At 45.9% G+C, this 144179-nt stretch overlaps 1 protein-coding gene across 2 annotated transcripts; it reads left to right on the top strand.

The window, feature by feature from the left end:
- Positions 1 to 30486: 30486 nt before the first annotated feature.
- On the top strand, positions 30487 to 105355 carry LOC138582073 (ras-related C3 botulinum toxin substrate 1-like). 2 transcript variants are annotated; one of them, XM_069653022.1, is made up of 7 exons: positions 30487 to 30939; positions 74345 to 74416; positions 74711 to 74828; positions 93907 to 93969; positions 95045 to 95204; positions 95778 to 95949; positions 101104 to 105355. In XM_069653022.1, exons 1-6 carry the CDS (start codon positions 30899 to 30901, stop codon positions 95909 to 95911), a joined length of 588 nt encoding a protein of 195 aa, XP_069509123.1. In that variant the 5' UTR covers positions 30487 to 30898; the 3' UTR covers positions 95912 to 95949; positions 101104 to 105355. The 2 variants fall into 2 exon arrangements, with proteins under 2 accessions (XP_069509123.1, XP_069509122.1); XM_069653021.1 differs by having other exon boundaries at positions 95778 to 95913.
- Positions 105356 to 144179: the final 38824 nt, after the last annotated feature.

Genomic DNA, 144179 nt, shown 5'->3' on the forward strand with positions numbered 1-144179 from the left:
TGTTAGTTACGTCTCGGTTGTTGTCGGTAAGGGGTTTGACGCGCCCTTTACCGGTATGGCGCTAGGGGGTTTACCGGCATGGCGGAAAGCTCGTGCCCGCGAGGTCGGAATATGGTGCTAATTACTCCCTGCTACCAACGCGGATACGGTATTTCCGCCATGCCGGTAAAGTCAGAAATTTAATGCGAACCTCGGAATGAGGCCCATTGACTTCATAACAGCCCCAAAAGGTACTGTTGTCATGCAAAATATGCACAACACATATAGCAGGTGGCAGTGAAGCATCCCAAGGCTCCAACAATGTGAGCAACCCAAGCCTCCTCTGATATACGACAGGCCTCATTGGCTGTATCCCCCGATATGAATGAGCGAAGCAAATGCCAAAACCTTTTCGAATCCTGCAATCTTATCAAGACCTGTAACATTTTCCAATTGGAGGAATCAAGATTGAATTTAGTGCTGCGTACACAGTTTTGATAACGCATGCGTAAGGTGGTGACCTGAGCATTTTATTCACCCTCAACCAAACACTTATCCTTCTTGATCTTGCATATGGTAGCATGCAGTAGCTTTTTCCTTTCATACATAGCAAGACCAAACTGGGAACCATGGGTGGCAGATGATGTATGTACCTGTAAGTGACAAGCCCAGAAATTGTTCACCATGCTTTTATATCCCATTGGCTATGAGATAACATTTCAGCCAGTGAATAACTACAAGTTCTTAATGATCGATTTTGACTGTTGATGTTCACCTCCGACCAAAGGATTCTATTTCCCTGTAAATTAGTGGCGACATTCACATGGGCAACCTTCTTGGCAATAAACGTGTTTAGGTGCAAGGACGCTCTAAGCATAGCATGGCCACTCAATTTTGTTGGATTGTTGGCGTGATTCAGCACACATCTAGGGATAGAATAATTCACAAATATGTAGACAATGCAGCTATGCGCCGTCCATTACTCCAGGTTGCATAAGAAGTTATAGGGTCATATCAAAGCATATCAAATTCAAGCAGTAAATCTAGCCACAATCGTCCTCTTTTAAGGGACTTAGATGCACAATGTACATCAAACCCAGTCATATTATGAAGTGCGCCTTGTACCACCCCCCAATGAGCACATAAAGCATTAGAATTGCCAGCCAATATGATGGCCCCATGCAGCGTTTGTGCCAACCAGTCCAAGAATGTGACCGAAATAGCTATCATAAATTGTTCCGGGGGCGTGGCCTGGAGCTCATGGCGAGTAGAGGCTGAGTCGCTGTGCTCTGGCCGAGACGCTGCATCTAGATCCTTTTCGCCCAACCCAAATTACACCTACGGCAAAGAAAAGTGGACTCAAGTGCAGCGGAACCGGTTCCCAACAGGATCCTGCAGTTTCCGCTTGAATCAGAGACTCTGAACCTGCGGGATCTCCATTGAAACGATACCCCCCTACCTTCGACGAGACCCAAGATGCCGGCTACCCTCTGAATTTGCCGCGGAGTGAAGCAACGACCTCCCCTGCAGCAGCTCCAGTGCACAAACTGGGAAGCATTCCTAAGGCCGGTTGCGGCCACGGAGGAGCCCGACCTCCCACCCGAGCTCACTTCAGCATGGCACAACACTCGACCCCGGCAAATCGCAATACGCCGCGGCAACATCGGAGCTCCAATCCTACTGAGCAGGGAAAGAACAACCACCTGGAGAGACAAGCGGAAGATCTAACCCGGGGAAGTTGGGACCGGGTCGCAGAGTCCGACCCCCGATGCAACTGGCGAGGTCCCCCAACCCATGGCCAGTCGAAGAATCACAATCCGAGCAGCGTCGGATGGCGACGCATGGACCCCATGAGAACGGGGGAGCCCTGCCTCCCGTGCACCCCCAGCGCCCGCCCGCCTCTGCGTAAGAGGACCCAAAGAACTTGAGGTGAGGAGAACTGCGGGAGGGTACACGCACCTAACAGGGCCGCTGAACTCTCCCACTAAATGGGAATATAGACACATGCCGCCGGCATAATTACAGGCACCCCCCGAGATTAAACCTGGAAAACTAATTCACCAAGCCCGAGCGGCCATTTTCAGGAGTGACTCTCACGCCACTCATTGACACTCAACTAGACCCTGGCAGCAACCTGTACAACGCACTGCGGGTGCTAGGTGCCACGTGAACAGCCCCCACATACTGAGATTAGCCCACCCACCCAATCCTAAGGCTATCCTCTCAGGACAATACCGTGGACCAACACCGCCCGCCCCTGGAATGGATCAGGCAGCGCTCTCATAAACCCCTCACCATGGCTGCCAGAAATAAGGGGAAAACAGCTACCATGGACACATATGTATCCACCAAAACAAAGACCCCTCCCCAACCACGCTCTTCTACCCCCGAACCTGTGCATGCGAAAGAAGGAGAATCCCCCGAAAACCAATCCCAGGTGCTGGAAGCCATTGCATCACTATGAACATTCATAGATTCCAGAATTCACGTGTTTAAGTCCGAAATTCAACTCATGCGTCAAGATGCCCGCAACTTAACCGAGAGAGTGACAAGTGCTAAAACAACCATAAAAGAAATGTCTGATGACACCATAGAACTGAAAGCCAAGGTTGCGGATCTGGAGAAGAAGGTAGCTGTGCTCGAGGCAAAATCGGAGGAGGCCGAAGGCCGGGCTAGACGAGGCAACATCAGAATTCTTGGGGTTCCGGAAGGAAGCGAAGGCTTGAACCGACGGCTTACATAGAGTCCCTGATACAACAGGAGATAGGTGCTGAGAGGCTAACACAAGGATTCTCGGTCGAAAGGGCGCACAGATCCCTACAAAAAAGATCCCCACCGGGCTCTCATCCTCGCCCTATAATTGCCAAAATACTCAATTTCCAGGATAGAGAAACCATCCTGCGGCACTCTAGAGAAGAGGGACCCATTAAACGTGGAAACTACAAAATAGCTATCTACCCCGATTACACCCAGAAAGTTCAGAGGGAGAGGAACTCATTCATGCCAATCAAAGCGAGGCTCAGACACCTAAATCTGAAATACATGCTGTTATACCCTTTCAGACTGAAGGTAATTTACAAGGGCCGTGCGATTTTCCTGGAGACCCCCGCAGCCGCCAATATGTGGCTGGAGGACAACAACCTGGCAGAAGGCAAAGACATCCAACCTTTGGAAGACTGAAGAGAACCCTTCATAAGCGCTCGAGACACAGAATGTCAGATGGCTCACGAGTTCAACGCAGGCATAAGGCGAACAAAAACCAAGAAGGTAAACCACACAACAGTTAGACACACAGATTCGGCCCTCGCTCGGCCTCACCCAAGGCACAGGGCTCTACCCCCACTAACAGTTCAGGGCAGGCCAGTTGCCTGACTGACCCCACTCGTGCCCGAGACCCGGATGGGTCTAGACGGCGCGAGAACGCCTGAGCATCACAGTTGCTGGGTTCACCAGTTCCAGTTATGTTAATTGTTTTGTTAGTGACACAGTCTTCAAAACACTAAGGAGGGAATGGCATGGGACCGGACGGCATCGGGGACCGGGGGTGAGAGAACACTGGAACTCAAGAAAAGAACCCCCCAACCAGGGGCAGAAGCCTCCCCGAGAATCCTGGAGCGATAGGAAAGAAAAGACCACAACGTCAAAGCAATGGCATCCCAACTCAAGGTGATGACATAGAATGTGAGAGGAATGGGCTCATACCTACGATGGAACCAGATCCATTCCTACCTGCGCAGAAAAAAGGACTCGATCGTGATGCTCCAAGAGACCCATCTTACGGAAGAATCGATGTCCAAACTATCCGAACGATGGGGAGGCACCGGAAGAGGGGCACCTTACACCAAGTTCGCTAGAGGAGTATTCACATGGGTAAACCCAACTGTGCCATTCCAACTGCAGGGCTATGAAGCTGACAAAGAGGGCAGCTACCTAATAATGTGGGGAACCATTGAACACACAACCGTATGCCTAGTAAACTCATACCTACTGCAACACGGAATACCTTGACACCTCAAAATGCTATGTGCTAAAATGATGCTCCACAGAGAAGGTGCATTCATATGGGGAGGCGATTTCATTTGCATCAGGAATGGAACCATGGACAGGTCAGACCCCCCTCACCAACTAAATAACGTTGCGTCCAACGCACTAAACAGCACAATAGAACACCTCGACCTAGTGGACATTTGGAGAGAGCAACACCCCACCGAGAGGACCTACTCCTACTACTCGGCCCCATACAAAATCCACACGAGGATAGATTACCTACTCATAGATCGAGAACAGGCACAACTGGTGGAATCCACAACGTACCTGGGCAGATCCATATCCAATCATTCACCGCTGGTTATGCAATGGAAACTCACGGGGCCCAGACCACCATGCCAACAGCAGCACTCACAGACCATGCATTCAAAGAGGAACTTGGTACCAAATTAGAAGACTACATAGACATCAACAAAGGCTCAGTGGCAAGTGGGGGCACGCTATGGGAAGCCATGAAGGTAGTGACATGGGGAGAAGTAATATCGTGAGCGGGGGGCATCCGAAAGCATCTGAAAATTGAACTAGAAGATTTAGAAACTAAGATAACACACCTGGAATCCAAAATCGACATCTCACCAGAGACTGAGGCGGAATTGAAAAGAACCCGGGAAGAATGCCTCTCTGCCTGGAATAGATTGTCCAAATTTGACTATACGACTTATACTGCTAGGACACACAAAGAAGAGGATAAGCCTGGCAGATTGTTTGCTTGGTTGTGTAGACGTGAACTCCCAAGACATCTCCCAACTGAGATTATGGATGAAAGAGGGACAACCCACAGGACACAGCAAGATATCAACTGTGCATTTGCGGATTTCTACTCTAAACTGTATGCACACGACAAACTAATACCTATGGAGGACATCGGAGCTACCCTAGTAGAGATAGAACTTCCAAGATTGTCGGAAGACCAAAGAGAGTCACTGGACGCGGAAATCACTGTAGAAGACGTGACGGAGGCTATTAGATCACTAGCTACATGTAAGGCCCCCGGGAGCGACGGCCTCCCGTCTGAATTCTACAAAACGTACAAAGCGACTCTCACCCCGATCCTGCAAGAGGTATATATGGAGGCATATGAGATCGGAATCCTACCCAACTCCATGAAAGAAATGATAATCATTCCCATACTTAAGCCTAACAAACCCAGCAACAACTGCGACTCATATCGCCTACTCGCAATGCTGAACTACGATAGTAAGATTCTGACTACAATTCTGGCCAAGAGACTGGCGAGGGTGGTGGTAACCCTGATCCATGATGACCAGAATGGCTTCGTTCCAGGACGCAACACCACAGCAAACCTGAGGAGGCTCCAACACATTATGGCAGAGACATACGATAGGGACGAAGATCTAGCGGTGCTGTCGCTCTATGCCATAAAGGCCTTCGATTCCATCTACTGGGAATGGCTGATCGAGGTGTTGAGGGAGTTCGGCTATGGCGAGGGCTTTGTGCGGTGGGTCAAGGTGCTACACAACTCACCTGTAGCAAGAGTAAAGACCGGTGGAACGATGTCCAAACCCTGGGCGATACAGTGGGGCACTAGGCAGGGATGCCCACTATCACTGATGTTATACATTCTAGGCCTGGAACCAGTAGCCATTTACTTCAGAAAACAGCACTTCGACGCCGGCATCAGGCTGGGCAACAATCACTCCATAATATCTTTATATGCGTACAACGTTCTCCTATACCTGAAGGATCCACAGCTTAATGCACAAGTTGCGCTAGATGTCCTAGATAATTACGCTCGATACTCCGGGATCGAATTCAGCAGGCTAAAATCCTGTGCGTTTCCACTAGCTAGACTCAGGAGCTTGGATAATTCTGAAATACCAGGTGTTGGGATAAAATGGCAACTGAAGATGTTTAGGTACCTAGGAGTCGATGTGAAGCATACCCCTGAGCTCACACATGAACATAACACTGAAAAAGTAATAAAAGGCCTCCGCAAATCCATGAAATACTGGTCGAAGCTACCGCTTGCTATGATGGGCAGAGCAGCAATTGTTAAAATGATAATCCTTCCCCGATTCTTCTACTACTTCGTGAACGTTTGCCACTACCTTAGACCTCCCTTCTTCAGAAAGCTCGAATCATTAATCAGAGATTTCATATGGGGGCCATCCAGACATAAGCTCTCCTTATCCACACTCACGCTCCCTTACAAAGAAGGCGGGATACAACTGCCAGACCTTCAAATGTACTATCTAGCAGCACAACTCAGCCACATGATAAAGTGGCTCTCCGATGAACCGTCCACCGAATCTGGACTATTGCGGCAAACATCCTCAAAGCTATTCCCCAAAGAAATACTCTGGAACCTTCTGAAAATGCCATAGGATGTCCCCATGATTGTAACTCTAGGCAGGCAGATATGGGCCAGAACTTGCTTCCTTCGGCAACTGAACCACCCCTACTCTCTCAATATCCCCATCCTGGCTGACGCTTGCAAAACCCAGACTGACCTCACGACAGCCAGAAGCTGGGAAAGATCCAGAATTTATGCATGGGGTGACATGTTTGAGGAAGGCGTATTCAGGGAATTCGAATCGCTGCAAGCCAATGAAGGAATCGTGAGTGGACAATTTCTATGGTACCATCACCTCAAGAAGACTGCCAAGAAACAATGGAATACATGGCCAGAGGAACCCACTCCAGATCCCCTCCTTCAGGAGATGTATGAACTCGCTGATGGCTGGAAACCGGTGGCCCGCCTATACAGTAGGCTGATGGACAAACCCAACCCGAAAAGTGCCTCACTGAAGGAAAAGTGGGAGGCCGAGCTGGAAACTACATTAACTGATAATGAGTGGGAGAGAATATTACTATACCCCAAAGAGGTGTCTAGAAACACCAGATTCAAGCAGATACAACTGAATGTCTTATACAGAACATACATGACCCCTCAAAGGGTAGCCGCCTTCAACAAACAGGCATCCCCAAAGTGCCCCTGGTGCGAAAACGACAATGCTGACCTGATCCACACGTTCAGGACTTGCACCAAGACAACTAAATTTTGGTCCATGGTGAAAGGAACCTGCACAAACGCTGGGCTAACCAGATACGAGTGAAACGCAAAAGAATGCTGCTTAGGAACTCATCCGAGGCTGAGCAAATACAAGCACCTGGTCAAACTAATGGACTTAGCTTGCATTCTCGCAAAGAGATCCATAGCAATGGCATGGAAGTCACCAGGGGGTCCAAGACACGAACGATGGCTTAAAGAACTGGAAAGATTTACAGAAGCTGAGACCAGAGCTTGGCAAGATGGAACCAACGCAGGTGGTGACAATGCTAATGACACCCTTGAATCATGGAAAGCCCTACTGCGCAACATACAGTATGCCGCTGATCATAAACCCCCTTGAGAACACATCCCCATCAACACTTCGACTAAGAACCACCCAAGAAACGAGAACCCATTGACCTTGACCCCTTGTGACCCCTGAACCGCTGGCCACCTGCCCCCCTCCCCATTCAGACTGCCAAGAACAATATACTGCACCAAGAAGACTGTTTTGGTTAACCGTTTGTTATGTTAATGTCTTTTAATGTCTGTTAACTATTAAAAACTGTATGCGTTTGCATAAATACTAATAAAATACTTTACAAAAAAAAAAAAATGTTCCATGATCACTCCCTCAGGAGGGTCATACAGTGTAACCACCAATGTATTATTACCAGGAATAGGAGTTTACCGGCACTGCACAAAGAAAGCTAGTGTGAAAGCTAGATCGTGTATGTTCTCTCAATGATAACTGCGACCTGGCCCCAATACACAGGCCCCGTCTTCGGGCGACCCAACAGGAAGGGTTGTGCCAAGCGCAAAACAATCGTACAACCATTGAGTACAAAGTCAGTCAAAAGCCATGTTTCTTGCAGGAAAAACATAGACGTTTAAAAAAGCTTCCAGGTCTGCCTGTTGGTTCGAAAATGAGCGGTATCCACGGGTGTTCCAGGAAAGAATACAAAAGGTCTGTACATCTTGCTTCATAGGTCAAGGCTTTTCCACCAGAGCAGAAACCCAAGGCCCATGACACTACGCCTCTGGCTTCGCTCCCCTCTGGGATTTCATGTAGGGAATAATGTGATAACCAATGTCCAATGCCAGTGCACCACGTGGGCCCACCTGGTCACGTTTTCCTTCCATCGTACACATAGGCAGGAATGACGGCACAAGTTGGTATTTAGGTTGGAAAACTAGCAGATCGAAACCCATGTTGGATATGTCAGAAGTATACATGCGTATTCTCTCCACAATGATCGGGGAGACAAAAGTGGCTAGCACCCAATTGGAGGTGCCGTATAGGCCTGGTAGCTCAAGACATTCAGGCCTCATTAGGACCCTGGCGGTCCGGGAACTACGGTACCAGTAAGCATGCCGGTACCGTGGTTCCTGGCCCTCCATACCAAGAGCTGAGCTCGCGGGCACCTGTCACCCCGCCAGGTCTGACCTGGTGGGCAGAGCGGCACCCGCGAGCACAGCACGTCGGATGCACCGGCACCATTCTGAATGGTGCCGGTGCATCCGACGTTCCATTCCCATTCTGCCCTATGGCGCCAAATGGGGATGGGGAGTCCCTTATTGCCGGCACCCGCAAATGGGCAATTACCTTGTCCGTCGAACTCGGCATGACCCGGTTCTTGCCCATTCGCGGGTGCTGGTAAAAAAGCAACTCCGGCGGCAGCCGTGTTGGTTTTGCCAGCATGGCTCCCGCCGCAATTGTAATGAGGCCCATTAATGTCACTAGATGAAATAAGCTTGAGCTCTGGTATTTGATGTTATAGATTCAAAATCCCAGCACAGTTGAGGAAAGGGCGTGTATCAAAGGGCTGTTGTTCAACTGCAATCTTCAGGGCTTCATGGCCTTGAAACCGGGGCCTGGCAGTAGCCATGTGTTCTACTGGCTGAGATAACACTTGGAGAACCTGGCTTGCACTAAAAGCCTGGTTGATGGGTGCTCGCGCTGGCCATTCCTGTAAACTATTGGTTCTTCCCAGAGCACATGGGGCAATATTGCACTGTGTAGCAGTAGTACTTTTAGTTGCCCAACACGGCCTGCCAGCCCCTATGTCACCAGTGAGCGGGGCAGTGTGGAGTGTTACTGCAAGAGCGCAGGCAGGCTGGCCAGCCTGCACAATTTTCTCAGGAACTTTGAGCCACTTGTCCAGTGTCCTGTTATGCCTGCATGCAACCCATCCATAGTAGATAGCAGTTGTGTGTCCCGCCTACCTCCTCCACTAAGGGCACTTCACTGGTGGTGGTCAATGTCAATGCAGGTTGCTATGGTGAATGAGAAAGCTGCACAGTGCTGATCCTCTTTCTTGTTTTTGCTCTCCGTTTCTTTAATGCACCCCAGAAATGGGGGGTGGGGGGCGGGGGAGGATATATGTTCAGGATTATTACCTGTAACCTACGGCTGCACCTTCCTGTTTGTCGCAGCATGCAGTGGCCTTCTGTGAGATGGTATCACGGGGTTAGGGCACAAAGGGGCGGGGCTGGGGGCAAAGGAAGAACATGTCCATCACCTTTTTACGGCACGCGAGTATGAACTCAGACAGCTGGTATCAAAATCCACAGTCGGAGTCCTCCAACACTCACTGTGTTTTCTAATTATGTACACCACTCGCGCCGGAATGTGTTTCATATTGGTCTGTTCTTGTATCAGGGTAGAACGGAAGCCAACATCTGCATCGACCGTCACAGCTATAGAAATCAAAGTAGGGTTGAAAGGAGCTTTCTCGTGATGCGAATATATAGATTTCACAGAAAAGATAGAACAGTCAAGACTTGCTGCGGGGCTCTGTGCTGAGCCCGAGGCCATACCAGCAGGAGCGGGCGAGGCAGACAAGTTAGAGAAAACGATATTATTATCCTCAGCTGCTGTGCCGTCAGTACATATTACAGGCGATGTAATCACCTTTACTTCACGCCGAAGGTTCAGGCAGAGACTTAGTAGAGAGTTATCGCAGGGCCATTTTAAGTACTTTTGGGGCCCGGGGCACAGACACCTTTGGGGCCCCCTCAACCGAAACCAAAGGAATTAAGCGATTCAGAATATCTAGGGACACCCCTCTCATCGCGATCACAGCCCATAGCTTGATATGCTGCCTCACAGTGAACACAATAAGCATGGGTACTCCTTTTCAGTCCCCTTACCATTCTTGTTTTAATTAGAATCATAAACCAGTTACATTTCAAGGTCAACATTCTCAGTCCAGGACACGGGTTCTTAGGTTCTAGCACAGCTGCAGGACAATGTTCAATAGCAGCAACGAGGAAGGTATACTGAGGAAGGTATACTGGCCAAATTATAAATGTGAGACACAGATCATTTAAAAAGGTTCGCATAATCCAGAATAGACAGAGGATTCAGATTAGCAGCCTCATGGAATACAAAAGTGCTCAAGCATCGATACAGGAGACCCAATAGGAAGCAAGGAGAAAGCTAAACATATCATAGCATAGATAGTGGATGAAAATTAGAAGCTGCCAAGAAGGTGTCCATATCCAGAATAACTGAGATTAGAAGAGGAACATGGTTTTCAAGTAGTGTTGTCATTAGAAAGCAAAAGTATCTGTGGTGCACAATATATCAATGCTCACTGTTTTTATAGAGGAAGCAACACTATAGCCAGTGAAGCCATAGGTGAGAATTTCCTGACGATCATACTCTAAGAACGAAATCACTCTGATGCCCAGGATCACACATTGGTAAAGAAGTGAAGTTGGGATATGTGCCCACTGTGCAATTTTTGCACTTCACAACTTTCTTCTCCTATTCTTAGCATGAACTAAAATAATTCCATTTTATAGAACTGACTTGGAAAGTGCACATATCACATAACCCAACATGACAAAACAAAAATGATATAAAAGCTGATTATGCTAAATGGGAATGATTCTAGCTTCATTGTCTCCATCATCAAGGGAAGTATATAAGTAGCACCACACTATTTTTTTAAAAACATTTTTTATTATTTTAAACAACACATCAAACTTAACCAACATATAGGCATTTCCATAAATGCACATCTTGTCCTACATTCAAATGTTACGCTTTACAGACCTCCCCCCTCCGACCCCCTTAACTCGAGCTCCTACTTCAATGCCTCAAGGTTCGTTACTTAGGGTTTATCTCCATTATTGTTTTCAGGCGTATGGTCTTCACTGGATTCGACCTCGGGAAGTCCCGACATCGCGTTTACCATTTGCCTCCATGCTACCAGGGGTCCTGTTTCCTCCTCTCCTCCCCTGCTGACTGCTTCGTACCATGCCATCATCTCAGCCTCTGCCCACTTCAGGAGGTCATTCCACCACACCTCTAGTCTGGGTCTGTGGGCTGCTTTCCAGTGCATAGCTATTCTCTGTTTGGCCAGGATGTACGCCAGGTCTTTCAGTTTTACATTACATGGTCTAGCAAATCCCTCCAACATGCATGCCCATGCTGACTCCACCTCCAGCTTGTTCCCCTTTTGGGCCAGGCGTTGTTTAACCTCCTCCCAGACCCTACCCACCTCCGGGCACGCCCAGAACATGTGAATCATCCCGGAATCCACCTCCCCGCACTTAGGGCATTTCTGTATCCCTGTATTTCCAAACCTAGCGATTTTACTAGGGGTCATCTATTCCCTGTGGGTGATGTATAGCTGGATCTGTTGCAGCCACACATTCTGGGACACCTCCTTGTGGTACCTCTGGGCTCTTTCCCATTGCCCATCCTGCATAGTTTCTCCCACCTCCTCCTCCCACTCCTGCCTCAACTGGAGCAGCTCCTTGCCCACTCTGGACATAAATAATTCATAAATTCAGGATATTTCGTGCCCGCCCTCCGAGATATCATACATCGTTTCAATGACTGCATTGGGTTGTTCTGTTAATACTGCCACGGGCCACTTTCCTCCCCCTCGTTTGATGATTCTGGTATATGTAATGTGTTGTCCTGGGTGAACCCTGGTGTCTTCCATTATCTCTTGAAAATCTAGTGCCTCCCCTTCCTGCCATATGTCTCCGAGGGTCACCAGGCCCATCGGTTCCCAGAATTTACGGATCCCTCTTATCATTTGCGTGTCCCTGCTGCATAGCGCTACCAAGGGTATCTACGGAGAGCACAGAGTTGGGTTTCCCAACACTTGGCATGCTTTGTGGCGTGTTTTCCAGCCTAGTTCCAGCAATCTCAGACGTCCCTGCATCTCTGATTTAGGCAGCCATATTAGTTCCCTTAGAAAGAATGGAGTGCAGTCCCTGCTTAGCAATCTTGCTTCTGCTGTCTCTTCTTCTGATAGCCATCTGGCCACGTACTGAAGCTGCCCTGCCAGGTGATATATCTCGAAATTCAGCAGGTTTATGCCCCCTCTATCATGCGGGTTCTGCAGCTTCCATAGGGCTACCCTGTTTCTGGAAGTATGCCATATGAAGCCCCTGCATAGGCTCTGGAGTTTCCTGAAAAAGCGTTTGGGGAGCATGTATGGAATGTTCGTAAAAAAGTGTAACAGCCTGGGCAGAACCACCATCTTAAGCAAGGCCGCCCTGCCCGCCATGGCCAGGGAGAGTTTTGCCCAGAACCCCATGCTATTCTTGATGCCCTCCACGGCCTTCTCCGTATTATATTTATATTCATCTGTGGCCTTATGATATATATTGATCCCCAAGTATCTAAATGTTCTAGTCCGCCGGGGTATTTGCAAGACAGGTAGGTCTCCCGTTGGGGACCCCCTATATCCTCCCAGAGGGAACATGCTAGATTTTGTAGGGTTTACTGCTATGCCCGAAAAGGTCGCGTAGTGTTTCATCACTTCCAGGACATACTGCAAGTTTTCCTCTGGGAAGCGCAGGTATAGCAACATATCATCAGCATACAGTGATATCAGGTGCGGTCCCCCCTTCGTGTGGATGCCTATCTCCCTGTATTGTTGTCTGAGGCAGATTGCTAATGGTTCTAATGCCAGTATGTATAGCAAGGGGGACCAGGGGCAGCCCTGCCTTGTGCCTCTGCTAACTTGCCATTTGTCCAAGATTATCGTGCCCGTTTTGACCCTAGCTACTTGGGAGCTGTATACCATCTTCACCCACCTCAGGTACCCAGGACCTATCCCATATTCTTTTATGGCCGCCATCATCCATGGCCACCTCACTGAGTCGAATGCTTTTATTGCATCCAGCGAGACTATTACCATTTCACCAAGCTCGCTCTCTGTCTGTTCTAGTATATGGTGGAGTCTCCTATGGTTGTCAGTTATGTTCCTTCCCGGGACATATCCGGTTTGATCAGGGTGTATGAGTTTATTTATTACCCTTTTTAGCCTATTTGCCAGCACTGCCGTAAGGATTTTGCTATCGTGGTTTAACATGGATAGGGATCTGTATGACCCGCAGTCTGTGCTTGGTTTACTGGGTTTCAGAAGCGGAACAATCACCTCTTCTCTCAGGGATTCCGGCAGCCTTCCCCTTTCGAACGCCCATTTAGCATGGTCAGCAGGGGGGCAGTACTTCCTGCCCATAAGTTTTATAAAATTCGCTGGGGAGCCCGTCTGGCCCCGGGGCCTTACAGGTGGGTAAGTGCAGGACCACTGTCTCAAGTTCCTCTAATGTAATTGGGGCCTCCAGGTTCTCCCTTTCCTCCTCATTTAATTTAGGCAATCCTATGTCTTCCAATGTTTCCATCGTCTCCCGCCCTGCTTCCTCCCCTGTATCTTCATAGATACATTTGTAAAATCTAAGGAAACCCTTGTTCACTCCCTCCTGTGTGTTCCAGATCTGCCCTTCTTCTCCCGTTACCTCTCTGATTACTGTTCTCGGTGTCTCATTTTTATAAAGCCATGCCAACAGCCTCCCTGTTTTGTCCCCCCCTGCGTGTTGCCTTTCGATGTATTTCTTAGAATTAAATTTGCATAGTCATTCCCCGAGCTCCCTGTTGGCTTGCTGTAATTGGCTCATTTGTTCGGCATCCTCCTGTGAGGTGCCCTCCTTCCACATCATTGCTTCTAATTTCTTCTCTGTCTCTTGTAGCTCTCGCTCTATAACCCCTTGGAGCCCTCTAGATTTGGATATGGCCGCATCTCTTACTACCAATTTAAATGCTTCTCATAGAGTTTCTTCTGACTTCACACTCCCTGTGTTAGTGTCAAAGTACTCGATAATTTCCTCCCTTAAATCCTCTCGGAATGCCGAGTCCCATGTTGGGATTCTTGCTCTGGGGGGCTGGTGTCTCCACTCCACCACCAAGGGGGAGTGGTCTGATAGCGTTCTTCCCTTATATTCTGAGCCCACCATTTCACCCACGAGTTCGGAGGCAGCAAACATATAGTCCAGTCTCGTGTATAGGTTTCGTGGGGTGCGTAGTGTGAGTAGTGCCTATCATTCGGGTGTTGCTGTCCACAGATATCCTCTAGCCCAAAGTCTTTCAACAAGGCCTGTAGTGCTTTTGCGGTGGGGGTGGGCTTATCTAGTTTCATATTGGACCTATCCATTTTGGGATATAGCGTGCAGTTGAAATCCCCTCCCCATATAATCGCACCTCCCAAGAGGGGGCTAACTTTGCCATATAGGGTCCTAAAGTAGGGTGCTGTGTCTTGGTTGGGGCATAGGTATTTATGATGCTCAATTCTCTATTCTCCAGCAGCCCCCGTACTACAATCATCCTCCCTTCTGGCTCCACCATGGCTTGGAGCATCTGAAATGGCACATGACGTGCTACCCAGGTAACCATCCCCCCGGCATAAGCTGAATATTTCGCTCCCACGGTGGTCCCTCTCCACTTTTTCTTGACCTTCTCAAGTTTGTCTATGGTGAGGTGGGTTTCCTGTAGTAATGCTATGTCCACTGTCTGCCTCCTCAGATACAACATTACCTTGTTCCTCTTCAAGTAGCTGTTAAGACCCGTCACGTTCCAAGTTACGATTCTGAGACGTCCCATTGCCATCCGTATTTTGTTCCCCTTACCCCCCTCTCTATTCCTCTCTCGAACTTAGTTTGTCATGAGTATGGGCTCGTTCCCTGTCTAAATTCAAGGTTAACTCCCCAACTAACCCCCCATCCCGTTTCCCCCAACTTTGTTCAATGCACACATTCCCTTCCATCCCCCCATCCTACCCATTCCCAACTGGTGACCAGCTCCATCCCTGGATCTCAGGCTCTCCCGCATTTGGTCCTACCTCGGGTTGCCGAGATCAGGAACCCAGCAGGGTGCTACCGATCTATCGGTATCCTAACTAATCTATTCACGGGGGTATAATAGCGGGTTCCATGGGGCTCTTGCAATTTACTCTATATCTCGGTACCTAAGTATCCTTATCAATGCGGCCTGTGTAGCAAAAGTCACAACTGCCCACACCCTATCTTATATTCAAGTCTCTATGTCTAAGTCTGCAGCACTTTAGGTACTGCAGCTTCTATGTTACTTATCTGCGCCGCCTTCCTTCTGGGTGCCAGTCTCCGATAGGCAGTTCTGTGTGTCAAGCCAATCTGACGCCTCTTCTGGGGTGTCGAAGAACAATGCTCTGTTTTGATGGTACACCTTCAATTTCACCGGGTATATCAACATGTACTTATAACATGCTTCCCGCAGCCGTCTTTTCACTGCACCATAGTTCATGCGCCGTCTTTGTACCATCAGTGTATAATCCGGGTATGCCGTGATGTTCGCTGATGCCCTTTGTATCGTTCCTCCTTCCCTGTCTCGATATTTCAGGATTTTGGCGATCATTGGCCTTGGTGGGGTCCCTGGTGGTGGCCTCTGCGTTAAGGCCCTATGTGCCCGTTCCACTGCAAATCCTTGGGTCAACACCCCTCCCCTTATTTCCTGCAGCAGCATTGTTTCAATGAAGTCTGTGCGTTTGATCCCTCTGCTCCTTCCAGTAGTCCCACAATACTTACATTGTTTCTCCGGGCATATCCCCCCAATTCTTCTGCCCTATTTTCCAGATTACTCACGCGTTGTTCTAAGATGTGAATCTCTGATTTGTGAGACGCGCATAGAGCTGTGTTCGGGGCCATCTCTTTTTCCAATTCGCCCGTGCGTTCTGCCAGCGTTCTGACGTCTTGCCTGAGGAGATTCACCTCTTCCTGTACTGCGCCCACTTTAAATTCCAGTGCGGCCATCAGTTCGACCATGGCCGATTCCACTTTAGTTTCCCATGCTAGTTTCAGGTCCGAAATTGCTTCCAGGATCTGCTGGTCTTTGTTCCCCAAGGCGGTATCTGTGGCTGGGGTCTTTTCCTTACTTCTTGCCCCTTCTGACATTTGCAGCATTCTCGTGTATTCCTCCAGCATGGGTTGTTTGCCCTTTCCCTTGGTCTGCTTATTCGCCATCTTGACGTCCCCGTATGTTTCTCTTCAGGTGCTCAGGAATATGGTTTTTGGCAGCTCAGGGATAGTCCGTACTTGGGTACGTTGCCCTCAGGGGCTGCAGTGAGAGTTCTCGTGCGCTGTATGTCTCTTGACACGAATGGATTATGTTCTCTCACGTCCTTGGCCGCTGCTGTCTCTTTCTATTCATGCACTCTGACTCTTAGTGGGGCCTCTCGCCGTCTACGCATCCAGAGGCTTGGGGGCCTGTGTTGATGTTACTGTAGGCCCTATAGGCACCAACCGTGGTCTGGTTTGCCACTTCACGTGGTGTCTCTGCTGTCGTGATTTTCCGGTGGCCTCCACACGTGTCCCTTGGAGCTTTTAGATGCCCGTCCTGCTCTTCTGCTGCTGAGTCTCAGGCTATATGATGCTCGGTGCAGTGAGACCACGTTGGTGTGAGCCTAATGCCCGGTACTAGCTTGTAGCTTGGGCCAGTCTGCTTTTGGGCCCGTCCCTCCTCCTGGCAAATCCTGCCCGCATGGTGTCGTCTGGTCACCAGAGCCATCTGCACTTCCTGGATCAGTGGGTGCCTTCCGCGCTTCTGGGCTGCGGGTCTGTAGGGATTAGTGTGCTTCAGCTGCTTTGTTTTGGGAAGGGAAGTTGCTGCCGGTCTAGGCTAGTTCTTTGTTGTGGGCGAGCCAGAGTGTGCCTCCCCTACCTCATCTTAGCGTGGTAACGGGCGTCAGCCGCCTAGATTACTTGCAGTCCATGTTAATGGGGTTGCCTGCAGCCCGGTCCGGTCCCCTGCCGCACTACACATGCGAGCTGGAGACGCTGTTCCCCATGTGCGAGTTACAGCCCCCTCAGGCACATCCAGTGTGTTTCCCGTGCCTCGACCTGTGCTTAACTATGTGTCTAGAGTTGCTGGATGCGGCCTCGTATTGTGTTCCCCCGCACCGTTGTGCTGGCCGGCTATGCTGGATGAACCTCCGGGGCTCGCCGCATGCTCAGTTGTTGGTTGTTAGTCCCGCTTGTGCTGTCTGCATGGACCTTGTTAGTGCGCCTCGGCACTATCTCCTCGTATGGGCTCACGAAGTCTGCTTGCTCCTCAGTGCGGATTGTGTTAGTGGGGGTGTGCGCGGCCTCTGATCCTGCCTTGTGGCACCCCTGTGCTCTGGGTGACGTGGGCAGTGTGCCTTGCTGGCCTCGTCACATTTCACGCAGCACCCCGACACTTGGATGGCTTTGCTGCAGCCCTCTACGTTCCGTTCCGTTGGCAATGGGCCTTTGCTACATTGTTGCGCACCATCCGCGCTCCATTCGGCCGGTGCCACAGTGTATCTAGGTCTCACACTGGCACCCGAGGGCCTGCAGCTCTCCCCGAGTCTGCCCCCACCGCTGCGCGGTGCAACATCGTGTCTTGCTGAGACAGGCAGCGCAGAGGTGCTTACTGTGAGGAAGCACCATGCTCCTCTTCTCAAAGTGGGCGGCGCCCTGATTTCAGTGGGTGCTGAAGCAGCAGCCGCATCTTGGCATGCCCCTTTGTTCGGCAGCGTCCGCCATCTTGTCCGTAGGTCCGCGGGCCGGGTCCTCCAATTCGGTCCCTGCCGTTGCTGCCTTACATGATCGATCAGCTGCTGGTTATGCGCACCTTGATCCCCACACCTTCCGACAGCCACCTGTCTGTTTTTCTAATGTTTGAAGGCCTTTTGTTGTACTTTAGGGCCAGGATTATGCACGGATCCGCAGGAGCTCCCAAAAGAGCAGCCTATTCCATGGCTGCCAAGCCACGCCCCCCCACCACACTAATTGATGCCATCTTAAAATATTCCATCTTGGTTTCTCTTTTGTATTTTAAAGCATTAAAAAACATAAAATAAAGGCTTGTGAAATTGTCATTTAGAAATGTGCATACAAATCTTTCAATTGTACAAAAAAGCAAACCATTTATTTTGTCAATACCTGGACCGTTCTCTTCTGTCTAGAACCCCTTCCACTCAAATGGCCTATATAAACAAAAAAAACAGGTAATGGGCTAAACAATGCCATCAGCATGTGAAATGGCAACCCTTCTCACAGAAGACTGCACAGTAATGTTAGTGCTATAAGATGAATTATTAGTCCAGGATCACTGTGTTGTCTGCTGGCAAAGTCATGATACAGGCATGAACGCTTTGGTTCCACAGTCTTGAATTTGGATTACTAATCACTAAAACTTTATGCTCATCATTGGAGGTGGCTTTCTAGGTTTTACAAACCAATTTCTAGACCTTCTCTGTGGTGATGTTATGTTACTTTATATAATAATGCTATCTGGTGCAGGTATATTGCTGATAATAGCAGTTGGTGTGCTACAAAACAAGTACAAAACAAGGTACATATCCATGCAGCTAGAATTTGTAATCTTGCATATGAACGCAGATCTCTGCAAAGAGTGCATAACCCACTGAGCAATCTTATGAACCATTGCTTCACTCAAATGTATTAATATGCATTTCAACTTTAGCTGTTGTCCATGATTAACAGAATTCCCATGAAAAGTTGAGAATGCTGTACAACATGTGCCGTAGTGAATGAACAAACCATGCATTCCATAGTGAGCATAGAAAGCATTACAAGTTGAATTGATCGGAGAATAATGTACTTGTCAACAACAGACAGGCAAAACGTTTACAGCATCAGGACCACACTATAAAATATACTGGTGTGTGCTATTTAAGTTTGTTGAACAATGAGAACTGACTTCTTTAGATCAAGCAGCTTTGTGGGGGCCCCCTCCAAGGTGGGGGCCGTGGGCAAGTGCCCCTTTTGCCCTCCCATGAAGACGTCTCTGAATTATCGTTATCAAACCCAACCGATAATGTGGGAGAACTTGCAACTAGTCTGTGGTAGCATGACCTGCCCAACTCGAGGTGGCAGGGTAGAAGCCAGTAGTCTTCGACTGATCCTGCATCCCCAATACTTGTTGAGTATTTTGCTTTTAATGTAACTCTGCCGTTTCAGAGAAACCATACTTCACATGGGGCCACCCCGTACCGTGCGCGAACAAGCTTGGGAGGAAGGGGCTTTGTTGGTTTCATTTAAACCGTGCATCCCATAACGATACGGTTGGAGGAAATAAGAGCTCAGCCCGGAGGATACTTTGCCAGAAAATGATTGCCAAGAGAGATGTACTCGAGATTCAAAATGTTATTAAGCCACCTCACTCCCTCCGCCTTATGATGCTCAACTGCTCACCAACTGCGCTTTGCAGGAGCTTCACTGGCGCTAGCATGGCTGGTTGTTTTGAGTAGAAGGCTCCTCCTCCACATTCCATCAATCACTGATTGTAAGTTCCACAGGCAGGCTTCACCAGCAGAAACGTAGCACAACTGGTGCCCTCACACGCCAACTGCAATGTGCAAGCACTTCCTTGGAGAATATTTACGTTGGAGCTATTCTATTTTTATTTATGACATTTTTTTGCCAATACCAGGTTGAAGACATTCCCTTCTCACTTTGCTATTTTGTTTGTAGTGTGAGGGTTAGGATAGAACGCTTGGACACAAGGACGGCTTTTGATTTCTGACATCCTAAGACAGACAGATCCTCAGTTTTTAGTTTTAGGTAGGGAAACTCCTCTTTAGAACAGGGTCAGAGAGACATTTTCCCAACCCGTTTAAGTTAATGAAAGTCTTCAACGGCTTTCATTTCTGACCCTTTAGACTGCACCTTTACATTTTGGTATTTGTTCCCCCCTTGTGCCCATTTGCACATGCCTGGCCCCGCTGTGTCCAGGATCGGTGGTCATTGATAGTTTAGTAATGGAATACCACACCATCTCTATGAGTCTAAGAGCACAGTTCTCCCTGCACCATGTACCGACTCCACCCAAGATTAGCCTGATGCAGGGACATTGCAAGCACTATCAAAGGTGGAGCGTGAAGGCTTCACAAACCAGGACTCTGGAGAGCAAACTCTGGTGCAGGACCCATAGCATGGATGGTAGTAAAGGTCAGGTGGACAAAGGCGGGGGAGAAAAAGAGACAAGGTGACTGCTCAAGTATAAGGAAGAGACCAACACAAAGATTAGGAGAGGCATAACACAGGAATCAGGAGAAATGACTACGGGGAAGAAAAAAGGCAACACAGGGAATGAGAGAGAGTGCCACTTTATGAGGAAAGAAAGGGAAGACAGGTCTGGAGGAAGACTGCCAAATAGGGGAGGGGGTTCCCAGCAATGAGGAAAAAGACAAGAGGAGGACCAGCAACAAAGGATGGGGAAAGGAGAAGGAGTATTGTGCAGAGCTCTGGCAGAAATAAAGAAAGACGGATGCCCAGGAAAGCAACATGTCAGCAACAAAATGTGTCCTGAACATAACCACTGCCAGGAGACAGGCCCAAATGGGCAGACACTCCATAGATGGTGTATGTCCACCAAGAGCAAAGTGGTGAACACTGTGCTTGTGCTGAAGGTAGACCTGGGGTGATTCTGAGCAGGCCATCTGTCATGGCAGTGCCCACATGGAGCGAGCATTGACTGCAGCAGGACCTATTAGGCGATACCATTAGCTGAACTTTGGGTCCAGAGCCAATGTGGGTGCAGCTGCCATTGCTGCCGCGGTAAGCACCAGCAGCCCACTTTGAAACAGTGTTTAACTATAGGTCCCCAGCTGTGTTTGGCCATATGTAGCTCGTAATCAGCCCAACAAAACTAGAATGTACTGTTTGTTCAAATTTCAGCTTGACTGGGTGGAGGCATGCGTAACCTCGAATATTGAAGGCCAGTGTGCAAACCCCTGTGCTAGGGAGAAAGCAACTCACTGCTGCACACCATCTTCTTACAATGTCTTTCATCTAATACTCTCTGAAAGTAGTGAAGTTTGTATTGCAAATCATCCAGTTATACTGCTGTTCAAATGATAAGCGATGCCCTCATAACTTTAGCTGTGCCATGGCACCCGACTACCCAGTTAGGTTGTCAATGAACTTATCAAAACAAAGTCCTCCTCCCAAACTTCTGTACTTTAGTGCATGACGTAAGATACTGTTAGCATGGCATTTTAAAAGATATACAATTCTCATGTTACCTTTGTAAGTTAACTGTTTTCCTATATATTGTTTTCTGTTTTATTTGGTCCCTGATATGTGGCCTACTGTCTTAAACCCTCATAAACTGGCTCACCACGCATTCCCATATTTGCGCTATTGTACAGGCACCCTTCATGGGAATGTCTCTCCTATCTGTGAATGCATGCTTGTGCCCTGTCTTTTTAACCTCTATATTTCTGATTTACAGCAAGACTTTGAAATACCTGCTCTTTTTCAACCAAAAATTACCTCATTGAGGATGCAGTGGCTTGTGTTTGTGGATGTCCTCCAAACAGGTTTCCCCATGCTCCTCCAGAACCATCAATGACAACATTGACTCTCTTGCCCCTTCTCGTTCTGATTTCTGCAACCACTATTTTGCTACTGGATCTTCCCCTCCTCCCTCAAGCACTTACTTATGTGCCCCCTGTGGCAAAAAACATTCAGCAGACCCGACTTGTCCAGCTAACTACCGCCCTATTTCTATTACCCCTTTCCTTGGAAAACTCTTGTAGAAGATGGCCTTTGCCCAATTTACCTCACACGCTGAAATGATTGGCAGTCTCCACGACCATCAAACTGGATTCCAAGCATCCAGAGGCACAGAATGCTCTTCTGAACACCCGTGAAGAACTGCTTATATCTCTGGACTCTAACTCTCCAGCCGTCCTCATTCTACTTGATCTCTCCTCTGCCTTTGACATTGTCAACTACTCCATCCTCGTAAAACGGCTCCATGATACCCTGAGTATCTCAGAGTGGGCACTGGACTGGCTGACCTCCTTTGTAACTGACCGTCCATCCCAGGTTATTCTGGGCATCTTCTTCTTTCCTATCTTGTTCTCCTCCTGTGGAGTCCACCAGGGCTCCAACCTCTCCCCCTGGCTCTGCTGGCACATATCATTTCCTCTTTATCCCCTAACTTCCAGTGCTACGCAGATAACACTCAACTCTTCTTCAACCTTCCTGCTGACCCCCTTGCTTCTTCCATCATCCCGGACTGCCTATCTGCTATCCAGTCCTGGTGCACTTCCAATGATCTCTGTCTCAATGCCAGCAAGAACGAGATCCTTCCTATTGGGACCCGAGCTCCCTTTCTCTTCCACTCACTCTGGCTATCCTCTATGGACTCTACCCCTTCTCATTCATCTGAAGCCAAAAATCTTGAAGTCATTTTTGATTCCTCTCTCTCTCCTTCCTCCCTCACATTCTGGACATTGCAAAGAAGTCCAGCTTTCAACTCTTCCTTCTCAAAGGAATTCTCCCTTTCCTCACTTTCCCCCAGAAGCTTAATGTTACCAGGGCTCTGTTTCTCTCTAGGCTTGACTACTGCAATAGCCTACTTTTGAATCTACCCTCTTCCTCTCTATGACCGCTCCAGCTAATCGAGAATAGGGCAGCAAGTCTTGTCCTTGTCCTCAAGCCCAGGGACCTCATCTCTCCTGCCCTAAAAACACTTCACTGACTCCTGGTTGCTGCACGGATTAAATTAAAATCCCTCTGCATCATCCACAAGTTTGTCTGGGGCCAGGGACCACGCTATCTGTAACTTGCTATCACTAAATATTCTCCCTCCAGACCTCTATGTTCCTCTGGTACCATCTCTCTGTATGGGAAGCGTTTTGCTAAACAGAGGGCCGGAGACTGATCTCTTGCTTCAGCAGGCTTCCTCTTGTGGAACAGCCTCCCCCTTCCTCTTCATCTTGAACCGAACATTCTAAAATTCCGGAAACTCCCAGAGACTTTACTTTTCACTTCCTCCTTCCCTTCTCTGCTAATCTCATAGTCGCTATGATTGGTGACCAGGGCCCTTATGTGTCCATGGGGCCCTGGCCTCCCATACTCAATCGCCTCAGCTTCTGGCTACACACAGCACTTGCCTCAGCACCCACCGGCCTACCCCCACTGTAGGCCTGCACTTACCCACTTATTGCAGCTCAATGCTCCCTAGCACTTACTATACATGCAGCTTACAGCTGCTGCTCAAACACGAGCACAGACATTCAAAGACCTACCACCACTCTGCTCCCCACAACTCTCTTTGCACTTGAATGTGAATGGAGGATAGCGCCGGGGAAACGTGCTGGTCTTGGAAGCTAGAACACACAGAGCAACAGAGGTTTGAATCCTGGATCCATGCTTAGAAACCAAACTCGGGTATTAAGTGTGTTATAAAAAAACAATAGTGTATGTACTGTTTTCAAACCCAGGTTCCCTCAATGCCGCTATGCGGGCGCTTTGAAACACAATTTACTTGTTTTCTAAGCGTTTAACAAATGGACAATAAATAAATAAATATTTGATTACACTCTTATTGGCCCACAGAGAGCTCTGGCCTTTCTACATTGCTATTAATATGGAAGAGTTAAAATTAAATAAGACAAAAACAAAGACAATCCACTTTCCAAGTTCCAAAAAAGTAAATTAATTTAGTTGTTGCTTAGAGGAACAGATGATTTCCCAAGTTAGTTCTATTACATACTTGTGCATTCTTCAGTTGACAATACATTTAAGTAAACATCAAAATCCAGGCGTGAAGGTCCTTGCACCCTGATTCCCACCAACATCAGGCAGTGCATACATGGGTTTGACCCCAAGGTGCAGCGTCGAAATGGCTGGTGAAAAAGCAGCTGTGCCCAAACACAGCGTACCAATATCCATCACAGTATTTAGTAAAGTAATAGCAGAGAATCAGGCATGCACATCTTACTCAGTGACCTTTGCACTCCTGGTGGTAGGCCAAAGCTAGAAAACTGCTTTCCCCATGGCATGCAGCAGTTCTGGAATACCTCTCTTCCAGACGCTGACCCAATGCTTGATTGTGCTCCATTACTTCAAGGCTCACAACAGCCCACTACACATGGACCTGCTCCATGGAATGTGGAAGACCAGATGTGATGTTCATAAACGCATGTATTGTGAAGGAAGGGAAAGTGGAGAGATGTCTTGTATTTACTGTGAGATCTAAAGCAGATTTAATGTATAGAATTGCAGAGTATGTAAGCATCATGTAGTTTGCTGTTCCTAGGAATTGAGCTAAAAGATGTGCTTAGCCCAAAATACCTATCCCAATGAGATTCAAATGCCAAGCACTGGTCATCCCCCCGTCCCCTACCCTTATTAGACATCTGGAAATGTCTTTGAAGTCTCTGTAAAGTCAAGACATGGACAAAACTTGTGCCTGACCAAGGTTTTATGGTGGTGACCCACAATGTAAAAACAAAGTCCCAGCCAATGGATGTGAACTCTAAAAAATACACATGATTAAAATTCAATTTGTGGTCCTGCCCTGGGATGACTGACAGATTACATGCAACAGAACACTGCCACATGAGTGAGGGGGCAGAGTTATGCCATGTGCTCAAGAAAGATAAGCACACAAAAGGGTATTAGCCCTGGGAGAAAGAATGTAAATTACTTTATAGCAGGCAGGATCAACAAAGAAGCAGATGGCCCAGGCTGACCTCTATGTTTGAAGAAAAGGAATGTGAGGTGTAATTGAAATTAAAATTATGCATCTGACTTTACATTACCGTAGGTATTATGGGTAAAATATAACTGTTGATTATTTTGGGAATCACAATTCTCACAAAAATGGTTTAAATTTGCTTGAAAATCCTATAAAAAGCCCCATCTGATGGTACAACTCATCTCAAAATGCGGCATGGGAACAAGAGTTACAAGCTTAAATGTGCTTATAGCTTCCCAGAAAAAGTTACGGAGTCGAGAGTCGGAGGATGGTAGCTTATTAAATGAAATATCTGACTGTAAAATTGTGTGATGATAATTGGTATACTTTGTGAAGAAATCAAAATAATCTGGCATTCACACCTGCCGAGATGTGACACATTTCAGTGCGACCGGCATGATTAGACACATTCAGAAATATACAGTTTATGATGTTTATCCTTAAATTGAAAAATGTGTCAAGTTGTAGATTTTAGCTTCAATTGTAAATTGTTTCAGAAAGATAATGCAAATGGGTGGAGTCATACTTCCCAGAAATGTAATCTATGAACATCAGGACCAATTAAAGGCAAGAGGCTAGCTCTTGATTAAGGGGAGGACAAATAGATGTCCAATCTGAATCATGAGCCAATAAGCTGGCACCTGATGATTTTAGATATTTTGGGGTGTGATTAGGGGTTTAAAAGGTGATACACAGTTTGAAAAGGGGTCCTCTTGCCAAGCAGAGGGGTTCTGAATGATTTCCTGCGGGGCAGAAAAGTGTCTCCCACGTTAAACAAAGGGAAATAACAGATTGCACAGGCACAACTTCTAATGAGAGCATGAAAGAGACTCCGAATTGAAGAGAGATTTTACCCGCCTAGTGGTAAAGAAAAAGAGTGAAATATAATGAGAAAAGTGTTTTGTTATTAAATGCTTGGAGATTTGAACATTGTTAGAAATAGAATGTGCGCAGGGATGTCAGAGCTGAATGGTGTTGCGCATGGAGATGCCATTGCAAATTGAAAATGTGCTACATGTTATTTAAAATAAACCCCATGTAAAGTAAATTGTGAAGTTGAATTATTCTGTCATTTCCAGGGTGCTGCGCGATTTAGAATATTTTGTGAGTGATCCGAGTATCTGAAGTATTCTATAAATCTGTGTTTCTATGCAACCAGGGTGGAAAAGAAACCAAGAAGGAAAACTGTGCAGGTTGTTGGGTTAAAGAAGCTGTGATCTTTGTTATCCTAAACCAACTGGTGTTTTCAATCCGTGTGAAAAATGAATTTATAGGAAATATTGTATGGGCCTCATCACGAGATGGGCGGTAGCCCTTGAATACGGCGGTAACATTGTTACTGCCACATTTAAGGGTCCGCCCAATCACGAGTCTGGCAGCATATGAATATAAATGCACCAATTTAACACCCATTTTTGGGCACAAATACCCATTACCGCCTAACCCGTGATCTGGCGGTAATAGCACCGGACCAGGTGGGGGTAATGGTATGATATGATATCATATGGCATTTATAACGCGCCTATGCACACGTTTTTCAAGGCGTGACAAGGCAAGGGAGGGGGAACAGAGGGAAGACAGACAACAATCATATTAGGCCAGGTGTCATTCCGATTGCACAAGTGCATGGGAAGGGGGAAGTGGGAAAGTGTGGGGGGACGGGGAGGGGGCAGTGCAGTACATGGGATAATAGAATAATATACAATAAGTAAAAGTACGGCCAGCATGTGGCAAGTACAAGGGTAGTGCAGACATCAGGTGTCAAATTCTGGTAGTGGGACTGTAGGGGTACAGAAACAGTCCCTAAGTGCGGGGTTGCCAGGAAGGCAATGCAGGTGTGCGATTGGTGGAGGAGGGGACCTGGGCCCGAGATCAGAAGGTGGCCAGGTATGCAGTGCAGTTTCAGATTCAGCCAGAAAGTCAGCAGTGGCGAGGAGGAGAAAAAGTAGAAGCCAAGAGAAAGGTTTTGATGTGATTCCAGAACCAGAGATGATTCTCCTCAAGTTTCAGGGAGGTAGGGAGGCTATTCCAGAGTGAGGCCCCAGCTGAAGAAAGAGATCTACCACCAAATGCTATTAGCCCGGGCCGGGACACCGCCCAACTTGTGATGAGGCCCTGTGTCTCAGACAGGCCAGTTTCTAGCCAATTTGGTCCCCAAGGTGAAACACCAGAATGTGCCCTCTCCCCCCAACTGGCACATGTCACTCCCAAACTACACCTCTGTATAGGGTGACAAAACCCCACCTCATTATGAATAAACAATTACTATATAAATTAAGCTGGTTTCATTACATTGTAATGCAAGTACTTTACAGATGAATTTTAATGTGAAAACACAGACTAACCATATCAATTATTTTCTGATGGAAGGTTATCATTCCAAATGGACAGTCTGGTACACTCTTATTATACTCTTTCAAAATACCTCTATGAGAGTGGGAAAAGGGACAAATAGCTCCAGTGAGGGTTCCTGTATGCTTTGCATTACATCACAGAGTGTTTCAGGACTATAACATTGATCAGAGATCTCTATATTGAATAAACAAGTCTGTGATAAAAGGATTGCATGTGTGAATCTCTAAATTCATTACAGAAGCATGGGTTGGTGTTCACCGTTAAAATGTTTGTAACCATAAACCATACATACTCATTTGGACAGTTTAAGCTTTTGGATGTGAGTATAAAATGGCTGCAACATCAGCCACTCAAATGGGGTACAAGGGCTCTTTTGCTTCTTGTTGCTAAAGAGTTTTAGTTGAGAAGGGGCTGGGTCTCAGTGTGAGCATGCCCAACCCCAATACAGAAACATCTTTGGGGAATTGTATCTATAGACAGCACAGGATACCATAGAAGAGAGACCCAGTAAACAATGCACAGAAAGGCTACAAGGAAAGGTTTTTAGCTATTACTAACTTTAGCTTCACCAGTAGTAAGCTGATGAAGCATTTTAGCCAAAACCAGCTTCTAATGCATGGTAAAGGGTCCACAGTTCCTCAGCCAGTACCTCCTCACTATTATGCAGGCCTCGGGGGTTATTTCTGCAAAAACGAGCTGGCCCATGCTTTAGCTAAGAGAGCTGGCATTAGCATCTCTCATTAGTGCTGGCCAGCAGCTAGTGGAAATCATAGTGTTGCAACGTAGAAAGGGCATTTGGCCTAATGGATGTACAATTTGAGGCAACTTCTTTGATTGCTTTATGCGTTTAAGTGTGGGCACAGTATGGCATGCTCATCAGAGCCACATACAAAGAATATTCTGGTATGTTATGTATGGACAATGGACACATCAGAAAAAAAACAGGCATATGTGCTGTTACATATTGGAGTGCCACATATTCGCCATTAACCAACAGGGTGGTGGCTTGTGCAGCACACACAACATTGCTGCACACATATCACTGCATTGATTTGCCATTGACTACTGTCTACATGGTGACACACAATGAACACTACTTTCCTAATCAAGGAGCAGAGTGAAATTGAGTTGTCACCTGGTGTGGGCACTAGACAGTGACCGCCTTGATTAGACAATTAAAAGAACTTTGATGCTGAGAGGATGCATTTAGTCCATGTCCCAAAGTAGCCACTAGAATACTTAAGCACGGAAATGACAGTTAACCTTCCCAGGGATGCCCCATATCTAACTAAAAATTAATATACAAAAAAACTGTTTGGTGTGTCAAATAACGAGACATGAACATAAAGAAAATAGTTTGAAACTGTTTTCTGCGTGGCATTTTAATTCTCTTTGAAGAATGCTTAGGTTTGGTCAGCTAACTGATACTTGTGCTGGCCTGGTGAATAAAAATGCCCCATGTTCAGTTGTTCACACTAAAATGTTAAGCGCATACTGTGTAAACACAATGGCCATCACTTATAAATTGCCCCACTTGAAAAGCTGTCAACACATAGAATGAGGGGCACAAAGTGTGTGACTCCAGAGCATCTCACATGTAGTGTTTGGAATATGTATTCCTTTGTTTGCATATTCTTCACGCATCGCAGTCATCTACAAGTCGGCAGAGAGCAGCCAGTCAAACATTTCAGAGGAGCGATCACCAGCACAGCAGGCTGCTTTATCTTTTGTCCGGCAACATCAGAGTCAGCTTTCTGAGTTGGCCCCTTATTGCACTCCCCTCCTCAGCTATTTAGCTCTGTGTCCCGGGCCGTTGCTCACTCCACCCAGGCCAAAGAACGGGGCTGGTCCCTGAATGAAGTGGAGTTTCTAGTGATCATTCTCGAGCGATATTGATTTGTCTACTAAATAATACACATATATTCTTTCTGCACACCAGCCTGATTATTGGCTTATTTCACAGAGGTGAGGGCTGATAGTGGTGTGAAATGAGTCCAAAATAGGACTACTGAGTAATTAGTGTGGTGCTTTTGACTGGAGAGGAAACGAATGCATGCATTAATTGTTGCCTCATAAATATCTCCAGCAGTGCTATGCAATTGCTTTACAATTTCTCCTATGCATGGTCAGAAGAAAGCTGATCCCACGGCAAACCGTTGTCTGAAATAACTTGCCGGCGTGCAACAGTCTCTAAAGACCTTGGCCCAGTGCATGGCAATGATGTCCTTCCTACATCATCCAGCCTTCTGGGTTGACAGGCCAGATAGCACCTAAGGGGAGGTTCTTGCTGCCATTTCCTCTCCATAAGGCCTCCCCATCCTATGGGCCCACATCCAAAGTTGGGCACTCAAGTGGGCGCATATTTGGCATCTCAAATAACTTCTGACACCCAACTACCATTGTTTCTCTCACCTGTCCCGCTTCTCTCTCTCACTTCTCTTCCTTCGTCCCAACTCCCCCTTATCCCTCTCTACACTCTCTTTCACTTACTTCCATATTGGTCCCATTGGCGCCCAATTCCAGCTTCTGAAAAACACTTTCTCCCTCTCTCCCTCTTCTCCATAATAAATAGTCCCTACTCTGCTCCCCCTTCGGCTAGCATGCCTTCCTGCTACCTCTCCCTCCGGGTTGTCTTTTCTGTTCTCACTGAAACCACTTCCCTTCTCGCACCCTGTCGTATTCTCCTTTCCCCTCTCTCTTCATTGCCTCTTCACTGACCCCACCTCTCACTACCCACATCAAAATGGTGCATTTGACAGCACTTGTTTTATAATGAATAGGAAAACAAACCATAGGATTTAAAGACAGCGCACTTCGTGTAAAACCTCAGAAACAATACCTCAACCTGCTGAGCTACCTTTGCAGATTTCTGCTTATAAAGTTGTCACCTAACTGTCAAAGAAGTTAATACCATGTGTGGCTCTCAAAGCCAATATTTTTTGATCTGCAGTCACATTGATACTTTCACAGTTTCATGGTGGATGTATAAAAGGAAAGTGAAAACTATAAACAAGTGAGGTTCCTTCCAGTGTTACAATAGAGAGCTTAGTGTGCAGCTGTGTCCCTTATACAGCGGCTCCTGCGGTTTCTCTGTCCTCGACATCCGTGTCCCTCCCCCGGTCACCTGCGCGCCTGGCACTCCCGGCAGAAACCTTCCCACCCTTCTCGATGTACACCTACTTCAGGAAGTCTCGGGAGAAAAATGTCCCAAGGTCCTCCAATCGGGTTCTGGGGAGGAGCCCATAACCTGTCCCCCACCCACCTCGCAGGTAGGAACGTTTGAGTCACCAGGAAGAGCAGCGGCAGCACTCCCTGCGAGGCACAGTCCCAGGACCAGGAGGCAGGTGTAAACAACCTAGCCCCCACCCGAGTCCCCGAACCCTCCCGTGGACACGCGTGGTGACCTCTGTGCGACCCGTTTGTCGACCCGGAAGAGTGTTCCTGCCCCCCCCCCCTTGCACAGTATCCCAGGCCCTGGTGTCTATTGCAGGCAATCCTGCACCTGAGCGCCCCCGTCTGCTTCCCCCCCACTCGAGGGAGCGACCTCTTCAATTGGTCCGCTCTCGCCTGCGCGGCAGCAGGCCCCACACACCTCAACAGCTGCTGAAACATCTGGTTGCTCAGGCTATTGCGTGGACTGGACGTCTGTCTAAGGCAGGGACAGCCCTCCGTCGTCAGCAGGCATGCAGGGCATGTCCATCAAGTGTGTGGTCGTGGGAGACGGGTAGGTGAAACACTCGTCTCAACGTTAATGCGATAGTGGCGGGTGGGGCGGGTGCTGGGAGACGGCTTGGGGTTTGAGAGGGGACTGATCGATATCTTCTGAGCTGCACCCCTGGCGGTGCACACGTGATCTGACAGGGGGATGACAGGGAGAGGTCGCACTGTCACATAGCTTTCAACTCACGCGCTTTTGGCGGGTGGCACCCGCCTTGTAAACAGCTGACTAACCCGCCAAGCCTCCTGCGTGCCCAGTCGTTTCAATGGGCCTCTCACCGCCAAAAATAAAATCAGGTGTTTTCACCCGCCTTTGCGACACAAATGGTTGAGAGCTATGCACTGAAAAGGGTATCCCCAGTAGCTCACAGTGAGTGCAGGTGGTCTCCTCACTGCGGGTGCGTTTGTGAGAGGGCCCTCCTGACTGAGCTCAAGAACACTGTCACCGGGTCACGCTACTGTACTGCTCAAACAACATCCTCTTGGGGCCCTCTGTAGCACTGGAAAAGCAATGTTGGCGGGGGAGGCTCAGGCTGCTAGCTTGATATCATTGATATCAACGACTGCGTTTCTTGGCCTCCAGAATTCCCACAGTGCCATTTTGCAAGACCTGGGAAGCCAGTTAAATGGATCAGCGAGGGTAGGAGTGATTCTGAGATTTCGCAATAGAGAACAATGCAATGAGTCGGAACAGGACACATGTAATGGAATAATAATTGCTTTGCCTTCCAATCATTCATTGCACTGCCCCGCATGTCCAAGGTGCATACCATAGTCATTATCGCACCCCATGACACCTACTACCCAGAGTACGCGCCTGTACACAAGTGTTTCCTGCACATAGAGCTGCTGCATCCAAATGTGTGGCTTGCTTGGTGTGTACATACAATCCCCGTGTACAAAATCGCTTCTGATTCGTGACTACATGTTTGTGATTGTTTTTTTCGCATTTGAGTTCCGTCTCTGGAGTCTTGTTTTTTTCACTGACATGTGAGCAAATGCACATGCAAATCTGCATTCACAATGTGTGTTGACATTCCCTAAAGGGCTAAAGGTGTGCTAGAAATCACCAACATGGAAGCTGCCCATTTTTAAGTATGCATCCCGAAAGGCAGGTTATTGTCTGGTCTGTGGAAAGGACATTGCAAAGAACATATTTCTTCATACTTTTTTTTAACATGAAAACGTCCATCAAATTTCACCAAACTTACCATACATGTTTGGATGCGGCCAGATCAGGTGCTCGCAATATTTGGGGAATCTGGATAAGGTCAACAGTTACAGAGCAAAATGCGTCCTCTCTTTCCTCTGTGAAGTGTCATGTTCCCTTAGCTCTAGTGTTGCTTCTGTGACATATATACATCTGAGTGAAAAAACACGCTTTGGAAAGAGTTAAGGGGACTACCTACACAAATATGATTAGGAGCCAAGATTAACATACACACACTCACTTCAAAGGGGAGAGAACAAACCCCAGTACTGCAAACACCGGGAATGCACATTATAAGGTAGCAGCGCACAGTGGGTCCAAATAAACACAGTCTCACATACAAAGACAGTCCATTATCATGCAATTTGAAGATACGCTCGCACTATAGCACTGCTTTACAACACCCTCGCTAGTCATAGGATGGATGTCAGCATCATACGTTTTAAAGCAAGTGTTGTGAAGTAGTGGTGTAGTGTGAGTTAAGGCTTAATCCATGGTGTGGTGGACTTGTTTATTCTTTGGAGAGAGCTTCTGCACCTTAACGCTGACATTCACAAGGTTTGTAGTTTTCTGCTTTTTGTAGGCAGTAACCTTAGCTCCATTTTCAAAACGTCTTATTTGCACACATTCCTTATTTTTTAACTGTGTTTCGCTGTTCATGACAAATGCAACGTGTGCATTGAAACATGTGCATGCATGGCATGTGCTTGTTGGTAAGGGTCTGCGGCTACGGTGCTCCCTGTCTTTCCGCATGCCGTTTGCGCCCATAGGCCAGTCCTGTGCTTGCTTCTCCACTCCTCGGTGTTTTTACTGTGGAATGTTTTCCGTCGCATTACACGTGGACACGCCTCATCTGCAAACGCGGGTATTGGTGACTCCCGGCCTACTCTTCGTGTTTGTATTTAGTGATTTGTATCGATCTTTCTTAACATGTACATTTCTCAAGTTTGCCTGAAGTGATTTTTTTGAATTTCTATGGCATAAACCTGTTTAATGTGGTCGTCCTGTTTCCATAGACTTGCATAACAGCCTGGCAGTTAAGGGGTTAAGATAACGGCTAGGTTAACGACCACAAATCTCAAAAGTAGAAGTAGACAATTTTGGCATATGTGTCCCGAAAGCATATTTTGGGTCTATAGAAAAACAAATGTAAGAACCACATTTTTCCCCTAACATTATTTTTCTACATGAATACATTAATACTCTTTGGCATACGTGTTTGCATGGAGGCCGCATCTGGTGGCGCAAAGCTATTAGTAGCTAATTGCGCATGCATAGGTTTGGCCTTGTTCAATAAGTCATATAAGCTATTTCCATCGTATGCATGGCCAGTAAACAAGGTTATCCCTTTTGCATGCCAGTAGTAGATATTACACAGTGCCCCCACACCGTAACCGTTGGTGCCATTCTCTTAGGCTGAGTAGTGTGGGTTCACTTTGCTTCTCTTACCAGATCCCTACCTAAGTAATAAATCACAGACAACTTATGTGTATGGAAAAGTTGTAGTCCGTAGGCATTTTATTTTCTTACAGAAAATACAACACAACAAGATAATTATACTGCCATATGCTTTTGGGCACATTGTGTCCAGTCCCGAAGTTGCCCAAGGCTACTCCTGAGTCCTTGTTTTCCCTGGGCCTTCGTTCCTGGGCACATGCCGCCTACGACGTGTCTTGGACCGTGTACCGAAAGAGTACTCAGCGTTCCTTCTTCTACCTCCTCCTTCTTTTCTTGGACCGTGTACCGAAAGAGTACTCAGCGTTCTTAATTCTGCCCGCTCCTTCTTTTTTGGACCGGGTACCGAGAGAGTACTCGGCATATCGGCTCCTGCCTGCACCCCTCTTCTTCCGTTATTATTGTAGGGTGGGTTGGGTGGCAAACGTTTTTCCTTCCCCTTCTCCAGGCACTAAGAGCCTGCCCGAGAGAGGTGAGCTCTTACCTGGTTTGTGCCGCCTCTCCTTTTCCAGGCTTACTTATACCCTCCCCCCCGCCTTTTGTTCCTTCCTGGGGGCGGCTGGGTTACCCCCTGACCTCTTGCTGTTACATTTCGCACCTTCCCAGGTGCTGTTTCCTGCCCTTCCTGGGCTTTTGTTTCTTGTGGGGCCGTTCGGACGCCCCTCCCTACGCTTTTGCACCGTTTTCCCCCACCCTGCACCTAAACTCCTAGACCCTCTATCATCCCGCATTTCATGCGGCCCGGGGCCTGGGTCATAGGCTGAGTAGTGTGGGTTCACTTTGCTTCTCTTACCAGATCCCTACCTAAGTAATAAATCACATACAACTTATGTGTATGGAAAAGTTGTAGGCCGTAGGCATTTTATTTTCTTACAGACAATACAACACAACAAAATAATTACACTGCCATATGCTTTTGGGCACATTGTGTCCAGTCCTGAAGTTGCCCAAGGCTCCTCCTGAGTCCTTGTTATCCCTGGGCCTTCGTTCCTGGGCACATGCCGCCACACCTGAGTGGGTGTTCCTTACGCCCGCTCAGGTCCCCCCCAAAAGCACCTTACCTACAACCCCGTTCCTGGAGTGCCCTTAAAATGTTGTTGGAAAAACCCCCATCCCTTTCCTTGATAGGTGCACCCCATCCTGGTGAAACATGTCCGGATTGCTCCGGTGTAAGCCATGTCTTATGAAATGCAGCCCTGTGCTCTTGCAGTACTTTTCTACTGATTTATTTAGTTTCTTTCTGGCTATTTCAATTGCGTGCCTCTTCTGTGCCCCATACCAGAACCTTCTTGGTATTATCTCTGACATAAAAATCTCGGTTTTCCACCAGCTGCGGGCTATGCGATGCAGCGACTCGCAAATGTTCCTTTGTAATTTACCCCTGTTTGTGCTCACCAGGTCGTTCCCCCGAGATGTATAACCAGGTACTCGGGGGGGGGGGGGGGGTCCCTGAAACCTATCAGGTCTGACAGCCTGTCGTGGATGTCCTCCCAGTGCATCCCCGGGAGGCCCCACCAGGACGTAATTGTGTTCCTGAAATGTAGTCCTTGCTTCACCTCTTCCAGCCACCTGCCCGCCCGGGTCACGAAAGAGTGCCCCACTATCCATGCCGATTTGTATGGTCCGGCCTCTGTGGAAACTGGGGAGATAAGTGTCATATCAGTTCCTCCCTTATGTATTTTTTAAAACATTGTGACTTCCATCCCCCAATTCTTCTCTCCCCCTTTGCTCCCAGGCCCCCTGCCCACGCAGAGGTTGCTGCACCTACGGCCTACAACTTTTCCATACACATAAGTTGTCTGTGATTTATTACTTAGGTAGGGATCTGGTAAGAGAAGCAAAGTGATGAGCAAAGGGGGTGAGAAGAATTGGGGGATTGAAATTTTTTCCACCTTTTTTCCACCTGTTTCCACCAACACATCTTTTACATGCTTTTCGTACTGCTTACCCGTTTTGTACGTCAGGGCATTTCTGGTCAGCTTGTCGATGACCCTTTCTTTTCTCTGTTCTTCTCCCACTTCTTTTGAGTCGACCTTGTGGCCAACCATGCTTTCCTTTCCAGTGCCTCCAACGGGACCCATGCCTTCCGGGGCCTGGGCGTTCTTTCCTTGTTGGCGTCCGGTCTCAGCTCCCTGAATTTCTCCCACTGAAAGCGAGAGATTGCATCAGCCACCACATTTTCTTCCCCAGCGATATGCCTCGCCTTTATGCATGTATTCATTTTTAGGCTTTCCAGTGTGATTGCCCTCATTAATTCTAATACTATCATGCATGATGCACTTCCTTTGTTTAACACGTGCACCACCGCCATGTTATCTGACCATACTGCCAACTCCTTGTTCCCTAGCTCTTCCCCCATGCGCCTAACGCGACCCATATCGGGAAGAGCTCCAGCAGCGTTATGTTTTTTGTCCATTCCGCCACTTGCTACGATTTTGGCCACTTGCCTGCACAACATTTTTCCCCCAGTATTGCGCCAAAACCAAAGCCACCTGCTGCATCGGTGAACAACACCCTTTTACCTTCCTCGTTCACCGGTGAGCACCATATTACCTCCCCCTTGAAGTATTTCAGAAATTCTGCCCATACTTCCAGATCTCTCTTGATTCCTCCCCCTAGCCTGACTCTGTGGTTCCCCTTGGTAGCACCTCTCGTTTTCAGCTCGATACTTCTCTGGAACACCTTCCCCTGTGCTATGACTCTTCCTGTGAAGTTTAGTTTTCCTGCCAGCGCTTGCAATTCTCTCACTGTCGCTTTGTTTCTTCCTTGTAGTTCCTTTATTGTCTTCAGCAGCTCCGTCACCTTGTCCTCCGGGATCCGACACCTTCCCTTGTTTGAGTCAATTTCTATACCTAGGAATTGGATAATATGCGTTGGGCCCTTCGTTTTCTCCTCCACCAGAGGAAAACCCCACTCGCTTGTTATTTCCACGAATTTGTCCAGGGTTGCCCTGCATAGCTCCGAACCTTTGGGCCCGACGAATAAGAAATCGTCCAGGTAATATACCATCATGGACTCCCTCATCTCCTGTGTTACTACCCATTGTAAAAATGAACTTACCCTCTCGATATATGCGCATGAGATGCCGCACCCCATCGGGAGGCATTTGTCGATGAAGTATTCCCCCTCCCAATGCATACATAACCATCTTTGTGATCCGCTGTTGACTGGCAACAGGCAAAATGCCGAATTAATGTCTGCTTTCGCCATCCACGCCCCTTCCCCCGCTTTCCTGACCAGTTCCACTGCCTCCTCGAAGTCTGAATAGGATACCGTTGCCTCGCTCTGGGCGATGCCGTCGTTCACTGAGGCCCCCGGGGGGTAGGATAGGTGGTGTATCAGCCTGTATTCCCCTTCGTCTTTTTTCGGCACCAGCCCTAGTGGTGAACATATAAATTCTTCAAATGGTAAGGCCGTGAAGGGGCCCTCTACCCTCCCCAATTCTACTTCTTTCCTGATCTTACTGGTCACTATATCCCTGTTTTCGATTGCCGATTTTAGATTCCTAGGAATGTCTTGCGCTCCCTGCCCGGTAAACGGGATGTTAAAACCTTCTCTGAAGCCTTGTCTGATTTGTTCTGCCGCTTCTTGGTCGGGGTATTTCCGGAGCCACCTTTCCATCCTCTCGATTTTTACCGGCGTGGCCCCTTTCCCGCCCCAGTTCTTATTTCCGCGTCTCATCTCTTCTGCCGCTTGGAGCTGCGGCCCTTGTGCACTTGGAGCTGCTGTGTTCACCCTTGCATCTCTCGCACTTGTGGCTGAACTTGCACTTCCATCCCCAGCTACAGGGTACCCCCTTTTCAAAACTCCTGCATTGACCTGGTTCTGCTCGTGCTGTCCCCGTGCCCCCACTGCCCCCCCCCCTGTGTTGTCGGGGGCAGGCTGCTCTGCCACCCTCTCTGTGACCCGTACTTTCTGCTCCGAAAACTCTGGTCTCTATTTCTGTCACAGCTGGATTCGTACTTTCTGCTACTGGATCTATAATCCGCTCTGTAATCATTCTGCCAATACTACCTTCTCTGCTGTCCCCCTGTGCTCCGCTCCTTGGAATCCCATTTCTCCTTTAGCACGTTAAATATGTAGAGGTTAAAGTTTTCCTCATCCCAGCCCATATCCGGAAAGCAGTCCATCTCCTTTCTGAACTCATGGTCATACTCCAGCCATGCGTCCCTTCCAAACGCTGCGTGTACCTTCAGCACCCTCTGTTGATACGCAACTAATGCTACCCCGTCTTCCGGGAATTTTTGTAATATAATTGTAGACATTATGGTGAAGGCCGACATCCAGTTGTCAAAACTCCTTACCACTGGCCCCTTTTTCAGTAAGCTTTTCTCATCCTCCTTCATGTCCTCTAGGGCCACATTCATCCCCCTCTTTTGACAATCTAACAATGTAAAGATATCAATCAATTCCTTCCTCCATATTTTTTCCTTTACTTTGTCATTTATGTACCAAGCCATCGCTTTCATCGACCTGCCCTGTGCGTCTTTACCCATGGTTGGCCTGCCATATTTCGTCATGAGGGCCCCTCATTTTCTGCCGCTGCCACTGTTGGTGCTGCCCCTGGTGGTGTGGCCCCTGCCCCTATGTTTGGCCCTGCTGGTGCACCCTGCGGTGTCAGGATCATTGGTGCCCCTTGCGGCACCGGGACTACTGGTGCCCCTTGTGGTGCCGGGACCAGGGTTTCCCTGGGCTCTGCTGGTGCCTCCTGTGGTGCCGGGACCGGGGCTTCCCTGGGTTCTACCCCTGCCCCCCTTGCCCCTCTCTGTTTTTCCCTGCTCACCACTCCTCTCCATTTTACCCAAGCCCTTAGATGATCCCTTTCTTCGTCATCACTGCTTGTTTCTGCCGAGGAACTCCCTTGCTGCTCCTCCCTGGATCTTTTCCCCCATCTGCTCATCTTGTCATTGGTTCTGGGCGACTTACCCGAAACCGTGACGCAATTTTTAAACATTTTTACTATTTTATTTCCCACATTATTATTCACAGTACCTTTCTTTTTATCTTTTTTCTTTCTCTTGGTCGGTGCCTCTGTCTGTTCTTCTGCTCTTTTTGATTCCGCTCTTCCACTTTTCTGTCCTTGCGGCACTTCGTTTTCTCCTTCGCTGCTGCTGTGCTCTATGAACAGCAGAGGCGACGTTGCCTTTGCTCTTTCTTCTTTCTGCATCACCTCCAGCACCCCCATAATCCTTCTCCGCCTTTCTCGCCCATTCTGAGAACTCTTGGGCCCTTTTCGCTCTTCCCTCCGCCATCCTTCTCGTCTGAATTCTGCCGGCAACGCTTCTCAATTTGACCGCGGCGGAAGTCCTTTGTTCGTTCATCGCTGGTACTTCTGGGTAGCTCCTGCTCCGGCACCATTGTAGCACTGCGATTAGAATAAAATTAGAGAGATAGAAAAATGTGTGAGCCCGCAAGAGCAAACGTTTTTCCTTCCCCTTCTTCATGCACTAAGAGCCTACCCGAGAGAGGTGAGCTCTTACCTGGTTTGTGGCGCCTCTCCTTTTCCAGGTTTACTTATACCCCCGCCCCCGGCCTTTTGTTCCTTCCTGGGGGCGGCCGGGTTACCCCCCTGACCTCTTGCTGTTACATTTCGCACCTTCCCTGGTGCTGTTTCCTGCCCTTTCTGGGCTTTTGTTTCTTGTGGCGCCGTTCGGACGCCCCTCCCTACGCTTTCGCGCCGTTTTCCCCCAGCCCGCGCCTAAACTCCCAGACCCTCTATCATCCCGCATTTCATGCGGCCCGGGGCCTGGGTCATTAGACTCCTGCATGTGCAATCCTCAATCCTGGGTGGCTGCTGGCAGGCCGATGCGTTATCCCAATATAATCATATGACCATTCCAGTTTAAATGTATTTAAACAGGTGATCCTGGCTGGCGTTTTGGTGTCTCATGACTCATTAGTTCCCCAGTGCAAGTGACAAACGGAATGTTTTACCATTGAATAACTAGGACAAACCCGCTATGGAGGAAGTTCCTGCCTCTCCGGTAGGGTGACCACACGTCTGGGTTTTGCCGGGACTGTTCCGGTATTTGGTGCTCTGTCCCCCTTTCTCAAGATTATTTTTCCATTGAAAAATGCAGTGGTCCTGGTTTTTGGTATTAGGTCTTCATAGGTGACAGGCAGGAATGCACAAAATCGCACAGAGGAAATGCTGCTTTTTACGAATTGAGATTGTAGTTTGTGATATATTAATTATAATATGTGTTTATTCTACCAGTGACTCTTAAACCTCCTTCTCCTCCAACCACGACTCAAGTGTAGTGCCTTGACAACCACTGTGAAGAGTTAGTCCTACTTTTATGTTACTTGGCCTGCCTTGGTTTTTTACTTTTTAAATCTGGTCATCCTATGCCTCTGGGTTTCCATATTTCTCAAAGGGTCCTGATGGAAGAAACTTGCACAGCTGCGCAAGGAAAGGTATTGTAAGATCTCACTGCTGATCTCCTGTAGTAACAACAGCACACTGCTAGAGGAAACTCCTCCTGCGGGGTCCTTAAGCTTTAACAGAACTCTGACGAGGAACGTTCAACTTGTGCTTGGCCTGTTGCCATGAATTTCCTGTTCCACTGGTGTTAAAAAACCATACTGTACATTCCTCACCTTCTACCGAGAAACTCACTAGCTATGCACAGAATCAAATAGTTCCTGCTTCCTTGTGCCAAAGCCCTTCAGCAACACACACACACACACTCACGCGCGCACCCCCCCACCACTCATAAGCCATGAAAAATGTCACAACTCCTTGATTTTGGTTTAAAAATAGGCTACATCCAGCCCAATTTTATTAACATTGGATGGACACATAAATAGGAGAAACCCTCGTCCTCCTTGGAGTGCAGCCGCTTACACGTGCCTCCAAGATGGCGGCCAACTAAGGGTTGACAAAAGGCTTTTTAACATTTCTAGGATGAATCCGACACTTGGTATGTGCCCAGAATCCTCCTACAACCCACACCAAGTTCACTCACTCAACAGGCCATTTGTGACAAAATAGGAGCTTGCTCGCTCATCTTGTTTCTGCTTTGCTCAAAGGGCAAACCACTGAGGTATGACAGTAGGTGCTTAAATACACAGATAAAAACGTTTTTTGACCTCTGCCTTGTTGCAGTAGTTCAACTTGCCTTGCTCTAGTTCATGGCTGAATAAAAGCGTACCAGTATGCTAGAAGTTGGTGTTACCGGGTGCCTCAACCTTTACGACCAAAGCCACAAAGCTAAAAATAAACCTAGCTGAGTGGCTACTAACCAACTACCTGGACCGCACTCACTACACTGCTCTAGACAGCAGAGTCCTCAATTAATATATTATGTATTAACACTTGTCTGACGCTCCACTTTCAGTTGAAAAGAGCTTCACTTGCTTCCATGCTTGCACCACACGACTCTGCGCGAGCCTGCATGCAGATTTTTTTCTGCGTGCTCTGCGTATTCATGGATTTGTCCACATAAAGTAACGCCCACAACACACCCCCACGCAAACCACACAACCTTTGTGCCTTCCTTTGGCCGACTATCCAGCACCCCTGAGAACTGCATGCAAACACCCATTAATTTGAAAGGACCTAAGTTACGATCAGCACCACTCAACTTATGATCAGCACCACTCAACTTGCATGAACCCAAGTTACAAGGTGCTGATCGTAATTTACAGAGGGCATGCAAGTTGAGTGATGTTGATCGTAATTTACAGAGGGCATGTGTTTGGAAAAATGTCATATATGTGCAATATTCCCTTCATTTATGGACCCCTAATCTTTTTGCTTTTGTTTGGCTTTCCTATCCTGACTTTTTCCAGTGGAGCCCAGCCTTCAGCTGAACTCCACTGGGATTTTGCTCACTTGTTGTGGGGAAACTGACACGCCCTTTAGACTGTCAGTACTGGGAAACTATGTATCCCTTAGTCTTTGACTATGTTGCCATTTCTTGGTAACTTTTTAACACTGCACAATTTACCTTATAGTACCGTGCGTTGGGCTCCCGTTTTGTTTTATGGCCCAAGATACCCTCAAAGGATTTTTAGGTGATTGTACAAGTGTGCCTGGGACAAACTGGTGGCAGCAGTTACTTTTCATAATGTTTTACTTCTTTTTACTGGGTCAAACTACGTTTACCACAAGACTGTGGCCAGGTCCGAAAATGGACGAGTCACAACACCCTTTGTTCTGTCCCATGGCCATTTTGTCCTTTGCCTTCACCCAGGTCGAGTAACCCGGGTTTTCCTGTATTTGGGCATGCAGCCTCCAGCGAAAACCGATCTCTTTTGCGGGCTTCTTCCTGTCACGTGTATGTGCCCAGGAAGCAGCCTGGGACTGCCTAGTCCCAATCCACACTACTGGTGCAGGTTTTCTGGAGTGCGTGAATGACTGAGACAACCGTGGACCAGGATTGGTCCACATCTGGAATGCCTGCAAGAGAGCAGATCTTCCATTAGAAGTCCTCGATTTTGGCACAAAGCTAATCTTGGATAAGAGAAGGGGCTCCGCATCCATTCCAGGTCAATCACCTGTGTTCTCACTGAACTACAGAAGGAGCCAAGCCTCCTACACAAAGAAACAGACTTGTGAAACCACCAGAGACAATTTGGAAGGTTTTGGCACCCTTCGCCCTCTGCTGTCCCATCGGACCCCTGCTTTCTTCTTCAATCAAGAAGGCCTGCCAAGGCGCTTCACCCCTTTGGAGTAGTGGGAACAACTACTATCTGCACCCCTGTTTACGCACCAAACGAGCACCTTCGGAAGTGTTCCTGGGCCAACCAGCGAACTGTCCAGCTCTACCTCATGGTAACCCGCAGAACCTCTGCGGTCTCAAGTGCAAACCCAAGATTTGGGCCATCATCGCTTGTTTTCGGTCCTGTGCTTTCTCGTGCCAAATTTCGCAGACCTAGCTCCTCTTATTCCTGAATTAGTAGAGTATGCGTAACGCTGCCTGCATCCACAATCCCTGCGTCACTACTTGGTGGTGACAGTCGCTATTGTTCCCCTGCTGTTCTGCTCTCCTATACCCTGAAGCCTGCTGCACCAGAATTTTCTTCATATCTCCATTGGAAGCTGAGAAAAGGCAACTATCCTGTCACAGATGATCGTTCTCCACCAAAGCCGCTGAGAGCCAGAGAGTCGCGAAACTGCAGGACTCGAACCTACTAGCGACCTCGACTAAATGGCAAAGTTTGGTTCGGACTGTTCCGAGGGCGGTGAGTACTTACATCACTTACCATTGACCCCCTTGCACAACCAATCCCTTTTACGCAGAAGTATCTCTTAAAGGTATTTGAACTTGACCGGGTTAGCCTGTGCTCCTAGCTATTCTCGCCATTTCGCCAATTCTCACGCCTTGAAACGCTTGTGTATAGGTGCGTAATAAATGCCATATCATATCATATCAAATCATTTGAACACTGCTTTGCTGCCAAGGGCAGGGCCTACTTGCATAGTGGGAAACAATTCTTCATTGCCTCAAGCCCCTTTCCGACTTGCTGCATCCCCTCCAAGAAGACCCGCTTTCACCTTGATATGCACATTTCTGGCGACGTTCTGGCGATGTTGCATCCAATTGCGTTTGTTAATGAGTCCCCCCCACTTCTTTTTTTAGGACTTGACCCCTGATCAGAACCGGTAGTCTGGCCTCACCCCATCCCAGTTCTGCAGCACATCACCCACCACCCCCTGTGTGATAATTGTCGCGGTCCGGCAATAAGGTTTACAATCTGATTGATTTGGCAGCAATACATTAGCTTGATGCACGTGCTTCTGGAGCTGAATTGCCATGGCCCGCTCAATGTTTTTCTCCACAAAGGGTCGTCTAGCTGGTGTATATTAGACTTTTTCAATAATGCACATCACAGTCTGATTTCCGGCTAGATGGAAAAGTACACTGTTCTTCACTGCTGCTCCTATCAGATGCCTCACTACTGTCTGTATCATCAATGTCCCAATTACCTCCTCCGTGACCTGCCTTCTTTGCCTTCTTCCAGCTCTCCTTACTTGCTCTCCTCTCTTTTGCTTCTAAGCCCCCTCTAAAATGCATTCTATGTGATCTGCTTACCTTTATTTTCTACCTTTAGAGTCCTTCTACTTTACTTGCACCCTACTGTAACCCCTGCTTTCCTGGCACTAGACCGGGCAAGGGAGTGTTCATTCCCTATCTCAGGAAATTAATTACTACATAAGTCTAAGGACAAGCACATTCTGCCCGGGGCCCTATATCTTTTTCACACAAAACAGACAGAAAATCTTTGAGTTAATAATTTGTACCTTCTACATCTATAGTATCCTATTGATTAGTACATATCCCTGTTCAAAAGAGACTAACTATCCCTCAGTTGGATACTGTCTCCCTTGTCAGGGCTTGTGTGCCACCTGTCTAGGTTGTCTCTCACTACTTTTACTGACAACTAAAAATAAGTGCACCCTCTTGGAAGTCAAATATACCTTTTATTACTTCCTCATAGTGTGTCTCATAAACTAGAAAAGAACAACATTTAAAACAATCTTTTAGCATTTTTTAAAAAAAATTGAAATCGTTTTTTTATTTTTTTTTGTGGATCTATTGCCACAAGGAGTTTTACAGGATTGGTCTGTTCACTAAAATGATATGTTTTTTCTGAGCTTGCCAAATATATGCTTGTCTCTGGGGTTCAGGTCATCACCTTGAGCCTTTTCTGTATAGTCGACCAGTTTCAGCGGGATGGATGTTAATAGCCACTTTATTCAGGACCTAAACCTGATGTAACTAGTCAGGGTTCAAACTTAAAACAGACAACATTATTAATTTGTGTCTAAATCTCCTTCTTCTAGTCGGGGGAGTTTTGTCTCTTGTTTCCTATGCAAGCGTCTTAGTCTCAAGACACCCTAAAAGGGGAATATAAAAAGGGGAACCATCACTGAGTTGTCCTCTATCCATTCTATCAAAACATCAATATTCATATTGCATCTAGGCTGTCTTACCAGTTCTTGATTTCTTCTGTTTCTCTTGTCTGGGGGTTTCCTTAGCGGTAACCCCCCTGCATCTTGTCCCAGTGAGTGGATGAATAGACCATATCCCTGATGTAATTTGGAACTTATTTTGCACCCTACATACTGGTATCTTGTAGATGTCATTACATAGGGATAAACTGCTTATCAGTATGCTGTCTTCAGATCGTCTGTCGGAACTTCCATCTCAGTCTAAGTGATTAGCTGTTGACTGTTAGTCCACTCTGCTTGGATTGTTCAGCCTGCTCGGAAAACAAGCATCCAGGTAAGTGATGGCATAATGTCTCATTATTCACTCTAGCATGTGTGGCTCGAAGTTCCACACATTGATAGGTGAGTTTATCACCAAGCATTTCTTTGTAAGGTAATTGTTTGACTCCTCTTCCTAACTGATACCACTGCAAGTTGTAATACATGCGTAAACAGTCTCTAAATGTACACAACTCTCTTTTCCATTTCAGTGGTGTCGCCCTAAATTAGCCTCACATTTGGTCACCTTCCACTTGTCTTAGTTTTATAATTGGATGTGTTTGTACATCAATATTCATTCCCAAACAGTTGCGATCGTGATGTACAATATTTTTTACATATGACTATCTACTCGTATCACGGCTACTATTGTCAGTCAAGGTGGTCCTGCCTGTAACGACTTCTCACCTCGTATCTGTGTAATGCACCATTTTGCTTCCGTCTCGCATCTCATGAGCGCTTTCCCCATTCACTCGCATCCTGCATTGAGTCAATGGCCGCACCCGCGTAGGTAATAGCGGCGTGTTTAAGTCATGTGATCGCGAGGGCTTTTTGGATAATTGGCTAGTGCTCTTTTTCATCTATGTCTATGTGGTACTCGTACAGTAAACGAGTTTCAAATTATATACATCACGTCCATGACTATTAATCATTGTTGTCATATTGGCTGTTGGTTCATGTGGTTACCCATAATACACAGATAAAATATATGTACCGATTTTTGTACATGCAGTACGGGTCACTCTTGTTACAATAGTTGTTTTTTTCTCTTTCCACTGCGGCCCTAATGCATTCTGGTTCATGTAGTTTCCCGCATAGCACATCATTCACTGCATGCAAACCTATTTATCTACAGAGACCCAGTAAGGTATACTGTATACTTGTTACTTACTTTGGGTCCCGCCGAAACCTACATCGCTTCGGACTTCTGATACCCTACACCCAAGTATACAACCTCATTGTAAACCACCTGTAAAATTCTAAACTCTCCACCTCTTGCCTCTCAGTCGTCTGGGTATTATCAGTAGCTGCTACAACTGAATCGTAGGAATCTGACCACGCAGGACACCCTGCAAGCACCAAAACCAGTAACTACTACCATAATCCCCTCCCCAGTTACCTGCATCCATAGCCCAATTACACGCCCCACCCACCAATGTACAATACCCCTCAGGACAGCGCTCCCGTTATAAGAGGAACACCAGACCCAACTGACTGGATGTTTTTCAAGGGTGTGTCTTTGTTCAGACAGAACAACGTAAGAGCATGAGAACCAACGGACAGAACAAAGTCCCACTGACCCAAGACCCAACTGACTGAACAAAGACACACCCTCAAACAGACAGACAGAACAATTTAAGACGATTAAAATCAACACTAGCCTGGCATGAGGCACCACAATTGGAAACTAACCCTATAAACCTAACACCAGACCAATTCCTCCCATCTAAGACCAAAATGACCCGACACAGAATTGGATGCAGAAAAAGAGAAAAGGAACACGGTACAAAAAACTCAGATACACAAGCTCAACTGCTCCCAGCAGAAGATGCCTTCAATACAGAACACACGCCGCAAAATAATACTATCGACAGAACAAACATTGCAAGAGAAATATCCTTATACCATACACCGTACCATGAACCAGCCAAAGAACCTAAATACTCCAACAACACCAACATTTCCATATGGAAAAAAACCTGTACAACGGAAAAAGAGAAGATGGGACCCAACAAGAGAATGGGATGACACCAACCCCCTTATTCCCTACATCACAAGAACAGAAGGGCACTATCAATACCCACATGAAATGACAAGAGATGAAGAAACAATAGCAGTCAGCAACCCAATTATCAATCCCACAGACCGATTGAACGACAAAGCCACCTTCACAGAACCTCTACCCCTCGGAGGCAGCATAATAGCACCCCAACTGAACACCCACAAACCAAAACCGGGAACAAAAAAAAAACCAAATGACACCAAAATATACACTGCAATCTAATTAATGCAAGATCAATGTCCAAACACGCCACCAAAATCACAACCTCCTAAGTGATGGAGGCAGTCACATCCTTTTCGTAACTGAAACATGGCCAGATGACAACCACAAGATCACCCTCAATAACTGCCTGCCCGATACCTTCAAGTGCATCCAAGTAAACAGGAAAATCAAAAGAGGTGGTGGACTGGCAATCACACCTGGAAATTAAAGCAGAAGACCCATTAAACATCAACAAATGTGAATCCCTAATCATACGTCTATCAACAAATCCCAGAACAAACCTGAAATTCATACTGATATAAAGACCACCAACGTGCAATGCAGCCTTCATAAACAACTTCGTAGAAGCAATCACCAACCTAGCTATTGAGCTTAACCAATTGATTATCCTCAGAGACTTCAACATCTGGTTTGATGAAGAAACCAAAACCTCACAAAAATCTCTTGCCAGCCAACTAACAACAATGGAAATACATCAGCTGGTCAAAGAAGCAACCCACAAAACGCATGCCCACCCTTCCCGAACGAACCTGAGATGAACATGGGGCTTGGATATATGTTTACAGGAGGGACAAAAACAAAAACAGTCTCTGCTCTCTACAAAGTCATAATGCAGTCTCGCCCTGTGAAGAAACATACGGCCATAAGCAAGTGGGAGCAGGATTTGGGGCAACAAATAGATGAGCAAGAATGGTCCCAGATCTGCGCATTAACCAAACAGATATCATGCAATTCCAGATTCAAACTAATTCACTATAAAATAGTACATAGGACGCACTATACTCCGTCAAAGCTCAAACGAATATAACCTGCCACACTGGGAACCTGCCTGAGATGTAACATTGAAGATGCTAATATATTTCATATGCTCTGGGCATGTACAAAACTGAGGGGATACTGGACAGAGATCTGCAATGCTATAGATGGGATGGCAGATCAACCAGTGGATTGGTCACCGAGGATATGTCTGTTGGGTGCAGTGGGGAAAATAAATCCGACATGGCGTAAACTGTTGAACCTGAGCCTATTAATAGCCAAAAGAGCAATATTAATGAAGTGGAAAGACTCATACCCGCCAACCAAGGCGGACTGGGACAGAGACATGATATGGACTAATGACACAGAAGAATTATATATAGACTCAGTGCTACCCTCCTCCAGCCCCAGAAACATATGGGCAAGGTACAAACAATACTTGGCGGACATGGCAGAAATGGAGAACTCAGGCTCAGAAGGAAACTAATTGCTTATGCTGTAAAGTTGCTAAGAGGATTGTAGAAATGTACGTGCATTGCCTGTGTGTGATGATAAATAAAGTTTAAAAAAAAAGAAGCAACCCACACGGCAGGACATACAGTGGACGCAATCTTCACCAACTGAAAACTAATTACCACGGCACCACTGATTCAGGTCCTCTGGAGCGACCACCTCATCATCCCCTTCGTAATTGCACTGCCATCCCCAATAACCAAGAAACAAGGAAAACTACAAATCATCATGAAAAGAAACTGGCGAACCATAAAAAACTCCAACTTAATGGAACGACTGGAGATCACGAAACCACAATCAACAGCCATGGGCGAAGCTGACCTAGACACTAAAATAGATATACTTCACAACTGGATCACCACAACAATTGACAAGATCGCCAAAGAAGAACCTTTCAATCCATCCCGCAAAAGAGCAACAGCAAAATAGTTTACACCACTACTAGGCGCCATGAAAAGGAAAAAACGGAAACTAGAACTAGAATGGAAGAACAATAAAAGACTGCAGACAAAAGTTCAAACTTCAACAACATACCCGTTCATACAAAAAGAAAATACAAAAAAGCAAAAACGAAATACTATGACAACAGAAGCCTCAAAGCACCACACACCCAAAAAGAACTATTTAAAATCATAAACAAAATTAACAAAACACCCAGCTGCGACAACGCTCCAATATCATCGAAGAAATTATTCAGTGACTTTGCAGAAACTTCAAAAATAAAATCATGACCATCCAACAGACCATACAAAACAGACCATGCAACGACAACACTGAAGACACTCACCGATGCAAGGAACATCAGAACAAACTCCAAAACTTCCTGCACATTTCAGTGGAGACTTTCATCAAACTCGTAAATCAAAGCAACAAATCGGGCTCCCCGCGGATCCCTGCCCTCCTGACATCTGCAAAACAATCCTCTCACAAGGAACACCAATGGAATACTACAGGCACGTCCTCAACCAATCAATCTCAACACAGAGAGTGCCTCAAGCCTTCAAATCAGCATACATCAAACCATTCCTCAAGGATACAACAGGAAAGGTAGAAGACCTCTCCAACTACAGACCCATCTCCAACATCCACTAACCAGCTAAACTCCTGGAAAGACACATATATAGAACAACCCAAGAATTCATAGAAGAACAGCGCCTATTAAACCAGGCACAAGTAGGCTTCAGACCGATGAGAGGAACAGAAGTAGCAGTTATTTCAATCTGGGGCAATCTAAAGACAAACGCAGACTCAAACAACAGCAGAGCTCTGATACTTTTAGACCTCTCTGTGGCATCCGACACAGTTAACCATGACTTCCTCATCATGAAACTGGAAGAATTCAGAATCACCAACAACGTCTTACTTTGGATCCAATCCTTCCTTAAAAAACAGAACAGAAACAATATGGATGAAACCTTACAAATCAAGCCCATGAGAATTGTTATACAAGGATCATCCTTCTCGCCACTACTATTCAATATCTACCTGTCACAGCTAATTAAAATCATTGCAAGACATGGCCTCACCTGTTACATCTAAGCCGACGACACACAAATAATCTACAAAATACAAGACTCACAAGACGACAACTCAACACTAGGGTACTGACTTTGTGTAATATACAACTGGATGAACTTAAACTACCTTAAACTCAACCCATGCAAAACAGAAATAATGATCATCACAAAAAACGGAGAAGAAAACCTCTATATCCCATGGCCAACTGAACTTGGTGAAACGCCAGCCCCATCATCGATTGTAAAAAACCTGGGAGTCCTGATGGACAACAAACTCACTCTAGAGCCACAAGTAAATGCCCTAATCAAGAAATGCTTCTTTCTCCTGCGATCGGCTAAAAGGATCCTACCATTGCTCTCATTCACCAACAAAACAACTACCGTCATCGCCCTCATCATGTCCAGATTAGACTTCCCCAATCTAGGCATACCTGAACAACTCCTAAATAAACTCCAATGCATACAAAATGCGGCGGCCAGACAGCTCCTTAAACTACCTCGAAGAGAACACATCAAACCAGCGCTGAAAACTCTACACTGGCTACCCATCAAACGGGGGATCAAGTTAAAATCAATGTGCACAACGCACAGAGCAATCCATGACCAAGGTGCAGAGTTCTTCAGAAGAAAACTAAACGTACATCACACTACAAGGCCACTCAGATCCAGCAGCGACATCCGTTTGGAACCCAAATCATACAACAAGAGAAAACTCGAAGCAGCCTCTTTTTCTCACCTCCCCCCAAAAACCTGGAACGAACTACCAAAGAACATATGGAACACGAGAGATCACCTACAATTCAGGAAACTCCTCAAATCTTGGCTCTTCCCCCATAACCTGAAGGAATGCACATATGGACATACACAGCGGAACTAGGCTGCAAGAAGAACCTATCCTGATTCCCTAAGTCATCAACCCTTATAAATTAAGGATATACAAACCTGAAACATATCCACCTATCAATTAATAGACAAACCACATTGAATCATGCCAAAGAACACCCACAGATCAATCGGAAAGGAGATCAAGGTATGACCCAGCAATATCATCTGGCCCACCTCATGAACACGGGCAGCATTGGACCACCGACAGTAAATAGATAGGAATGAGCGGGGGATGATAATATAACACCACTACCTAAGCAAGGATAATGCTCACCCTCCTGGGTGTACTATGCTCAGTAGCTTAGCTGAAGGCCAGCCTCACCACTGCCCCTGAAACAAGACCGTCAGGAAAGGGAAGTGTAGAATGTACCTATCCAATGGACTACCTACAGTAAATAGATAGAAAAGAGGTGGTGAATGATAATATAACACCACTATGGAATTAGGGGATAATGCTCACCCAACCGGGGGTAATAAACCCAATACATTTGCTAGAAACAAGCCATGGTATCACCCAGAAACCAGACAGTCAGTAAACTAAGAGAAAGAATATACCTAGCCTGTATGACAACCTGTTACATATAACAAAACTACAAGGATTATGAGACATACAACCCACTAACCAAAACCTCACATTTCTTACTTAATTCACACAAAAACCCACACAACCACCTCTCTCACAGCAAACTGCATGGACTTAACCACACCGCAACAACAAACAATCAACACATAGATCGCAACAACAGCACGCGAGGACTCGCTTAGATTCTATATGCACACTCAAGCTCAGCGGACGGTGAAAACCGAACTGAAGCTGCCAACAGTACACCATCTCTCTCTTTCATATGCCATCTTCACCCACTAACCCAACCCTCACCTTTTTGTTTACAGATCCACAGTAGTGCCTGGAGACCAACTCCGTTGGTGATGGTGCGCTATATAAATACCTTTGACATTAACATTAACATTAAACAGGCATTGTTCTGTGCTATTCCATTTGTGTCTACATTTCCTCACAAAGTCCTGCAATGACTTCCATGGGCTCAAATCTCTTCCAGTTGTTATTGTTATGGACATACTGACTATTGGTTCATGTAATTTCTCACAGTTAACACAATTAAATACATGTACCGATTTTCGTCCATGCACTACGTCTTCACACCCAAGAGGATCAATCATATACCAAAGTATCTACAAAGATTCTCTAATGCGGGATATAGATCACAAACATTGAGGCTATGGTTCAACCTATATCCAATAAGAAATGTAACTGCATTGAGAAACCATGAAAGCAACCAAGCCACTGCATGCAGATTCTGTGGCAAAATAAAGGAGCCAGAAACTCTGGAACACCCAATTGCACAATGCACAGCGCTCTCTGAATTGAGAAAAACAAATTTTCACAAGTACCTCCACTTATATAGAACGTTAACTGCTGAAAGTCTGTGGACAATGATTCTAAGTGCACAACATGTATCTTTAAGCATATCCACTATTAATTTTATCTTAAAACTGTGACTATATTAAATACCGAGATGTAACCAAATAATCTAACCAGATAATCGAAAAAATAAGCATTCTTTAATCATCATTATTGCGCTCGAACTCGATCAGAACGTTCAACAGTATCAGAACGAAGAACAAGCATAAATGCAAATAGCAGATGCCAAATCCATTTAATCTTAAAACTAAACTGATCACAATCTTTAAAATGTATTTTATCATGTGAAAATGCAGAACAAAACACACACATTACCTCTAGAAGCAAGCTTGTATGTTGTATATTTATAAAGTTGTAATTGCAAATATAAATATATTTTTTTTTAAAGTGTTACTATTACATGTTTTCAACCCTTTAACTTTTCTGTTGCAAAGCACTCTGGTTATGACCTCATCCATACAGGAGATTCTTGGTGAGGACCCATGATTGGTTCATTAAGGTAGGCATAGCCTACACTAATCACTGTGGCCCATTTGGTTTTAAAAAAGGGCTTATCCCCTCTTTTGGGCAGATCATCTCAAGACATTTCAAGGATTAGCAAGAATAACTCAGCATTGGACCCTGGCTGAAGGTACAGTTTGCCTTACATCTTCTGCCAGGGAAGGAAGGCCAGGACCTCCAGGAGGGAAGCAAGATCCCTCCCTCTAAACATCTCTCAGGGAACAGAGGGAGATACTGAATCAAGAGGACCCTCCAGTAGCTCCAGAACCGGTACACAGCCAACACACCGCATGCCCTGCTAGGCTCTGCAGCAAGCTTCCTAGGTGGGAAGTGTCAGAAAGTCTCTGAACCAAACTAAGGACAAGGCAGCTACCTGCAACACTATCCTCAGCTTTGCGCCGTCTGCCTTAAAGGACCACATGAGTCCAGTGAAGCAACTAGGAGGTGTGCATCGATAAGCATCTACTAACGTTCACCTGAAAGGACATTTTCGAGCCAGTTGAGACCCTCGAGCTGCAACCGACTGTACCGCTGACTGTTTTTATGCAGCAGTCGCTAATGCAGTCCGAGACGCCTCGACCAGTGCTTCAGACCCGCCAATCACCACTGAGATAACAAATCCTGACCCTGAACCACCGTGTAGGCTAGCCTACAGCCATCCATCCAGCCTCGCTCACCGACCTGCCTGCTGTCTGATACCTACAGCTGTCTCCCATCTTGAACTATGTCACAGAAGCTGAAAGGTGCCCTGAAACCGAATCAACCCTGTCAAGCACCAAAAACATCTAAAGCACAAGGTACATTGTTGTTCTGTCCCCCTGGTCCTTCTGCAAAGGCCCCTAGTGACATTGTATGACCCATTGCTCCCTTTGTGTTGAAACCAATTATCCTCGAACTGTTCAGAATAATTAATTTACCTACTACCGCCCTGTCAGTATCCAGAGTGCACCTCTTTTCCTTCTTTGAAAGTGTCGGTCCTCTGCATTCCTTTACAGGGTGGGTTGTATGCTAGAACTGTCTATTGTGATAATAAGAAGGTCGATATTTTTATACAACCTTGACTGGACAGTCCGTTTTATCACTGGGTAATTGTACTTTCGCTGTGTTGCAACTAACCAACTAACCAACGATCCATAGCCTTGCAGAGAGAAGCCGGCCACTCCATCCATGTTACCAAAATTGGACAAGGAGGTTTATAATTTGCTTGTGTTTCCAATCTGTTTGGATTCCTTCTGGTGTACTCGAGGTGTGGGGCTGATTGATGGTTTAGAAACCGATATTCATCCCTGGACCACTGGTGCCCCGGAAGTTGATTCTTCACATAGAGTCTGATGAATTGTCTACATTCAGGGTTACATGACAGGGCTGGTCGCTCACAGCTTTTGTTTGCTCTTTACATGGAGCTATTTCGACAACTTATAATGAATGAGGCTTTGATTGAATCATTCAGGCAGGAGTTGGAGGAAACTCATTTACCCTTTTATTCTAATGTTTTCTCCATTTACCAGTTACCAAGGGCACAGTTTTAAAGAAAAAGCGGGGGGTGCAATTCACCCAATTGTCTGCATATGTGTCATGTCCTTCCAAGACCAGAATACTAAGCTTACAAATAAAGAACTATGCATCTCTGTTTGTAAAGAATTTAGCAGAATTTTCTGTGGTTAAGCTATTTCAAGACGTTGAAAGTCAATTTCAATCATTGCTGGCCAATACAGGCTAACAACATTGTTCAACCCCTGCACAAATGCCCTCCCTTGCACTGCTGCTGTATGCCTTTGGTTCAGGAGTGGGGGCACATGGAGAAGAAGGGCATGCTAAGGGCACATGTAGATTGCTATATGAAAAAGGTCCCTTCTTGGCAGTTTTGGTTCTTTGCACTGCAGAGTGCAAAAGGGTGTTTACAATGGTGACAGAAACGCCTTTACACCTCCTCTTTCACTCAGCAGTGCAAACAAAACGAGTAAACACTGCCTGCCATTTAGTTATGCTGTTATGTTACGCTATGTTATGTGATTTATAACAGGCACCACTGCCATTTTCATGGTCTCCAGGTGCTGTGGTGGATCTGAAAAGGAAGGCGGTTCGGGAGGCTTAGTTACTGGGATCAAGAGGGAGAGCGCAAGAGAGCTTTGATGTGCTCTTGGTAGCTTCACTTTGGAAAACACAGTCACTGTGTGCTGGGTTTGTTTTGGTCCATAATGATTTGATGGTGTTTTGTGTGTGGTTTCCTGTAGTTCGTTTGGCTTAGGATGGATTGCAGATTTTGCGTAGTTTCTGCTCTTGTAGAGGTATGTGTGTTTTCATTTGGTGTTTTGGGGTGAGTATGCAGGAAATTGGAAAGTTGTTGGTAGGGTTAGTAATGAGGCTGTTCTGTGTCCTTCCCTTCGGGGTGATGTTGGTTTGGTAGGGTTCAGATTCTTCTATGGTGGCCTACGTAAACGTGGTTTGTTTACTTGGCTATCCAGGGTTCATTAGATTTAGGTTGTTTTGGTTGTTTCTCTTGCATGTTTCTCATGGCAGGCGGTATTTACAATGTATTCCGATGGAATCTGCCTGCTTTTTGCTGGTGTTAAAACTAGGGGGATGTGATAGGAATCAATTAACTTTATGCCAGCATGAAAATGGGCCTCATTCTGAGGTCGGCGGGCAGATTGAAGCTGACCCAGAAACACACAATCTGCTGCCTGACTTCCCGGTGCCACCAGGATATTACAAGTCCCGGCGGCGCGGGAAGTCAGGCGGCAGATTCCGTAACTCCCCATTCCCATAGGACTCCATGGTAGTGGGGAGACGGAAACACCAGCACCGTTGTTATCGGTGCCAGTGCTTCTGTGAAAAGTCTGTCTGCAGGGGGCGTTGCGCCCGGCAGGTCTGTGCGGCCCCTGTAGGCAGACTCATAGTATGCGGTCCAGAAACAAGGGTGCCGGTACGCTTACCGGTACCCTTGTTTCTAGACGCCACTCATGGAATGAGGCCCAATGTCATGGAATGGATTTTGAAGGTGGAGGGGAAACAGGAGGCAGAAAGGTGACTCCCATTTTACCGTCCTCCACCTCAATCTACAAAAAACACAAAAATACCCCAGATTCTGAACGCAGGGGTTAAAACAGATGTAACACCTTTTCGCAAGTCTTTTACATCTTTTTTACAATCCAGGGACTCCCTTAGTGTCATATACCTTCACCTCCCTCTGATGTCATGCACATTTTGAAGATTGAAGTACTACTACACCGATTACACTTTGTTTGTGGGAAGTGTGGTGTAGCAGTACTCCAACCTAACTTCAATTGTGCCAGAAACTATATTGCCTTCCTTTTCCAATCCTTCATAGGGACTACAGCTGGCTCCACCAAGCCAACAATCTACACCTTTCACTATATCCCTCTGTGGCTCCTCTGCTTCTTGACCTCGCTTTGAAGCTTTTCTTCCCTCTTGGCCTCTGTGGCTCTCCCTTCCTCTCTCTCTCACTGCATTTCCTTCCTCTCAAATCCTATCTTCACCGCCTCCTTAACCACCTCCATCACTGTTGCTCTCATACCCTTCCTTGGTCTGCAATTCAACATCCCTCTGCACCAGTCGTGCTAACACTGTATGTCCCAGGTCCTCAAACAGATACCACCCTGTCTGCAAAGAAAGTGTGCTGTTACAGCAGCATCTTTTCCAGCACAACAGTGATAGTGGGACCAGCTGACAACACATCACCCATCAGGGGTAGGAGAAACAACTCACACACTTCCCTGGCCCCATCTGATAGGTACTCCGCAAAATGATATCTGTATTCCACTAAGTCCCTGTTGCTTTTGCATCAACATTGTTGCCCAAAAATTCACTACCAAGGAAAACAGGAATACATTTAGGGGGTAATTCATAGAATCCAGCGCACAAGTGGCGCACGCGGCTGGCGCACAGTGTGCGCGTGCGGTAGTCTGCGCCAGCCGCGTGCGCCAAAACACATTCAAGCGCACAGCGTATTCATGGATTCCAACAACCACAACCAGCCGTGGCGCAGAGTGGCGCAGCGACCCTGCAGCAGCGCCAGTAACGCCCCCAAGAATGCCCCTCGCGCAGGGAAAAGCCATCAAAATCCCCAATCCAGCGCAAAGGGCAGCAGCAAACGCAGAGCGGGGAGCGTGTATTCCAGGGGTGTGCGGGTGTCATCACACGCGATTGGCCTGGGTACGTGAATTTCAGGGGTGCGCGAGAAATTCTACACGCGATTGGGCTGGGTACGTGGATTCCAGGGGTGCGCGAGAAATTCTACACGCGATGGGCCTGGGTACGTGGATTACAGGGGTTCGCGAGAAATCCTACACGCGATTGGCCTGGGTACGTGTATTTCAGGGGTGCGCGAGAAAATCTACACGCGATTGGCCTGGGTACGTGAATTTCAGGGGTGCGCGAGAAATTCTACACGCGATCGGGCTGGGTACGTGAATTTCAGGGGTGCGCGAGAAATTGTACACGCGATCGGGCTGGGTACGTGGATTTCAGGGGTGCGCGAGAAATTCTACACGCGATCGGGCTGGGTACGTGGATTTCAGGGGTGCGCGAGAAATTCTACACGCGATCGGGCCTGGGGGAGCGGGCTGCGTGGATTTCAGGGGCTCGCGTGAAGTTTCACACGCGATCGGGCCTGGGGGAGCGGGCTGCGTGGATTTCAGGGGCTCGCGTGAAGTTTCACACGCAATCGGGCCTGGGGGAGCGGGCTGCGTGGATTTCAGGGGCTCGCGTGAAGTTTCACACGCGATCGGGCCTGGGGGAGCGGGCTGCGTGGATTTCAGGGGCTCGCGTGAAGTTTCACACGCAATCGGGCCTGGGGGAGCGGGCTGCGTGGATTTCAGGGGCTCGCGTGAAGTTTCACACGCGATCGGGCCTGGGGGAGCGGGCTGCGTGGATTCCAGGGGTGCGCGAGAAAATCTACACGCGATCGGGCTGGGTACGTGAATTTCAGGGGTGCGCGAGAAATTCTACACGCGATCGGGCCTGGGGGAGCGGGCTGCGTGGATTTCAGGGGCTCGCGTGAAGTTTCACACGCGATCGGGCCTGGGGGAGCGGGCTGCGTGGATTTCAGGGGCTCGCGTGAAGTTTCACACGCAATCGGGCCTGGGGGAGCGGGCTGCGTGGATTCCAGGGGTGCGCGAGAAAATCTACACGCGATTGGCCTGGGTACGTGAATTTCAGGGGTGCGCGAGAAATTCTACACGCGATCGGGCTCGGTACGTGGATTTCAGGGGTGCGCGAGAAATTCTACACGCGATCGGGCTGGGTACGTGAATTTCAGGGGTGCGCGAGAAATGCTACACGCGAATGGGCCTGTGCGAGTGGGGCAGTGTATTACGTGGGTGTGCGGTAAGTTGAAGAGGTGAATTGCCAGTGTGGGTCCCCCCAGGTCTCCCCCCTACCCCCTCCACGACTCCTGCAGGCAGCCCACACCACAGGGGACTACCCTGCACCCCTGGTCATGTCCCGCAGGCAGCCCATCCACCATGGGCATGCCCCCCAGCCAAGCCACATGTCTCCCAGCACCCCCACCCCCCAGCACTGTGGGGCACCTGCCAGCAGGCCCCCACCCATGTCCAACCCATGTCTCCCATCACCCCCACCCCCCACCCCCCAGGGGCAGCCTCCACCAGGCCCCCACCCATGTCTCCCATCACCCCCACCCCCCACCCCCCAGGGGCAGCCTCCACCAGGCCCCCACCCATGTCTCCCATCACCCCCACCCCCCACCCCAGGGGCAGCCTCCACCAGGCCCCCACCCATGTCTCCCATCACCCCCACCCCCCACCCCCCAGGGGCAGCCTCCACCAGGCCCCCACCCATGTCTCCCATCACCCCCACCCCCCACCCCCCAGGGGCAGCCTCCACCAGGTCCCCACCCATGTCTCCCATCACCCCCACCCCCCCAGCCACCAGGGCCAGCCCCCACCAGGGCCCCACCCATGTCTCCCAGCACCCCCACCCCCCAGCACTGTGGGGCACCTGCCAGCAGGCCCCCACCCATGTCTCACACCACCCCCACCCCCCAGCACTGTGGGGCACCTGCCAGCAGGCCCCCACCCATGTCCCACTCATGTCCCCTTGCACCCCCACCACCCAGCAGGCCCCCACTCATGTCCCCCTGCCCCCAGGTCCTGACGAAACTCAATCATGGCAGTAATGGGCAGCACATCCAGCACAAACAGCCAGCCAAGGATTGCATCCACCCACATAGTAGATGCAATTACATGATACAACCCCAATGGCAAGTATGTAAATGAACACATGTCCGTCACGCACACATACACAATGGGTGCAAGTGAATGTCAAAACCCATATCATGAAATGCATGAAACCAATGAGAAAATACCACAAATGAAAGTAATATAAATATGTATTAAAGATGAAAAAGAACTAAAGAAATGAAACACACAACAATGGGGATGACAAAACAAATGGTCCATGTCCGATAACAAATAGAAAAAATCAAAAAACAAAGGAATTCAAAAACTAATGTAGTCCAAAGGAAAAAATGGGTGAAAAAAATAAGGAAAAACCATTGACTCATGGAGAACACACATATAAATCCAAAAAATGTTGTCCAAAAAAAAACGATGCAAAAAGAATATCCCAGGGTCCATGAGCCCAACACCATAAATGAAACCTACTACTACCTAACACTACAAATATATACAGAAAAATGGCCATTGTCCGAGCGGTCCAAAGAAAAATAAAAAAATAAAGGAAACCTATCACTAACTAACTAAAGAACTATATACAATGGCAGCGGGCAAGTCCTGCGGCTCACTCCGTGATGTTGCCGGCCAGGGCATCATCGAACTCCATGTCGATGTCCCGGAGGCGGGACTCTGTCCTGGCCCCGAGGTCTCGCAGGGACAACCCCGTGTCCAACTCAAACTCCCTGCGAGCTTCCTCGAGGCACTCAGCCCGCCTCAACGCCCGACGCATGGAGAACTCCGCCCTGACCATGGTGAGCCGCTCCTCTTCCGCCCGCTGCCGCTCCGCACCTATCCGCTGGACCAACTGCTCCCACACGGAAGACACTGCCATCCCAGGGTTCTCCTGCCCTCCAGCCGATGCCTGCCCCTCTGATCTTGATGGCCCCGAGCCATGATGCCTCCCACGTCGAGCCTGCTGCTGCCTCCGACGCCACTGCCTCTGCCAGCACGACGGCATCCAGGTGGATGGTATCCACCGATGCCGTCGTGCACGTGCCCTGCCAGATGATGCCGGCACATCCTCCATCTGCAGGGGGACAGTTGCGGGTGTGTCCACCCCTGCTGGACCTTCGACTCCCGACTGTGGCAGGGATGGGGTCCCCACCGAGCTGGCTGCGTTGGTCGGGGCAGGTCCACAGGGGGCCCTGGTGGCATCTGGGCCGGAAGACGGCATGGAGCACGACTGGCGCATAGCCTCCACAGAGGAGGAGAGGGTCGCCAGAAGCCCACACACATGTAGGAAACCCCCGACCATGGCGGCTCCCAAATGGTTCACGTACGCACGGTGCTCCTCCCGGGAAGCATGCACCTCATCACGAATGCCAGCCGTGCGCAACGCGACACCAATCAGGACCCTCTCCACACGGCCAGGGGTCCCCACGTCCGCAGGTAGAGGAGTGTCAGATGACATGGACAACTCCCCTACCTGCGGACGGGCCTGGGATGGGGCATGGTGGTGCAGTCAGTGTCAGGGACAGTGACATGCACAGGCCCCTCCACGGCGACCTGTGCTGCCTCCTGCCCCTGGCCCTGGACTGCACCACTTGCACCAGCGGGGATGCCCCCACCAGGCCCCATGTGTGGCTCAGTAGCGGCCTCCTCCCCCTCTGTGGAAACCACCAACCTGGATGTCTCCACGCCGTCTTCCGCCGTTGCAAGCCCCTGTGGGGGCTCACCCACCCCTTCCGCTGCAGCCATGGCGGCATCCCCGCCGCTCTGCTCCACAGCGCCTTCTCCGCCCTCTTCTTCACTTGCCACTGTGTAGAGGGAGACATAGAACACAAGCATCAGGGTACTGTACAATGGTCCCCTAGACAGGAAGCAATAGCAGATGAGTGGCACTGTCATGCATCACTTCCATCATGTCCCTCCACAACACATGGGTCAGTGCAGGCAAAACACATGCAGTAACAGGCATGGCGCATGCCATGGACATTGGCATACATGACCAAGGGACTCATGATTCATACAATGTTGGTTTTGAACTCACATGCATCATGGGCCTTGCCATCACATGCACACACCTCACCGTAGTTCCATCCATCCGGCCTTGCACACCACAGATGCAGTGGATACAAGGATGGCTAGGCTGCATCAGTGAATCTGAACATTGTCACAGACATGTGTCATGCATCCATGGCATTTACAAGTCACAGACACGCAGGTCAGACACACACACATGGACACCATACGTGTACATGGGACCAGCACCCATCCCTCACCCCCACCCATGTCCAGGAACAGAGACTGCCATGCTTCCATGTGTCCATTCCGCGCAGAGCCCCCCATGTTGCAATTGTACACATGCACCAACCATGTGGTTCACACATCACTGTACTCACATGCCTGACCATGATGTCCCTGCACACACACATACGTACATGGCCTATGTCACACATACAGGCATGTATCAGACAACCAGCACACTGCAACATGCCCTGTCTCACACAGCAATGCCTGGCCACTTACCGCTCAACTCCAGACGGGTCTGCCTCTGAAGGATCTGGGCGTGGAGCGCTGGGTCTACGCGTTCCAGGACCCTCATCTGGATGTCAGTCAGGCGTGCCCGGCCCCCCTCCGCGAGGCGCCGGGCCTTATTGAGGGTCCTGGACCTAAAGTCCTCCCAGCGCTTCTTGATGTGCTTGATGTCGCGGGTTGCCACCCCCTCCGCGTTGATGGCAACCACTACATCGTCCCAGATCCTCTCCCGTCCTTCCTTGTCGGCGCGTGGTCTTCCGAAGAGGGCATCATAATGCCCCAGGACATGCTCCACCAGGACACCAACTTCCTCCTCACTGAAGCTGGTGGCCCTCTGCCTCTGTGGCTGGGGGTCGCCACTGGTCTCAGATGGTGCTTGCCCCGACATGGCGACCCCCGAGGCAGGCGTGGGTGGGCTACTGGGTCCTGGGGCTGGGCTGTGGAGCGATGGTATCCCAGTCGGGAGTCTACTGTTCCAGCAGGGGTGGACACAGCAACTGGACCCCTGCAGATGGCTGATGTGCAGGCACCAAATGGCAGGGCAATGTGGCAGCAGGCAGGCAGGCAGGCAGGCAGGCAGCAGCAGCAGATGGCTCGTGGGAGGCTGCTCGGGGCTATGGGGGGCAGTAATTCGGCCTTCTGGGCAGGAGCGTGGTCTTCCGTGTGCTTACGCGTGGCCAGCTTAATACGGAGTGAATTTGCACGTGAAAAATCTGCACGTCAGCGTGTAATTCGAGGACAGGGCCTTAGCGCGTAGGCACGTCAGCACGCGTACGCGATTTCATTGGACCAAAGGCCCTTAGCGCGTAAGCGCGTGTGTGATGTTTCGCGCACGGGCGTTGCCCTGGCAGGGCTTGGAGATCCCGCGTGCTTTTCGTGCGGTGCGTGTGTTTTCCATCCGTTGGGGTTCACACGCTGTTACTTCACAGCGGGTGTTGGCTACGCGTTCTTCTACACGCAAGGCAGACGGTGAGTGGTACCCCGAGTTCACGCGAACCCCTGAAATCCACGCAGCCCGCTCCCCCAGGCCCGATCGCGTGTGAAACTTCACGCGAGCCCCTGAAATCCACACAGCCCGCTCCCCCAGGCCCGATCGCGTGTGAAACTTCACGCGAGCCCCTGAAATCCACGCAGCCCGCTCCCCCAGGCCCGATCGCGTGTGAAACTTCACGCGAGCCCCTGAAATCCACGCAGCCCGCTCCCCCAGGCCCGATCGCGTGTGAAACTTCACGCGAGCCCCTGAAATCCACGCAGCCCGCTCCCCCAGGCCCGATCGCGTGTGAAACTTCACGCGAGCCCATGAAATCCACGCAGCCCGCTCCCCCAGGCCCGATCGCGTGTGAAACTTCACGCGAGCCCATGAAATCCACGTACCCCGCTCAATCGCGTGTGTGACTTCCCGCGCGCCACTTTTTTGATGCGCTGGGACTCTACCGCCTGCCTTCTTGTGGCGGACGTGTTTTAGCTTGTGCGTGTCTTTGGCTGTGCGTGGCTTTGCCCTATTCGATTCCATGAATACGTGTGGTTCGAGTGCGTGTGGGCGTTCGTCTGCTTCCCTGCAGTACATCCCCAGTTACGCCCTTATTTTTGCGCGTTGTTCCCCATTCTGCGCGTTACGCCCCGTGTCCCGCCCACTTTCTGCTGTATGCGCTGAGGTTGTGCGCTTCCACTGTGCGCGTCGCGCACGCCTTTCGGGATGTTGCGGTGACTTGTGCGCCATGCACGGGTTTGGCGCACATCCCGCGGTGAACACGCGCAGGGACTTCCATGAATCGTGCGCGTGCGCCTGTTTTTTTTCGCTTGCGCATGCTTGCGCGTAGATTTTCGGCGCACGTTGGCTCCATGAATCGGCCCCTTAATAGCAATCAGATAAAAAGGATGGGGATCAAAGAGCTAACAAAAGGAAAGATTATTAAGTACAAGAGATCCCCCCAAACATCTAAATGAATACAGGACACAAACAAATAACTTTACTAAAACAAACAGAACACAAAAAAATGATGCAGATTCCCTCTCTCTCTCTCTCCCTCTCTCTCTCTCTCTCTCTCTCTGTCTCTCTCTCTCTCTCTCTCTCTCTCTCTCTCTCTCTTGCACTCACTCTCTCTCTCACTCTCTCTTACTACCCCTCACTGCCCACCCCATGCTGTTGTGGGCCAGCTATTCACATTCCTCCATGAACAGGCTGCACAGTAACCCCAGTAATCACTAGACCAACAGGTACAGGAACAGGAATGGTTTGGTCTTGTAGAGAGGCCTAAAGCCCTTCGAAAGCTATGCGATTTGGGACTCTGATTGGGTGCCCAGAATAATATGAAGCTCAAGGGTTCAACCTGGCTCTCACAAAGTCATGTGATGACCAGCTGTCCAACAGGTAGTTTTTTGGTCAATGCAACCTTTCCTTAGCAGGTTCAGACCGCAACTACCAGAGAATACCCGCAATCTGTTTCGTATAAAATTCACAGGCAGTTTTTTTGGCAAAACTATGGGGAAAGCATAGTATTTGCCCTTTAAATGTTCTCATCCTATTCAATCATCTGGCATCAGGATATCTTAGAGAAGGCGTATGCCCTACATCTTGAAATGTCTGTTAACCAAGCACCCGTGGAAGGTACCTGCATGTGAGGAATTTAACCATCCGCATGGTGGGCGTGCGCTCAACTGGGCTTTTTTAATTTTTTAAGTAAATGGAATAATGCTAGACAGACCTCAGGAAAATGTGTGGGGCTAATCCACACACATTTTTCTATGCTCACTCCACAACAAAAGCATGGACATGTGTACTCTGGAATGGACACCACCTACAGGGACAGTTCGCACCTGCCATATTTAGTTGGAATGTGGCAGCCACGGAGATAACAATGTCATTCCACGAAGGGGGAGGCCAAACTTTCCCCTGCCAGGACAGCCTGATTAACTGACAAAGGCTCCATAGACCACCCTGCTCTTTTGTTAAGCCCTGCAGCAGGTGGCAATAATTAACATACCAACAGGGGGTACTTCAAACAGGCGCACAGGGGGCCTTGCTGCAGAGGATAACAAAGGAGATAGGAAACCCAATAAACTTCCATATGTAACTGTGTCAACCTGAAGCCAGCTCCCACCCTCTGTATCAATGACAAGTGAACTGTTGTTTCTGGGTCTGTTATTTACAGTAGGTCACACTGCTAGGGGGACCCCATTCATAAGGTACGAGAATGTGGTTTGCAGGAGCCAGAGAGCCTGATCTCTCAGCAGCTTCAAGGGAGACCTGCCGCTTTAACAGGAACCACGCAGAGAGGACCATTAACCATAGAGAATCTTTGAACAAAACAGACAGCAGGATCGGTGGGATTTAGTAGCACAAGGGAGTGAGCCCAGAGCTGTTGCTATTGAGAGAAGGGTTCTGCCATATTAGTTCTGAGGTGCACCATTTTCCTGTTTTCACTGCTTTACCATTCTTGTTGCAAAGCACTATGGTTATGATCTCTCACATTGAGAAGATTGTTAGTAGGGAACCCAGGATTGGTTCACTAAGGTAGGCATAGCCTACACCAATCACTGTGACCCACTTGGCTTTAAAAGAGGGCCGGAGCTCCTCTTTAGGCAGATCATCTGACAACTTCACCAGAAGTAACAAAGACAAACTCAACCTTGGACCCTAGCTGAAGGTACAGTCTGCCTTACATCTTCCAACAATGACGGAAAGCCAGCATATCCAAAGAGGGAAGCAAGATCCCTTCCCTAAACTTCTCCCAGAGAACAGAGGGAGAAAAGAACTCAGAGGACCCTACAGCCACTTCAGAACCGGTACTCAGTCAACACACAGCATGCCCCGCTAGGCTCTACAGCTTGATTACTGGATGGGACCCACCAGAGTTCTCTGAACCTACAACCAAGGACAAGGCAGCTGCCTGTATCACACTGCACAGCTGTGGGCCATCCATCCGCCTTATAGGATGACACAGCCCATTGAATAGGCTGGGAGAAGTGCCTCAACAAACTTCTACTGCAGTCCACCTTAAAGGGGATTTTCAAGCCAGTCTAGTTCTTTGATCTGCATCCAGGTGCACAGCTGACTGTTGTCCATCCGCAGTCACTTAAAAACATACGAGACATCTCGACCATTTCTTCAGAACCGTCAAACAGTGATGAGACGATTCCTGACCCCAGGCCACAGTGTAAGCCAGCCTGCAGTTGTTCGTCCAGCTCCACTCTCAGAAATTTCTTGCCACTCGATAGCCGCAGCTGAAACGTGTCTTGAACTCTGTCACAGAAGCCTGCAAAGTGCCCTGAAGCCGCCTTGACCTTGTCGAGCAGCAAGAGCACCTACAGCAAAAGGTACGTTGCAGTTCTCTCCCTTTGGTCCTTCCCAGAAGGTCCCTAGAGACATTTTAAGGCCCTTTTCCTTTTTTTCTGAAGCCAAGAAACCCTAACCAACTATTGTGGTTATTAACCATGCCAACCACCTTCCTGTCATTATCCAGAGTGCATCAGTTTCCCTTCTTAGAAATGTCTGTCCTCTGCATTCCTATACTAGGTAGGTTGTATTTCGTAGTGTTGTTAGATTGTCTGTTGTCTTATAATAAAGTAGACATTTTGTATACAACCTTGACTGGACACTCCTTTTATCATTGGGTAATAGTTGTATTTTCACTGTGCTGCAACTAACCAACGATCCAGGACCTTTAGAGGAGATAAGCCTGCCATTCTGTCCATGTTACCAAAATTGGACAAGGGGTTTTATAATTTTAATTGTATGCTTTTTATTCCAATCTGTTCTCATCCATTCTGGTGTATTAGATCTTTTAGCCTGATTGATGGTTTAGAAACTGATATTCACCCCTGGACCACTGGTACCCCTTGAATTTGATTCGTCACATGCATCGCAATGTCTTTTTAACTCGTAAAATGTTACCCCATAGTGCCATTCCGGGAAGGAAATTACTCATTCTTTAATGATCTCACATGCATCCTTATTTTTTTTAAGCATTTTCCTTTTTGAAAACTTCTATTAGCTTTAGGAGACATGGATGAACGGTAATCCCTATACCAAATCTGCTGACAGTCTGAAGGAGTGTTGGCTAAAAAGTGGTTGCTTTCCAGTTTCCTCGGAACAGGGCTATTCTTCCTCTCCCCTTCACCAAGTGAGGGTATTGGTTCATTTCTGCCATAGATAGCTGCTGTCCTGAAGAAGTCACCCATGCCTCCACCCGCTCTCGGTCTCTATTGTGAGGGAACTAAGGAGATGGAGAAACACTGTTCCTGCCTCAGGTCTTTTGAACCCCTGACCATGATTACTGAAACAGACCTATACAAAGATTTTCGAAAAGATTTTTGTGTTTTCCATTGAATTTCAACACAAAGCAATGATCATGTTTCGAAAGAAGGTCATCATTTTCAAATCTATTGCCAGTGTACAGCTGGTATGTTTCAATTGAAGATCAGCGAGGGTCAGCATTGTATGTGTGCCTAATCTCCCTGTCAAACAGATTGTATGGACACATCTTGGAGCAATCTGCCACTGGTGGGATTCAAGTCAATTGTAATGGTGCTTGAAATTCTCTGGATTAAACATTAGCCCACCCTCTTGACCTGCATCCTGGAGTACTTCAGGGCAGTGTTGCTCAGGGTTGGTTGCCAGAGAGCAAGACATTTTGTCTGGACTGATCCTTTTTGGAGTAGGGGGTCTGATTGGCAATCAGTCATGAATGTAGTAAGTAGTCACCTCAGCAGGGGATGAAGTACACTCCTCATCGTTTTCTTATTTAGAAAACTCAGAATGAGTGGGGATTTCAGACTTGCCTTGAGCATCCGTCTACCCTTGAATGGAGCTTGCTCTGAGGCAGTCAGATTTCAGTCGTAATTGTCAGAAGTAGGTTCAACACACATAGAAGTCTGTCCCCATTGTGAAGGAAGAGGGCATTTAGCAAAGCTTCACTCTGGTAGGTTGTTGTTTCAAAATCCTTACATATTTTAGATGGAGACAGGATTTGTACAGACCTGGTGGTCTGCTAAATTCAGCGACGGCAATTCTGTTAATCCCCATTCCTGTGGAGTCCAATAGGATCCCATGGGAATGGAGAGGACGGAAGCACTGGCACTGTGCGCAACAGTGCCGGTGCTTCCGTGAAGCTCTCCGGGCGGGTCTGTCCTGGCAGTCAGGTCTGCCCCCGCCTACAGAACTTGTAGTTTACCGGTCCGGAAACAATGGTGCCAGTAAGCTTACTGCCTTCTTTGATGATAATCTGATCCCCACTGTTTCCTCCCCTGGTTACTTGTAGATCCATTGCTGACTGTTGCCCTCCCTATCCTGTTGCTAGATCTCCACTACTTTGTTTCTTTACTCTCTAACCTATTCTTCCCCCTATGATTCTAAAGAGCTTTCTTGTTTCCCGAAACTAGGTTTGTGCTCAATAAATACCCTAATACCCTAATAATAAAGAGTTAGCATAGGTTCCTTGCCAGCTCACACTTCAAGCCCTAATGGAAATGGTCTTTCAAATTGATGTTCGGCTGCAGGTAAGGTTTGTTGAAAGGAAAAGGGAATGGCTCTTGACTGATCGTTCAGCCTTCCATTTCCCTTCGACCAAGGCACCAGAGACAAATACACCTGTAGATGAAAAACCTATGCTTCTGGGTATGGTGAGGAGTACTGTGTCTGAAGAAGAATAACGTAGACACTGTATGAATGTCTTCGTCTCTATTGCAGTGTAAAAGGGTATCTAGTGTGCAATTGTCCTCTTTGTCCTCGACGCCTGGTGGGAAATGAGAAACCACTGTAACTGAGGGGAAGAACTGTACAGGGCTCTCGAGGTGTCTTCCCCATACATATGAACCTACTTCGTGAGCTCCATTAATGGTCCTAAGGATTATCGTATAGGAAAAGGAAAATAAAACCGTTGAGGTACATGCACTACTTGATTCCTGAGCCTCAGGAATTTTCATGGATCCCCAATGCACCCAAACTAATACCTTCATTGCCTTGTGTAAGGTTACTCCAGAGGCCATTCACAGTGTCGACGGTTCTTTGCTCGCTTTCGTCTTAGTCTCTACTCACAACGTTCCTTTGCATACGCATATGGCGAATCATGTGGAAAATCGTGTTTTTCAACTTATCTAAGGACCTAATTTCCCCAGAATATTGGGACAGATGTGGCTGTAATTTCACAATCCTTAGATCAACTGGACTAGTGATTCCCTATTCCTGCTGTCAGATTTCTTAACTAACACCTGTCTCGCAATAACAGGTTATTGAAATTGGAAGGATGTGTAAGACCCTGTTTCCGACACAAAGCACATGGCGGTTTCAGCCTCTGTCGCAGCTAAATACCATCAGTTTGCTGACGTATTTGAAAAACAAAAGGTGAAGACAGTACCTCCCCAACATTGCCTGGGATTGCAACATCGAGCTAACACCCTGTGCGGTGGTTCCTTTTTGTCATATCTACTCCTTGACAGAGACCGAAAAAAAACAGTCCTCCTCTCAGTGCCTGGGATTGCAATATCTAGTTAACACCCTGTGCAATGGTTCCTTTTTGCCATATCTACTCCTTGACAGAGACCGAAAAAAACAGTACCTCCTCACTGTGCCTGGGATTGCAATATCTAGTTAACACCCTGTGCAATGGTTCCTTTTTGCCATATCTACTCCTTGACAGAGACTGTAAAAAAGACACTAAGTAAGTACCTGGATGAACACTTGCAAAATGGAATCATAGTATTAACCAAGTCACCCGCAGGTCGCCCTTAGATTTTGTGCCTTAGGAAACCCAAGGCCTGTGACCCTGCATAGTAGAGTACAGAGGGCTCAATGCAGTTACAATCAATAATTGTTACCCAATACCCCACATAGATGACGTTTTGTAATCTCTGCATGGAGCATCGCTATACACCAAATTGGATCTTTGCAATGCCTATCTTCTCCTCCACATAAAAAGCAGGCATGAATGAAAACAGCTTTTCGGAACCCTTTTGGCCAGTTCAAATACTGTCTCATGCATTTTGGGTTGACCACAGCCCAAGCATTTTTTCATTGGTTCATTGATAATGTGTTGGCTGAAATGCTGGAAGTATTTGTGGTAGCATATCTAGACGACATTCTTGTCTTTTTTTCCGCTAACCAGGAAGAGCAAGATAGGCATGTGCTTCAAGTACTGTAATGATTATGTAAGCATCATTTAGCATTGAATCTGGAGAAATGTGAGTTTGATAAGACCGTATTTGAATACCCCAGTTTCGTAATCGTTGCTGACAGCAATCGAACAGGGCCCAAGAAGTTCATGGATGTACTAGATGGGAAGAAATCCACCAACGTGAGAGAGCTGCAATGTTTTGGGATTTTGCGAATATATACTTGCACTTCAACCCACAATACTCCCGTCTGACCCTGTCATTGACCAAGTTAATGAAGAAAGGAGTGGTGTATGTTTTGGAAGTGATACAGACTAAGCCTTGGTAGCACTGAAGAAGGCATTCACTACTGCTCCAGTCATACGAAAACCAAATAACACCAAGCCTTTTATGCTGGAAACTGTGGAGTCTGACTACGCCATCAGAGCCGTCCTCTTGCAAGCCCAAGATGACGATTCCTCAAAACATCCCATGTACTACCTATCCCGGACCCTGACTAAGATTGAATTAATTACTCAGTCATCAAAAAATAACTACTAGCCAAAAAGGAAGCCTGTCCCAGTGGTGGCATCTTCTGTTAGGGGCTCAGTGCCCCTTAGAAATACGGACAAACCATCAAAACCTTCAAGCCCCAGAAAGCTTGCAATGCAGGAACAGTCGACACACGGACAGTTGACTTTCCATATCATTATAGTGCCTTGTAACTGTAATAGCATGGCTAATGCCCTGTCTAGAGTAGGACAACCTATTGCCCTTGAGCAACAGAATCCCCAATGTATGTTTTCTCCCAAATGATTCCTTAATGTAGTTCAGGGGTCTCTTGGTCAGTCCATTCCACATCGGCATCTTTGGAATCCTTGCCTGGAGTAGTGATCAAGAACCATATTCCATGGAAAGGTATGAATACAGTTCTAAACAGTTGCAAGATCGCCTCCATTTGTAACATGATTCACCTGCTGTGGGATATCGTGTAATACACAACACACTCAAACTCTTGAGTCGTCATTTTTGGTGGCCCTCCCTGAGAAAAGACGTTAAGGAATATGTACTTACCTGTTAAATATGTACACAAGCAAAGCATGATACCCACAAGCCTAAGGGGCTGCTGCAGCCCGTTTTCATTCCCGAACAACCATGGATGTGTATTTCAATGGATCTTCCGCCATCTGAGGGAGACTGTCCTCATGGTCACTATAGACCTCTATGTCAAAAATGACAATTTCTGAAACTACCATCAGATCTGCAAATGACCTTAATCTTTCTCCAGGACATGGTACGTTTTCTTGGATTACCTCTGAAGATAGAGGGCCTCATTCCGAGTGCAGCGGTAAGGGGTTAACGGCGCCGGTAAGGATGCCGGTGCCGTTAAACCCTTACTGCCCCATTCCGAGGTCCCTTAGCGGGTCCCACTAATGCCGGCTGGTAAAACCAGCCGTCCTTAGCGGGAGCCGCTAAGGGACCAGGGAGCTAATACCGGGCCCGTAATTTACAGGCCCGTTATCAGCTCACTCCCCATTCCCATTGAGCCCTATGGGGGCTCGAAAGAGAATGGGGAAGGGTTTTTTGAATGGGGACTTACCGTGTCCTCCAAGGTTGGAATGACCCGGTAAGTCCCCATTCAAAGAACCCGGACACGACTTTGGAAGCAGCCATGGTGCTACTAGCACCATGGCTACCTCAAAACTCATAATGACCCCCAGTGTCTGATCATGGACCACTGTACATATTACATTTTTTGGGAACTTTGAGTGAGAATGTGAACATCAAAAGAGCATTATCTTCCGGGTAAACTGCAAGAAGACACTTGCTGACCTTAATCGTTCTCCTGCACCCGCCTACTCCACTGGTGACATGTTGTGGTTATCAACACATTGGGCCTCATTACAACGAGTGCGGACCCATAATGAACGGTGGCGGTAAGGGACCGGCACTGTTCATTACGGGCTGCAGTATCACAAGGTCTGCAGCGGGTCCCGCTCTGGAACGCCTGGTAAGACCAGGCGTCCTAAGCGGGACCCGCTGTAGACCAGGATGCTAACAACGGGCCCGTCATTAACGGGCCCATTGTTAGCATCCTCCCCATTCCCTTTGAGCTCTGTGGGGGCTCAAATGGGAATGGGGATGTACCGGGTCCGGGTCCCAGGAAAGGGAATTACCGGGCCCTCCAAGGTCGGAATGGCCTGGTAATTCCTCATTCCTGGAACCCAGACCCGCTAAAAGCGGCATGGCTACCTCCATACTCGTAATGAGGCCCAATATCTTCAGTCCCATGGTTTGCTTACCAAACTCTGTTCTCGATTCTGTTGGCCCTGTAAAATATCCCCAGGGCTCTGAATCCTGTTGTTGTGTGTCTACGGCTTCCTCACACCTGGAGATTTAATCCTGCGTTCCATGTGTCTCAAATGAAACCAGTTCATCCACATCTATGGCCTTTGCCTACACCACCACCTCCGATCAATGTCAGCGATGACCATGAATATGAGGTTGATGCTATTTTCGACATTAAGATAGTCCATGGTCGTCTGCATTATACGGTGTCCTGGAAAGACTATGGTGTAGCGCATCATTCTGGGAACCGGTGGAAAACATCCATGCCACGCTACTGTTAAGGGCCTTTCATCGTTGCATGCCTCTATGTTCCCGCCACTGCAGTGCCTTGAGGCGGTGTCATACAGTCACAATTTCAGCCGCTTTCTGGCCACCCCATGCCAACATGGGATTGGCATTACACCTGACCTGGCGTTCGCCCATCCCAAGATTGTGGAATAATGACACCGTTGTCATGACATCACAACACCCAAGCCAACACTCCATCATGACGCCAGCAGCATCTCCTCCATAATTGGGGCTGCGTCACATGTCTATGCACATCGCAATGCTCCAATCTTTCTCTGCCCTCCTGTCCTCGTGCTGTGCTTCATCCCTCTTGCCTCCTGTGCCACAGTGCTCCTCCTTCTTCCTTTTTGCATCTCGTGGCCTGCCCTCCTTCATGCCTTCCCCTTCATGTCTCCTGCTGCTTTGCTGTTTTGCCTTCCTTCCCAGCTGCTCCTGCTGCTTGCTGCCTTCCTCTAGTAGTTCAACCTTCCTGTGTTTCTGCCATCAGTCCTCCTGCTGCTGTTCCAGTATTATGCTCCAGTCATCTCTTGCTGCATCCTTGACCTGCAGAACACCACTAATACACACTGCGGTGTTGAGGTGTTTTGCCTGTTGGGTTTTTCCCCAGAGACTAGGTCTGCACCTTCAGAGATAAAGGTGGATTCTAGGACGACCCGCATTCATCTACACGACACACACTCACCAGAAGCAAGGCAAGGTGTCGAACTCGGCCTGTCCATAAAATGTAGAAATTCCTATTTGCATATCAGTCTGGTCCTAGCCACCTGGGAAATCCAGGCCCGAAATGCTAGGCAATTCACCACTGAACAAGAGTGCAAATGTATATTTCACCTCTGTGTAAGGTACGTTGAGCTAAAACATGGTTGTGGAACCTCCTGACCGGGCACCTACCCACTGGCTGTGTTTGCTTTTAGTAGAGGGCTCCCACACCCGTGTCAATTCTGCATTGCAATTATGCATGGAACAACAGTCCAGTATATTAAACCATGAGGGATGCTTTTTATTATGCATTTATGAACTGAATCACTGCTTGGAAGACACATATATGCCATAGCGTGATAAAAAAAAAAAAAAACATTTCTACAGGTTCACAGGATTAAGTAGTGAATCCATCATTTCAGACCAATGTTCAATTTAGGCACTTGACCACATATATTCTCAGCCTTACTGGGCACCAACATGTGTTATTCTTTGACTTTAAAATGCTAAAATAATATTCTTTATAAAGAGGTAACTTGAAAAGTCCACAAATTAAATAACACATATACCAAAAAAAGCTAAATAACTCATAGAAACATTTTAAGCAAAACATATGTATGTGTAGCATTATTTTCACCATTCTGAATCTACGTCTGGAAGTATTAGAATGCAGTAATGTCACCCTGCACAATCTCATCAGGTTTTGTGTCTGCATCGACACGATTTAAAGACAGAAGACAACAGCAAGCAGACTATGTGGGAAGGGCAACGAACTGTAGGTATTGTAAGTCAAAGGCCTCATCACGAGTTGGGCGCTATCCCGGCTGGGATAGCGCCCAACTTTATTTGTGTTAGTGCGCACCCATCCGACGACATTACAGCCTAATCATGGTGCAATTACTGTTTGGTAATACTGGCAGTGGTAATTGCACCAAAAATTGGCATTTTTCCAGCGTCTTTACCCCCAGCTCTCTGCTGGGGGTAAACACGCCAGACTCGAAATCGGGCGGGCCCTTAAATGCGGCAGTAACTTCATTACTGCATCATTTGAGGGCTACCGCCCAACTCGTGATGAGGCCCAAAGGCATGCAGTTTGGTAATATGCATGAAGTGAAGAAATGTGTAATTCCACAAAAAAGATGTGTAAGTCAAAGTAGCGCAAAACTAAGAAACTAAGGAAGTGGACTAGACTGTACAAAAGGAGGAATTTATTTTGTCAATTAAGCACCGACTGGGGGAGTACAGGTGGAAAAGAACCTATCTACCTCTTATTAGCCTAAATTCAGCCCTGTTATGAGAGCTTGTCAGAAGAAATAATCGGTTCCCCACTCACATCTGTGTCTGCTGCCTTCCACATCAAGAGCTTCCCAGTTAGATGACCCCTTAATAACAAAGAGACATGTCAAATGGTATTTCCACATGGCAATTGCAGGCTCTGTTTACGACGAAGCCCTCAAGAGCGTGAGACTTCCCCACCGAATAACCACACTTTCTACTTTTACAGTCATGAAAATTAGAAGAATTTCATCCAAGCAAAACCTGGTCAGTGGGGCATTGCATTATCCATATGGGGGGTGCAGACGGGCTATTTATGAAGGGTATAACAATTCTTTTAAGAACTTTATGGGATTCGATGAAGTTAGAACATTAAAATGTGTTTTTTTTTTCTTGACAATGCAACAATGAACCTTCCTTTACCTGGGATTGTCATCCCAAAAACCAAAGACAGAGAACACAGTAATGTTTATTCAATAATATAACATGGATTGTACCTCACTCTTTCTTTCATAGAGCTGTGGGTAAAACCTGTCTGCTCATCAGCTACACCAGCAATGCCTTCCCTGGGGAATATATCCCGACTGTGTGAGTATCAGGTGGTGGAGCAATTCCATTTTATCGGACAGTGAAAAGATGTGTTTACACATTTTACTCTACACTTCTTTTTCTCTTTCTGTACCTTTACCTCTTGTCTCCCTCTCACCTAAATATGTTTCATTCTTGCTTTCATTTCTCCATCCTATCCCCTTTTCTTGCAAAAACAAAGCCTCTTCTCTACGCTCTCTTTAATTATCCAATTTTGGCCACTACCCTTTCTCATTCCTCTTGCCATCTGTCCCTCTGACCCTTTACCCCCTTCCGTTTCTTGCCCCCTTGCAGATTTGAAAACTATTCTGCCAACATGATGGTGGATGGGAAAACGGTGAACCTAGGACTCTGGGACACAGCTGGACAGGAGGAGTATGACCGACTCCGGCCCCTTTCATACCCGCAGACAGTAAGTGCTTCCCACTTTGTCCCTTTTCCTTGTCAAAGCCCTCACGCAATGAGGCGGGCAACTATGAGGAGGGTATAAAAAGCTGGCCTTCCTTCAAGCATCCACGTTTTTCCTGTCACTCAAGCAAGTATAGTCCCCACATGGAGTTAGGGTAAGTATTTCCTAGTGATTTTCTTTTTTCTTCAGCATTCATATACTTAATTGCACTTCTCCAGAGAGTTCAAAATGTGGCGGCTCATGCTCGTCTTTGACGTGGTTTTACGGGACAACGTTCCCCAGTCCCTCCACTCATGACACTCGCTCCCTGTCTGCAGGAGAATTACTTTTAACGCACTTTGCATTCCCCTTCAATGCGATACGTGGACAGGCACCTGCATTCCTGCAACTTAAACTTAAAAAACCTGTCCCTAACCTAAAACCTACACCATTCCCTCTCCTGTCACTGGCAATCACGGCCTACTTGAAAAGTAAATCAAGTCCTCAACCTTCTCCAGTCTATTCCTGCACAGAGAGCCCGCCCAGGTAACTCGCGTTTGAAAAAAGACATCACACCTATTGAAGAGAGTGCCCTGTTTCCTAACACATACCTATTTTATTATCTCTGTATTCCTTTCTGTTTCCTTATGTTGGTCCTTCTTGTCTAGTATAGAATATTGCTGGCTGGTATTTCCTTCTCCAGAAAGCTGTGGCTTGTATCACTAAGCACATTTCATTTGTCATGTTCAGGGCATACCAATAAATGTTTTGTGCATCTTCTCTATTTAGGAATTAAGATTGTATGAATGTGTGAACATCCCTGTTTTACCTGATGTAGGGTTGTGTGCGTCATACTTCCTGTTTATTCTGTTGAGTTGATTCTAATTGCTACAAACGATTGGAGTTGTTGACAATATGTTGTCCCATTCACTTGTGGTCCTTCTTATTCAGAGGTCTGATTCTCTATGTATGTTTTCTTCACCTTGTGGACAATTAGGTATGGCACTCTGCTCTGCTGAGTTTTCCACCCTCCCTCTTGTGTTCCTTGCTTTCACCTATTACTCTACCAATTCAAAGCACTGACACCTATGTTACTTTGGCTTGGCACTGCAAGATAAACACTTCTAGATTAATCAGGAGCTTGGTTTAATAACCCTATCTGGTGGAAAGGTCCTGAAGACCATCTCATTTTTACTGACTGTAGCACCACACCTGCATCGACTAGACAGTGGCGTCATGAAACTTTGCTTGCCATCTTGGACATCTCTTTTCGCTCTTCTCTCAGTCATCTGTGGTTTCATCCAATAACCATTGACTACTCTGCGCCCCTGTGACCACGAGCATAATATTCTTTCATTGAACCCTTTGTACCTAACCGTCTGTTTGTCTGATACATAAGGTATTACTCCTGCTTCTTTTTTATTTCCTTTCAACTATTATCCTTTTTTCCTTTCCCCCACAGACGATGATCTGGTTTTACCCCTGGTGGTTGTACCCTATGCCACCTTCTAGACATGTCTCAGCACGGTAACACCACTACAGTGGCGACGCGGCTGGTATGAAAGACTCTTAACATAACAGATCATGCAGATGAAGAAGACTATTTATTTATTGAGAGTCAGACAAGACTGTGGTATGCACACTTATTCTAAGGGGGTTGTGGGATCATTGGGTACTTGGATTTGAATTTGAGAGCAGCAGGTGGTAACCCTGCACTCCCACTAAAAAAGCCTCCAAGGCTGTGGGCCTCATTACACAGGAGGCGGTAAGGGTTTACCGGTACCTGTATTTTACTGGTACCGGTAAACCCTTACCGCCTTACTACGAGGTCCCTTTGCGGGTTGGAGAATTTAACGCCTGCTTTTCAACCACTTCTTCTTCCTTGCCTCCTCTGGGGACAATGGCCCATGTTCACATTGGTTGAAATGTTGGTTTTTTGACCAGCGGTGAACGTTGGTACAGTGGTGCATCAGTGACCGCCATTTTCCAAGTAGTATTTCCACGGACCCTTCACAAGTTTTTGAGCTCCACCAAAGATGATTTGTGATAGACTGGGACCACTGCAAAATACTTTCAAAACCTTTCTTTTTTCCTGCAGCCAAGATTTTCTTACTGATTGATTTAGCAAGATGCCATACGTCAAATTGATGATTAATATTTGGGAACTGCTCTCTCATTGTCTTGGCAATTGAAACGTGTCTGTCCGTGGCTATGAGTTCGATGTCCATTCCCCTTGATTGTAGATCTTGCACTGATTTTATAAATCCTAGTTTCTCCATGGCCACTGAGGATGTACATTGTGACACCTGCACGACCAACGAACTCACAATTTTCTTACTATCCATGTCCTGAAAGTGGTAGGTGCAGTACTTGGCAGAAAATCCAGGGCTGTCGCACTGTCCATCGCCGGCTAGCCTGAATCGTTTCCCTTCGAATGTACTTGCTAGAGACAATTGTTCATTTTTCCAAGCATCACTAATGGCCGGAAACAGATAATCATGTTGGTATTTGTAGTACTGTGTTTTAGAAATGAAATGGAGTCCCACAAACTGAAAGAAAGCCTCTAACTTTCTAAAACTGGAGCCACTAAAAAGTGATGCAGCTGAACACAGTAGATTGCCTGCTGGCATTTTCCCCAGCATCGGTTTTGCAGACCATGAGAACATATGATTTAATCTGCAGGCGGCCTTTATTTTGACGTTACTGCCTTTTATTTGACGAGTCACATTATTCAATGGCTTCCCACATACTTTCCCTCTAACGGAATGCCCACATTTCAGCATACTTATAATATCCATCAAACAACTGTCGAATACAATGTATTTGCTCTCTTTCATTAGATTGTCATCCGGCGTCAACGTTGTTTCGGCCTGTGACGTTGAGGAGATTTCAACACATTGGAAAGTAATATCGCTCATATCAAGTTCAGATGCGTCGATGGATGCTGCTGGTTCATTCTCAGTCATTTCAACATCTGTTACTTCAGCATTAATGGGAGAACACAACAATGTCGACAGGTTTTTGGGTGGCAATTATTTGGCGGGTGTAGATTGTGTGCATTGATCTTCTATATGCGGTGGTGCGGTCTCACTGTAGCAATGGTCCAATGCAACTTTGCTGTATTCTCCAAACTCAGCAAATTCAGTTTCTGGCCATTGGACAGGAGCATCTCGAGCCTGAACACGCTGCGCCTCAATGAGTAGTTCCTCCATAGTGTACATGGTCTGGCAAGCAACATCTCTCATTCGCTTCACTGTCTGTGTATGTATAGTTCTGACACCCATGGGTAACTAGAGGAGAGATTGGAAAAGGGATGTTCAGTTTAAACACAAGATAAAGTGTAGTCCAATTGACTGGAAAAAAACATATAATAGTCCCCAGCACAAACATTTTTGAAAAGTTATGAACTGTTTGTGACTAACATTTTTTTTGGTTTCTTTTTTTTGCAACTTTTTTGACTCGACCTTCAACATCTGCACGCTGTAGCTCCGATTAGTTTCCGCATGTCCTCCCTTGCTCTTGCGCTGCAACGACTATATTTTCTGTATTCGCATAGACAGCACGGAATGAGGCTCCATCGACTCCCTGAAACATAGTACTTTCATTACTATGTAACAAAATATTGTAAGCATAAAACACACGTGACGACGAACACACAGGTACATCTCAATAGCCAAACACGATTTAAACATTGTTTGGAACAATCAAACGACAAGTATTTGACCAGTGATGATGTAGTTCGATGGACCTGTCAGTATCCATACCTCTGGCTCCGCATGGACTGCCATGAATGGTTGTATTGGAGCGGAGGCATCAGCATCTCCCTGAAACACAGTACTTGCATTAGTATGGTTTTCAATATTTGCAACATAACACAATACATATAAAGAGATAACCACAAATGATGCATTGTCTAAAACAATAAAGGAAACTCAAAATATGCAGATTTCAACGACTGATTTCACCGATTCCTTTACATCTGCATCTAAATGGGATGTTGTGATTGTAGTGGAAGCTCCGTCGTCTCCCTGAAACACAGCACTTGCGTTAATAGGGAAGAAAGTCTAGCAAATGTATTCACGTTACATGATCACGCATGATGGAGCTGTCAGTATCCATACCTCGTGCTGCTGAAGAATATCTATGGATGTTGCAAATGTAGTGCGCACTTCCGAAAGCTGTTGCGCCGATTCGTATACGCAAGGTCTCGCTTCCACTTCCCCTGGAATTACTTGAATGTCAGGCTCTGCATCAAGTGCAGGGGTTGACACTCCATCAACTGCCTGAAACATAGTACTCGCATTAGTAAGGATTACAATATTGAAAACATAACACACACTTGGGGTCGACAGCACTGGTACATATCAATGGCTAACCACGAATTAAACATTGCGTAGAACAATCAAACGACAAGTATTACAGCTCTGATGATGACGCTCGATGGAGCTGTCAGTATCCATACCTCCTGCTGGTGAGGAACATCTAGAAATGTTGTAGATGTGGCGGACGCTTCAGCATCTCCCTGAAAGACAGTACTTGCATTAGCATGGATAACACTAATTATAACTGAAAATAAACACCAGTGGACGGTAACTAAGGTGTATATCAATTGGAAAGCACTAACCAAACATTTGAAAAAATAGTTACACGATAGAATAAAACTATTACTTGACACGCATAAAACAAGTCTGTAGTGGAGTAGCGTAGCAAGATTACCTGATACGCGCTAGAAGTGGTTGATAACTGCGAGCACGTCAAGGATGTAGAATGTTCTTGCTTCAGATTGAAGGGAGAGTCAAGAAGTTGTAAAGGTAAATTATTGATTGATAATGAAATGCCAATATTAAAAATAGCCATGTAAGGCGACAGAATACTTGAAAAATGCGCAATATAGCGCAGTTCCCTGTTCCCATATATATACATTTCGTTTGTGGGTTATGAAATCGAAAAAGAATTTATTGAAAAATGTCATTATTCAAAAAGCTATACACTCATATCAATATCGAAAGTATTACAAGGGATACAACACCTAAAATATCAATTAATCCATTAGGCTACCTACACACTGCCGCAAGGCCTAAAGCTAAATCCGGACACTTGACTCACCAGAGGCGGAATGTGGACGAATAGAGTGGGAATAGCGTTTGCGAGCAATTTCCGTGTTGTTCGCTGTTTATTCTTCTTTGTTACCCAAGATGTGGGGTACATGTCTGAGGAAAAGTGCAGGCTGCAGATGCGGTATCGATCACCCCTCTTGTCCTGTAAGACTTGTTGAACTCTACTTTCAAGCTCATCCAGTGGATATCCGCAATGTCTGACCCATTCTCTGATTCGATGAACAGTTTTCGGGAACACATGCATTGTAGTGCCTTCAGATTTCGCATGGGTCTTCGAAGGGCAAACGCTAATCGAACAGGCAGGCATTGTTGACAAATCTGAAAAGTAAATATCAACATTATTATACAATATTCATGAATAAAGATTTGATGCAAAACTCTATACTAAACTCTGAACATGTGACTCGTCCCTTGGATGTTCTGTCTTGCACGAGAAGGAAACATGCTTTCATTATAGACTGGACCCCCGAAGGATGCAATTCGATGACAATTGACACAGATGAAAATAAATAGATCTATTGATAGCATAGCAATGGAAATTCAAGTCAATAGCAATGAGACCAATGAACATAGCACTATTGGGTACTCTACTCGCAAATAGATAGAAATTTAAAAATCTGTGAAATATGACCAGGATACATGGCCTTACCTTGACCAACAAACAGTTGGATTCAGCAAGCAGAGCAGTATGTTGCGGGAGAATAGGTGGATGGCCACAGGTAGCGCACTGATGGGTATGCTCGAAGCGGTCACAGAAGTTCACGGATAGCAGGACGACGAGCAGATTAGCATAGATCTCAGTGGTTCCCAGGTAGCACGTTCAGGAGTTGACTTGCAAAGCACAAAGATGTTCTCATGAGACATATCGAGTGGTTTTTAAAGTATTAGAAACTGGGGTGTGTTTGTAAATGAATGACGCATGTATGTCGTGGTATTAGGGGGGCAGCCTGCTTGAAGGGGAGGCCTGCATGGAGACACGGTGTCTGAGGAGGCCATGTGACCGATGGCCCCTTGGCGTGGGATACCTTTTCAAGTGTACATGTAGTTTAGCACCTTTGCCTTTCGCGCCCCTGACAGCGTGCATCCACTGGCGCGCACCTCCTTTGATAGAGAGTGGGTGGGATGGAGGGGCCTGGGGCGTGCAGATAAGGCACAGGAAGACTGCCGAATGGTGACACACTTATGTGGATTGCAGGGGGGCGGCCTGCATCAAGGGGAGGCCTGCATGGAGACACGGTGTCTGAGGAGGCCATGTGACCGATGGCCCCTTGGCGTGGGATACCTTTTCAAGTGTACATGTAGTTTAGCACCTTTGCCTTTCGCGCCCCTGACAGCGCGCATCCACTGGCGCGCACCTCCTTTGATAGAGGGAGGGTGGGATCGAGGGGCCTGGGGCATGCAGATAAGGCACAGGAAGACTGCCGAATGGTGACACACTTATGTGGATTGCAGGGGGGCGGCCTGCATCAAGGGGAGGCCTGCATGGAGACACAGTGTCTGAGGAGGCCATGTGACCGATGGCCCCTTGGCGTGGGATACCTTTTCAAGTGTACATGTAGTTTAGCACCTTTGCCTTTCGCGCCCCTGACAGCGCGCATCCACTGGCGCGCACCTCCTTTGATAGAGGGTGGGTGGGATCGAGGGGCCTGGGGCGTGCAGATAAGGCACAGGAAGACTGCCGAATGGTGACACACTTATGTGGATTGCAGGGGGGCGGCCTGCATCAAGGGGAGGCCTGCATGGTGACACGGTGTCTGAGGAGGCCATGTGACCGATGGCCCCTTGGCGTGGGATACCTTTTCAAGTGTACATGTAGTTTAGCACCTTTGCCTTTCGCGCCCCTGACAGCGCGCATCCACTGGCGCGCATCTCCTTTGATAGAGGGTGGGTGGGATGGAGGGGGCTGGGGCGTGCAGATAAGGCACAGGAAGACTGCTGAATGGAGACCCCTTGCCCTCTACTGCAGTATATCGTTGCCTATCAATAACAAATGCCACATACCGGAGATTTTTGTGAGCACAGACCCACACTTCAACCAGTGTATTATAGTGGTCAAGACCCTTGACCTAAGGTCTGTATAATCCAATGTTAATTGATATTATAGATATTTGTGTGGCTTTTATAGAGACATAACCTACTGAAAGACTTTGAACAAGTGTTATTTAGTGCATGCATTATCGAGAATATTTTATTTTAGCTTAGATAGATAGTGACCACCATGCTTCACAGCGACCATAACCTTCACCAATTCGGCGCACAGATGTCTGACGTCCATCCTTGAATGGAGACACACTTGATTCATTTAAAAAATCGAAACAACCGTTGTTATATATGTGGTGTTTTATTTTGTAACTTATTTTCATGACACAAAAATACAAGACTTTAAAGATTATACAGGTCAGGTTGCAGCACAGCGAGAGAAAATCTCCTGTACTGACCGCTGTCACTCGGGAACGTTTCTCTTATGGCACGAACGGCACAGGCGGGTATCACTCTTCGAACGCGGTGTCCAAGCCTCCCGTGGAGCCACCATGTAAAGGAACGATAGGCCACCAGCCTGTACCACCTGTGAAAAGGATTGAAACAAACTGTTTTCAAATGACCAAGATAAGTTTTTCCCCCCCAGTGCCAAGCCCTTTTTGGTGATTTCGGTATTGCAACACTCAATACTTTCTAACATTTTCTCCTTAATTAACCCCTTCAGTGCCAAGGACGAGCTATCTCGTCCTTGGCACTGTGGAGGTAATCCCAAGGACGAGATATCTCGTCCTTGGCACTTAAAAGGTTAATAAGCATTTGTTGTCAATGACAATTCTCGTAACTAATGGCATTCAGCACGGACAAATGCTATCTAGACAATGCACACTATTGAACGACTTTCATGCGTTACTATGAGATGGATATATAATTTTGGATATAGTAGAAGACCATGAAATAGGAGTGGCATGACAAGCAGAGTATACTTACTCGTTACTCGGATTACGAGGACGAACAGTTGCGCGAAGTTCGTGCATAAGCACCATCATTATTCTCAAAACGGCCCGTGTGAGGCAGGCTGCCCTGAAGTCTGGCAGCTCGGTGATGCATTGCGGTCGTGACTCGCCTTCCGAAATGTAGGCCAGGCATCCCGAGTTTTCTCGGCAGCAGCAGTTCTCGTCCTCGGTTGGCATTAGCTCGCACTGATTGCATGTGCACCAGGTGGAGATGCCGTCCATGCGACTAGGCCCAGGCACTTCATCTGTTGAATCGTCCTCCCAACTGTTGTCCGAATCCCCATTGTTTTCGAGTGCTTCCCTTTCCAGTAGTTCCTCCTCGGTATACTCGGGCTCGTACATGTAGGGCATTATTGTAGCCATTGTGTGGTAAACAAAGTACAATAATTTATAGAGATGATACAGGTGTTCACACGGGCTACAAGCGGCGAAGTTAGCTGACCAGAGCACAGAAACGGGTCACAGAATACTCAAAGTAACACAGAGAGAGGAATGGAATCGAAAATCTGCTGCTGTGTGTTGTGAAACGGTCTGTTTATACTTATTGAGGAAAGAGGCGTCCTGCCATTTCCATGGCGACAAGTCATTAGCTGAGGCACAGCGATTGTTGACACGAGACGTGCTTTGGCGTTGGGAAATGGGCGGTACGCATCTGCTGATGACAGGCTCAGGGGCGGGGGATTTGATTTAGTGCCGCAAAAACAGGTCAGACAGGGCGATAGGGGAAATGATAGGATTATCACAAAATGGCAGCGCCCAGGTGCCTGTTTTCGCGTGCGTTTAATGGACGAAAACTCGGGTAAGGTCCATAGGAAATTTTTCTAAAATCGAGCCACTTAGGCTTAAAAAAACATGACCGACCCGTAGGGACAATACATTTTTTTACCGGATCATGCCTTTAAGGAATTGACTGTGGTAATAACCAAGCCTTTTATGCGTATTTTGGAATGGCTAATGCTGCACAGACAAATGCAGAGAGCGGGAGAGAGAGGAAGTCATCCCTCTTGCAGTCCATGATTCGCTATCTGTCCCAGAAGAAAGCAGGGTAAGGACTGGGAACAGTGGATCCATGATCGCAGAAGCAGAGCACCCTCCCATTAAATAGACATCAGAAGGCGATTGCCAGTTACACCAATCCTGCAGCGACCTTCTCACCTGAACAGATCCAGGCTTTAGTTAGGGTGGCTGTACATTTTGGGATTGATCAAATATTCCCAGGAAGGATCCTACCTGTAATCCCTGTGTTGAATATGATCCTGGAACCACCCACTCCGATACTTTCCACTGTGTGCCCTTTTTCTTCACCTATTATGAACCTACTTAATGATCCCAGACCATTCCCAATGGTAGAAGAGGAGCAACAAAGAGATTTGGAAATGTTAGGGAGATATCTTGGTAAGAGGGTGAAACATTACATATTTGCAAGCATTATTGAACATCTTAAATTACACTTGAGGGCTCTGCAGCTCTGGCATCTGACAAGGATGTTGTAGGAAAGCCCCTAGATGCTCACACCAGAAAAAATACAACCCACTAGGGAAAAAGGCCCAATACACCTCTTGCAAGGATAACAACGTTTATTTCCATACAAAGGAAAAAGCGAACTCTGCTGCCGCGCAGCACTCTAGTAAAAATCTGTCAGTGCAACACATTATGAAGGTCTGCAGCATCATCAGTGACATCATTACATACAGTAGAAACCAGCGCAGTTGGTTGGTGCAATCCTACACATAGGTTGCCTGCTTCATAGGGGATGCCAGGCCATTGGTACCAGCCCTGTCCGTCCATCTTCTTCCACGTGGGCGATGCTGCAGTGGTCATCTGTCAGAAGGCAGCCAAGTTGCACTCATATTGCGAACAAAACAACACATCTCTATATGTGTAACAATGCACCTGGTACAAGCAGACAGGGGCTCAGGGGGAAAGCAGAGGTCATACTAACTTTCACATTTCACTCACTCCAAGACAGGCTGGCATCTCTCCAACATCTTCCACTCTCGTTCTGGGCTATAATTTCATCCCTCCCTGCACAAATCATGTGATCTGTGACTGAAGGTAGGAATGCCCTGCTTTCTGATCTTTTTGATCGATCGAAGGGTCCAGCATGTTTATGATCAGTGGTCTGGGGCTGGCTAGTACATTGGAATTCATGGGTCCTAAAGCCAGGGCAATTGGGTGATATAACTTAGAGTTGGGACTGGTGGGGATTGGAGGCCTGTGCCCTCCTTCTCGGGGGATTGTATTGTACAAAGACGCCCAGCCCCACTCCCATTGCCTTGCAGGGCACATTCTTCACAGGGCGCAAAGGTTGGCAACATTTTTGGACAATGAAGGGCTTATTGACCTGTGTAGCTCTGGCCTTTCTCATCAGTGCCCGGGATACAACCTATTCCTTGCTTCTGTTCACTGCCTAGGACTAGGATGCTGGTTGCCGCCCTCCTCCTTTTAAGCTTTGCGCTTGAACATGGCTGCTAATATCTGAGATGGATGCTATTCCCACATGTGCACTGTGCCTTATTCTAAAGCACTTGGGGGTGCGGGAAGATCGTGTCCCCTTCCAAACAATGTGTACAGTAAGTATTTACCAGTAGTCCTTGAAAGAAGTTGTGTTGCCTCATTACTAATATATATATATATATATATATATATATATATATATATATATATATATATATATATATATATATATATAATTCAAAAGAAAAGGAATAAACTGGATAAAGCATCAGTTCGCATTTGCTGGTCAATTCCATTCTGCCCAGTACTCAGGACAATTTTTCCATAGTGGAATCATTTCCCCATCTGGCAAAGGCAATTCTGCCTTAATCAAATTCGGGGAATTGTCCTGTTCTACATCAACATACAGGGTGGAATTATATCCGGGTCCATATGGTGCAAGCAACGCCACAGTTCCTGTAGGCAGAGGAGACTCTTCACTCATTGGATGCCTCTTATTTGACTAGATAGCATTGTGCAGAGTTTGAGAAAGGTGTTCCCCTCTTCCACCCACTTCTCATTTTCCTACAGTCTCTTCTTGAAGATCTGCAGGAAATGTGCAATCCCATCAACAGATCAGCTTTCTCCAGATACACAGGCCTTTATTCCCACCTTCTACAGGGAGGGACCCGCAAGCATGCGGTTGGAATGTTCTGCGTTCAATTGCCTCACTGCTCCTCTTTACCTTACCCCTTTCCTAAGATTCCCATGGTCTTGAAGCACATCAGGAAGTAGTGAGAGAGAGGGAGTGATTAGAATTACTCTGGGATGGGAGAGGAAGTTGTGGTACTTCCCTTTACTGAGAATGTCAGTTTCTGACCCTACATCACTGAGATGGCCTCATCTGCCTCTTCGCAGAGTTGGGATCAGACTATTTAAAACTGCAGGGGAGGTGCCCTATGAGTAAAGGTGCCCTCTATTTAGGTGGAAGCCTTGCTTAAACTATCCAGTCACACGTTACCCCTAAAGAGGTACAACAAACACTAGGCTATTTTCACATCTTGAGCCATTAGCTCTATTTTCTTGATATTGTTTTCTGGGAGCCCTGGACTCCTCTTCCATCGATGGGTAAGCCATTAGGCTGCTCAAGATGTTTATATCGTTAGATACCACATCAGATCCCTTCTCGCATCATGGGATCTACCCGCGTTGTTTATGTCCCTGTTAGGGCCTCCCATTTAGCCCTTGGTCCTGGCTTCTCTTCCAGTCATCTCATCCATGGTTCTGTTCCTGGCAGCCTGTATTTGGCAATGAGATTCCGAGAAGTAGGTGCACTGTTTTGTAACACCATGTCACATAGGTCACCTGCCAACAGGGAGGACTGTATTTAGGGACTGTGTACCAGTAGTTCAATCCTACATGCAAAACTGGGATCTTCCCTAAAGAACCAACAATCAGGATGGTCTTCTTCGCATAACAATGTCTCTCATCACTGCATGTGTGTAGCTAGGCATCTGCAGCCTTAGAAGCAATACCGGCATATCCCCCCATGGAGTCCAATAGGACTTCTTGAAATGTCAAATTACCAACATCACTGGCACTCATAATCCAGTCGTAATACCGCCAGACAGAGTGCCGGTAAGAGTATCACCATTTACTGGTATCCTGGCAGAATTACCGCCAGGATACTAGCAAACTCGTAATGAGGGTCAAAGTTCCTTGAGCAGATGGGTCAGTGGTTGCAGCTGAGTAGTGAGTGGTCCCTGCTGTCTACTGCTCATCCCCTTAATTCCCTTCCCCTCAAGGCTCTGATATATATTATTCCTCATACCACTGTCCATTTATCTCTTTCACTCCCTTATGAAATACTCCAGGCCTCTGTGCAGCTTCCACTACCACCTTCCCTACCTCCTTTCCTGGTCACTTCTTGTTCTACCTCTTCCTTACTTCTCTAATACCCTGATGTTACCATGTCAGTGTTAATCCCAGCTTCTGCCAACCACGCCTCCTTCTGCACCCTGTAAGGTACTACCTCTTCTAGATGTCTTAATTGTTGAGTTTTCACATCCTCCTTTTGGGACTGTCTGGCATCTGATGTTTCCACCTGTTTCTCTACTTTCCTAACTCACACGATAGCCTTCTGTTCAACCCCAGTGTTTGATCTTTCAATTGCCACCTTGAGCTCCTGCAAGCTCCTTTTGCCAACTCTTGCCCTGTTTTTTTTACCAACCCCTCACTCAGCCATTCAATTGCTACAACATATGTTTGTCCATTCCCAAGCTCAGCTCTTCAGCTTTTGTAACTTATCTCCACTCTAAATCTCTGATGTTACTACCTCCTCCTTGACCCTCTTAGGTCTCTTGATCCCCTCCTGCTGCCACCTCTTCAGTCTCCCCGGTCTCTGTAGCCTTTGCCCCTTCCACTGCTCTTCAGTCCCCGATCATCACCAAATACACCATGAACGTGCCACACAAATTCAGCAACTGGGGTTGGTTGCTTTTGTACAGTGTTCTTCCTCCCACCCCCCCTTGGGTGTCACGTTCAGTGAGGGACCCTGTGACTGTTAAGTAAGTGAGGCATTGGATTGGTTGTTGTCCCTAGGGGCACTGCAGTCTACTTTGCTCTTAAATGGTGGACCAAATCTGTAACTGGCCAATCCACCAGGTTAGATTCCAGTAATCCCTCTGTGACCCTTCCCTGTGGTGCCTTTGCTGCACTGGTATCTCCTGGTTTCACACTTTGTGAAATCAATACTGAACGCTCATTGGGTAAGCTTGCTAAACATTTCCGGTTACTGAATAGTGTGTGTGCTTGGAAAGATTGCAAGACTGCATCCTTGGCAGAGGAATTCTCGGCCAGAAGACAATCCCTCTGTAACTGTCTTTTCCCTCTGATGCATCCTATGATAGGAAAGTAGTGGACTTGCAACATTGTATCCACTGTAGACCCAGGCTCATTGAATATCATCTTGTCACATTAAATTTACTTGCCTGACGCCCAGGTGAAGTTTTTAACATGTTGATATACATGCTACCAGTGTCTAGTCAACTAAATGTTTTACATTAAAGGGAAAGGTACCTTTTCCAACATTGACACTTCAAGATTGTTTAAAAAGAGATGCACTCCCTCGCAATTCAGAAGGGGGTATTTTATACTTATCCTGCAGGATCTCACCAGGGGTTTGGTCAGGGGTAGAGCTTCCAAAACTAACCTGCCCAAGTGGCCTGCCGGATTGATGAGGATCTAGAATCCCAGGTCTGGCCCTTAGTGAGGCGTTGTGATTGTCCCCTGCCACGTGTCAGTGTCCAAGGCTGGGTGACAAGGGGTCCTCCATATGACAGTACTTGATCCAACATCCGCTGCCTTGGGTGGCATCTGGCCCCTGGAATTACCACCTTATTGGTCCCCAGAATTAGGGCATAGTGCTTTCCTTATTGTCTGAGTTGCAGTCTCCCTTGGATGTGGGGAGGGCTGTTAAGGGCTTACTCGCTATGCCTGCATCATTCAAACTTTGTGACTCCATCTTTGTTTTGTTTGGACACGGGGTATGGAACCCTGGGTTGGTGTCCTACGCCTTTGGGTTAGGTTGACTACTGTATCTCCATGGCTTATGCTTCTTTTAAGGTGACACGGTAGTCGTTGCAGGGAATGTCCATCAAAGTGTGGCTTCCTCGTGGGCTCCTTTCTGAAGGTGTTTCTCTTGAAGATGTTTGCAGCATGACTATGTGGGCCATTCTGGACACTTTCTTTTCCCATTATACACTGGGTGTGGTGTGTGGTAATGTCAGCACAATGTTCCTTTGGCAATGCTGAGAGAAGTGCCATCTTTTATTAAGTTGGTCACAGTATTACAATTACCCTTTAATCATTGTCTCTTTGGTTCCATTGTTATCGTCATTGTGCATGCTTGGCATGTCCTTATTGTTTAAGGTGTGTTTTGATTACATACTGGTTATCTTTATCAAACTGATTCTTTCTCTTACTTAACAAAGTTCTATTTCACATCCTGCTATGCAGAGATTTGGATGATTATTTAAAAACTTTGATAATTGATAATAGATCGAAAAATGGGGCTTGATAGTTTAAAAACTTTAAAAACATTTTGAAAAAGTTGAGTTTATTTGATCATTCTTACCAAGATTTGATGATATTTATTTAAAAGTTATAAAGAACCCTTGGCGCTTGGCTCACAAACATTTCCAATGATATAAATGAGGAGATGGGTGCAAGCAGGTCTAAATTGCACCTCCCTAACTTGTACATCAAGTCTGAAAACTGGAGCAAATCTTTCATATGCTCTCATGGAAATATGATTGATAAAACGTGTCAAAGGACATCTCTGAGATGCTCCAGAGATCTCCAGTTTGCCCCCATTTCTAAGCTTAGCAAATTAGCAAAATTAGCAATTGCAAGATACTGTGCGACAAAATTGTGATAGAAGTGATAAACCCTCACCTCAGTTCTAGCTCCTGCCTGGGAGGAGGACAAGTGAAAGGTCCCTCATTTCCTGGAATACACGAGGATTTGTTCATTTGTTCAACAAGAGGGGCATAATTAAAGATGATCACCAGATCATTTGTTTGCAAGAAACCTGGCAGCAGGAGCCCCCTGTGAGTGATGGATTTATAACCTTACTTAATGCAGTGGGTAAAAACCAAAACGGTAGACCATTGTCTGAACACTTAACAATGATTAGGAATAACATCGGCCTAACTGTGATAAAAAGCACAAATACACATTTATTTGTACAGGGGACTGTACTGGGAAATGGCAATAATGTGAACATCGATTATGGTTGCTTGCTAGTCATCAATGTATACTGGAATCCAGTAAAAATAACAACAGGAAGTCTGCCTCAGTAACCAAGATGATTGACGACTGTACTATGGAATTCAGGAATCCACATATTATAATATGTGGTGACTTAACTATAAAAGGCAAAGGCAAAAGGAAAGCCCAAGAATTGGAGGTAAGGAACTGCATGATACTAAATGGTCAAACTAGGGGAGATATTCTCGCCAAGCCAACATGGCACCATAATGAGTGCAAAGCCACATTAGATTACATCTGGGTGTCAGAAAACCTCCAAAACAACACAAAAGACTTTCGAGTCATGGCTATGGAAAGTAGTGACCACGACGCGGGAAAGGTGGAGAAGCACTGCAGTGATCTCAAAATAAACACAGGGAAAAATGGCCTATAACTCGATCTGAGAAGAATTGAAAACATAACTAAGAAATGAATCAACCTGAATATGCAAGAGCCGAACTACGTGCCACTACTGGCAATGTATCAATCAACAAATACAGGATTTAAGCAATGTTATCAACAACCTAAACATTTGTATAGCCAGGAAGTAGTGGCGCAGAAGAGGATCTTGCAAAGAGACAAAGGCAAAGATATTGTAATTGGCATAATTTCCTTCAGAATTATACGGGACCGAGAGCAAGGAGAGAAAATGTTAAACTCCATTTACCATTGGAATTCAAGAGAAACGTGGGCAATAATAAATGAAACGACTCTGTCACAGAAAGCATCATTAAGTAACAGCACACATGCAGTAACGGGTGGACAAACATTTTAAAGAGGTTTCTCAAGTTCAACTAAGTCACGAGAGGAAGAAATGGAAGAGGCTACAGTGACCGGGGATTTCAATTTTAAGAAAGATATAATTGTTGATGCAATAACAAAATTAAGTACTCAGGTGACGCAGGACGCAATGGGGTGCCTAACATCATGCCAAAGGAAAACAAGGAGGCCTGGGCACAGTTTATTAAAATCCTGTTTTGGCAAATCTCGAGAACAAGGACAATTCCATCATCTTGTAAACTGGCAATAGTTTTCCCTATCTTTAAGAAAGGTGATAGATTAAATCCAAACAACTATCGGCCAATTGCCTTGTCAGACGTAATTGGTAAGTTATTTGCCTCACTCTGACATAAAAGGTTATCTAAATGGGCAGACGAAGAAAAATCATTGATGCAAGACTGACTGGATTAACCAGGGGAGTGGGGACAGATCTAAATCTTATGCTATCGAGCAAACTAAAGCCTGAAACATTAAAATCCCATCAAACTTTCTAGTATTCATCGATCTTCGTCTAGCCTTTGACAGTGTCAATAGATCAATGCTATGGGGAAAACTAAAGTTGTGGCAGTGTCCAGAGGACGTCTTACATGCAATAATTGCTCTACACACTGACACAAAAATATTTATCTCATTAATGCTGAAGGAGCTCTAACGGATGAGATAACCACAGAGAAAGGAGTGAAACAGGGCTGCCTGCTGGCTTCGTTGATTGTCAAGCTTTATTTAGCTGATTTGCCTAATATATTTAATAATGTCAACATATTTCCCCCTAAAGTAAATGGAACACCAATTTCTTGGGTCATATACGCAGACGATCTGATGTTATGGATAGGACCCAAGTAGGATTCCAGAGACAGATAAATCTTCTTCACAACTATCTTAAGAAGAAAGAGCTTGAAATAAATGCAAACAAATCTAAAATCATGTAATTGGGTGGTTAAGTGGGGGAAAACAAGGCAGACGTTTCAATGCAGAGCAGGCAAGGAAATAATCGGAACTACCAACGTTATTATATATCTGGGAATCTCGTTTAATAAATGTGTAAGAGAATGGTAATGGCTTCAAGATCTGAAATTAAAGATCAAAATGTTGTCTGCGCAAGGAATCATTCTACACCTCAAATTCACCATGAAACCTCGCTTGTTTTACACACAGAAAGTAACAGCAGCAATAAACTTCGGCAGTGAATCGGGTCTGAATTTAAGCTGGACAATATGGAACACTCTGGAAAGGTATTTCTGGAGGAAGGTCCTGCGCTTACCCATGTGTAATCCATCGCAGCAATCCGGTATGAATTGAGGATTCAAAAGATGCAATCCATAGGATTATGGAAATCTTTGTCACTCCTACAGAAAATGTGCATGTCATCGTCAGCAAAACCGCATCACATATTGGGCTTATCCTCAGATGGGGCTTATCCGGGCCTATTAAAGAGATGGTATGAAAAAATGGCAAGGCCAAATTGATTACCTGAATGTCTCAATAGACACACTAAGAGAGAATCCCTGCGCTGTTAAATGGAAGGTAATACAAAATGACTGGATAGAGACCATCAACAAAAGGTTGTTTCTCAGCTCCTTACTGAATTTAATGTGTGAAGCTAGTGCAATAAAAAGGCCTAATGAAATATCTAGTAAGATGCCCAAGCCTATATCATCAGGACCAATTTCTTCACCCGAGACTGAACTTGTATCCAATAAAAAAAATACTGCATATGAGACATTCAAAGAAGCTCAAAGACAATCAATGCAGATTATGCAAAAAAGAGATGGAATCAGTATGTCACCTCAAAACAAGGTGTCTGAAATTAAATCTAGTAAGATGCTTCCTTCCACTTGGTAAAATTTGCACCAGTGACACTTGAGATGGACGAATGGTGGCAACAAATCCTGCAAGGAGAAAATCATATGCACACATGTGTGACAGTTGACGTTTTGGACGAAATCCTAAAACAAGATGTGTAATTGCTTGAAGCACTATAATGAATGACTGCGGAGAACAGGAGGGTCCTTTGTCATGGCGCTTCCTTGATTTGATGCTTTTGTGGTCCTCTCTGCGCTTAGTGGACAATTATTTGCGATAAGGTAGGATTGAGGATGTATTTTATTTCTAAGAATGGAAGGAATGTTGACTTTTTGAACTAATGGAGCAATGGACACGTAATGTAATGTAATACAAAAGTTTGTAATAAACTAATGAAACAATAAAAATAAAAAAATAAAAAATATTTGCTAAAGTGTGATAGATGCAAAACGCAGGTGCTCATCCAGATTTTGGTCCCAATGCATGGTGCTTTAGACGAGAGAAATCCAGTAAATGGCCTGAAGATCTAGGATTTGCTCATTTTATCTTTGACCTTATTGACAAATAAAGAAACTGGGGCATCTTTGGAGCTCCCTAAAGCATTTTGGAGATGTTCATGTGTCAGAATGAGTCGCAATAATGTGCCTAAGGGCATCGCAAAGTTCCTCCAGACCGCCCCAGATTTGCTCTCAGGCTGCATGAGCAAATCTGAAATGTTCAGGCCTCACCCAAGTGAAGAGCTTTGGAAGTCAGGCCCAACGTGTTTAAAAAGCATTCTATTTTTGGCTAAAAACTCTGACTTCTGAAACGCTATATAACATTTATATTTGAATTCATAATAGATAATCACAACTTTTAAAAAACATTTTAATTACTTTCTATTTTCTTTGTTGAAAGACTTTTGCGTGAAGTGGTATTTTCAAGCATTGGGTTGGGATCATCCTTAGCTTTTTTCATTACAGCCTTTGGAGAAGGATGCCAACATATTTGTGAGATATAAGGTGTATGCCTCAATTCAATATTAGTGCACATGACCAAAAACAGAAGAAGAGACGATAACACTGAACCCCATGATGATCAGGACCAAATTATACCTGTCTTCACCATATGTTCCCCGTTCCTCTTGAATTATGACGTTGTGTCTTTCTTTTCTTTCCCTCTCAGGATGTTTTCCTAATCTGTTACTCTGTGGTCAGCCCCGCCTCCTATGAAAATGCTCGTGCCAAGGTAAATTAATATTTTTGAAGTTATACCTCTGTTCATATTTGGATGCCTGCACATGTACAGAGTGCACATTTGGGGAATTTGAGTAATCCAGATGTTTCGGCTCAAGCTGTAAGAATAATACAATTGGCTAATATAAAATAATGGGACTGTACCTGCTGTGTAATATCCAATTTGATGGTATTATATTTAAGAACTTGGGAGGGGGATGTTAATCAAAATAAGAACTCTCAGTGAGTGCGTCCGTCAATCAGACTGCTCGAAACCCTGGATGAATCACATGATCCAAGACTGTCAGAGCAACCCAAGTGCTTAACGCACCCACCTTGCTGCAAGCCATAGCCAGTCCATCGCCGCCAACCCCTACTTTCTGGTTTCCACCCTCATATGCTGTCCCCCTCTTCCCATAACCCTGGCCGAGCCACGACCTGCCTCTTCCCCCTTACCACTGCTCCCCTCAGCTTCCAGCATTACTGTTTCAGCATCTGCCATGGAAATGGAAGAGAGTCTTCAAGCAGAGCCCCGCCTTTCATCTCCACGGCAACCAGTCACTGCCTCATCTATCCAATGGCCCAGGTGCATATAGGGAGCAGCCTTTTTTTAAATTGTATTTGGCTATAAGCACCCCACGGGTTGCCTTGTTGTGCTAATAGCAATAATCAGCCGTCCAGGGGACATCACCAAACGGTAACAGCATAGGGGCCTGGATGTAAGGCCCTTACTATGCTCGGGTCTATAACTTGGGCTCTGGGCCATTGCCATCTGGGCAGGCCCCCTGAACTGGTGATATCTGCTTGATTAACTACTCAGCCTGTGCATTTTGAACACTGTTTCTTGTACTTAAGAGGGATTCCATCTTTCTTTGTGAACATGCTGTGTATTACTACTTGTATGCACACGTTTCAAGCTGCGGCAATCTACTGCTTCCATACTTTATATCCACACCCAGAGATACGTCCGTGATAGTTCCTACTCAGCATTATACTCGAGGGAAGCGGGTTAAAGTGCAGGTGACATGTAACGGAAGTGTCTTTTGCAATCCTTGCTATCACATTTCTTATTCTCGCCTCGTTCCCAGTGGTATCCTGAGGTCCACCATCACTGCAGTAACACCCCTATTGTCCTTATTGGCACAAAAATGGACCTTCGTGACAACAAAGAAACTATTGAAAAACTAAAAGAGAAAAGACTTTCGCCTATCACATTCCCGCAAGGTCTGGCACTGGCAAAGGAAATTGGTAAGATTCCTGACCGCTGACTGTGTGTCTCTTCCTCTTGAACAGTATTTATTCCCTACATGACTTTTCTTGCTGAACTAATGACATCTAGTTACCCACCAATATTTAGAAATTGGGCAGCACTTTAACAGTGGGACATAGCTACAAAAGTAAAATAGTGACACTCTGAGTAAGGGGTATGCTGAGGTCTTACAAGCAAACAAGATGATCTGCAAATCTCCATATTTGAAGGGACCTGTAGGGGATGTGCAGTGGGTGAACAGTCTTCATGCTACTTCAAGAATGTCGATGTACTATGTATTCGTACTATAGAAGGAGAACAATGGTGTGAGCACAGGATAATTAGCTTCCAAGCAGACCCATCTTTTTTTAGCTCCTTTACAATTGGTGGGATTTCATGAAACCAGTTCCGCAGGAGCTGCTTCAGATTGTTGGGGAGTTCCTGAAGCTGCCACTGTTGGTGTAGCCATTTGGTCTCCTGAGGATATCTCACCATAATAACACCCTTTATATCTCTCTCTCTCTCTCTCTCTCTCTCTTTTTCTCGTGCTCTTTGTGGTTTTTTTTCTGTAGGTGCTGTGAAGTATGTGGAATGTTCTGCCATGACACAGCGTAACCTGAAGACAGTGTTTGATGAAGCCATTAGGGCCGTCTTGGAACCACAACCCAAGACAATGAAAAAGAAGAAAACGTGTTTGATTATCTAGGGGTAAAAACATGTGGCATTTCTCCACTTCAAAGTTGTGTAAGGAGGCTATAATGGTTGGCATAAGTTGTCTAAGTAGCTATTGCTTCTCCTCTGCCTTTCTGTGTTTTAAACAGAACTTTCTACTCTTCTAATGGGTGTAATGTTCTAATAGCAATAGCGTCCCCTTCCTTGGACAGCTGGTACTAATGAGATGCCCTTGGAGTACACTTGCGTATTTCTTTTGACTAATGGTCCCGCCTCCCTTGTGGCCTTCTAAACGCGCAAGCCCAACATGTGGATGACGATGCCACCACTGATCTTGCTAAGGCATCAGTGCAGAGACTGGCTTGCTCTATTTATCTCGGGTCAGCCTTTTGGAGGCAACACTGAAAATGCGACCTACAGCCTGAAGCATTTTCTAAATACAATTGTCCAACAGTCTGGCTGCATTTCCTATCCCAAGCTTCAACGAAGGTGGGAATCTGGCTCAGGGGAGATGGACACGCAATTGACACTGCCAAAAACACACCGTCTTTCAGTAGGTTTGGACATGCCATGACTGACACGACCCCGTCCCTTCATGCCTCTGGGAGAGCAGCCCAGCAATGTTCCTTTCTCTTGCCTGCTTGCATGTCTTTTGCAGTCCCCCATTTACATCTTTCACTCTGGAATGTGTGAGGCAAGACTCTTTATGAAGGAAACACAAATCAGAAACAGACATGAACAGAGAAGACATTGCAGAGGTGAATCCTTGAGCTTCCCTCTTCCAGTGCCTAATGGCATAATCTGAAGATTATGAAATCTTAAAAATAAATGACTGTTAGCCTAACTAAGGTATCATCCTATTGTCTTCTTTGAATGTAGAGATATATTATAATAAAAAGTTGTGCAAAGCCAAACATAAAAAACTCTGTTAAAGGGACATTATCGTTGCAGCACATTATCTAAACACCAAGTAAATGAACCAGTTATGGTAAACTACGCCACAATAACCTGTATCCCGATAAACGCACTGTTTGGATTAACCCCCAGCACATCACAGATGACATCACGAATGGCATCATCAATGACAGTACTGATGACATCAAATATCCTAGTAAGTTGTTTTTGTTGTTGTTTTTGTTTTGTGACATTAAGCAGTTTAAACACCGGATTTGACATGGACGTACTGCAATGAAAGCATGATACACATACTATAAAGGTGCTGTATTTGTAGACTTTAACCTCGCACAATGTTTTTAGCATACTCTCTTTAGAGTTTCACATAAGCTAATGATGCACATACATGTAACAATAAGCAGGTCCCATACGCATGATGACAGACTCTAATCTTAGTTTCGTTCTCTGATCATAATAAGTGTTTGCCCCTTACTGGAGCTTCCCTGTGTGTGCATATGATTTGTATGCATTAAGTAAACTATGGCTTTCCAGGCACATGTCTAGTTATTCTTGTATACGGAGCCCTTGGCAGCAAGTTTAACATACATGAAGGTTGTGATAGCCTTCAATGTATGATTCTACTAGCACAATCTACCGGATTGAGAATTCTCCATTTCTATGGTCTATGCTGCAGTCATTGCCTGTTTTTATGTATTTTTAGATTGCTCTAATATCGACAGAACTTCATTAGAAATGTATGTTTGAATATGTACAATTTGTGATACTGAGAGGCCTACCTATCCACCTTCATGTTGGTAGCAATACTCTAATTTGAACCCCTTCTAAGGACTTTTCATGAGGATTCATAAAGAGTAGTGATGTTATTATATGTGATACATCGAAGATGCCATTTGTGATGTCATATTTCATGTACTGGGTGTTAGTCTGTGCAGATCATGGCACGGGCGTGAGTTATGTTGCACAGTTTACCATAACTAGTGAATTTCTTTGGTTTTTAGATTTTGCGCTGCAACCAAAAGGCCCTTAAACAACGTTTTTTCACCTAATTTCACTGGTTTTTAGTAGAGGAACTTAAACATAACTTCCCTTTAACAACGTGTGTTCACTGAATGTCAATGCTTTTTATAACTGAAGACGTTTCATGATGTTTGAGCATTCGATGTAAGTCATTATAATTCCACTTTTAATATATATGGAATAACTGTAACACTATTTTAACAAACAACTTTTTTGCAGTGCATACTGATGTGTATCACTTTTATGAATCACATGTTGGGGATGCAAGTCATAGTTTACATGCGATGGGCACCACCAAGCCGGCCTCCATATCCACTGCACCTAGCCTGCAACCCGGTCCAGTGTCCACTAGGGCATCAGGGCTACTGCACATGGGCTGCAGTCACTTCAGCAATATCTCTAGCCATGACAACCAACCTACAGTAGAAATGGGGCAGGGCAACGTAACCATAATGCACCTTTAACAATGTTTTTTTCAGTGATTTTCAATGCTTTTTATAACGGAAGATGTATCATTCTGTTCCAGCACGGTATGTAAGTTATCAAAAATTCCTCTTTAAGAAATATGAAACAACTATAAAAATCCTATAACATATATTTTGCGGCACCCATTGATGTGTGTAACTTTGAGCAACGCATGCTGTTTCTGCAAGTTATGGCTGAATTGACTGGGGCTTGAGGTTCAGCCATGTCCCAGGCCTTACCAAGCAACCCACAATAGCCACGAAACCTGTTGCAGTCTGGTGGGTATGCCGTAATGGGATGGTGGGCCATTGTCCACGGCCGATGAGCGTAGAATGTTCTAATAGCAATCGTGACCCCTTCCTCAGGCATCTGGACAGGTATTGAAAATCTTCACTTGGTGTGTTGATCCAATCAATGGTTTGAATCCACAATGATTGGCCCTCTTTCCCCACACTCCCGCTAAACAGTGTAAACTGGTGAAAAATCATGGATATTCCTCACAAACTTACTCTCAAAGTTCAGAACACATAGATAGAAGCCTATATGTCATCCTGCAAAGAAACCAAAAGGTCTTGCAAGCTAGGCAGGACATTACACCAGGAGTATATAATTGGCTTAAAAAGCACTGCCCCATAATTTTGTTACCCATATTCTCTCAGAGATTTATCTGCAAAGCAGGGAGCAATTAGTTACTTACTGAGCCTAGATTGCATATTATTACCAATAATCTCTACTATTATTATTATTATTACTACCTGTAGGAGACATTTTCTTTGAAACTACGGCCCCTTCATCAATATCTATCTGGCTTACTAGATGTTGTAAAAAACAAAGGTGTATTTAAGAAATCTCTTCCAAGCTTGAGTTTTCATCTGTAAATTATCCAAAGATCTGCAGCAAATATAAATGCAGTGTCTGGCAGAAGTATGCATAAACAGTCTTTGTAAATTCAGCAGTAGAAGGGTTCTATGTTGCAAGGTAATGGTCGTAATGAACCTTCACCTATAGGGCTTGGATTGAAATTTGCAACCGGGGCAGGGGAGCCATAATCAGGTGCCTCGGATCGTGGCCTGAATCCCACGATCTAAGCCCGTGCTCCAAGCAACCTGAAGGCAGCTCACCTGCTTGCCACCCCCCGCCCTCCCTCTGGTGTCCCAGTCTACCCTCACAACCTCTACCCCACTTATCTGATCCATTTGGCATGCCACCACTGCTGTCACTGTTTCACGTCCCTGGCCTCCATGGTAATGCAAGAGGGGGCTCTGCATGGGGCCCTGCCTTCTATCACCATGGCAGCCATTTTAGGTAATTATTTTGCTTGATGAACAGGACACCGAAGTGCCTCATGTTCTTTCACACAAAATACATTGTTGTCATCACCCTGGGTTTTTAGATCGAAAACACGGCGCCTGCCAGATCGGGTGGTAATGGCGCTGGGGCCCATTGTTAATACCCTCACTGAATTCGGACCTATAACTTGGGCCCCTGGCTGTGCGGATCAGTTTAATTGCTTTATTATACGACAGGGCAGCATCTAAGTTCTGAGTCTGTGCAATACGCGTTCTTTGCATTGAGCTTAATGTTACTGTAAACTATACTCTTCAACAATGTTGTAATCATGTAGTCTCACATCGGCACTCATTAGGAGTACAGTGGTAACCCGTAACACCAGATCTGGCACCTGACTTCCCGGTGTCATAGCGACATTGCAATTCGTGGCAGCGTGGGAACTCAGGCGCCGGAATTTGTAAGTCCTCATTCCCATAAAGTTCCAAAGGACTCCATGGGAATGGGGACTCGGAAGCACCGGCACCGATGCTAACAGTGCCGGTGCTTCCATGGCAACTCTCCTTCGCATGGCTGCTGCGCCCGGCAGGGTCATACCTGTCAGGCTCAATGGCCCCGGCAGGCAGACTCGTTATGTGCCGGTCCAGAACATGGGTGCCAGTAAGCTTACCGGCACCCTTGTTTCCGGACCGACCCACTCTTAATGAGGCCCATAGTGTTCCTTCTACTGCCTGGAATTGACTCCACGTATTTCGTTGTGTTCACGATGAACCAAGAACCATTCACAAACCGGAGCTGGCTACGAAAATCAAATACAGTCTCATTCTTGAGCAACACTACATGCAGATGTGATTGAAACCTGTGCAACACATTTTGAACTCCCTCTGAACAGGTCTATGTGCCCTCTAGCAATTGTCCTTTAATGTCTCAGGGCACGGGGCTGTATTTCTTTCTTTTGATCTATCACTGACAGACAGGCACCTGATAACCTATAACCTTTGTTGCAGTGCATTGTCTTGCTTCCAAGGCAAACGCGTTGTCCCTGACGACCAAGCTAAACCATCACATTGCGCCATTTAAATTGGAACTAGTGGTATCTTACAGTATATACACACACACACACACACACACAGACACACACACACACACACACACACACAGACACACACACAACCAGACACACACAGACACACACACACACACACACACACAGACACACACACACACTCACAAACACACATGCACATACCCGCCCCCCCCCCACTGGGGAGTGATATTCAGAACTTAACATCGACAAATAATGAAGGACCAATACGTTTCTTCCCTTATGTAAGGCACTACCTATGCGCACCAGGTCTACCTGGAATAGAATGCCAACTAATGGAAATGCTCACATCATGTGATCTGTATGAGGACTTGGAGTGTGCACATTCATGTAAATCTAGTTTTGGGGTAAAGGCTTATATTGCAGGGGAAGTGTCTTTTTTGTGATGTGAGCTTTCTCGTCTTACTGCCCATGACGGTGTCTTCTTTTCTTCACAGGTGCTGCACTTAAAGACTCTCAACATCGTTACAGTGATTCTACTTAATTAGTGCCATTGAATATTTCACCACACATTGTTACCGTCCATTCATCCTCAGTACTTCAGTTTTTCTTGTCTGTATATCTGCTTTGTAGCTAGATTGTCTCATATGTTTACAGATTTCAGGATTGCCTGCCCTAGTCCACTAGACCTAGTTGCTTCCCAACGTTTCGATGGGCAATATTTGATCTATGCCACACACACACATGCCCACACACACACACACACACACACACACAAGCACACACACACATGTGCACACTGATTAGAATGGATGAGGAGTGTTGGGCATGGTGTGGTATGCACTCTGTTGTCAAATAATCTTTGAAGTGCCATGTCATAAGTCTTTACCAATGAGGGCTGGATCCTCTTAGAACAATTCTTCTCATCAAAAATCCACCACCATGGGCCTATGTCTTCAGCGGTCCACAATAACGTGAAGAGTCAGACTGTGTCAAAACTATCATAAAATAAAAGCTAAAATGCACAGCTGCGTTGGCCAACTTAAGGATGAATTTAAGATCATATAAATACGCCTTCTCGATGGATGTTCTTTTATTTTGAAGCCAAGTTTCCATTTTAAACCTGCTGATTCTTGATTTAATTTGCCTTTTCTTGTTTCTGTTTTTCATATGTTATTATGTCGTGGAGACAATTGAGCCTATGGTTTACTGCCACTATTCTTCCTGCTCTTTCTCTGAGACTTAATACAATACAGGGTTACGTTTATTTTTCATCTAGGAGCTTCAGATGCCATTTTAAGTGATGCTTCTCACTCCTTTTCTCTTTCGGATGCTTCCACAAGGCTGACTCAGTGATCCTATGAACCCCATATGCAGTCAGCTGGTCTGCAACACTGCTAATCATTGCACACTAAAGCCTTTGTTTTGACTGTAGAGACACAATCTCTAGTTTATGTGTCATTCATCATTCTGGTCTTAAATGTGGTTTAGTTACAGAACTACATCATTTAAGATGTATAAGAATTTTGAAACCCATAATGCTATAGGGCTTAAGATTTTATTTTCAAAGCTAAAGAGGAATCTGATCATATAGATGGGAACGTCTACAAAGAATATTGTCTATCAAGGGAGATCCTATGGCAACAGGCAATCCTCATTGCCCACTGGACAGTCCATGGAAATACTGAAAACGTTGGCATCCACACTTCCAACGTGTATTTAACTTTGATTATTTTCAAACTTTCGAGCGGGCCAATCTAATGCTGTGTCCATTAAGCTTGTTCACAAAATCTGGTGTATACGACGAATAGCATAACTTTACAGTGAGAGATGTCAACCTTCAGATCAAGTTAATTAATGAGTTACCTTCACATGGGAATGTGTTAGGAGTTAGGCTAGTGCATGTGCTCAAACCTATTGCTGTTTGGTGCTTATGTGGTCCACAATGGACAACTTCCATGCCTGCAATGCCACCATAGCAGAAGTCTTATTGATGGGTTGCTGTGCAATACACGTTAGCACTTAAATGTCATAGCAACGAGGCTCACTGGGAGCAAATAGATGGTCCAACATATAAACATTGTTCTATTAATAGTCCTGTCTTTTTTTTAGCAAACACACAGTTGAATTGTCAATTTGCTTTGTCACTTTTTTATATAGTCTCCTTCTCATACATCCATACAACACTTGACGTTGCACATTTTTTCAGAAACTTTGAAAATCTGAGCATCAATTGATTTACTAAGTTGTTTAAAAACAAATGATTGCAAACCAACTAAAACATGTTCCGTCTTGACTAGGTTCGAGTGGTATGAACGCTCCATAAAGAGATTTTGATGGAAGAACAGTGAATGGACATAGGTGTGTTCCTCACTTACAACATCTGAGCATCTTATAGGATGTCTACCCTGCCTTCGTATAGATAAAAGATATTCTCTTAGTAATACCTCTTGTATATGGTTTCCCAATAAATATACACATCTTCCAGCTAGATGACTGGGCATGTGTAGCTTTCTGACAAACTTTACCTAAGAACATACAGAGCTGTCTGTAAATCGTAAAGATACAATTTTAGGTTTGTGCCTTGAACAGATTTGTGTGGGTCATCACATGACTTCCACTTTCATTTCCACTGTGTGTGTGTGTCGTGTTGACATTGGCATTGGGCCAGTCTGAAATTCGGTATATCAGGGACGTCTTCTGGCAGAACCACTAGTCTATGAAGCTCTATATCACATCAGATGATACTGAAGGTGTTGCTAATATGGGTGTTTCATATCAAAGTAATGCTGTCAAGGAGTGGTGCAGGGAGAGGAAATAAATGAAATGTAATCAACATTATTGATGAAGTCCATGGCAAATGGTTGCATGTTTAGTGATTTTCTTAAAACATTTATTGTTAGATCAGATGCCTTTGTGAGCAGTGCCTGATGAAAGTTGAAGGTCCGTCAAGGCATTACTGAAATGCAATATCTATTGTATATGTGCATGGACATAGTGCAGTTTACCATCCAATATAGGATCCATTTATATTGTGGTTTCAACGTTGGGCTCCTCATTTATTTTATTCACTAGGAAATAGATGGAAGCCATTTTCTGTCCATGATTTTCAAAAATGCCAACACTAGTTTGGACAAATTCCTCAGCATCTAATAATGGTTTTTTTTTGATTTCGTTAACACTTTTCAACTTGATTTGCTTTGTTTGAGATCGTTCAGACTTAAGCAGAACCTGATCCACATGTGGGCTGTTTGCTGTGGTCCTCTTGGGGTTGTTTGCTGTGGTACTGTTGACTTCTTAGTTGGCCATTTTAATGCAATTCTGAAGAATGTGATGCCTTTACCAAAATGGAATCGGGCTCTTAAACAGGAGACACACTTGAACAAATTGATAATGGCAATAGACCTGCCTAAAGTTAAGCTTTTTGTTGAGGGCATACTGTTTCAACAGCCCTTCAGGTGTTCTATGCTTGCAATTGCTAATATAAGTATTGAACAATGTAAACTTAGTTTTGAATTGAAATCTTTTACTTCACCAATTGAGATATGTTTAAATCAAATCATGTATATTTGCACTCACTATTTGCATTTGTTTTCAAAATGTGTCATGTCCAATTGTTCCACGTGCCTTTGTGTAGGCTAATTAAGCAGCTAGTAGTAAGGTAGTTTGTGGTGGTCTTTGGGAAAAGATTTAGAATAGAATAGAATTGGGTGATGAGGACAATGCCAAATGTACATGCATTTGTTGCATATATTTTAAGCCAACACTAAAGGCGTGATTGCCACAGCAGTGTTATAAAGGTTAAAGCCATTTTATGAAGACACTTGCCTTTAATTCATAACCGTGATCCATACTGTATGTGTCTATTGTGAAGAATCAACATTTGAGCACTATCTTTCAGCACCAGCGGGCCCCCAAATGTTTAAAGGAAATTTCTGTGATGGTTCCGCCTATTACACCACTAGAGAGGTATGCAGTGATAAAATCGCAGCAAAAATGTTGCCTGTACAAAAAATCACTGCAAAAATACTGTGGTTTGACCCGTTAAAGGTGTACCCCATTACACCATTTAAAGGGAGCGGGGGCTGCAGCGGTGTCCCCTGCTCCTCTTAAATGGTATAATGGGTACGGGTCTTGCGGGGGTGTCCCCTGCAACCTTTACATGGATTGCAGTGGCAAAACCACAGCCTTTTTGCCCCGATATTTTGAGTCTACGGCCATTTTTGCCACAATTTTAACACATGGAACCACTAGAGCTTTGGGTGTCAAAGTGTGGGTGATGTTGCACATGGGCAATCAGCACTTTCAAATTATGAATGTACATTTTCCTGCAGATTCTATATCGGATATCTGCTAATGGACACATTTGTATTAATCCTACATGTGTCTATGCATTTAATGAGGCACTGCACCCTGACCTACAATGTTGTACATGCACTATCCTGATCTGTTGCTAGGATCATGGGTGCCATCTTGCTTCTGGACCTTTGGCAGTTGAATTCCTTTCACTCCACTGCTGATTTGTCTATACTTGTCAAAAAGGATTTCACAGAATGTACCTTTTTAACTATTATTATTGTTGGATATGATATTATTTGTACTCTGTGTCCCTGGTGCAAAATCACTTTCCTGCAATCGCTCTGAATGTAATCAACATACTTTTCATTGTCTTTTATAGGTATGTTTTCAATGTAAACTACACTGTTAATATAATAATAAAATGAGATTTGTATAGTACGTGTATCCAAAGCAGTGGTACAACATTTGTGAAAAGCACCATTTTGTTTAATTGTTCGGCGTGTGTGGAGTTTGGCGAGTGTGGTACTGACAGCGTTTCTACCCTCAACACTGCAGCTTTAGGGCTTACTGCACACAATTACCCAGACTCGCTTTTATGTGGAAAAGGTCACTTTAATGTGACAGGCCACAGCTCACAAAGAAACGCTAACCTGGCTACCTGGTCTTACAGACTAACATATCCGTTTTAACAAATTGCCAGACAGTTATTATTAACATAATTCCACACACACACATATATTTGTGAAGTGTTAAACTTTGTCTGCTGTGTAGAAAAGCCATCCCCTTGATTCTGTTTTGCGCTCCTTTGGACAGCGAGGTTTATTGATACATCAGAGATATGTTTGCTTCTATCTTCAATCATTTATCACTGGTGAGCAAAGGCAAAGTGTGAAACTCTTTGAAGTTGATGCTGTGAACTATTGTTCCCCACTTGCTGATGGCTGGTACAATTGTGAGGTCAAATTAAGAAATGGCAATACTCTGTTATTACAACGCATCAGAGGCCTGCCCAAACTTTAAACACCAAGTGCCTTCCCAGATGATAGCCAAATGAATGCATAATGGTTGTGAAAGACAGAGTGAGACACACATGAAAGCCCATACAGTAGCATTGCCAAATTGAAGAACTAGGATATGAGCACAAAACCCCCACTGAGATCAGGGCATTTCGTTTGGAGGTAAAAGGTCCTTGGTGAAACAAATAAATAGAAGGAATTAATTTCCAGAAGCAGGGCCGCACACACATTTTTTTCATACAGCCATTCATAGATAACTAGAATGTCAGATACAGAGTTGGCAACGTTTATCGAGACAGCAGTTGCAGATGCAAGGGGTGGAAGGCCAAAGAGCCAATTACGGGGAATGGATTGTGGTGTTTCATGGGATGCAACAAAGTTTTGCCCTCACTGATTTCCACTCACTACATGATTGGCCCGTCTCTGTGGGATGCTAAAGCCTGAGCTGCCTTACGAGTCACTGTCCAATTAGGGCAGAGCTTTTTTATCAATTGCACCATGAAGAGTGCCAAACAAAGGCAACACTACATGTTGTGCTGACTATCAAATTATGTCATGAGGAGGCCACCAGGGAGCGCAGGCAAGATGGCCGCCTGAGCCGATAGCTCCGCACCCAGCCCCGGGAAACCTGCGGAGTTGAGCAGGAAGAAGGAGCCCATCTCTCACAAGCTTCTCAAAAAAGGCTGTGTGAACCCCTGCCCACCCAGGGGGTCCAGTCCAGGAGTTTCTCCGACACCCACGGCCCGAGTTAGGGCCACCCGAGGTCTCCGTGGCCCCTCCCCCCACGGTCCTGAGCAACACGCAGGCGGTGCGCCCCAAGGCCACAGCAGAGCACAGGAGCGGGGAAACACTGCGGCCGCCTGCGGGGGTGTATCCACTTGGAGCGAGAAGTGGAGGCGGGGTCCCCGGAGGTTCTGCTGCGCGCTCGACATTGAACGAAGATGCCTGAGGAGCTGAACGCGTACCACATCGCCCCGACACTCCACCCACCCACGGAGTTAAACGGGCCCACCTAACCGCACACCAGAACTCCCCAGCCCGGGCCGTCGTGGGAGCGCGCCCACACTACATCCGGCAGGGGGACACTGGAGAAGGCACGCTCCAGGTGAGAGTCCCTCGGGCCAGGACTTCATGAATTGGCCCCCACCGAACACGACCAGCCATCTAGTGGTTTCCCTAACCACGGGGGAAGGATAGACCCGCTTTCCCACTTTCCCACTGGCGCTGAAACCCTTGAGTTATTTGGCTGGCACAACCATAGACAGTCACTCTGAGGGCGCCTCCCCACTGTGGTTGGCCCCGGACTCTCCCGGTCTCTCCCCATACACGAGTCCTACCGTGGCCGTGGGCCCTGCGGCGGTCAGTTGCCACACTCTGCCGCAACCAGCATCCCATGAGTTGGAAGGAGGCCCTTTCCAAGTACCAGTTTGCGGCCGGAGGGGACAAAATGGTCGCCGGGTCTCCATCAGTGCCGCCTACCGACCTGGGAGCCATCCAAAATAACACCCAGATGATTTTGGAGGAGATACGTGGGATTCGAACCGACACGGGTGCTAAGTTGGCCGACCTTACCACTAAAGTCACCACCCTGGAAGACCGTGTGGAGGGAGTCGAGAACAACCAGCTCTCCACGGCGATCCTGGAGACGCAAATGGAGGCCAGGTTCCAGGAGGTACATCGAAGGGAGGAGGACGACATAGAGAACAGGGAAAGGAGGAATAACTTGTGTATTTTTTCGCCTTGTGGAGTCCAAAAGGGAGAGCCCGCAGGCACTGGAAGGCAAGGTTAACGATATCATAAGAGTCGTCATGGGGGCGGAGGCCGACATCGAGATTAAACTTGACAGGGTGCATCGAGCCGGCGGAGGTGGTAGAGGCCCGAGGTCAGTGCTGGCCCGACTGCATTACTATAAGGACAAAGCCAGGATTCTGGAGAAGGCGAGGAACTTCGGTGATAACCAATACGGAGACTCTAAGATGGCAATCTACCAGGACCTCTCGGCCCTCACCCTCGCAATGAGAAAGAAATGCGGAGCCCTTACCAGATGGTTACAGGGTAAGGAGGTCAGATATCACTGGTGCCACCCCTTCTACCTGGCATTCGAGTGGTCGGGGGAAAGACACCACCTGGTGACGGAGGAGGACATTCTGCGTGCCACTGGCGACCTGGTGGGAGACCGTGCCGGTCCGTCCAGTGGATCTGGGGTGAGGCCAGGAACCCACCGCGGGGCCCCAACAGACTGGGACAACCCAGTGGCAAGACCAAGGTCAAGGGGGCGTGCAAGTTCCAAAAAACCAGGCACCCATCATCGGCCTCTGAGGACCACCTGAAGTGACTGTAACACCACTTCACCATCTGAGCATGAGATTTCCCAGTGACCATGGCCGCTGGGGGCTATGTTGCTGGCTCTCTAGGGCCGGGGCCTGTGGGCCACATGGAGGAGCGTCACGTCGGTGCTGAGCTAGGCCCGTGGGGAGTTTTGGGTCTGTCCACTGTTGTCCTTTCCATAATGTTTGTTATCTGGTTCGATGGACCTGCACGTCGGGTCCGCGCCTGGGGACACAGGGGGAGGCGGGGGACCTCGAGAGCAAGGTTACGTCTCACAAGTTTAGCTTAAAGGTTCACACACGTTCATTCTGATTTAAAGAGAATGGGTTATCCATATGTTCACACTACCTGGGGCTGGGGTAGAGTCCTTGGTGGTTCGTTGACCGTCCCCGAAGGAGATCGGGTGACATGGACGAACGCCTCAAGACGGGGGGCAGAGGGGAGGGGGAAAGGGGCAGGGGAAAAGGGGGAGAACGACCATCATCAAGGTCGAAACGGTAAAACTTAGAGGGGTTCACGGGGGGTTGGGGGGGCTAGCCAGTCCGAACAGGAATCTCCCATTTTACAGCAGGTCGCACGCAAGCATTATACTACAGTGAAGTTAGAGATGGACTACCTAGATGACAATGGTTGAAGGCAAGATAGGCACACTCAATGTCAAGGGCCTCAATTCACAAAACAATAGGTCTCTGACCAGTAATATGTTCCGCAAACAGCAGCTAATGGTGCTGTTCCTCCAAGAAACCCATTACAGACAGGGGAAGGAATCACCCATCAGGGGGAAGGAAATCGGTGCCAACTTCTGGGCTTCCCACAGAAGCTCGAAGAAGGAAGGGGTGGGGATTCTCTTGAGCGAAACACTCCACCTTACTAATACAGAAACCAAGAGAGGCTTTGGGGGGAGGTTCCTGGGGATTAAGCGTACTTACGAAGGGGAACGCATAACCCTGGCCACCCTCTACGCTCCCAACTCAGGTCAGATAGGTTTCCTAACCCAGATCCTAGGGGTAATGGATGAATGGGCTGAAGGGGCCATGATACTGGGGGGCGACGTCAATCTCATAATAGATCCCGGGCTGGACTGGTGGACGGCAAGGGCAACCGAACCGAAAGGGATAACTAAAAATAACCTAACGTTTCCGACCATGAGCTTCTTGTGGTGGACTGGTCGCTCCCCCTGTCCCCAGGTCAGCCCGGTGGAGGTGTAATAACACGCTCCTGAGGGACCCGGTCTTCAGGGAATTCCTGAGAGGTGAAATAGAGGCGTATTTTGAGACAAACGACAATGGGGAGACGGATATGGTGACAGTGTGGGAGGCGGCGAAGGCCACCTTTCGCGGTATCCTTATAGCCGAGGGTTCTAGGCGTAAGCGGGAAAGAGGGCTCATTGAGGCCAAGATACGGACGGAACTCAAGAGCCTGCAGGGTAGGCTTACCCAAGAGGGGGCTGACAAGCAGTCCCTCCTATCGGAAATGCGCGAGAAATGCCAAGCTCTGCACACGGTCCTCATAGGGGAGGTGGTCAAGAAACTGAGATACACGCCACAAAGGTACTACGAAAAGGGGGATAGGGTGGGGACCCCACTGGCACATAGAGCCAGGGGTTGTAGACTGGAGAGGAGGGTTGGACCTATTAAAGATGGGGAGGGTAGGGCCCTCAATAAAAAGGCAGAGATAGTGGGCTCCTTTGCAACCTTTTATAGGGACCTGTACACAAAACAAGAGGGGGAATCGCCGGAGGAGATCCGGGCCTATCTGGAGGAACACCGGCTACCCCGCTTAACGGAGGCCGAGCTGCAGGGCTTGGAGGGGGACATAGCGATGGAGGAGGTGGAGGCAGTATTCAAGAGACTTAAAGCAGGGAAGGCCCCCGGGGGAGATGGGTATACGGCTGATTTCTATAAACAATTCCAGCCCATGCTCACGGAACCCTTGGCCAAATTGTTCAACCAAATCCGCAACAAAGAGACGATCCCCCCACATTCCTACAGGCCCTCATCTCGGTAATCCCCAAGCCAGGAAAAGACCCCACAGAATGCGGCTTCTACAGACCCATCTCCCTCTTAAACCTCGATGCTAAAATATTTGCCAGGATCCTGGCCACTCGCCTGGAGAAATGCTTGCCCCGCCTGGTTCACCCAGATCAGACGTGCTTCATATTAAATAGACAAGCCTCGGACAACATGCACAAAACCCTCCATGTGCTGCACTCAAGGGAAACCCGGGACGAGGGGGTCCTCCTACTGTCCCTGGACGCAGAAAAGGCCTTCGACCGGGTTAGTTGGGTTTTCATGGGGGAGGTCCTCTCGGCAATAGGGATGGGTCAGAGGTGGTTGGGATGGTTGGCGGCACTATATTCCACACCCACGGCCAGGGTGGTCGCCAATGGGATGGAATCAGAAGCCTTTCCCCTAGAGCGAGGAACGAGACAAGGTTGTCCACTATCCCCCCTGATATACGCCCTTGTCATGGAACCCTGGGCGATCTCGGTGCGTAACAACAAGGCTATCACTGGAGTACAGATGGGCGGCTCCCACTGTAAAATCAGCCTGTTCGCCAATGACGCTCTCCTCTATGTCACTAAACCGTCACGGACGATCCCTCATGTGCTGCGGGCACTGGAGTGTTATGGGAGCCTCTTGGGGTACAAGGTCAATCTGGGCAAATCTGTGGCTTTTATGCGGGGTCGATTACCGGACACCGAGAGGGAGTATGTGGAGGGTCTTCCCTTCCAATTGCAGAGAGAGGGGTTCCGGCACTTGGGAATTCAAATCACACCTGACCCAAAGGACCTCTTCCTGAGCAATTTCATCCCTTTGTGGACTGAGGTCAAGAGAGATGTAGAGAGGTGGGCGGTCTCGGGGTTTTCACGGATGACTTGATCAAAATGGTGGTGCTTCCCAAATTCCTATTCCTCTTCCAGATGCTCCCCACTCAGGTCCCCGCCACGTTCCTACAGTCAATGAAACACACCATGCTCAGGTTCCTCTGGGCGGGGAAAAAACATAGGATCTCCTACGACGTCCTATCGAGGCCCAAGGAAGACGGAAGGGTGGGATTCCCAGATTTTGACACATACTACAGGGCCTCCCAGCTGAGGATTTTGGTCGAGCATTTCAATCCTGGGTCAGAAAAGCAATGGGTAGCACTGAATAATAGACTACTCGCACCGGCCACGCTCGACGAGTGGTTGTGGGTCCCTAGAACACACATCCCCAGGCGGGTTCTGGACCTCCCGGTATTGGGCGTTCTGTGGTCTGTCTGGAAGGAGGGGGGTTACTACAGATGGCTCACAACCTGGCCTTCCCCATTAAGTTGTATTTGGGCACCACCATTCCTAGCCAAGGTGGCGGAGCCGGCCGCGTATCAGAGGTGGTATGAGGCGGGCCTTGTTAGGGCATGCCACTTGTGGGTGGGCGGCTCCTTCATGCCCCTTCTGGACCTGGAGGAAGCACTGGGGCTGGGCAAGCTTTCACCTTTCCGCTACCTTCAACTGAAGGGAGTCCTCTCCGAACCCTCATGGGGGGACACACTCAGGAGGGAACTCACGGACTTCGAGAAAATGATCATCTCCACACGGGGCTCCAGGGGGGTCATATCCCGTTTGTACAAGCTCCTCCTGCTCTCGATACCCAGGGATCCCCCGCCAGCACGGACACAATGGGAAAAAGATTTGGGCACGGCAATAGATGATAAAAGGTGGACTAAAATGTGCATCCGGGCCCACCGCTCAACGACCTCCCCCCAGTACAGACACCAATCTCTAAAGGTTTTACACAGATGGCACTACCCTCCACAGTTGATAGCCAGAATGAGCCCGGGTTACGACCCACACTGCTGGAAATGCCGAAAGGCAAAAGGGGATTACATGCACATGTGGTGGTCTTGCCCGAGGGTACAGTCATATTGGGGAGAGGTCCTATCCAGGATCAGGGGGGTGGATGGTGTTTCTAGGCCCCTCTGTCCCTGGTTGCTTCTATTCGGCATCAAGGTGGGTGATGACCAGGAGGACACCCAGGGCCATTGTTTGAACGTTTCTTCTGGGAATGGTACCGAATTGAAATGACATGTTCGTTTAATAACCTTAAAAAATGTTAATAAAAACTATATTTTAAAAAAAAATATGTCATGTTTGAGGGGTGGTATTTTTGATGGTCATTAGATAGGAAACTCCCAGTCATAATGTTAAATGTATAGTGTTCTTAAAGGGCATGATGACGAGTAGCCAATTGAAATGCTAGGATTAGAATTAATGTTGCATTTGGATAATATTTAAATTAGTGGGTTTTCTGCCTTTAATATTGTAGCCCAGAATGGGTGTGTTCAAATGTTTTCCAGTTCAGTTCAACAGAACTGTCCACTTCTCCCAGTCATATTTGCAAATAAAAAGATGTTTTTTTTGGCAAGTTGTACACTCCATTTTTTATTACTTTCCTGTTACTTTTTGGTTTACCTTGGATGGACTGCACCCTTACATTTGGAGGCCAAGTGAGATTTCCAGTACCACCAAAGAGCTAGGGGATCCTCACCAAACACCTTGAGGATGTGGTGCTGGCCTGCAGAAACCAGTTTTGTACGCACAACCAAGGAGGCGAGCAGACTCCAAGTTTCCTGAAGGTCTGCCTGATCTCTTAGACGGGCCACTGATCGAGCGACAAGAACACATGTATCAGGAGGAGCAAGAGAAAAAACAAGAACAGGTAGAAGAGCAAAGAAAGTATGACAACAGGCAGAGAGCCACAGAAGATAGGGAGAGATGAGAAAGAAAGAGAGAAGAGGAACCCTGGAAATGAAGGCACAAAAGAATACAGAGGCAAAGAGAAGAGGAAGAAAGGAGAGCAGAAGCAAGGAGAGAAAAACAAAGGCAAGAGGAGGAGAGAACTAGAAGAGAGGCGAGAAAGCAAAGAGAATTCAATGAAGAGTTAGAACGTAGGAAGAGGCAATGGGAGCTTGATATTAACTTTATTAAAAAGGAGTTAATGGAGCCAAGTCCAGCAATAGAATGGGACAGAATGGAAGAGTTCCTTCTGTTAAAGGGAGCAACGTCAGAGGCTTCTAGAATAGCACTAGATGAAGAGAACTTTAATATAGAAAGTATCAGAGACAGCATCAATAAGGCCTATCAAGAATTAAAGGAAAGTAGCAAATCGGGAAGCTGAGGGAAGGGAGATCAATCCCTAGAATTTCAATTATGAGATGAAGGAGAAAATCCGTTCAGCCTCGAACACAGATCCTAAGACTAACCTTACATAAGGATGAAGGGGGCGAGAGTCACACTAGTTGGGGACTAAACATGTCAGACAAGGAGAGAGAATCCTTCCTTGGGGAAGAGGAGAGAGGTGCATGTGTCCCAGAGGGAAACCTACAGATGGACAACAAAGTAAGATGGTCCGATCTAGAGCAACCTAAGGATAGGACACCAGATCCCATAGCGTAGCCTGAGTGTCCCAGAGGACGATCGTATAGTGAGAAAGGTGAATCACTGCCATATGTGAGCAGGTTAAGATCCTTACGAGGGAGGGGACGTCAGGGACCATTGTCCCTACCATTGATAGGCAGGCGATGAGAAGCGATTGCGAGTTAGGGTTCACGCAGTTTCCCTTATTGGAAAATGGAGGGGCAAGACCGCAGTATATTCCATGGCCACAAATGGATAAGGATAATCTAAGATGCAAACCCCTGAGTATGACATTGGGTGCAGGGAATGGATTTAGGAATTGGAAAAAAAATTACGAGGAAATACATTGGCCATTCCTGGGGAAAGAGCTGATGACATATGGAGGAGAACAGGCTATTGAAGTGAGACAGCACAGAACACAAAGCATGATGGAGCGCCATTTAATAATTGCAGAGCAGATGTTTGGAGGGTTCTCAGGGTACAGTATCCTGACACGTCAGATATGGGTGAATTATGACATGTAAAATGAAAGAAGATGAAGACCCTATTGTTTACATTCAGGACATTCAAGAGCAATGGATTCTTGAAATGAGGGAGCCGTGGGAAAAACTGATGCATTTTTCTACCACATTTTATGCCAGGGGTTGCCTGATCAAGTACAGAGGCAAATGAAGAAGCAAGTGGAATTGGAAGCGGAGCCATGGGCTGAAATACAGTTGACGATAGTGCATCACTATCGGCTATTGCAGGAGAAAAATAAGAAGAAAGATGAGGTGAGGAAAATTGAGGAAGCTAAATTAGTTCAGAAGAAATTGTCAAAGTATGCCAGAGAAGGAGCTGTATTGACAAGCAGAGAAGGGCTGGGAGTACAGCAAGCAGTAGGTACATCACAGGCAAATAATCAGTGCTCGATGGACCAAGGAGGGAATGAGTTCATGTCACGAGGTAGAGGGAGTGCTATAGAGGAAGGGATGGATTCCAATACAATCAAGGTGGGTTCCAGAACACACAGAATGAGAATCAGAACATGCAAGAAGGAGTCAACCAAGGGAGATTAGTCCGGTGGTCTCCACTTATATGTTGGACTTGTGGGATGACAGGGCACATTGCACGTGTATGTGGGAGCCAAGGGAATGTGCAGAATGACCCATTCTTAAGAGGGGGACAGCTTATCCTCCAGCATATATCACACAATCAAGGGAAGGATTTGTCCAAGAAGGACAGTGTATCAGACACAAGCGCCATGAATGCAACAGGCACAGCAACCACAACAAGTGCAAATGAAGCCACTCCAACTGCAGTCGCAGCACGCCCCAATGCAGACACAGCAGTATGCAAACATGGGACAATTACTGACACCTAGACTAGGAGGTGCCACGGTAGTTGGAGGGAATCATTTTAGGTACAGGGGTATGCATATACCCAAAATAGGACAGGTCACAGGGCACCTTGATGTGTTCAGTACTATCAGTGACACCAGACCCCCAAGAGGAACCAGGGGTTGATGTGACGATAAGAGGCAAATCTTTTTCTTTTGTAGTATACACTGGGGCTACTCATTCATGTATAAAAGAGGGAAAATATCCAATGTTGGGAATTGCCATGAATGCACAAGGGTTCTCTGGAGCTAGGAGTCAAGTTCCTTCTACTGATGAATTAGCAGTCTCTATAGGAAAGTGTGACATGTATGTTCCATTGGTGTATTCACTACAGACACTGGTTAGCATTTTGGGTAGAGATTTTATGACAAATCTTAACATGACAATTTCATTTTACTGACGGAGGGATAGTGTGTTCCACTCCTGGAATACACTACATGAATGTGGGCAAATTTATACTGGCATTCACAAGGCAAGTGGCTCTGTGAGGTCTACCAGTAGAGCCAGAGGTTTTTCTTTATGGGATGGGCATACGATTGACATGGCTACCGGACTTAGTGGGAAAGACTATGATGATACCTGACAAATGTGTGTTTAGACAACAGATACCGATGGACAAAGAAGGGGGACAGACTATCCCTCTAGACTTAGAAGCAGCCATATACGAAGGGAAATGGTGATGCTTGAAGGAACGGATGATGAGGGTAGGTCATGGAGAACAATAATAGCTCTCCAAGAAGGGTGCAGGTTCACTGACATTACTGATGATGACATGTCTAGAGATGATCCAACAGACGATGAAGTAGTGTTCTTTATGAGCAACACATACTGGTTAAGAATAGAGAAGAGGGAAATCCCACTGCGAATGACAATAATGCAGCAGCGTCCAGCCATTTTTGATGAAGACTTGAAGAAGTTGCTAAGTGTCTTATGGACTACAGGCCCTTATGATGTAGCACTATTGAAGGGAATAGGGGAAGTTAAAATAAAGTTGAAGCCAGGGGCAATTTTACCTCAAGCAAAACAGTACCTCATGTCTCGAGAGGCTGATGAAGATATATTCAGGACTATTGCAGCATTAATGAAACAAGGTATTCTGGTGCCATCAGAATCATCGTGCAATACCGCGGTGTATCCTTTGAAAATCGTAGAGAGGGTTGTGGAGATTCATACAGGACATGAGATCGATTAACCAGATTGTAGAGGCATAATTTCCTTTAGTCCCTAACCTGGCGATGATGCTATGCAGTATCCCAGTGGAAGCACGTTATTTCACGGTGATTGATTTGAAACATGTATTTTTCTCAATCCCGTTGCATAAGGACTCGCAAGACTTGACTTCATTTACGTTCCACCAGACTCACTTGTTTGCCCCAAGGGTAATGTGAGTCCCCATCAATCTTTAACAGAGTCCTACAGGTGGACCTTGGCATTATTGATTTGAAAAGTGCTGTGATACAATATGTAGATGACATTGTAATATGTAGAGCTACAGAAAATGAGTGTAGACAAGACTCGATTCAGTTGATGACTATTCGAGCAGACAAGGGTTGCAAGGTAGACAAAGAAAAGCTACAGTATTGTCAAGAAGAGGTGTTAAACATAGGGCATAAAGGAAAAAAGGTGACACCTGAAAGGGCTGAGGCGATTATGAAAACCGCGAAACCGCACACAGTGACACAGATGAGACAATTTTTCGGGCTATGCAATTATGTTAGAGCCTGGGTGTTTGATTACAGTTCGTACACAAGACCCCTTTTGCAGGCTTTAAGGAAAGAACAAGTGAATGGTGTTACGATTGAATGGACTGAGAAAATAGAGGAAGGATTTGAGGAGTTGAAAAGGGCAATTTGCACAGCTCCTGTTTTGGTAATCCCAAATTATGCTGAGGAGTTTTTCTTATTTTTGCACACGAATGGGACAGTCATGACAGCAGTGCTTACACAGAGGACTACATTAGGGTACAAACCTCTAGCATATTACAGTGGGATTATAGATCAATACAATAATGGGCTGCTCTATGATGCTTTTTGTGGAACATGAATTGTTTGCCATTTTAGAGAAACCCAAGGGTACATTGAAATGCCAGAGATCTTCTGCTTACGAAGTAATAATTTCAAATCCAACGATCAAAATTGTCAGATATAAAATAAGGAATCTTGACACATTTGTAGCTGAGCCAGTGGCAGAGAGTGAGCATGTGCATGACTGTGCAAACTATGTTGAATTCTATGATGACATACCTTGTATAAAAGAGAATGCCTTGCCAGGAGAGGAAATTTGTTTTATTTATGGGTCTTTGAAAATCGATCAGTCAAGTGGAGAAAGGTATTATGGCACAGCTGTAGTGAGGCATAGAGCAAACAACGAGTTTGAAATTGTAGCAAGTGCAAGACTACGTCTCACTTTTCAGCACAAGCAGAAGAATTGGTAGCGCTCATTGTCACGGTCGAGAATCATAAAGGGCAGGAAGGGACGGTTTACAGCGACTCCGCCTACGTGACGTCAACCATAATTGAACATGAACTTTAGAGAAATACTGGTGTATCACGATTATGCCTTAACGACAAAACTTGATTAAGAATTGGAAATGAGAGCGGTACCCGGACTCGTTTCTCACTGAGTATGTATATGTCTAGCTCTATGGTCCTCACAGATAGTGATGTGCATCGTCTTGTGCTTGCTGTTTTTGACACAGTCGTGTCAACTCTTTTCCTAGTGTCCAACACACACACTGTAAAAGCTGTGTAATTAACTACACCTTGTTGAATCTTTCATTTGTCTCAATGTTATTCCTCACTGATTTATGAAGGGTTTCTATATGTCTTGTATTGTGATCCAAGCTAATTATCTTAGGTGAACACCAATGTATCATATGTAGATACTATTTTTTAATTGATGAATGTCCTGTAAATATATTTTAACTCAAATATAATTTTTGTTATTTATTAAATTGTTGAAAAAAAGGAAGACCATTTAGTTCATGCTTACGTTCTGATACTGTTGTTCATTTGTTTGCTAACCATTACCAATCAGCCAAACCCCCTTGTGTTTTCTTCCCATAGTAAAGCTGCTGTAGAGTTGTTTCCATGGGCTGCAACCATTCTGTTAAAGAGACAAAGGAGGAGGGTTGAGGAAGATAATGATGGGATAAACACTTATATAGATAGTACAGTATACCTGGGGTAGCAACATGTGGTAACATCATATGAAAAAGGTAGGAGAGAGAACATGTAAGTAGAGTTGCTACATCTGCGCTCTCATACCCTATGCCATAAATACTGGACAAACTTTCATCTCTTTAGAAATTCCGGAACACAATGCCAGATGTCTTTTTCATCTTGCAGCATGTATGACCAGCGGACAGTTTCAAGGAAGTTCAGCTGCTCTGCGATGGGAAGCTAAATGGTTGTTTCCATTTCAGGATGATTAAATCAACAAGACTACATAGATGGAAAAAGAGCCTGCATGGAAAAACAAAATGCGTACATATCTGTCGATAGGTCCAGAAATGTAAGTCGTTAAGGAACTGGAGAAACTGAACTGTCCTGATAGAACAGAAATACCTTGGATGCCTGGATGCTGGGAAGAGCAGATGATCAACACTATCATAACGAGATTCATTGCTATCAGGGAGGAATTGAGGGACATAAGACTGATGACCCATTAGAATAGGTATGTCCTTAATATGATCACAGCGATGGACGGAGGAGTGTGCGCTAAAATCGTGCCATCGTGTTGCACATTCACACCTTCTCATGATGATGAGAATGGGATCTTGACAGGGGCCATAACGTTGCTGATGAAACTGCACAATCAGATGGAAGATGAGACAGAAGACATTACAGATGAAAGTTGGTTTGCGTCTATCTTCTCATGGGTTCAACAATGGATGGCAAACATCTTCAAGTTTCTTGGAGCAGTATTAGTGACAATAATGTTTGGATTGGATTCTGTGTGATCAGGATAATAATTACACAGTGCAAGAAGACAGCAAAGAAGGCAGTAGGAATGAAGATCATAATCAATGTTGAATCAGGGTTTGTACCCAAGGAGTTGACAGATGAAGATATCAGAAAATATATCGAGGTCAGCATCTTAGCACCTGAGAGAAGAAAGTTCCTGCATCCAAGGAATCACAAAATGTGGGACAATGGGTCTTTTATAATCTTTATAAGAGTACTAGACCCCTCCACCTCAAACTGAATACAAATAGCATGTTAGGTTGATAAATGGCTCAAGTATTTCAAACATTAGAATCACAGCGCTTTTATTCTAAGGTAAAAGGTCTATGTTAGGTGATATATTTTTAGGGTCAGAATGACCCAGGAACTGGACTGGAGGGTCTCTCAGGGATTACACGCACATCATGAATATCTAAAGATCTAATCTGAAAACCGGATAGAAAATGAGTTATGCTCAAAAATAAATTGGTTTACCGTTTGTAGTCTGAACATCTAGGCTGAACAGGCTGAGATATTTTCTAAAATGGATGCCAAATATAAAATGGTGTCTTGGGGCCAGGTGTGCAAAGCCCTTACTCATGCTGATGGTGAGTAATTCTTTGGCACCAGTTCACTGTAGGTAGGTATGTCTGGGATGGTATATTTAACATGTCTTGGCAGGGAAAGTAGACAATGATTAATAGTAAATCAAATAAAGGCATGGGAAGGCTACACATTAGGCAGAACAGCTGCTTACTTATCACCAAATAAGATGAGCTCATGAGGTTTCCCACAGTATGAGCTGCCAAGTAAATTTGGCAGGACCTCGAGAGCAGATAAGAACTGTTTCTTGGCAGGGGTTTAAAGATGTTTAATTATGTTTAGCGGAGACTGGAATGGGCTAATCAGTCTATCTGTCAGTCAAAGCAGCCAAACATGAGCTAATGTCGCATGGTGAGCAACAGTTAAGCCAACCAATCAAACGCAAGAAGGGGTTTATGTTTGGCTGAAGGGACCAATCAGATATGGATTCTGAAATTGTATGAAATGTTGCATTATTCTCAAAAGTCCTACAAAAGGCAAGCTGATTGTAGGAGTTCAGAGCTGCTTCCAGTGTCTTCTGAACATGTATTAAAGATGACTGTGAATTTGTGCCCGGACGTCTGTTCCTGTGTTCTTGTCTCCAGGGCCAAAGTCCACAGATGTCAGCGGGCTTTAGAGGATGCAGAGGGTCCCCCTTTACACATGGCAACTGTACGAAGGGACCCTAAAGATCTTTCAGGGACAAGAACCCAGACCTGTGCTGATAGAGATAGGAGATGCCCAGGAGAAGTGACAGGGTAAGTAAATCTGCAGTGTGCCCTTAGTTATCAGAGAAGTCTCCCTTTGGCTGTCATCATAGAGTGGCACACTTTGACAACTGTGGATTATGGTATGTATTGAAAGTAGACAGGAGTAAAGGAAAAACAACATGTTATGCATATATTAAAGTAATCAATAAGTAATTAATAGGTAATCAAAAAGTAATTAAAAAGTAATCAATACATAATCTGAAAGTAATAAATAGTTAAAAAAGTAATCAGTAAGTAATCAATGGTTTAAAAAGCAACGGGGTAGTTTAGATTACTAATGGGGTGATGGGGTGTATAACGGGGGGTTGTTTAAGAAATAATGAAGAGCATTTATTTTTATGTGGACAGCTTTAAGATACCAAAACGTCTTGAACGATAAAATTCTGCAAAGTGCCTCATGCAACCGAAGAACAGATAAGAAAAGACATGTGAAAGAAATTAATCTAGCCTCAGACAGGCATCTACGCAGCTACGAAGAAGGGATAAATAGGGGTTTTAAATCAAAATGACACTAAATCCGATATCAGGTTCCCTCCCACTAGCCAACAATGAAGCTAATATGATACATGACATGTTTTAAAAATAAAATATCACAGAGATATGATCACTTTTGTATGCAATACGCAGCTAACAAAGGCTACCGGCTACCGCTGACAGTGCACAATGAAGACCTATGGTCAAAACCACGCTGAAAATAGTTAAAAGCTCTTGTTCAAGGTTGAGAGATAACAGTTGGCATAGTCGGGAGAATAATTAATGGTTGTTGAAAAGAAACAGAAGCTGCTTTTGAAGTTGAAAAGCATGGCGAGTGTTGCTGGCGATAGTTGCTTGACTTTTTTTGAATTCAGTCCTTATTGTGTTGGCCCCGAGATCCTTACCAGGCCCCTTGGCTTCCCGATCCCACCCCGCACCCTCTTCCTGATTCCCCATCCCTCCCACCTCCTAACCCGCCCCCCTCCTCCCATTGGTCCGTGAACATTGTGCTTCGAGTCTAACAACTCGTTTGTCCCCACCGGCTCCTCTTTCCATCTGGAGCACGGTGAGTGTTGCTGGCGATAGCTGCTTGACTTTTGTTTGAATTCAGTCCTTATTGTGTTGGCCCGGAGACCCTTACCAGGCCCCTTGGCTTCCCGATCCCACCCCGCGCCCTCTTCCTGATTCCCTGTCCCTCCCGCCTCCCAACTGGCCCCACCTCCCATTGATCCGTGGACATTGTGCTTCGAGTCTAACGACTCGTTTGTCCCCACCGGCTCCTCTTTCCATCTGGAGCACAGTGAGTGTTGCTGGCAATAGTTGCTTGACTTTTGTTTGAATACAGTCCTTATTGTGTTGGCCCTGAGACCCTTACCAGGCCCCTTGGCTTGCTGGTCCCACCCCGCGCCCTCTTCCTGATTCCCCATCCCTCCAGCTGCCTGACCCGTCCCCCCTCCTCCCATTGGTCCGTGACCATTGTGCTTCGAGTCTAACAACTTGTTTGTCCCCACTGGCTCCTCTCTCTATCTGGAGCAAGGTGAGTGTTGCTGGCGATAGTTGCTTGACTTTTGTTTGAATTCAGTCCTTATTGTGTTGACCCCGAGACCCTTAACAGGACCCTTTGCTTCCCGATCCCACCCCGCGCCCTCTTCCTGATTCCCCGTCCCTCCTGCCTCCCGACACGCCCCCTTCCTCCCATTGGTCCGTGAACATTGTGCTTCAAGTCTAATGACTTGTTTGTTCCCACCAGCTCCTATTTCCATCTGGAGCATGGTGAGTGTTGCTGGCGATAGTTGCTTGACTTTTGTTTGAATTCAGTACTTATTGTGTTGGCCCCGATACCCTTACCAGGCCCTTTGGCTTCCCGATCCCACCCCGCACCCTCTTCCTGAATTCCTGTCCCTCCTGCCTCCCGACCCACCCGCCCCACCCTGATTGGCTCTCCCTACTGCTCTTTACTAGCCCTACCAGGGCAGCCCTCTGCCCGGCAGCCCCCACAGCTAAGGACCCCGAGGCAAAGGATGGCTCTTATGGTGACGGCTCCAGATCGTACCTGCAGGTATCTGCAGGTGAAGCAAGAAGCCAGTAGCTTGCCGTCATCCAGACACAACCAGAAAAGTGAGTGTGGCTAGGGTAGGGACTGAAGCAATAACTTCATAACTGAAAGCCTTACCACTTCTACCTCATTAGCATCACTGTGCAAAGTTGAATCTAGAAAGTGTACCTAACAGCATCACTGTAGTATTGTTGAATTTTGAAAGTGTGCCTTACAGCATCACTGTGGTATTGTTGAATTTAGAAAGTGTGCCTTACAGCGTCACTGTGGTATTGTTTAACTCAGAAACTGTGACCAATATCTTCACTGTGCAAAGTTAAATCTAGAATGGGTGCCTAATAGCCTCACTGTACACAGTAGAACCTAGAAAGTGTGCCCAATAGCATCAATGTGGTAGTGTTAAACTTAGAAAGTGTGCCCAATATCTGCACTGTGCAAAACTGAATCTAGAAAGTGTACCTAATAGCGTCACTGTGGTACTGTTGAATTTAGAAAGTGTGCCTTACAGCTTCACTGTGGTACTGTTGAATTTAGAAAGTGCACCTTACAGCATCACTGTGGCATTGTTTAACTTAGAAACTGTTCCCAATATCTTCACTACGCAGAGTTGAATCTAGAACGGGTGTCTAATAGCCTCACTGTACAAAGTAGAATCTAGAAATTGTCCCCAATAACATAACTGTGGTAGTGTTAAACATAGAAAGTGTGCCCAATATCTTCACTGTGAAAAGTAGAATCTAGAAAGTGTGCCTTACAGCATCACTTTGGTATTGTTGAATTTAGAAAGTGCGCCTTACAGCATCACTGTGGTACTTTTGCATTTAGAAAGTGCGCCTAATAACATCACTGTGGTGTTGTTGAACTTAGAAAGTGTGCCTAACAGCATCACTGTGGTAGTGTTGAATTTAGAAAGTGTGTCTTACAACATCACTGTGGTAATGTTTAACTTAGAAACTTTGCCCAATATCTTCACTGTGCAAAACTGAATCTAAAAAGTGTGCCTAATAGCGTCACTGTGGTACTGTTGAATTTAGAAAGTGTGTCTTACAACATCACTGTGGTATTGTTTAACTTAGAAACTGTGTCCAATATCTTCACTGTACAAAGTAGAATCTAGAAAGTGTGCCTAATAGCATCACTGTGGTTTTGTTGAATTTTGAAAGTGTGCCTTACAGTATCACTATGGTATTGTTGAATTTAGAAAGTGTGACTTACAGAATCACTGTGGTATTGTTAAATTTAGAAAGTGTACCTAACAACATCACTGTAGTATTGTTGAATTTAAAAAGTGTGACTACTAGCGTCACTGTGCAAATTTGAATCTATAATGAGTGCCTAAAAACCTCAATGTGGTACTGTTAAATTCAGAAACTGTGCCCAATATCTTCATTGCATAAAGTTGAATATAGAAAGTGTGCCTAATAGCATCACTGTGGTATTGTTGAATTTAGAAAGTGTGACTAACAGCATCACTGTGGTATTGATGAATCTAGAAAGTGTGCCTAATAGCGTCACTGTGGTATAGTTGAATTTAGAAAGTGTCCCCAAAATCTTCACTGTGCAAAGTTAAATCTAGAAAGTGGCCCCAATATCTTCACTGTGCAAAACTGAATCTATAAAGTGTGCCTAATAGCTTAACTGTGGTATTGTTGAATCTAGAAAGTGTGCCTTACAGCATCACTGTGGTATTGTTTAACTTAGAAACAGTGCCCAATATCTTCACTGCGCAAAGTTGAATCTAGAATGGGTGCCTAATCGACTCACTGTACAAAGTAGAATCTAGAAAGTGTGCCTAATAGCATCACTGTGATATTGTTGAATTTAGAAAGTGTGCCTAACAACATCACTGTGGTATTGTTGGATTTAGAAAGTGCACCTATCAGCATCACTGTGGTAGTGTTAAACTTAGAAAGTGTGCCCAACATCTTCACTGTGCAAAACTGAATCTAGAAAGTGTGACTAATAGTCTCAATGTGGTACTGTTGAATTTAGAAAGTGTGCCTTACAGCATCACTGTGGTATTGTTTAACTTAGAAACTGTGCCCAATATCTTCACTGTGCAAAGTTGAATCTAGATTGGGTGCCGAATAGCTTCACTGTACAAAGTAGAAGCTAGAAAGTGTGCCTTACAGCATCACTGTGTATTGTTGAATTTAGAAAGTGCACCTTACACCATCACTGTGGTATTGTTGAATTTAGAATGTGTGCCTAACAACATCACTTTGGTATTGTTGAATTTAGAAAGTGCGCCTAACAGCATCACTGTGGTTTTGTTTAACTTAGAAACTGTGCCCAATATCTTTACTGTGCAAAATTGAATCTAGAATGGGTGCCTAATAGCATCACTGTGGTATTGTTGAATTTAGAAAGTGTGCCTAATAGCATCACCGTGGTATAGTTGAATTTACAAAGTGCGCCTAACAGCATCACTTTGGTATTGTTTAACTTAGAAACTGTGCCCAATATCTTCACTGTGCAAATTTAAATCTAGAAAGTGTCCCCTATATCTTCACTGTGCAAAACTGAATCTTGTATGTGTGCCTAATAGCGTCACTGTGGTATTGTTGAATTTAGAAAGTGCACCTTACACCATCACTGTGGTATTGTTGAATTTAGAAAGTGTGCCTAATAGCATCACTGTGGTATAGTTGAATTTACAAAGTGCGCCTAACAGCATCACTTTGGTATTGTTTAACTTAGAAACTGTGCCCAATATCTTCACTGTGCAAATTTAAATCTAGAAAGTGTCCCCTATATCTTCACTGTGCAAAACTGAATCTTGTATGTGTGCCTAATAGCGTCACTGTGGTATTGTTGAATTTAGAAAGTACACACTTACAGCATCACTGTGGTATTGTTGAATTTAGAAAGTGTGCCTTACAGCATCACTGTGGTATTGCTGAATTTAGAAAGAGCACCTAACAGCATCACGGTGGTATTGTTGAATTTAGAAAGTGTGCCTAACAACATCACTGGAGTATTGTTGCATTTAGAAAGTGTGCCTAACAGCATCACTTTGGTATTGTTTAACTTAGAAACTGTGCCCAATATCTTCACTGTGCAAAGTTGAATCTAGAATGGCTGTCTAATAGCCTCACTGTACAAAGTAGAATCTAGAAAGTGTGCCTAATAGCATAACTGTGGTATTGTTGAAGTTAAAAAGTGCGCCTAACAGCATCACTGTGGTATTGTTTAACTTAGAAACTGTGCCCAATATCTTCACTGTGAAAGTTGAATCTAGAATGGCTGTCCAATAGCCTCACTGGACAAAGTAGAATCTAGAAAGTGTGCCTAATAGCATCACTGTGGTATTGTTCAATTTAGAAAGTGTGCCTAACAGCATCACTGTGTTATTGATGAATCTAGAAAGTGTGCCTGATAGCGTCACTGTGGTATAGTTGAATTTAGAAAGTGCACCTAAGAGCATCACTTTGGTATTGTTTAACTTAGAAACTGTGCCCAATATCTTCACTGTGCAAAGTGAAATCTAGAAAGTTTCCCCAATATCTTCACTGTGCAAAACTGAATTTAGAAAATGTGCCTAATAGCATCACTGTGGTATTGTTGAACTTAGAAAGTGTGCCTTACAGCATCAGTGTGGTATTGTTGAATTTAGAATGTGCACCTTACAGCATCACTGTGGATTGTTGAATTTAGAAAGTGTGCCTAACAACATCACTGGGGTATTGTTGAATTTAGAAAGTGCGCCTAACAGCATCACTTTGGTATTGTTTAACTTAGAAACTGTGCCCAATATCTTCACTGTGCAAATTTAAATCTAGAAAGTGTCCCCTATATCTTCACTGTGCAAAACTGAATCTTGTATGTGTGCCTAATAGCGTCACTGTGGTATTGTTGAATTTAGAAAGTACACACTTACAGCATCACTGTGGTATTGTTGAATTTAGAAAGTGTGCCTTACAGCATCACTGTGGTATTGCTGAATTTAGAAAGAGCACCTAACAGCATCACGGTGGTATTGTTGAATTTAGAAAGTGTGCCTAACAACATCACTGGAGTATTGTTGCATTTAGAAAGTGTGCCTAACAGCATCACTTTGGTATTGTTTAACTTAGAAACTGTGCCCAATATCTTCACTGTGCAAAGTTGAATCTAGAATGGCTGTCTAATAGCCTCACTGTACAAAGTAGAATCTAGAAAGTGTGCCTAATAGCATAACTGTGGTATTGTTGAAGTTAAAAAGTGCGCCTAACAGCATCACTGTGGTATTGTTTAACTTAGAAACTGTGCCCAATATCTTCACTGTGAAAGTTGAATCTAGAATGGCTGTCCAATAGCCTCACTGGACAAAGTAGAATCTAGAAAGTGTGCCTAATAGCATCACTGTGGTATTGTTCAATTTAGAAAGTGTGCCTAACAGCATCACTGTGTTATTGATGAATCTAGAAAGTGTGCCTGATAGCGTCACTGTGGTATAGTTGAATTTAGAAAGTGCACCTAAGAGCATCACTTTGGTATTGTTTAACTTAGAAACTGTGCCCAATATCTTCACTGTGCAAAGTGAAATCTAGAAAGTTTCCCCAATATCTTCACTGTGCAAAACTGAATTTAGAAAATGTGCCTAATAGCATCACTGTGGTATTGTTGAACTTAGAAAGTGTGCCTTACAGCATCAGTGTGGTATTGTTGAATTTAGAATGTGCACCTTACAGCATCACTGTGGATTGTTGAATTTAGAAAGTGTGCCTAACAACATCACTGGGGTATTGTTGAATTTAGAAAGTGCGCCTAACAGCATCACTGTAGTATTGTTTAACTTAGAAACTGTGCCCAATATCTTCACTGTGCAAAGTTGAATCGAGAATGGCTGTCTAATAGTTTCACTGTACAAAGTGCAATCTAGAAAGTGTGCCTAATTGCATCACTGTGGTATTGTTGAATTTAGAAAGCGTGCCTTACAGCATCACTGTGGTATTGTTGAATTTAGAAAGTGCGCTTTATAGCAACACTTTGGTATTGTTGAATTTAGAAAGTGCACCTTACAGCATCACTGTGGTATTGTTGAATTTAGAAAGTGTACCTAACAGCATTACTCTGGTATTGTTCAGTTTAGAAAGTATGCCTAACAGCATCACTGTGGTATTGATGAATCTAGAAAGTGTGCCTCATAGCGTCACTGTGGTATATTTGAATTTAGAAAGTGCACCTAACAGCATCACTTTGGTATTGTTTAACTTAGAAACTGTGCCCAATATCTTCACTGTGCAAAGTTGAATCTAGAAAGTGTCCACAATATCTTCACTGTGCAAAACTGAATTAAGAAAGTGTGCCTAATAGCATCACTGTGGTATTGTTGAATTTAGAAAGTGCACACTTACAGCATCACTGTGGTATTGTTGAATGTAGAAAGTGCACCTTACAGCATCACTGTGGTATTGTTGAATTTAGAACGTGTGCCTAACAGCATCACTGTGGTATTGTTGAATTTAGAAAGTGTGCCTAACAGCATCACTGTGGTATTGTTTAACTTAGAATATGTGCCCGATATCTTCACTGTGCAAAGTTGAATCTAGAATGGGTGCCTAATAGCCTCACTGTACAAAGTGTAATCTAGAAAGTGTGCCTAATAGCATCACAGTAGTATTTTTGAATTTAGAAAGTGTGCCTTACATCGATCACTGTGGTATTGTTGAATTTAGAAAGTGCGCTTTATAGCAACACTTTGGTATTGTTGAATTTAGAAAGTGCACCTTACAGCATCACTGTTGTATTGTTGAATTTAGAAAGTGTGCCTACCAGCATCACTGTGGTATTGTTGAATTTAGAAAGTGCACCTTACAGCATCACTGTGGTATTGTTGAATTTAGAAAGTGTGCCTACCAGCATCACTGTGGTATTGTTTAACTTAGACACAAAATCTTCACTGTGCAAAATTGAATCTAGAATGGGTGCCTAATAGCCTCACTGTGGTACTGTTGAATTCAGAAACTGTACCCAATATCTTCACTGTGCAAAGTTGAATCTAGAAAGTGTGCCTAATAGCGTCACAGTGGTATTGTTCAATTTAGAAAGTGTGCCTAACAGCATCACTGTGGTATTGTTCAATTTAGAAAGTGTGCCTAACAGCATCACTGTGGTATTGATGAATCTAGAAAGTGTGCCTAATAGCGTCACTGTGGTATAGTTCAATTTAGAAAGTGTCCCCAATATCTTCACTGTGCAAAACTGAATCTAGAAAGTGTGCCTAACAGCGTCACAGTGGTATTGTTCAATTTAGAAAGTGTGCCTAACAGCATCACTGTGGTATTGTTCAATTTAGAAAGTGTGCCTAACAGCATCACTGTGGTATTGATGAATCTAGAAAGTGTGCCTAATAGCGTCACTGTGGTATAGTTCAATTTAGAAAGTGTCCCCAATATCTTCACTGTGCAAAACTGAATCTAGAAAGTGTGCCTAACAGCATCAATGTGTTATTGTCGAATTTAGAAACTGTGTCCAATGTCTCCATTGTGCAAAGTTGAATATAGGAAGTGTGCCTAACAGCATCACTGTGGTATTGTTAAATTAGAAACTGTGCTCAATATCTGTGCAAAGTTGAATCTAGAAAGAGTGCCTAAGTGCAAAGTTGAACCTAGAAAGTGTGCCTATTAGCGTCACTGTGGTATTGTTTAACTTAGAAACAGTGCCCAATGTCTTCACTGCGCAAAGTTGAATCTAGAATGGGTTCCCAATCGCCTCACTGTACAAAGTAGAATCTAGAAAGTGTGCCTTACAGCATCACTGTGGTATTGTTGAATTTAGAAAGTGCACCTTACAGCATCACTGTGGTATTGTTGAATTTAGAAAGTGTGCCTAACAACATCACTGTGTTATTGTTGGATTTAGAAAGTGCACCTATCAGCATCACTGTGGTAGTGTTAAACTTAGAAAGTGTGCCCAACATCTTCACTGTGCAAAACTGAATCTAGAAAGTGTGACTACTAGTGTCAATGTGGTACTGTTGAATTTAGAAAGTGTGCCTTACAGCATCACTGTGGTATTGTTTAACTTAGAAACTGTGCCCAATATCTTCACTGTGCAAAGTTGAATCTAGAAAGTGCGCCTTACAGCATCAGTGTGGTATTGTTGAATTTAGAAAGTGCACCTTACAGCATCACTGTGGTATTGTTGAATTTAGAAAGTGCACCTTACAGCATCACTGTGGTATTGTTGAATTTAGAAAGTGTGCCTACCAGCATCACTGTGGTATTGTTTAACTTAGACACGGTGCCCAAAATCTTCACTGTGCAAAATTGAATCTAGAATGGGTGCCTTATAGCCTCACTGTGGTACTGTTGAATTCAGAAACTGTACGCAATATCTTCACTGCGCAAAGTTGAATCTAGAAAGTGTGCCTAATAGCGTCAAAGTGGTATTGTTCAATTTAGAAAGTGTGCCTAACAGCATCACTGTGGTATTGTTCAATTTAGAAAGTGTGCCTAACAGCATCACTGTGGTATTGATGAATCTAGAAAGTGTGCCTAATAGTGTCACTGTGGTATAGTTCAATTTAGAAAGTGTCCCCAATATCTTCACTGTGCAAAACTGAATCTAGAAAGTGTGCCTAACAGCATCAATGTGTTATTGTCGAATTTTGAAACTGTTTCCAATATCTCCATTGTGCAAAGTTGAATATAGAAAGTGTGCCTAACAGCATCACTGTGGTATTGTTAAATTAGAAACTGTGCCCAATATCTGTGCAAAGTTGAATCTAGAAAGTGTGCCTAAGTGCAAAGTTGGACCTAGAAAGTGTGCCTATTAGCGTCACTGTGGTATTGTTTAATCTTGAAAGTGTGCCCAATTGAGTACCTGCACCAAAGTTTGCACTTAGAAAGCGTGCCTATCAAGCGGAACAGTGGTAGAGCTGAATTTGGAAAGTGTGCCTAACAGCCTCACTGTGGTATATTTGAAGCTAGAAAGTGTGCCTAATAGCGTCACTTGGCCAAAATTTGACCTTAGAAAGTGTGCCTCATAGCGTAATTGTGATATAGAAGAATTTAGAAACCCTGCCTAATTAGAGTCACTATGTAAAAGCTGAATATAGAAAGTGTGCCTAATAGCATCACTGTGCTAAAAGTTTAGTCTCGAAAGTGTGCTTAATATCATCACTGTGCAAAAACTGAATGTAGAAAATGTGCCTAATAGCGTCACTGTAGTATAGTTGATTTTAGAAAGTGTGCCCAACTAGCGTCACTGTGGTATAGTTGAATCTTGATGATATAACCAAGCCCTATTTCCGCCCTCACCACGCCATGAGTCCATCCTGCCCAGACAGGTCCAGAGAAAGAGCCCCACTCTGGCGTGCCTCCCTCGCCCCTCCACCTAATTCCCGCCCCCTCCTGTCCAACACCATCCGACCCTCCACCACACTCCCAGCCCACCCCATATCCAACTCTGAAGCCGGTAGAAGCCCCCCTTCCCAGTCCATGCCCTCATCCCACCGCCGACCGAACCATCAAGCCAGAGGAGCCCGATGGCACACCGAACATCCAAAGACCTCTGTTCCTCCAATCCCCTCCACCCATCCACTCCCCAGCACCCCCGCAACCCTTGTCCCACCAACAAACCACCTGCTGACCCCCCAGACCCACCTCGTCCCACCACCACCCCCTGCCCTTTCTTCATGACAACTCCCCTTAACGCCCTCCACCAATCTCATCCCTTCCCCTCCCTAAAAACTGCACGTCTCGTCCTGGCAAGAACAGTGGCCGCATACCCATCGCCCTCCGGCCCCCTACCCTCTCACTCACACCATCCGCAGTAAAAACCCTAAAAAAAGGAAAAGATCCTGGTCTCCTTCAATCTCTCACTACTCCTCGCCCCTCCTGTCCCGACCCACAATCTCAATCCCTCAATCTCCACCATCACCACCCTCCTCCCATTCCACACCCTGCATCGAACCCCTCTTCCTCGAATTTTCACCAACCACACCTAGAACCCCCAACCTCCTATGCTTCAGCCTCGAATCACCAGCCTCAAATCCGTCCTCTCACCCGTTTTACCTCACCCTCCCGTCCAACCCAATCCTCCCCACACCCACTTCCTCCTCCGCCCGCCTACTCTTTTCTACCACCATCGACCAACTCGCCTCCCTCACCTCCCAGATTCCGCTCACTCCCCTCACTCCACACCCCCACACCCCACACCTCATAGCCTCCCCACCACTACCCCTCCAACCTCCACAACACCCCCCATGCCGAAGTAAGATGCATCCTCTTCAATGCCCGATCTGTAACAAAAAACAGACACAGCATCTTCGACCTTCTCGCCTCAGAAAAATCCGACCTAGTCTTCATCACAGAAACCTGGTTATCCAACGACTTTTCCCCCCATCACCCATGTGTGGAATCAGAAAATACAATATTAAGGCTTTTACACCATGCAAAGAGAAATACACCAACACAGACTTGTAAAGATTCCCAGAATCTTTATTGCAACACTGAACAGTTTACAAAACAAAGTACACAAATAGCTATTTGGCCATCAGTACTTCACAGAGACCACCAGCAGGTTCAATGTGAGCAGTGAACAGGGATTGCTAGCTGGACATCAGCATATTTATACAGTTTCTTCGTAACGATGTCCAGCCTCTTACGAGTTAATCATGTACTGGGCTAGGGTTCGCGCCAGGTTCATTCCTAATTTACATATCTCGTGCATGTGGTTTACTTCTTAATACATTTACTAACAAGTACTACTATTCTCTGGATGTGCCTTTACACTCTTTACACATTTGCTTCAATGCAGGTCAAACAGATGTTTCGCATATCATGTTTAAATAGCATTATTGTTCTTGTATACTTGTAGGTTAACATCGCCGATTCAAGTAATCCCCTGATCCCTAAGTCAAGAAAGGACAAGGTCTACATGACCCTAACATATAGCCTGCAGGCAGGTTGGACATTAACTCGTCTACAGAGGTTGAAGAGGTTAAAGTGAAAACAAGAGGACACAGGTCGGCCATTTTAGGCCACAGGGTGACTTTGCACGATAAACCACAATGGCGGTCTAACCTAAAATGGAGGCTTGATTAACTTAAGGTCACAACCTTGCAATACGGATTTCCTCGCAAAGCGACTGGGCATAGGCCAACATATACAATGTAGACGAAACAATATTATATCAGTTTCGACAAACCCTCCTTTTCACCTATGCCAAGCGCTAAACTACCTTCGATCACTTAACGACTAACTCCACATTTCAACGTCTATATACCCCGAATCATTATCAGACATATCTATTGCCATTAGATCAGACACTAGAGTTTCTTTCAACATGTACTCCTTGGAAACCTTATCTGGGGTGTATATTTTATGTCCTAATACACTTGTTGCTTGCGCGCAACATCCCCCTAATACCGAGCATATACCAGGGAGACACTGTATACAACAACAAAGGAACAGTAAACTACCCAAGATAATCAGCAGGGCCAAAAACAACTTTCATCCCCATGACTGTAGGAGGTCCCAAAACCATGCACTAAGTTCCCAGTTTCCCTCAGGAACATGCACTTCCGAACTAAGAACATGTAGATTTTGGATTGCCCTAAAGATCGTTGGAGAGGAGTCTGGTACGTAAACGCAGCAAGCGGACCCCACTAATTTACATACTCCTCCACGCTCAGTCAAAATGACATCTAATGCCATCCGGTTCTGAAGAGCTACTAATCTTATCGCTTTCTGTTCTAACGTCATATTATAGAGTATGTCATTGGTCCGGTTGATGGTTCTCTCCAGTACTATCGCTAGTCCCCTGTTATCTTCTGAATTCATAATTTGCCCAAATAATGGCACAAAGGATTACATTATGTCCCCTAGAGTTTGTGCTGGAGTATCCCCCTTCACATCTCGCTGTGGACGAGCCTTTGAGATTTCTGCAGTACTGGCAATAAATACCCCAGGTAATAGGATCCCTAAACAGCAAGTTCCCTGCCACTCCCTAGGCAACCATGGAAATGCCACATTACCGCAAACAAAATAGACAGGTTCACCTACATACAGAGGTCTGTTCTCACTAGTCAAGTTTGCAACGTTCGCACAATTTTTAAAATCGCCCATTGACCGTGTTCCATTCCTCTGTATGCAGAAGGACACTGAGTCGGGGCTATGGTTAACAGAATAAGATGGAGGCGTGGCATCCTTATTGCCTATAGGAGCCATTTTGAAAGAGATCAAAGACTGAAAGGGACGAGACAATCTATCAGAGGGCCTAACAGAAGCAATATTTGGCTTAATCCTATTTGCAAAAAGCGAGCATCCCAGGGGCATCAAAACATGTTTTTCAAAAGTATTCAAATTTGTACCATCAAAGTTCCCTGAGATGCTGTCATTCCAACGGCCAAAGAATTGTGCTCTAAGAGAAGCGTAGCAAGCAGTTGTCAAAGGTAAAGGATGAATGTACCAACCTAGCCCCTTATCCCCATGTTGCGGCAAATGTGAGCAGATCCAGCAGTTGGTCTTATTGAAAATTGCATGAGTGGCATTCATTATTAACAAAAGAGTATTATTCTGATAGTTCCGTCTATGCGAAGAATCTCTAGGAAGACAAGGTATGCAATTGCACGGAAGGAGTGGGTATAACAGATACATTTTCAACAGGTAAAAAGTCCTCTAGCGTATATGCTTCCTCCAGGTACCACAACCCAAAACCAGTAGTTACCAAAAATCCAGTTATTATTACAAAAAGGCAACAATGTTTGCTCATTGTCTCTGCTAGTCACATATTTATCTAAAAGTTCGGTACGAGCGGTAGCGGGTGCAGGCATCATAGTCTTCAATCGAAAAAAACACCAATTGTTTGTTTGTTGGCGACTCCAGTCGCGCGTCTTCTTAATGTCTTTCCCACAACCCTTAGCCAACAGAATCCTTTCGTATAGTCGGGCCAAAAGGCAAGCCCTCAAATGATTTCTCCAATTGCACAGTCAAACCGTACCGTAGGTCTATTTTCTTGGACGTAAATTATATTTCACATTTTCCGGTGCTGAAGGATCAGAAAGCAAGGTGTCGTCACTTCACATCGGAGGTGGCGAGTAAACGGAAATGGGATCAGAAAATGGATGATCCGGAAGTACCACTGTTGGAGAGTGCGGAGACAAGATGGCCGTTTTGTCTGGCCTTACGAATTCTGGAACGGTCTCCGATACTCTCTTGTCGGTTGTTGCTGTTTCGGGCACGTTGGTTACAGCATTGGAAAGGGATTCTGTGTCTTCTGTATCGTATGGCACGGGCCGCGGGATCCATTTGGTGTGCGTTGCATGTATCCAATTCTTCCACCCCGCTACCCGCACCGCAGTCTGGGTGACTAGCAGGACCTGGTAGGGACCCCTCCACCGAGGCGCAAGGCAAGACGACCTTTCAAAAACTTTCGTGAGGATCCAGTCTCCTGGTCGTAGACTGTGACCGGGTCCCTCGTATCGTAAAGGTAATGCCTCTCGCACCTGGTGATAAATTGAAAATAGATTTTTAGTCAACTGGTTACAGTAATCTGAAAGAAGCACATTCTCTACATCCCGCAATGAGCGACTCTTTGGCATACCCCAAATATTAGCAGGCCTCCCCATCACCAGCTCAAAGGGAGAGAGCCCAGTCTTAGTTTGAGGGGTTGTTCTCATCGACAGAAACACGATCGGTAAGGCGTCCGGCCATTTTAACTTGGTGCCAGCACATGTCTTAGCAAGCTTGTTCTTTATAATGCCGTTATGTCTTTCCACTAATCCGGCACTTTGGGCATGTCTGGCAGAATGGAAATGTTTATCAATCTGCAATCCTTCACATATTTGTAGGATTACAGCAGCGATAAAGTGTGGCCCATCATCCGACCAGATGACTCTCGGCAGCCCGAACCTAGGAAAGAACTCTGTCAACAGAGTCTTTGCCGTGGTTATGGCCGTTGCATCTCTAACAGGGAAGGCCTCAACCCACTTGCTAAATGCACAAATGACGACCAACACATATTTAAGATAGTTGCAACGTTCCATCTCAATAAAATCAAAGTGGATGACCTCAAACGGAACAGAAGATGGAGCGAAACTTCCTCTAGGAGTCGAGGTACCTTTTCCTACATTGTGCTGCAAGCAGACCATGCACCCTGGACAAAGCGCTCTGCAATTTTGAAAATGTTATCATTGGCCCATACACTGTGTAACATTTTAGTCAATTTACGCGCACAGGCATGGGTCGGACCATGAGCCATAATGACCATCATTGTAATATAGGCGTCAGGGAGTAACCATTTTCCTTCAACATTGTCCACCCAACACCCATCACCATCCAATCTCCCTGCACCCTCGACCCATTCCTTGGTCTCCTCTACAGTAGCATCTGCTTGAATGTCTTTTACAGAATCAATACTTTCACCAAAAGTGCAAACATTTACAGTTTGCCTTACGGCATACATTTCTGAGCTAAAATCAGTGGCAGTTTGTTTAGCTATCTGATCAGCGAAAGCATTCCCTTTTCCTATATCATCTGTAACCTTCTGATGTGCTGTACATTTTACAATGGCTAACTGAACACGGAGTGCGAGCGCTGAAAGTAATCGCACTATTAAAGTGCCGTGCTGTATTTTTGTGCCATGTGAGGTCAAGAAACCTTGTTCTTTCCACAGTCTACCGAAGTTGTGAACCACCCCAAAGGCATACTGGCTGTCGGTATATATATTTACTGTAAGCCCTTCAGAAAGTTCACAAGCTCGAGTTAATGCTATAATTTCTGCTTCCTGCGCGGAATTATGCATGATTCTTTTGGTTTCCACAATCGTGCTCAAGGTAGTGAAGGCATAAGCAGCCGTGGATGTACCATTCGGAAGTTTGAAACAAGAGCCATCACAAAATAGCTCTCCTTGTGGGCTATTCAAAGGCGCATCTTTCAAATTGATTCTACCTTTAGTCTCCTTTGTTCTGTAGTGTAAAGACAATCGTGTGACGTTTCGTCACCATCAACAATATCTTGCGGGACAGGTAAAAGTTCAGCCGGATTTAATACACAACACCTCTGAATTTGAATGTGGGGAGCAAACAAGATCAATTCGTATCTTGTCAATCGTGCGGAAGTAAGGTGTTGCGTTTGAGTTCTATTTAATAGAACATCTACAGAGTGAGGTACCATTAGGGTTAACGCATGACCCAGGACCATTTCCTCGCTCTGTTTTACAGACGCAGCAGCAGCAGCAGCGACAGCTCTCAAACATCTTGGCAAAGCGCATGCAACAGGATCAAGGACAGATGAGAAATAGCCGCACAGCCTATTCTTCCCTCCATGTTCCTGTGTTAACACAGCCAAAGCACATCCATCACGTTCATGCACATATAACACAAAGTCCTTTTCATAATTTGGAGTTCCTAAAACCGGTGCCGAACACAGCGCGGTTTTGAGTAAATCAAATGCTGTCTGGTGTTCCAAAGTCCATGGCAATGGCAAAGAAATGCCCTTCTTAGTCAAAGCCAGCATTGGTTTAATCGTTAACGAAAAGTTAGGGATCCACAATCTACAGTAAGAAGCCATACCTATCAGGGCTCTAACTTCCTTCTGCGTATTTGGAACAGACATGCCAGAAATAGTTTTTATTCGTTCAGGTGTCAACCTTCTTCCCTCCTTTAACAGGAGATAGCCTAAATAGGCGACCTCCTGGCAACAATATTGGAATTTTTTGAGTGAGGCTTTATGGCCATGTTTTGCTAGATGACAAAGCAACAACATGGTGCCTTCTTTACAGGCACTTTCAGAATCAGCAGCCAAGAGGAGATAATCTACATACTGTAGTAACGTGCAAGTAATAGGCAACTCGAGAGTATCGAGTTGCTCTTTCAATGCTCTACTATAAATACTTGGGGCCTCATTACACGGTAGGCGGTAACCATGGCGCTATTAGCGCCATGGTTGCCGCCGGTACCGTACCAAGTCCGCCTTGGTGGATGGCGGAATTACCGCCCTACTCCAAGGTGAGCGGGGGCGGTAATTCCCCAATCCCAATTTACCCTTCCCCATTCCCATTTTTGCCCCATAGGGCATAATGGGAATGGGGAAGGTGCTAATTACGGTACCGCAAATTGCGGTACCGTAATTAGCTCTGAGGTCCCTTTGCGGGTCCCGTCCTTAACGGCTGGAAAAACCAGGCGTTAAGGGAGGACCCGCAAAGGGACCTCGTAGTAAGGCGGTAAGGGTTTACCGGTACCGGTGCCCTTACCGGTACCGGTAAACCCTTACCGCCTACCGTGTAATGAGGCCCTTGGACTCTCAGTGTACCCTTGTGGTGCACGAGTGAATGTGAACGAGCATCCACCTAGGGTAAACGCGAACAAATACCTACTATCCTTGTGTATAGGAATACTGAAAAACGCATTTTTGAGGTCCAAAACGCTAAAGTGAGTGGCAGAAGCCGGAATCATAGTTAGTATTGTTGTTACATCAGGTACAATGGGAAACTGAGGAGCCACAATTTTGTTAATAGCACGCAAATCAATTATAAACCGAAAAGGAATCGCATTATCACCTTTTTTGTACACCGGCAAAATCGGGCTGTTACACAAACTATCTGTAATTTCCTCAATTACTCCACGATGTATAAAATCAGAAACTATACATTTCAAAGCCTGTTGGCCTTCAACTGAGATCTTATATTGTGGAATGCGAGGCAGTTTTACTCCATGTTTCAGAATAATTTTAACAGGTTCAGTTTGAAGAATGCCCACATCATTATCATCAATTGCCCATAAGCATTCCGGAATGTTACTGAATTCTGGTGGTAAAGGTCGAGTCAAAAACTGAGAGGCGAGTGATTGCTGAGGTGAAATTGTTAACTGAACTCCGTCCGAGGAGCAATGTATTACTGCATTCAATTCCTTCAACAAATTTAACCCCAGCAAATTCTCTCCACAGTTTGTAGTAAGTAGAAATGGACACTGCTCCGTGAAGGGACCCACTGTTATCGGTACCGGCAAAGAGACTGGACAAACTACAGGTGTGCCTGAAAACCCTACGGAAACGTTGGATTGCCCTGACAGGGGAATGTTTGGAACCCGTGAATGGTCAATGGAACACTTTTGTGCTCCCGTATCTACTAAAAATAGATGCTTGCTATTTCCCTCCACCATCTCAACGTAGGGACCTTTCTGATGAACGGGAACAGGCGTTGGTTCAAAATCCTGCTTCGGGCAATCCTGACGAAACAGAATGTCATCAAAAGGAAGTTCCTCAGAGAGGTATGCAGCAGAAGGATGATCAAAAATCTTTCTATTATCCACACTCGATACTTGTTTATCCTGTGAAAAAGGTTGCTGTGATTCTGGCGTAAACTGACCGTCTACCCATGTTCCCAAATGACCTTTGCTGCAAGGTCAGACATTGGGCCTCATTACGACCCAGGCGTTAAGGGTTAACGCCGTCGTTAACCCTTAACGCCTATTCTGATTTTAACGGCTGCTTTTAGCAGCCGTTAAAATCCATGGCGCTAACCTGCCATGATGCTAATTACGCCACCGTAATTTACGGTGGCGTAATTAGCGCCTTCCCCACTCCCATTATGCCCTATGGGGCAAAAATGGGAATGGGGAAGGGAAAATGGGAAATGGGGATTTACCACCCCACTCACCTTGGAATGGGGCGGTAAATCCGCCATCCACCATGGTGTAAACGTAGTGTACACCATGGTGGTAAAGTTGGCGCAATTAGCGCCTGGGTCGTAATGACCCCCATTGTGTGCGCCAGTGACCTTCCTGTCGACAATAGGCACACTGGTTAATGGTTACCAGAGCCAGGGGCATGCTTCCCTGTGGAACATATTGATCTCTGAATTGCGTACTACCCCCTATGGGGCTTCTAACAATCTGTTGTAATAGTACTTTTGTTTTCAGGTCACCTTTTCTTTTCTCAAGTTTTTCCTTTTCATTATTCACACGATTTTCATAGTACTGAGCCATGTGCAGTACTTCTGATTGAGACTTCGCCTGCCAAGCGCTTTTGGAGGACATAATCTGCAACTGGATGTCAGGCAGCAATCCACATACAAATTTGTCAACAAACAGCCTTTTCCCTGACTCTGTGCCTTAGTCTTGTCCACTGAAATCCGAAAAAACTTGTTCGAACCGATTAAAGAACTCGGTAGCACCTTCAGACTTTCCTTGGACACAGGCCATAAGCTTGTCCCAAATGATTCTTTTTTCAGGAACTATGGTTTTTAATTTTACAATAATCCTATCAGGCAAAGTTATTATCACTTGAGGCGGTCTCTCGCCAGCTGGTCTTTCTCTGTCGAGCCTAACCATATTATCCCATGTATCTCCTAACCCAGGTACATCATCTACAGTCCTAATCTGTTTCCACAAATCAACTGGCAGGAGTACGGGAAATAATAAATCAATATCACTTAAGGTGAATACCGATGATTGTAAGACTGACTCTATTTCTTTATAGAACCCCGTCGGATTCTTTCTTATATCAGGAATAGATTGCTTTATGGTGTTCACTTCCTGTCTCGAGAACGGGACGTGAACAAACTGCGATACATAATGTGCGGGAATGTCCACAGCGACTATACCTCGTGCAGCATCGGCCGCAATCTCAACCTTTGGGACAAATGTCGGAGGGACCTCTCTCATAGGCAACTGAGAAGTAGGTAGCTCCGAACGCTTACTAAGCAACAGAGCCAAATCAAGCGCTAAGGCAGTCGAAGAGGTATCAATCGAAAAGGCTCTCTTATAAACACCCAACAATTCTGCGGGACAACAAATCTTTCTTTTTACACACTCATCCTGCAGGTATTCTACCATAACCTGTATCACTTTCTTTTGCATTTCTAACGTATACTGACTATACGTGTCATATACTTCGGCTGGAGTTATCGACATATCCGAAATCCATCTTATCGCATCCTTTGTACAAATTCACACTTCCTCACCTATCAATTCGTGGCGAGGAGGAAACCGTTTCTATAAGAATACAGTGCCTAAACTATCACCATCTGCTTCTTCATTCTGTAACTCTTCCAACTCTTTCCTATACACAAAAATCCTCTTGACATGCTCATATACTTTCTCCGCAGTATCTCTAGACAACGCTAAGGTGTTCAAATCCCGTAACCCTTGTGGGAGATCTACATCGTTTAATCTATTCCACATTATGCTCAAATTAATTCCTAGTCCTTCAATAAAAAACATTTTTCTCAGGGATACTTTTTAGATTTTCGAGTGTGGAAAAAACATCAGCTTGTTCACCCCTCTCCATACAATGTTTAGCCCAAGCAATCAATTCATTCTTTTTATCTGGGGACACAGTATTACGAGTCACAACCCTTGATCCCATTCCCTGGTCTACTAAAAGCGATGCGGAATCACTTGGAAGAGGAAGAGTAGGCACATTCTGAATGTCAATAAGTGGAGGCAAGGGAGCAGGCAAAGGAGCGACGGCTGGAGGAACAACAGGAAAAACTATAGGAAGGACCGGGGGAACTGTAGGAGGAGGAATAGCGACAGGAAGGGGCAAAGCACCAGGAGGAGGAACGTACGGGGGTGGTGCAGAGGCATCAGGCCTTCGTTCATGCAAAGGTTTGTTAATCAATTCCTCGGACGTATGAAAATCTTTCGAAGGGTAAATTTTCTGAATGCCTAATTGAAACGCTCTGTCCGTGTTCCTAACTGATTCCATGTGTTTATTTTGATCATATAACAGTGCTTTTTCGGCATTCGTCATATGTTGACGCATATGTTTCTCTCTACTCTTTTGTTGCTGCAAAGCTTCTGTTTTCCAACTGTGCAATGCGTCAAATGCTACAGGTCTAGCCTGTTTCTTTATCAATACAAACTCTAAATATTCTAACCGAGGGATTTCAAAGCTACCATTGGTTGGCCACCGAAGACTAGGGTTATGTCTGGTCTGTCTGTGCCAAATATCATTAAATGCTATACTACCAATGCCTTTCTTACAGTACATAGTACATGCCGCCGACCCCTCCTGTGGTGCGGGATGGCTAACTTCCAAAGATTGTCTGTCACTGCGGAATAATGCCCTGAAGCAGGCAGACAATTTCCCAGGCATATCTGAATTCTGGTGTTACCTGGTCAAATAATTGTGCTCGCGAGTACAATGCGCCAAATTCAAATTGTCAGGGTTAAATTAAGAAACGGGTCATGATTCACCTGACCAAAGGACTGGGAGGCCCGATCGGGTTACAAAGGACAATCTAACGACCCACGTGTCTGGTGATTTCGACAAATCTACCCACCTCGATATATGGGCGCTCGTCAAGACGTCGTCTCGGGCTACAGCTCACCGTTCAGGGATCGGATCGTGCTGTTCTGTCGAGGAATTCGCTTCTCGTCCAGAGGGGCCTTTTTGTTGACACCGTCCGATCCCGGTCCGATAGCTGAGCCAACCTTCAACGAGACAAAGTCAATCTTGAGGGTCCCTATTCGGGCGCCATCTGTGGAATCAGAAAATACAATATTAAGGCTTTTACAGCATGCAAAGAGAAAAACACCAACACAGGCTTGTAAAGATTCCCAGAATCTTTATTGCAACACTGAACAGTTTACAAAACAAAGTACACAAATAGCTATTTGGCCGTCAGTACTTCACAGAGACCACCAGCAGGTTCAATGTGAGCAGTGAACAGGGATTGCTAGCTGGACATCAGCATATTTATACAGTTTCTTCGTAACGATGTCCAGCCTCTTACGAGTTAATCATGTACTGGGCTAGGGTTCGTGCCAGGTTCATTCCTAATTTACATATCTCGTGCATGTGGTTTACTTCTTAATACATTTACTAACAAGTACTACTATTCTCTGGATGTGACTTACACTCTTTACACATTTGCTTCAATGCAGGTCAAACAGATGTTTTGCATATTATGTTTAAATAGCATTATTGTTCTTGTATACTTGTATGTTAAAATCGCCGATTCAAGTAATCCCCTGATCCCTAGGTCAAGAAAGGACAAGGTGTACATGACCCTAACATATAGCCTGCAGGCAGGTTGGACATTAACTCGCCTACAGAGGTTGAAGAGGTTAAAGTGAAACCAAGAGGACACAGGTCAGCCATTTTAGGCCACAGGGTGACTTTGCACGATAAACCAAAATGGCGGTCTAACCTAAAATGGAGGCTTGATTAACTTAAGGTCACGACCTTGCAATACGGATTTCCTCGCATTGCGACCGGGCATAGGCCAACATATACAATGTAGACTAAACAATATTATATCTGTTTCGACACATGAAGTCTTCCCCGCGTACTACTCCCTCATCCCATTCAACCGTCCCTCTAGAGGAGGAGGACTAGCAATCGTTTTCAAGTCACACTTCTCAGCCTCAATCATCGACTCCCAGACAATCATCCCTTCCTGCGAATCGCTCTCGTCAAACTATCCCTACCCGCATCATTCTCCCACAGATTCTTAATAATCTACAGACCCCCTGGCTATGACAGACAATTCTCAAGCAACCTATGTGATTCGATAGCCACCATCCAATTAAACCATCCCACCCTCACTCTACTAGGGATTTCAATATCTGGCTCGACATTCCCACCAACCCCATGACTCACTCACTGGTCGACACCCTAGATGCGCTTTACCTCCGCCTTCACATGAATGGCCCAACTCACTCTAAAGGACACACCCTTGATGCCATCTTTACCTCCCACGACCAGATACATCTAAGCCCCCCCTACACCTATCATCTGGTCTGATCACTTCATTGTGCCTTTCACCATTCGCTTGCCCACCCCTCCCCCATTCCTGAACCAGAACTCCCAAATCTATGCAAATGCTGGAAGAAACAAAAAATCGTCCCTGACCTAGCCGATGCAGTACTCCAAATTCTTCCCTCAACCACCCCACGTAATGAACCCTTAACCACAGACACCTTTGACTCACATCTCAATATCTCATTAATCCTGCTCACCCCCACTTGCCAATCCTGCACTCGCCGCGGCCCTTATCCCTGATGGTTTAGACCAGAACAGAAGACAGCAAAACAACTGTATAAATCCCTCAAACGCAAATGGCAGAAAGATAAAACCAACCTAAGTGGATCCAACCTGGCCAGGTACCATCGCCATTACAAAGCTGAAATCCGGTCCACTACAACTTCTGAATTCTCAAATGTGAAAACCCCAGCAAGAAACTCCACAAAATCATTTCTGAATTCACCAGCCCAACCTGTACCTCCACCCAATTGACCCCATCTCAGTCACTCTGGGACTCACTCTCTCTCCACTTCTACACCACTGCTCTCGACAGAACAAATTACTGAACAACAAACTAGCCGCCATGTCCCTGCCAGGTAATCCACCTGCCCTACCAGTCACCCCCACGCCTGCCTCACCAAGTACAAGCCAACCCACCTTCAACTCATTCACACCAATATCAGGAGACCAATTTCTTAAACTTCTCTCTGCCTGGAGACCATCTAGATCCCCCATAGACCCTTGCCCTGCCTCAATCATCAAAGAAATATTCTCATCCACCTGCGCAGGAGAGTACGCAAGAACCATCATAAATGACGCCCTTTCCTCAGGAATCTTTCCCGATGCCTTCAAAACTGCTCATGTCAAACCTCTTCTGAAAAAACCATCCCTCGGCCCTCTCGACCCCAAAAACTACCGCCTCATCTCAAACACCCGGTTCCTTGCTAAACTCATCGATCGAACTGCATACTCCCAACTAAATGCCTTTGTCGAATCCAACAATCTCCTAGACCCTGCAAAATCAGGCTTCAGACCTCGACACAGAACCAAAACCACTCTGACCTCAATCTGGGATGACCTTAAAATCACTGCAGACTGTGCGGGATGCGCTGCACTAATCCTCCTAGACCTCTCTGTCGCCTTTGAC

Source organism: Ambystoma mexicanum, chromosome 3q (genome assembly GCF_040938575.1).
Source record: "Ambystoma mexicanum isolate Mex_15411 chromosome 3q, UKY_AmexF1_1, whole genome shotgun sequence".
Taxonomy (NCBI): Eukaryota; Metazoa; Chordata; class Amphibia; order Caudata; family Ambystomatidae; genus Ambystoma; species Ambystoma mexicanum.

Excerpts from the sequence above, each read along its gene's own strand:
- LOC138582073 (XM_069653022.1), top strand. The coding sequence starts at position 30,899 with ATGCAGGGCATGTCCATCAAGTGTGTGGTCGTGGGAGACGG. Across the intron at positions 74,829-93,906 it reads CCCTTTCATACCCGCAGACA|GATGTTTTCCTAATCTGTTA; the intron begins GTAAGTGCTTCC and ends TTTCCCTCTCAG. Across the intron at positions 93,970-95,044 it reads ATGAAAATGCTCGTGCCAAG|TGGTATCCTGAGGTCCACCA; the intron begins GTAAATTAATAT and ends CCTCGTTCCCAG.